The 143,487-nt window shown below is 43.3% G+C and overlaps 5 protein-coding genes across 7 annotated transcripts; 2 read left to right on the top strand and 3 right to left on the bottom strand.

Moving 5' to 3' along the window:
- The first annotated feature begins 55,122 nt into the window (after positions 1-55,122).
- matr3l1.1 (matrin 3-like 1.1) lies at positions 55,123-69,109 on the top strand. 2 transcript variants are annotated; one of them, XM_070836601.1, is made up of 21 exons: positions 55,123-55,275; positions 57,032-58,380; positions 58,518-58,579; positions 59,203-59,241; positions 59,477-59,564; positions 59,661-59,783; positions 60,983-61,108; positions 61,228-61,344; positions 62,194-62,318; positions 62,408-62,736; positions 63,230-63,326; positions 63,433-63,620; positions 63,719-63,888; positions 64,894-64,975; positions 65,100-65,125; positions 65,207-65,329; positions 66,417-66,547; positions 66,637-67,219; positions 67,704-67,818; positions 68,189-68,310; positions 68,880-69,109. In XM_070836601.1, the coding sequence occupies exons 2-21, from the start codon at positions 57,061-57,063 to the stop codon at positions 68,910-68,912; spliced, it is 3,999 nt and encodes a 1,332-aa protein (XP_070692702.1). In that variant the 5' UTR covers positions 55,123-55,275; positions 57,032-57,060; the 3' UTR covers positions 68,913-69,109. The 2 variants fall into 2 exon arrangements, with proteins under 2 accessions (XP_070692702.1, XP_070692703.1); XM_070836602.1 differs by lacking the exon at positions 55,123-55,275 and having other exon boundaries at positions 56,986-58,380.
- A 94-nt stretch (positions 69,110-69,203) lies between these two features.
- matr3l1.2 (matrin 3-like 1.2) lies at positions 69,204-84,303 on the bottom strand. Its single transcript, XM_070836603.1, has 21 exons — positions 83,503-84,303; positions 81,051-81,112; positions 80,782-80,820; positions 80,576-80,673; positions 80,375-80,430; positions 79,938-80,054; positions 79,717-79,842; positions 78,683-78,859; positions 78,407-78,531; positions 77,260-77,647; positions 76,146-76,331; positions 75,323-75,419; positions 75,106-75,122; positions 74,554-74,676; positions 73,711-73,842; positions 72,860-72,988; positions 72,238-72,368; positions 71,624-71,939; positions 71,392-71,533; positions 70,846-70,961; positions 69,204-70,456 (listed from the first exon to the last, which is right to left on the bottom strand). Exons 1-21 carry the CDS (start codon positions 84,283-84,285, stop codon positions 70,394-70,396), a joined length of 3,423 nt encoding a protein of 1,140 aa, XP_070692704.1. The 5' UTR covers positions 84,286-84,303; the 3' UTR covers positions 69,204-70,393.
- Positions 84,304-86,521: 2,218 nt separating this feature from the next.
- Positions 86,522-91,572, top strand: LOC139207096 (polyadenylate-binding protein-interacting protein 2-like). 2 transcript variants are annotated; one of them, XM_070836730.1, is made up of 4 exons: positions 86,522-86,621; positions 86,885-87,055; positions 88,235-88,426; positions 90,046-91,572. In XM_070836730.1, the coding sequence occupies exons 2-4, from the start codon at positions 86,915-86,917 to the stop codon at positions 90,109-90,111; spliced, it is 399 nt and encodes a 132-aa protein (XP_070692831.1). In that variant the 5' UTR covers positions 86,522-86,621; positions 86,885-86,914; the 3' UTR covers positions 90,112-91,572. The 2 variants fall into 2 exon arrangements, with proteins under 2 accessions (XP_070692831.1, XP_070692832.1); XM_070836731.1 differs by having other exon boundaries at positions 86,540-86,621; positions 86,888-87,055.
- Positions 91,573-92,168: 596 nt separating this feature from the next.
- Positions 92,169-93,964, bottom strand: LOC139207281 (exosome complex component RRP40-like). The gene is made up of 4 exons (XM_070836957.1): positions 93,706-93,964; positions 93,017-93,166; positions 92,716-92,867; positions 92,169-92,616 (listed from the first exon to the last, which is right to left on the bottom strand). The coding sequence occupies exons 1-4, from the start codon at positions 93,928-93,930 to the stop codon at positions 92,409-92,411; spliced, it is 735 nt and encodes a 244-aa protein (XP_070693058.1). The 5' UTR covers positions 93,931-93,964; the 3' UTR covers positions 92,169-92,408.
- A 3,677-nt stretch (positions 93,965-97,641) lies between these two features.
- Positions 97,642-131,065, bottom strand: tgfbi (transforming growth factor, beta-induced). The gene is made up of 17 exons (XM_070836323.1): positions 130,874-131,065; positions 129,229-129,327; positions 113,221-113,285; positions 112,230-112,387; positions 111,761-111,925; positions 110,960-111,106; positions 110,722-110,863; positions 110,168-110,380; positions 109,866-110,003; positions 109,018-109,160; positions 105,397-105,533; positions 102,842-102,972; positions 101,187-101,311; positions 100,988-101,090; positions 99,701-99,768; positions 98,807-98,831; positions 97,642-98,679 (listed from the first exon to the last, which is right to left on the bottom strand). The coding sequence occupies exons 1-17, from the start codon at positions 130,984-130,986 to the stop codon at positions 98,618-98,620; spliced, it is 2,034 nt and encodes a 677-aa protein (XP_070692424.1). The 5' UTR covers positions 130,987-131,065; the 3' UTR covers positions 97,642-98,617.
- Between the last annotated feature and the right edge of the window lie 12,422 nt (positions 131,066-143,487).

Here is a 143,487-nt window from a genome sequence, read left to right as displayed (position 1 = left end):
TAAAAGTCCACCTGCAGGGGGGCGGAGCCTGCAGCCTCCACCTGTTTGAAGGGGGGGGGGGTTGTTTCGGTGGACGGGGGGGCGAAGTTGCTCCGATCGTAACAATTAATACCAATAAAGACCTTAAGTGACAACACAGAGAGGCATTAGGCCGACAAAGTGCGGCAGCTTCGTTCCTGGGGGGCGCCAGCTGCCTCCGCGGGGCCCAGAGGACGCCGCCGCCGCCGCAGCGCCGCGTTCTGCTCCAGCGCCGCGCCGGGACGCGGTGGGCGGCGGCGGCCGGGCTCCCCGCGCCAGTGCAGTATTAATGAGGCGACAGCACGGCCTGCTTCCGTATTCATTAGGCATCTGGGCCGACAGATGTGAAGAGCCGCCTCAAGACGAATAAAAAATGACTTCCCATCTGGACGCCCCAAACTGGAAAAGACAAGAGGCAGTTTTCTCTTTCACTGTCCCCCTCTGCTCACACACACACACACACACACACACACACACACACTGAGGGACACAAACTTAAATACATGGAAGCACACACTGACACACACACACTGAAACGCACACACACATTCACACTGAAGGACACACACTTGAACACATGGAAACACACACACACACACTAAGCTCCTTGAAGCAGCTGTAAGCCTTGTGGAGGTGTGTGTGTGTGTGTGTGTGTGTGTGTCCACAAACATCGTCCTGTTTCACCTGCTGAGTGAAACCTGATCAACAGACATCCTTGGAAATGTTCTGGAGATCCTGGAGAAGGTCCTTGAGGTCTGAAACTTCACCTCAGGTTGGTCCTTGAGAAGGTGCTGGAGGTCCTGGAGGAGGTGCTGGAGGTCCTGGAGGAGGTGCTGGAGGTCCTGGAGGAGGTGCTGGAGGTCCTGGAGGTCCTGGAGGAGGTGCTGGAGGTCCTGGAGGTCCTGGAGGAGGTGCTGGAGGTCCTGGAAAAGGTTTTAGAGGTTTTAATAAAATAAAGTGACCAGACGGTGATGCGTTCAGGGTCCTGGTTAGTCTGTACCTTTACCCGAGAACAGAAAAAACAGACCTTGAATCTAATCTGGACGCCCCCCTGAACTTGACCTCGCCCCCCCCCCCCCCCCATCTCTCTCTTCTTCTTCTTCTTCTTCTGCACCTTTTAATAAACGCTTCAATTAAAAGCCTCATTTCCTCTCATCTGCTTCTTCGGTGTTTTATATTTTTCTTTCTGCTGAGTCCAGATGACCGGCTCCTGTGAAGGTCAGCACACAGAAACATGGACCCTCTCCCCCACGCTCTCCCCCCTCTCTCCCTCCCCCCCTCCTCGGTCAGTGTAAGGACCATTACCTGAGTCCCATTAAAACTGTGGCTTTGTCCCAAATCCTCATAAAGATCCTCCTCCTCCTCCTCCTCCTCGGCTGCTGGCTGAACAGACCTTCAGAGGTGAAAACACTCAGTCTGCTTCTGGAGAGACGTCCGTCTTTAGTCTGTAAAGGTGTGTTTCCGTCAAAGGTGAAGCACAAACAAAGTCAATGAAGATGTGAAACCACGAGAATCAGGGAGTTTGCATGTTATTCAGCTTGAGCAAAACAGAGCTGCGGTTTCCCACAGGGACGGCGTCAGTGAATGTATCCTGGGGTCTGAGCTCTGATTGGCTGACGGTGAATCAAACATGGCTCCAGTTCAGTCCAAACACCTGGATGTGTTCTGGCTCCGCCCATTTTTACCCAGAATGCTTTTCGTAGCAACCAGTGAAAATGGCGGACGGAGCACATGTTAAGTTTTAATTCTGGAAACACAACAATTGTTAGGGGATGTAGTTTTAAGACGTTAAAATGAGTTTTTAAACTTAAAATCTGCGGTCAACGTTTTTTTTTAATGTTTAAACGTTGGTGTGGTTTTTAAAATGGAAACAAACGAGTTGTGTTTAATATCAGATGCTGTTTTATTGTAAATGTATATTTTAATGACGATAACCGGACTGGATTCATACTCAGAGCTGAGCTGCCGTCCTCGAGAGTCTAAACTACCAAGTACGGAAGTCCGAACTTGGCGTATTTGGTAGTTTTCTGTCTTTATTTGGTCACATTTGATGAAAAAACAGACACAGCACTGCTCCTTTAGTTTTAAAATAAAAATTAAAGTTTTTATTGTTGAGTTTGATTGTGGACAAAAACAGAAATATTAAATATTAATAGAGAAGAATTTACAAACTTTTATATCGTTCAAGTGTCTGATCCAGTTTCTGCACACAGTGAAACGTGCTGCAAACATTAATTAAAGTTCAGGTGTGAATAATAAACAAGTGTAAAATAGACTTTAAACAGATGTTTCATTAGTCTTTTCTGATCCTGTCACTGAGTGAAAATGATCAGCGCGAGGCTGTAAAATAAAGTCCGACTCTCGTTTCCTCCATCTGTTCTAATAAAGTCCGTTTCTGTGTCTGCGGATCAGGACGAGCCGACAGAAATGTTTCTGATTACCACGATAAACGAGTCCAGATGTGTCGGGCATCTTAAACACGTGGTTCCAGATGTGAACGATCTGTCGGACATTTTAAAGGTCCGCTGTTGTTTTTCAGGCTTTGAAACAGTTCAGATCAGGTCTAACGTGATGTGAGGAGTTCAAATACAGCTGTGAGGGTTTGGTTTCTTTTGTCCTACATCAGCTCCTGTAGAGAGGACGGAGCTCCGGGACGATATCAGAGACAGCAGGTCCGAGTTTAGCGATGATTGTTAAGAGGAAGAAGCAGGTCCTGGTCACTGGTCTGATGTGATGCTAAAGAACAAACAGCAGCTCTGGTATCTGAACAAGGATTCAAGGAACTTTATTTGTCATACCAACACACATTTACACTACGAAAGGTACGAAGTCACGTTCTCAGGTCTCAGCCACGCTGAATATATAGAATAAAATATAGAAAATATAAAAAAGAAGAAGAAAAACAAATATAAAAAAGAAGAAGAAGAACAAAAGGCTGCAGTGGAGACAGGTTGGATGTAGCTCCATCACTAACTCCGGCTCGGCTCAGGACGTCATGCTCACCTGAGCAGGTGACTCTGAGGCAGCCCGGAGAAAATCCACCAGGAAAAAGGGTTTTTACTGTTGTTTTGTTTTGTTTCGTTACTAAATCGACCCAAAGACACACACAAGAATTCCTATGAACCTGTCTCACGCATACAAATGTCAATAAACTCTATTCTATATCATTCTATGCTCTATATCAGTTCACCTGGAGCTCTGAACAGGTGTTCAGACGACTTTAAGTCCAACAAAACCAACGACAGTTCACTAAAAATTCAAATTTTTTAACATTTTTGTGTCATAAACATCAAATATCTAACTTTATATTTTTATCACTAAAGAATAATGTGACCATTTATTTATTACTTATTATTTATTATTGCTAATTTTTTATTTTCTTTTTAACGTGTTACTTTTTTCTTTTAATGTTGTATTCTTAATGTTGTACATTGGCTGTTGCAACACCTGAATTTCCCCCATGGGGATCAATAAAGGATTATTATTATTATTTAAGCTGCAAAAGTTTTATTAAAAAAAAGTTAAATTCATAAATTCAAGCATTTCAGACCTTAAGTTGGCACATTTCTCTCGTTTAGCTGCCAATAAATCAACAGAAAACACAGAAATATTAATAAATGTGGGTAAAATACAAGCAGATCAATGATCCACATTCCTGTCCGACAGAAAACAGAATATCTTCACTGTTTATCAGGACAAAAGTCAAACCTGAAACTGAAGAATCAACTCAAGGAATTCAACAATTCTGCAGGAAAATCTGAGCACATTTAATGATGAATAAACTCCTGAGTGCGTTTGTTTTCTGACTTTGTCTCTGGAATATCGAGAGACTTAAATAAAATAAAACCGACATAAGATCTCCCGGTTTGACTGTGTGTGTGTTTTATGGGGTTAATTAGCAAAAACCCACAAGCAGCCTGATTAAACACAGAGATTAAAAACACAGACAGCAGGGATGAAATCAATCATTTCTGCAGGTGAGATTATAAAACCACAGCAGAGGGGTTATTAAAGACTAAAAGTCAACTCAGACAAACAAAACAAAGCAACGTTAAAGCAAACTACAGGATGGATTTAGGGATGTTTAGCCTCTCAGAGACCCTGAAGCTTTAAGACAGGAAACTGGAAATAACAACCCGCTAATTGTGTTGGTGAAGTTTCCGTCGGCTCAGTTTGATACGAGAAACATGGTAATTTGTCATATTAAATAGCTGAACTGCCCCTTTAATAGATCCACGCTAAATCAGTGTCCTTGTTCTGTCACTTTGGCCTCAAACCGAGTTATTTATGTCCAAAATCTAATGAAATGTTCCTTTATTGTGGTGCACTGATCTGATATTCTTTAGCTATAGAAACAAAAATAAAATAAGAAATATTGGAAATAAAGAAGCTAAATATGGATTAAAGGGGTCAAAAATGAAGAAAAGTGACCAAACAGTCTTAAAAAAAATCTAAATCTGAACAGCAAAGGTGAAAATCTCCCGAAAACACTGAATCCTACATTTCCCATAATGCACCTGCTGGTTGTACAGCAGCTTTAAAGTGCTCAGCAGGAGCAACCATGAATAACAAACAGATCTAAATGGTTAAGTTTGGTGGAGTGACCCTTTAAGTTTAGTTGAAACGCACCTTTTTTTTCCCGCTCAGGTTCCTCTGGACCCCCCTGAAGGCCCCTCAGGGACCCCCCCCCCCCCCCCAGGAGGGACCACATGTTGAGCACCAGATCCCAGCAGCAGCTCTAAACCCGATCCGACTGAGGAGCAGAAACAGACGAGCGGAGGAGGCGATTTATCTGAAAGATGGCCGACAGCCTCTCGATAGAGACAGAAGCCGTTCTGGGCAAACGAGAGCTGTCACATATTTCACACGGCCGCGCGCTCATTAAAGACGGAAGGCGCTCGGTGCGGTAATTGTTTTAATTTATTTGTTTATGGCGAAGACAGAGGGGACGGGCACATGGCACTTTGCTGTTTTATTGGGAACATATGGAAGACATTTATCACCATTTGCAGCGATCGGCCTAAATGATTTTATTAACTAATTTGTAACTTTACACTTTTTTAATCAAACACATGCTGCGCGCTGTAATGTTCTGATAATGCTCCGGGGCTTTGTAAAGAGAGCAGACGCAGCCAGAGGGAAATAAAAACAGAGAGAGGAGAGGAAGGAGAGATGAAATGAAAGTGTGGAGGTTCAGGGGTGGTGGTGGTGGTGGTGGGGGTGCACCGTTAGCACGCCCGGCTGTGCAGCGTGGCAGCCATGATGAAGATGATGTGAGCCGAGCTGCAGGGCGCGGCGGTCGGCTCCGAGGTATTTAGGCCGCCTCGCAGCGCTGCTGTTTACCTGAAGTCAGTGAAGCGGCGTTTCTCTGCCGCAGCGAGCCGTTTGCTTTTGTTCTCGTTGATGATCCGCGTCCCCCGAGGGAGCGCCGCCGCGCCGCCAACCTGCGTTCAAGCCGCCAAACCACGGCGGGATGGTCTGACACGGGGGGCCTCGGGAGGCCGTCAGACCCGGAGTCTCCTCGTTGGTTCAGGTGGAGGTTGTTTGGGTGCAGCGAGGCGAAGAGCTGCAGGTGTAATAAAAGCCGGCCGTCCCTCCTCCACCCCATTAGACCGTATTAATTTAACTGGTGTTTACAGGTTTAATGGCTTCCAGCTACAGCGGGAGGCTGCGAGCGTCCCCGCAGCTCCAGAGCAGAATCATGTTCGCAGGTTTTGTTTTAAATATGAAGTGAAACACAGTTCAGGTACGAAGTTTCAGTAAGTTTACCAACAGGAACTCTGGTGCCCACGGGCGTCTCGGTATAGTTACAGTGGGGGTGCCGGATCAGTGGAGGACAAACAGTATGAAGCTCAGTTCATTCTGTCGTTGTTTTCTGTTCTGGTTTCAGCAGCGAGCGATTAAACGTCGTCTCTGAGTGACATCATGCAGATGTTTCATAGTTTGTCAAGACAAACGGCAAATACACTCAAAACATCTGGACACATTTCAGCTCAGAACCAAGATTTTGTTGTTAAACTTGGAAAGTGACTCTAAACCCCTAAAAACAAGTAAACACTAAAAAGAAATAACTCAAGCCTAAAAAGATGTAACCTTTAACCTTAAGAAGTAACTACGCCCTAAAAAGAAATGACTCTAAACCCTAAAAAAACAGTAACCTTAACCTCTGAGAGGAAATAACCCGAAACCCCTAAAAACAAGGAAACCCTAAAAAGAAACAACTCAAGCCTAAAACAGTGTAACCCTAAACCTTAAAAAGTAAAAACTCCTCTAAACCCCACAAATTAACCTTAAACCCTAAAAATTAACCTTAAACCCCGAAAATTAACCTTAAACCCTAAAAACTAACCTTAAACCTAAAAATTAACCTTAAACCCCGAAAATTAACCTTAAACCCCAAAAATTAACCTTAAACCCCAAAAACTAACCTTAAACCTTAAAAATTAACCTTAAACCCCAAACATTTACCTTAAACCCTAAAAACTAACCTTAAACCCCAAAAATTAACCTTAAACCCTAAAAACTAACCTTAAACCCTAAGGGGAACTAACCCTAAACACTAAAGTAGTGTTTAAAAGTGTTTCACCTGTATTTCCCTCAGCGGTGGTTAAACTTGTTTCAGATCAACCAATCAGTCTGTCTAATATGAGGCAAGAACCAAGATGGCCGCCGCTGATGTGGAGCCCTCTGTTGAATCACATCAGTAATAAAAAAAGCTGGATGCTTCATTTTCTCTGTGAAAGAAGAAGAATTGATTGATTGGCTGTTGGTCCATCAGGCTAATGGTGGCGTTGGATTTGGTGATGTGATGCAAAGTCTGACCTCTGACCTTTTATTGTTTCATATCTTTATCACATTTACATCCATTCATCGCTGCTTCACATCTCATCAGCTCCTTTTATATAGATCTTTACATCTCTTTTATTTCTATATTTTCTTCTTCTGTTGTTCTGCGGTAGCTTTAAGAAGCTTTAAAACACGGAGAAAAGACGCTGCCTGAGAATCATCCTGTTTTTAAGTGACAGTTGTGTGGACGTAAATGGGATTTGACTGATTCTGTTAATTTCCGTAAATGTAAATAAATCTAAACTTTCTGAATAATGTTTAAAACAGAGTTACAGGATTTAAAAACACGAGTTAGAAAAGACGTTTAAGATACAAAATAAAAGAATAAACACAAAGTCAGAACTACAGAAGTTTCTCACTTTGCAGTAAATCACTGAATCGTTGAAAATGATCAAAACATTTGTTGGAGCCAGAGATTTTACATTTTTTATTTTAAGTCATATGAACGTTTGGCGACGCCCCGGTGGCTCAGCTGGGTGTCATTTATGACAGCGCGTTTGAGCCAAAAAATAAATAAATAAAATAAATAAATAAAATAGAATTAAAAATAATAATAAATAAATAAAATAGAATTAAAAACAATAATAAATTAAATAGAATTAAAAACAATAATAAATAAAATAGAATTAAAAACAATAATAAATAAAATAGAATTAAAAATAATAATAAATAAAATATGTCGCTAAATGAGATTTTAGCAAATTTATTAGAAAAAAACTTGAATATTCTCTGAGATTCTTGAGTCATAAATTCGTAAGAAAAACTCAAAAACAATTAAAATTAAAGATTAAAATGACTAAATTTACAGACATTTTTTTGGCTACAATCATATTTATATTTATATAATCCTATTATTTGTTTTTATATGTATTTTCTTATCGCTAAATGATGATGCTGATGCTACAAAAATAAAAATAAAAACATAAAATGTTTTTTTTTTGTTTTTTCTTCTTGTGAGCAATATTTAACTTTCTTCACACAAATTCACAAGTTTAACCTCTGAAATTAATTTTTTCTTGTGGAAAATCCCCCTAAACTGCAGTTTATTCATTTTTTAGTAATCCAAAATAATCTGTATTAGATTACTACATAGTGTGTTTTTATTTCTATGTTTTTGGGCTCATTTCTTTCTGACTGCTGAGCTGCTGTGACAAGTGATTTTCTCCCATGTGAGATAAATAAAGTGCATCTTATCTTATTTATGTCGCACAATAAAGTTTCTACGGCGTCGCTGCGTCCGTCTGCCGTTCGGGTGCAACTTTAAACCGCTCGCTGCCGAGATGTGAGGCGACGTGACGACACATTTAGACTCCTAAGTGAGGTGACATCTCAGACAAATCTTCCATTTTAAGCACCATCTGCACCTCCTCCTCCTCCTCCTCCTCCTCCTCTTCGTCCTCCTGTTCACATCCAACATGGACGCCGACACAAAGTGACATCCGGCTCCTCTGATGCCTTTAAGTGACACAACCAAACACGCCGGCGCCACTTTATCCGTCATCTTTAAATAACCCAGCCGGCGCGCTGTCCTCGGCTCCGTCACCTTTTTTCCTGTTAACTAGTTTTCTGCGGCGCTCACATCTCTTAAATTAAACAAAATGGGTGACAGTTTCTCGCCCCGGAGCGACCCGACCACGAACATCTGGACACAAACAAGAGCATCACAAACACACAGCCGCTCCTGCATAAAACAGGAAGCCAACTTGCCGGCGTAAATAAGCGCCGTGAACTGGGCGAGAGCGCAGCGTGACACGGCAGCAGAGTCTTCTCCCATTAAGGCCCTAAAGAGCAGGACATCAAACCGGGCGGAGGCGGCGGCGCGGTGGGAGCCGGGATCATCACATTTTAATAGAACATGTGGCGTCTCCTCCCCTCCACTCCGGGCCAAATGGCAATCCTGAATTCTGCCCAGCTGTCGAGCTACAAATGGGCTGCAATTACCTCACGCCTCCGCCCGGTTCAGCCGTCAGACGCCATCACGGCGAGGGGTCGTCACACACCGTCGCTGCGAGGGGTCAGGGAGGAAGTCCTGGAGGACCACAGAAGAAGAACCAGCAGGAAGATGAGCCCAAGTGTTAAAAGTGGTGTTTTCAGAGTGGAGTCTGGTCTGTAAGGCTAAAGATTCATAAAAATACAAACACAGTTCACCTACAGCGTCTTTAAAGGGACAGTTCGGATTGTTTTAAGTGTGTTTGGAGGTGGGGGCAGCTGGAAAACAGATTTTAGTAAAGACCCACTTAAAAAAAAAAAGAATCAACATCAGTTTAATCAATCATTTTATCATTCTCCTCAAAGCCACCAGACTCCATTGACAAAAACAGTAATTTTAGCTTGCAGAACACAAGAGTTGCTGGTTTACCGCAAAGACATCGCTTAGCGTCTGTGCAGGGACTCACACCTGGGGGGGGGGGGGTGGCGACCGCCTTCTACCACAGGTAAAACACCGACTATGGAGACCACAGACAACCACACTTCAAATTATATGAACTCTACCTTTACCTTTAAAGTCAGTAATCCCCATAAGGTTGGTCCCCGTAAAGCTGTACCCTGTCAGGCTGTACCTGACCGTCAGGTTGAAGGTGTGTTGTGTGTTTCCTTGGCGATGCCCGAACAGGCTGAGACATCAAGGGGGAGGGTGGGTGAGGTTGGGGGGGGGGGGGGGGGGGGGGGGGGGGGGGGGGGGGGGGGGGGGTTGTGTTAATTAAGGCCCCATCTGCAGGAGTGATGAACATTTCTCACCCGGAGTCACTGGGGACAAAAAACAACTGTGGACCGACACTTCAGAGTCTTAAAGACGACTGGTTCACCTGTTAGAGAGGAGAAGGTTTTATTATTACTACTATCATCATCATCATCATCATCATCATCATCATCGTTATTATTATTGTCATTATTATTATTCTTATTCTTCGTCTTATTATTATTGTCATCATCATTATTATAATTATCATTATTATTATCATTGTCATTATTATTATTGTTGTTGTTGTTTATGACCCACAGAGCTGCTGTCAGACCCCCCCCCCCCCCCCCTCAGGTGTGAAGGTCCAGAGAACTTCATCATTCCTCTTAATGAACTTCTGAGGAATCACTAAGACCTTTTTATTCTTCATCCTTTGTTGTCTGCTTCCTGATGCTGAAGGACGCGTTAAGCTGCTCCAGGGCCCCGTAACTCCCCGTTTCCTCTCTGTGCTGGACGTGACTATTGATTATTTAATTACAAGGAAATAATTTTGGAATAAGCACCATCAGCTGAACTAGAGGAGGTCCAAAACTCTGACTAATAACTTTACTACAAACCTGTTGGCCCTCTGGTGGTCTGCAGACCCTGAGGTTCACCCAGACTGGTAATCCAACCTTTCCTCTGGAGGGTCGGGAGCTTTTATGCATTTTGTGTATTTTATTTTCACACATAATTCTATTTTATTTTATCTTATGTTTGTGATAATATGGTATGTTTGTCTATTTAATGTCATTTCTGTTGTTATAAAACACTTTGAGCAGCATTTCCTTTACGAAAGGAGTTATACAAGTAAAGTTTATCATTATTAAGGTTATTTTAAGAGCTGAACATTAATAGGTGACATTCACCTATTTTATGCATATTTTTAATGTGAGCATAAAAATCCTGAGTGGAGACACCAGACTCAGCTGAGGCTTCTTCTTCTTCTTCTTCTTCTTCACGCAGGACTCCGACACCCGGGTGCAAACAGCCAGACAGCCGCAATTCAGCGATCTATTTAGTATTCATATAAATTATTCATTAATTTGTTTGTTAACATAAATTCTTTGGTTTTTCTTTTATCATCAGTTTTCAGTTGCAGTTTGGTTACGTTTGGGCACCTAAACTAACTGGTTAGGTTTAGGAAAGAATATAAATACAAAAGGCAGTGTTAAACAGAAGATTTACTCCTTTCATCATACAAATAGCAAAGTAAAATAAGCAATTAGTGATGTTGTATTTACACCTGGGTGCAAATCTGCCATAAAGTTTACTGTTACCTTGATGTTTATCCTGTTAGCATGCTAACATTTGCTAATTAGCATTAAACACAGAGTACAGTTGAGGCTGATGTCATCAGTTCTCCAGGTGTTTGCTCATAAATCTAAAATACTGGACATACTGAAATATTGACCTGGTGATGATGATGTAGATCAGGGGTGTCAAACATACGGCCCGCGGCCCCCCAGAGGGTCCAATCCGGCCCGTGGGACGACTGTAAAAACTACAGGGAAGACAAGTTTCAGGTTCTTCATGATGTTTTGTAAAAAGAGAGTTCATGAAATGTGAACGTTTTCAGAACATACTTGTACTTTTTTGCACTAAAACAAAGGGAAACATGTCGAGTTGTTCTTATTTAAAGGTTATTATGCTGTGATTTTACTGGTCCAGCCCACTGGAGATCAAATTGGGCTGCGAGTGGCCCCTGAACTAAAATGAGTTTGACACCCCTGATGTAGATGAGACGGATCAATAAAGTTGAACGTGAGGAAGATGAGTTTCTGAACCACATTTCATCACAGTCCGTCCACTCTGGTTGTTGAGTTATTTCAGTTAAACCCAGAACTTCTCTTATGTTACATGTAGAAAATAAAACAGCTTGAACACGTTTGTCCACACAGAAGTTTTCAGAAACACGACGTGTTTCAGTGGAACGAGTTAAGTCAGAAAAATAATAAGTGACCTTTGTGTTTTCCCCTTCCAGCTCTGCTCTGGTGCACGATAATGGCTCAGAGTGACGCCTCTCTGAGAACAAGCAGCTGACTGACGCTGTTTTTCCTGACGCGAAGCCAAACGCTCCATTTTTCACCGAGAAGTGAACGTTTCCTGGAGCTGCCAGAAACAGCGAGCGCCGTAATGGATGTTTGCTGAGGATAGCCGCCATCGGCCCGCGCTGAAATACGGCTGCGGGCCGGCCTGGTCCCATTTGGTGCCGCTTGATTGTGCAATCACATCTAATTAGGTGAAATGGAGTTTGGTTACGAGCCAAGTTCAAGTCCAGCGGCAGGTTTTAGAGGTTTGTGTTAAAGCTATCATATATTTCTGCTGGCGCTGTAAATCACAGAGTGAATGGAGCGTGCTAATCCATAACGCTGCAGCTGGAGGCCAATAATTTACTGACTTCATCACAGGAAGCAGCGGGAGGGCTGCAGCTCGACCAGGGAAGGTGTGGGAAAGGTGGAAAAGAGTCAGCTCTCCGCACGGCGTTTTCTCCGGACACCAGCAGCAACGCTGAGCTGAGAAATTCCTGCAGGTTAATGGAGCTGAAACGTTTCCTGCTCCAGTTTATTTCCCAGAAGGATTCAGATTAAGAAGAAATTTGGATGTTTTAAAGGTTAAACATTAAGAGGAAACAACATGTTTCTGACTCCTGCTTCACTGGTAAAAACAAACTACATTTCCCAGAAGCTTTGGTGCGTTCACTTGTCAGAGACGTGAGGTGGCTTCACACTTTACCTCCTCAAATTTATGATGTTTAACCTTTAATACAAACATGAAATAAATTATTTTATTAATTATTATTAATACGTGTGTTAAACATGACGTCCAGACGGTTAAACTGAATAGCGACAGTCGTACCAGAGTTTCCGTCTTGACTACGAGTCGCCACAGTCCACCCACATCTTTAGAAAAACATCCAACCAGATGTTTTCTTTCACTTTCTATTGATTTGATATCATTCATGTTGTTGTTTTCATTATTATTGATCTTTTTAGTCACTGTGATGGGAGCAGAGGAGGATGCTCTTTATCCTTTGGGCTCCATCTTGGTTCGAGCTTGTCGGTTGCCACGGCGTCGGGCTCTATATTGGTTCGAACTTGTCGGTTGCCACGGCGTCGGGCTCTGTCTTGGTTCGAACTTGTCGGTTGCCACGGCGTCGGGCTCTGTCTTGGTTCGAACTTGTCGGTTGCCATGGCGTCGATCTCTCTCTGGGTTTGAACTGGTGTCAGGTGAGTTTGGGTCCAGATGGAGTTGAAGCTCGACCCCCACTTCCTGTTTGTCCCTGAGGAGTTTCACAGCAGCAGCACGGCCCTCTGGGAAAAAGGGTGTGTATTTACAGCTGCACACACCTGGCTGAGTGTGTGTGTGTGTGTGTAAAGGTGAACAAACATGTTCACTGTACATGAAATGGGGTTTTCTACATAACGAGTACTTAAAGTACTTCTTGATGGTTTTGTACTGAATTAAAGTAAAGGATCTATTTTATCTGTTTTATCTTCTGCCACTGCAGGTACAATGATACTTACACAATAATACATCAGTAAAATACTCGATAACACTATGAGTCTATAGTTCTACTTGAGTAATTCAGGACTTACTGTGTTTATCATGTATGTATTTATACTGGGGCTGGGACTTTAACGTGTTCATTTATTTTAATTAATTACAGAAAAAATGACGCTATAATTCAGTTCCCTAATTTTCTGGCACAGCGGTAACACACTCCGGCCCTCTAGGTGGCGGTAATGCACCTAAAGTTAGTTTTCCAGCCGTGAAGAAGATGCTCAGAGTGACGTCAGAAAGTTTGGCGAACAGTGATGGAGGACGAGGCCGCACTGTTTGGCTTGTTGGGCGGAAAGATGGCAGAGAGGCAAAGAGTTTTCTTATCGCCGCAGCACCTCAAGCCTACGGTAAGAAGTGAAGTATGAACATGTGGATGGTAGAAATGGCACCTTCATTAAATTGTAATCTGTAAAAAAACGATTTTATTGATTCCAATTTATTTGTTTTACAGCTGCTGTCTGACATGTTTCCATCAGTCTGCTGCAACTGACCAGCAGTTATTTACCTTCACTAATTGCACAGTTGTCGTTGGAGATGTTGAACATTATGCATGTGACAAATAAATATCTTGATGAAAGTATTTTTACTTTGCTGTACTACAGCTACAGATACTCTCTCTGAGAGGTTGTTGGGAGGTTAAAGAGTGTTTGCGTCTGTTTTCTGCCCTCTGGATTCGGAGGAAACGTAGAAAACTGGATGTTTCTGTGATGAAAACATCCAGGATCTGATTACCCATAATGCCCCTCTTTAAACAGCTGCTGTCTGACATGTTTCCTGCAGCGGACAAGCTGACAGCAGCTGAACTCTTGATGGAAGCAGCTTCATAATGAACTCTCGGCGTTACGGCGCGTTGCGCTCCGAGCCGCCGTAAGCCGCCGCGCTGACAGCTTCCTGTTGCACGGACGCTTCTTCTTCTTCTTCTTCTTCTTGTCGGACTAATTTAGACGTCCATCATCCTCGACGGGAGCGTGTTCACTTTAATACTTTAATATTATCTGCCTCACCTCGGGGACCAACGCGCTGTAATCGCTGCCTCCAAATAATTTGTTTTCCACCACGGCTCCCCAGTCTCCGTCCTCCCGTCCATCTATGAATTAACATTCATCACGTAATGCAGCAGGTTGCAGCTCGGAGAAGTTTCCATATGAAGCCTTTTTTAATCTAATAAAAGAGCTTTCTGGGAGTTATTATCTGATTTTTAATATGAAGGAGCTGTTTATGGAGAGAGGTTTTCTGATATGGACTGTTTGAACAGGAGGAACAGGTTCCAGAGTATCCACTAACCTGTTTTTTAGGACCCTGAACGTGTGTCTGGTGTTGTCAGTGATGATGATGAGGAGGAGGATGAGGATGTGATGATTTTTTGGTGAGTCAGTCAGTGGTGGTGCTTGTTTCCTTGTGGTTTTCTCCTGTTTGTTTCATTATCACCTGCCTGTCCTGTTATTAAATATATCTTAATATCTTAGATGACCGACCGTTTGGTCCTTTTCCCTCCAGTCTACCCAGTGTGACACAAGCAACAGTCTCTTACCTGTCTGACAGACTGGTTACACCTCTGATTGCAGGAGGTGTTGGCAGCATGTTCCATCCAGCGGTACCAACTATACCAGCCAGCTGGTCACCAAGGGGTTAAATAACTAGTTAGTCAGTGTGTAGTGGAGGTCTATAGTGTGTGTGTGTGTGTGTGTGTGTGTGTGTGTGTGTGTGTGTGTGCGCGCGCTACTTAGTCAGTGTGTTAGTGTGTAGTGGAGGTCTATAGTGTGTGTGTGCTAGTTAGTCAGTGTGTTAGTGTGTAGTGGAGGTCTATAGTGTGTAGTGGAGGTCTATGGAGCCTCCATGAGGACAATAAGCAGAAACACCAATGGAGGCTCTGGGGAAATCTTTCTGTTCTATCAAATCTCCGTCGCTCTCTGCTCATAAAAATGAGCCTCGCTCAGAAAGTAGAACCTGAAACAGTTCACATCTCTTCTGGAGGTTCACAGATCTTTAGTTTCTGTTTCTACATCCACTGTTGTTCTGGATCAACATGTTCTCTGTCTTTCTTTAGATCCACTGTTGTTCTGGATCAACATGTTCTCTGTCTTTCTTTAGTCTCCTCTGATGAACAACATGTCTGATTCCTGGATTTTCTCCATGTTTCTCCAGTCTGAAGTCTTTTCTCACTCATTCTGCTTCAGTGACTTCTGGAACCTTTTAGCTGAGGTTGGACACATTTTAGGGAAATGAAGAAGAAGAAGGTCCTCCAAGAAACAACGTCACCAGAAGAAGAAACACCAGCGTGGACGCAGACGCAGCGTTTAGAACTCAGAGTTAAGGGTTGATCTGTGTAGCTCTCCACACAGACGATGTAATGTAAACCCAGGTACTTCTCCAAACCATCGTCTTTTCCTAAACCTAACCAAACTGTGACGTTAACCACGTTTGTTGTTGTTACCATGATGACAAAGGTCCGGTCATACATAACATATCAGACATAACCGTTTCCACGGTGCCGGATTTACGCAACCTTTTCTAAAAACATACTTCATGATGTTGATGGGAACTTCAGATCTTCAAATGTCGACTGAGGTGTATTTTATATTCATGTTTTTGTCCAAAAAAGTTCATTACTGTTCAGTGTTTGTTATATTTGAGGAAATCCAACACAAACCTTGTTCTGTATTTCAGCTCTAGCAGGAGGATTTCAGGGCTCTTTGATGAATATTGTAAACACATCATTTACCGTCATACGTCGGGCCTTAATAATCCTGCTGTGAAAGTTGGAATGCGGCAAATCTCGGGGCGTCAGTCACTGCATATGTAATTTTTCCTTCCCTCTGAATGTTTCTTCAGGCGTCTGAAAATGTCAAATTATCCAGAAAAGATGAGAGAAAGTCAGAGGAATAAATTTTTCATGCTTCAGTTATCGTCTTTTGACCCCTGGTGACGGTCCTGACCCTCAAGTACAAACAGTGTCCACATACTTTTGTCCTCTCGTGTGTTTCTCAGAGCTGATTCACAGTCTGATGGAAGTTTACCTGCAGCTCTCGGTCTGCCTTCGGCGCCAGGAGGGAGGAGGAGGAGGAGGAGGAGGAGGAGGCTGATGGAAGTTTACCTGCAGCTCTCAGTCTGTGTTCGTCTCTTTTCTTTGTTTCTGCAGAAACAGACTCATCGCAGAGGGAGAAAACAACATGAAATATTCAACCTCCACACTCCATCCAGAGAGGAGGAGGAGGAGGAGGAGGAGGAAGGAGGAGGGGGATGGAGAGAGAGGGAGGAGAAAGTAGGATACAGGAGGAGGAGGAGGAAGGATGGAGAGAGAGGAGGAGGGAGGGGGGAGGAGGAGTTTTTATTTACTCATCCCACATGACTCCCCCTAAAACCATAAACTGGTTTTTATTCTTCACTTTGTGGATTAAACAGTCGAGTGTTCTGAGGAGGAAGAAGTTTGACCTTTGACCTTTTGGCTTTAGACTGTGCTCAGAGGCTAACAGTTTCCCTCTGTTTCCAGTCTTTATGCTAAGCTAGGCTAACCACGTCCAGCTCTGTCCTGAAGACGTTCTGTGCTGCTGGATGATCGAGTAGTTTTGCCGCCTAAACCAAACCGAGATGTTTCACAAACGGTTTCCATGGTGCCCACACGTAACTTTAACACATTTCGTACCACCACCACAAAATTCGGTGTTACAAGGTCATTTCATGTATTTCTGGGAGATCACGTTGACGAGATATCTGGGTCCAACACGTGAAGCCAAAGGTTGACATTGACTTTTTTAACTTTTATCACACATGCAACTAACGTACATAACTTCCATAACTAACTCCAAAACGTCACCGTTTCCTAAACCTAACCGAACTGAGACGTTTCACAATCTTAACCTGTTCATCATCGTTACCATGACGACAAAGGTCCGTTGATGTCACTGGTAACGATCATACGTGACGTATCAAATATGACGGTTTCCGTGGTGCCAGCACATCATTTTAACACATTCGGTGTCAAGACGTCGTCATAACGTAACAAACATAATTATTTTAACCCAAACCGTCATCTTTTCCCAAACCCAACCTGAGTACAAACTGACATTTCACCACGTTGGTATTATTGTTACCATGACGACAAAAGCCTGTTGTTGGTTGGTTTAACGGTTTTCGTGGTAGTCGATGTTAAACCATAATTATTGACCCAAATATTCCCGATATTCTGATCCTAAACACTTTGGCTACGTTGGTCACGCGGACGTGTTGAGGAATTTATCTTTTTACGGGCTTCACCTGCAGCGCACACACGGCGGAGGTTTGTCAGAGTCACAGGCCGAACAAGACGTGTGTTTTTGGACCCACTGTGTAATATGGGAAAGTTTCTGAGAAACCGCCTGCTGGTCCTGGCAAAATAAACGCCAAGATGCAAAGGTGAAAGTGAAAGTCATTTTCTGTTCGTAAGAAGTTTACCTTAAAAGACAATGACTCATTTTCATGTTAAAGGGCCTTAACGTGAACTAATATAAACATAAGATTGGCCTATTCGTGCGTTATCTCACACACACCACGCCGGGTGTCACGCCTAAACCTAACCAACCTGGAATCTGACGGGTCACCAAGTACAACATGTTACACAGGAAGTCATTTTCCGTCTGTCTGTGAGATCAGGTTGTTGTTTCTGGCGCTCGGAGGTCGACGCCTGCAGACTGTAAAACACTCCTCTGTCTTCTTCTCTGGTTTTATTTTTGAAAGAAGTTTCAACACTTGAAAACTCTGATTCGCACTGAGCTGAAATGCTGCAGAACCCCGAGGCTTCGACTCTCTCTCTCTCTCTCTCTCTCTCTTTCTGCCGCACAGTTCAGCCCGATGAGACTCGCCCAGCTCACAGCAACTAACACACAAACAAATCGCTTCTCTCTCCTCGCCGGCGTCCGGCTGCAGTCAGACTCTGGCGGCTGCCGGGGAGCGATTCACCACAACACTCTCATCGTACATCCAGAGCTCTGCAGCCGCTCGGCCCGTCGATGTTCAATATTTCAGACGATGCGACGGGGATTCGAGCTAATTACCTCGCCAACGATCCGTGCGCCGGGCTGACCTGCGCCGGGAGGAGAGGCCGCATTAACATGTGATGATGCAAATGAAATGTGTCCCTCTGTCTGTCTGCGTCTCCCTGCTGCTCGGCTTTATCAAAAAATGATGACCCCCGGCTAATTATTAGCAAGCAGGGCCCTCGCCGAGGGAAGAGCCATTGTTCTGTCGGAGGTTTTTACATTAAAGATGGATGTCGTAGGGGGGCGTGTACGAGGAGGAGGAGGAGGAGGAGGAGGTGGAGGAGGAGGCGCTGATGTCCACATGAAGCAGTCAGGAAACAGGCCGGTTGACTCCATCTCTGACCTCTTAAATATTCACCTCAGGTCTTTTTCTGCCGCATCTTTTCTATCCTGCGGCGTCCGAACGCTGCGTCGTCCTCCGCAGTAGTGGCTGCGGAGCACGACAGCGGCGCTCGGGGCCCCCGGCGGGGACGTGACCCCCCGTTCGCCCCGCCTGCCCGACTCCATTATCACAACATCCGACAGGAGCAGGTAGTTAACACAAACCCCTCCGAACAGAATGAAAAAAGGTCCGCCGCCGTGTGTTTGTGCAGATGTTGGACTGAATGAACGTTTAGAGAAACAAAAGCGGCGGCGAACTCCGCGGCGTCCCACGTCGCGGGGGCAGCGGCTGCGGGGAAATGTGCCGCTGCTCATTTAGGAGGAGCAGCCAAACAAAGAGAGGAGCTGTAAACAATGAGGAGCGTCTCCATGGCGACCGGGGCCCCATCTGTTCTGCGCTAATGACCTCTCCTACTCATACAGTGTTTTAATTAAACTGCTCACACACACACACACACACACACACACACTTCCAGAGGTTTGAACCACCTGAATCCATCTTCTCCACTTTCAGAGCGCACAGGGTGTCCAACCTGAGGGCCGCGGCCCCTCCGAGAGGTCACGAGATAAAGCTGAGGGGTCGCCGCAGGCGAAGGTGCTTCAGGTCAGGCTGAACATCAGGAAATCAGATCCTGGAAAGTCTTTGAACACACCTGCAGGGTCAAAGAGTTCATAGATTTATTCTACAGACACATTCTGAGGGAAACATATTCGCTGTCTGGATGATGTTCAGTGGAGAAAGTTTTTATACTTCACAGAGGTCACTGGCAGAACTATGAGAGGAAGTCATCTATATTGTACTTTACAAGTGACAGTAATAAAACTACAAAAGCACTACACACTATAGACCTCCACTACACACTAACACACTGACTAACTAGCACACACACACACACACACACACACACACACTATAGACCTCCACTACACACTAACACACTGACTAACTAACACACACACACACACACACACACACACACTATAGACCTCCACTACACACTAACACACTGACTAACTAGCACACACACACACACACACACACACACACACACACACACACTATAGACTTCCACTACACACTAACACACTGACTAACTAGCACACACACACACACTATAGACCTCCACTACACACACACACACACTGACTAACTAGCACACACACACACACACACACACACTATAGACCTCCACTACACACTGACACACTGACTAACTAGCACACACACACACTATAGACCTCCACTACACACTGACACACTGACTAACTAGCACACACACACACTATAGACCTCCACTACGCACTAACACACTGACTAACTAGCACACACACACTATAGACCTCCACTACACACTGACACACTGACTAACTAGCACACACACACACACTATAGACCTCCACTACACACTAACACACTAACTAACTAGCACACACACACTATAGACCTCCACTACACACTAACACACTGACTAACTAGCACACACACACTATAGACCTCCACTACACACTGACACACTGACTAACTAGCACACACACACACTATAGACCTCCACTACACACTAACACACTAACTAACTAGCACACACACACTATAGACCTCCACTACACACTGACACACTGACTAACTAGCACACACACACACTATAGACCTCCACTACACACTGACACACTGACTAACTAGCACACACACACACTATAGACCTCCACTACACACTAACACACTGACTAACTAGCACACACACACACTATAGACCTCCACTACACACTAACACACTGACTAACTAGCACACACACACACACTATAGACCTCCACTACACACTAACACACTGACTAACTAGCACACACACACACTATAGACCTCCACTACACACTAACACACTGACTAACTAGCACACACACACACTATAGACCTCCACTACACACTAACACACTGACTAACTAGCACACACACACACTATAGACCTCCACTACACACTAACACACTGACTAACTAGCACACACACACACTATAGACCTCCACTACACACTAACACACTGACTAACTAACACACACACACACTATAGACCTCCACTACACACTGACACACTGACTAACTAGCACACACACACACTATAGACCTCCACTACACACTAACACACTGACTAACTAGCACACACACACTATAGACCTCCACTACACACTGACACACTGACTAACTAGCACACACACACACTATAGACCTCCACTACACACTAACACACTGACTAACTAGCACACACACACACTATAGACCTCAACAACGTAAAGACAGAATTCTGATCTTTCAGCTGCAGAAACTATGAATCTTCAGTTATAGTTTTTATTTTTGATCAGTTTAAACAGGAACATGCTAACATGCTAACATGCTAACAACACATCCTGTTTTCTTCGGGTTAACCTGTGATCCTTCCTCCATGACGGCCCTCTGCGGAGACGAGCAGGTGATTTTTGTTATGAGAACTGAAGACATGTTGAGGTAGAACGAGCTTCAGTCAGAGGACAGAGAGAGAGAGAGAGAGAGAGAGAGAGAGAGGATGAAGGTCAGGAGGACGCCGTGAGGTCGGAGGCCTCAGAGTGTGAAACTCTGAACGGATACTAGTGGGATTCAGTCCTGAGCTGCTTCAGACCCCCAAAGAGCCAAAAACAATCACAATAATTCAGCCGGAGACCTCGGGGTCGGATTTACCCCCCCAGTTATTTACACGCTCGTTAATAAGAAATGAAAAACTGCGGCGTGAAATCCAAAACACACAGGAAGACAGCGGAGTTAGAGACGGTGGCATGAAGACGGGGGGGGGGGCAGAAATAACTCCTCGACTGTCACTGTGTGACATGTGGAGCACCGCGGTGCGTTCAAATGCAAGGACCAAGTGAGGTGTGTTCAAGTGCTTAAACAAGGACAAGGTGTGGTAGATAAAAATGTTCCAAAGGAGCCAAGAGTGGTGCGTTCAAATGCTCCAACAAGGACCAAGAGTGGTGCGTTCAAATGCTCCAACAAGGACCAAGTGTGGTGCGTTCAAATGCTCCAACAAGGACCAAGTGTGGTGCGTTCAAATGCTCCAACAAGGACCAAGTGTGGTGCGTTCAAATGCTCCAACAAGGATCAAATGTGATGCGTTCAAATGCTCCAACAAGAACAGAGCGTGGTGCATTCAATTGCTCCAACAAGGATCAAATGTGGTGCGTTCAGGTGTTACAGGTTGGCGGACGTGTGTCTGTTGTACCTTAAAGTCACGATAGCGCCCGTCTTCATAATGCTGTCAACTCATTAGCCTCTTTTCCACCAACATTTCCAGGAACTTTTATTACCAGGAATTTATTTACCTGGTGAAAGACTTCCTGCTCATCTGTGTGGTTTGTGTTTCCACCTCAAAGTCCTGGAACATTTATTCAAATCAGGCTGATGATGACGTATGGGGGAGCGACTGTTGTGCTCCTTCAGCTTCTTATAATCTTACATAAGTTTCTTCAACTTTTCACAAATCTGTCTCCCCGTGTGTCCTACATTCAGCTCCGCCAGCTTGTCGGCTGTTCTTCCACAGACTCGGTCGTCCGTCTTTTTCTCGTAGCTTCTCTTCTTTTGCTCCATTTTCCAAACGATCAAAACACAAACGAAGTGAAGCTTGTAGAAATTAAATAAACCAGTTTGCAGCCACACTGACTTAAACACGGAAGTGTAGAACGCTGTGTTCATCCAATCAGCGTTCTTCAGCACAAAGCCCCGCCCCTCAAGAATTCTGGGTAATCTGAAAAGTACCTCCTGGCTACCAGGTACTTTTTCCAAGGAACGTTTGGGGTTGAGGGAAAGTTTTTTCCCGGGTAATTTCGGTGGAAACGCATCGAGGTTTTTCAAAATCCAGAGTAAATGAGAGAAGTTCCTGCGGTGGAAAAGAGGCTCATGAAAAAACAACCAAAAAACGAACCCTGAATAAGAATTTGCATCAATTTAATGACCAAATCAGCTAAATCAGCTAAATTTGAGCAGGTCGGCAGGAAAAACGCTCCTGGAGGACGAAGCCAAACCGGACCGGCAGCTGGAACGATTTCCAGATCAGAGATCAATAAATAAAGATTCAGAGAAAATTAGAATGTTTTTCTATTAAACAAACATGGATGTAAATACTTTGTCCCTAAAAGCCGCTCCGGTCAGATTTGACCCGTCGCTGCTCTGTTGTGCGCAGCGTTGCATTGTGGGACAGCGTTACTCATCAGACTCAAACAGCCAGAATCAGTTTTCAGTACAACTGGGACACAACTCTGAGTTCACTGGCACTGGTGATGAACCAGCTCCTGATTGGCTGCGTGTGTCCTGACTTGTGATTGGTCGAGGGGCTGGTTAGCTCTGTCGGCGCCACCGTGGTGCATTCTGGGAACAAACAACAACAATAAACAGGAGTGTTTTCTGTATCTGTAGCAGTGACACCGACATCGTCTCCTTGACCCAGAGCCGGCGGACACGTCCCCCCCCACCTCCCCCACCTCTGGGGTGTGTGTGTGTGTGTGTGTGTGTGTGTGGTGGGGGGGGGTCTTCAGGGCCTCTCAGACCTTGACTGACTGATTAATGGACTGGACGGCAGTCAGCTGGTGAGATTACAGAAACGCCGCCTCCTCGTCTGGGGACGCCGGTGCAAAGAGAAACATCCAGCAGCCTCGGTGCCAACCCATCCTCCCCCGCCTCCCCCATCCCGACGCCCCCCCACCTACCCTGGAATCTCAGACGTTGGGGAAATTAACGTTGGGATGGAGGGAAGGAGGGAGAGGGGGGGGGGGGGTGAAGGCAAACCGCTTGCCAAGCCATCTGAGATCTTCCTCCTCCTCTTTCTCCTCTTTCGATTTTGTTTGTGCCCGCTGCCGATTCCCCGGCCGGAGTTTTTCGGCTCGGCGTCAAATCCCCGCCGTCCTCACGGATTCTCCAGATCTCATTACAGTCAATGAGGCTGCAAAGACTTTCAGATCAAAGTGAAAGACTTCAGCCTCTGAAGGAAGCATGAGGAGTTTTTTTATTTTTTTTATTTCAGGAAGGGCGGGTGGTGGCGGTGGTGGTGGTGGTGGTGGTGGTGGTTCATTGGTGGTGCTGCCAGGCGGTGTGAGAACCATCCAGGAACGACAGGAGCGGCCTCACACACAGTGCTGCCATCCATTGATACACATTTACTCCACCGCTGCACTTAAACACACACACACACACACATTATATATATATATAGTTTCTTATATCTCCCCCTTCTGTTTTTTTACCCATCTATGTTTATTCTCTCTGTCTGAACTCGACATATATATATTTATCTCCTCCTGTCTGCTGTAACGCTGTAAATCTCCCTCTTATCTCATCTTATCTTATTATGAACTTATTTTTCAGATCCTACCCCGACTGTTTCACATCAACTTCCTCCTAAAACACAGTCAGGACGTCTGAAACTCACCTTTTAACCCTTCGGAGTCTAGGACCGCCACGCGGTCACATGTCACACGTTTGAAAACGTAAAGCTGTGACACAAGCACGCAGGCGCTCCATTCAAAGACTGTTGGAAAGTGGACACTTCAGACTTTTTACAAGTGTTTGAATTTTGTTGATCGGCCTATTAAGACTAAATTTATGAAGAGCCGAAGTCGCGCACTACAGCTCTTCTACGAGTTAGAAGATGCTGAATGTGGGGAAGAACGTTCTGATTGTGAGGAAGACTCCTTTCAGAGGATGAAGAGGATGCTGCATGTGAAGACGAACTAGAGGAGGTGTCCGCGCAGACCCCCGCTCATCCAAAGATCCAACTAGTTCCTGCTTGGATTTTGTGTTTCTTTTGCACTTTTACATACAGTGTGTCCATATATTATGTCAAAATAAATAAATACTTGTAGAATCACATGGGTGAGGTTGTGCTGAAAAGAAAGACACAAAGAAAGACAAGAAAAAGGTAAACTGGGAAACACAAAGGGAAAATGAAAAGTAGTACAAAACGCAGCTTTACCTCAGACTCTGAAGGGTTAAAGACTAAAACTGTTTAAAATCAGCTGGTTGTGTCTCAGGTGTTAATCAGACAGACCACCATGTTGGGTCACTGGGTCACATGACTGCACCAGGAAGTGTAGTAGCCGTCACTGAGGGACGTCTGGAGTTAAATCAGCTGTAAAGGGACATTTCCAGAATATTTAAAAGGTGTGTCACAGAGGGATCTTATGGGTTATGTGCTTATAAGGCTCAAAGTAAATAAAGAATTAAGACTAGTTACGCTACACATTATAATTCTGAGCATGAAACGTGATGTTTTATTGTAAATGAGTTTATATATAACCTGAACTTTAAACTTAAACTCTACCTGTCTTAAGATTTTGCCTTGACTGCAAAGGATTTCTGTTTATTGATCTTTTTCAATTCTATTTATTTTCTAACATTAGTTTTTATTGCTTTTATATTATTATTATTATTATTATTATTATTATCATAATGTTACAGGTGACTGCACCACAAAGGCTCCAAATGTCACTGAACTGGTATAGTGACAACAAAGGAAACAGCTGAAACGATCAATCGATGAATCGATTATTTGCACCAGTGGAAATCTGGTTCATCTTCCTGAGGAAGAAAAAAGGTTTCAATATTTGGATTTTTTTGTTTGAGATGATTTAAGAAAAAAATGTTTTCGTTGTCTCTAATTTTTATACCTGAACACGACCAAAGTGGCTGAAAACTACAAATTTAGTCTCTTTTTACTCAGTTTTGTCTTTTTTGTAGATGTTTCCTGTCCATTTGTTGTTTTTTCTGTCTCCACGTATTCATTTATTTGTCTTTTTGTGGTTGTTTTGTGTCTCTTTGGGCAGAAATGCCAAAGATGTCATGGTTTTTTGTTTTGTGCAACAGTGAACATTGTGAAGGAGCTCATTGTGAAGCCATTTCTCACCATTTTAACAAACCAAACAATCAATGGATTGATGGAGAAAATAATCATCTGCTGCAGTTTGATAGAAAATTGTTCAAAATGAGCTCCACAACAGTCAGTTTAACACTTTAAACACATTTTCCTCATTATATTCTCATACTTTTACTTGTAATGGAGTATTTTTAGTACTTTTACTTCAGTAAATAATCGGAATATTTTCTCTGCTGCTAATAAATAATCTGCAGTCAACGAACCAGTGAGTTTGGTCGTCTCTGCATAAACATCAGCCTCACATGCATACATTCACAGCTTTGTGTCCGACATAAATCCTCGGGGCCTCCTGTTTTAACATATTCATTACCTTCGGCCCGCCGCTGATTTCCAAGTCGGAGGTGCTAAGCAGCGATAATGCTCGGCGCCGGATGTCCGGGGCAGGACTCCCCGGGCCTGAGCGTGAATAAATTGACCGGGTCGAGGCAAAGACGGCGCTCCGTGTCGTAATGAGAGCGAGAAGATGTCGGGCGGAGATCCCTGAACCCTCGCTGTGATCCACTGTACACTGATTTATGTTTCAGACAGGCAGGTTTTATTTACAGCAGCGTGTGTGTGGAGGTGTTTGTCATCGCTCTGCTGGTGCATTCTGGGCTTTTTTATGGCCTTCGTCCTCCTTCGCACGAGGCCCCTCGTATCTAAATGTTCTGTTTTGTATCCTGATGTTGGAGGAGACGACTGTCATGTGACTCTAAATCAGCCTGGTGTCCTTTGAAATGATGTGGAAGAGACAGAAACTTCAAATATTAACTTTATTAATCGCTGTGATCAGTGAAGAAACTCACTCGTTGGAGCTCAAGAGTCCAAAATGGAGAGAAAATAGTGATAAATACAAATAAGTAATAAAGACACTTGAACCTGATGATTGCACGCACAACTTGCTTTATTGTGTTTTTATTATTGTACTGCTGCAGGTAAAAGTTCTGCACTCACAACGGAAGTAAAAGCACAAAACTCTCGTCAACAAAATGATCTTAAAGTAAGTTAAGAGCTTCCGGAGTGATTAAAATAAGGACAAGCTTCAGTTTGTCGACAGGAAACGAAGCAAATAAACTCAGATAGAGGCGACAGCTGCACGGCCGAGAGACAAATATGGTTTTGAGCCCGTTTGAATTGTGACATGAATCAAATACGAGATGTTCGGCAGCTTAAAAGATCATTTTAAAGTCGAGAAGATATCAGTTTGTGGTAAAACTGTTGAAGGATAAACTGTGAAAACACGTAATTGTGGCTGAAGTGGCCTTTTAAATGACAATAAACTATAAGTGTGTCCTATTGAAAACAAATATTTAGTGTTCTTCACGTGTATTAAACTGATAACTGTAAAGAGAGAGGACTGGTTATATCGGCTGTCGACTGATTCTGACAAAAGTTCAAACTGAACTCATCTGTTCTTTCTCTTCTCTGCTCTGACGTTCTGTGTTCAAGGGTTAAATGAGTATTTAAACTTTTCTGTGCTTCCAAATGAGAGCTGAATCAAATTCCCTCAAAATCTCTCCGGCCGTCAAACGGTGAGAAACAAATATAGTGATTAGTGACGTGAATCAAATTCAAGATGTTTGTCGGTTTAAAGGATCATTTTAAAGTCAAGCTGGTCCCAGTTTGTCATAAAACAGTTCAGCTATAAGACGAGTAGCATAAGTGGCGTCCAGCTAGCCGGCGGCGCTAAAGCTGCGGTGTGTGTGTGTGTGTGTGTGTGTGTGTGTGTGTGTGTGTGGTGTCAGGATGTGCAGGCAGAGGCTGATAACAGGAGTCTCTGATCAAACATCAGGTCAGATAACGTTACATTAGCACGGGAACGTAGCGTCGTTAGCTCGCGAGCTAGCAGGTGAGGAGAGGTTGTAGTTTACTGAGTGGTACTTTACCATCTTTATAACAAACGGTGGCTTTGTTTACTTGCAAAATTATCTTTTACACCGACAAACATCCTGTGTGTGATTCATAATTCAATTCAGTTGGGATGATCAAATTATTTGTCTGTCGCCGTTCTGCGCGAGCCTCAGAGGAAGCAGGGCCTCTGCCTCTGGACTCTCTGTCAGGTCTGTCAGGTCTGTCAGTTAAAGACGAGTGCTGCTGTCTAACATTAACCCTTAGAGGTCCGCGATCACCATGATCAGATCACGTGACGTTTCCAAAGCAGCGTAACAAAAAACCTCAAAAGGTGCACGTAAAACCAGAAAGATGATCATAGTTTTAATTTGATAGTACAAAAATATTTATGCAGGGTTTTACGCACGGATAAATATTTTTGTACTATCAAATTAAAACTATGATATTTCCAGTTTTACGAGGTCTGTCAGCGTCAAACAAAAACTGGGAGAGAGTTTCAGATCTGCACTTTGAAAACGTCCCCCCAAAATGTGTCGACCGAAGGTGAAAACTGCTTTAAAGTGTAATGAGGAGCTGCGTCACATTAAACTCTGATCATTTAAACTGTCTCAACTTGGCGTCTTGACACTTTTTGACACGTAAATCAACGCATCGCGCCGCCGCCGACTGCAGATGAAAACAAAGAGCTGAGCGGCGGCGTCGAGCTTCAGCCGGGGGACGCTGGGATTTTACACTTAAAAGTGAGATCCACCACGAGCACGCTCAGTTGAATCAGTGCCAGGCTGAGCTGCTGCTGGGTGGAGGAGGATGTGTGTGGGGGGGGGGGGGGGGGGGGGTTGGGTTGGTTGGTGTTATGACCTGAGGAACCTGCGGGGCCGTGTTTGACCTTGGGCTGTACAACTGGTTAACACTCGGCGTGTGAAACAGGAACCCTCCCAGTGTGTGTGTGTGTGTGTGTGTGTGTTCGCCTCTAGATGCTAAAGCACTAACACCACCTTCCTCTAACCCCCCCCACCACCCCCCACCCACCCTCTTACACTCCCCTTCCTCCCCCCTCCTCCTCCTCCTCCTCCTCCTCGTCACATATCAGGCCTTTTGTTTTGCCTTTGTTTTGGTTGGTGGCGGACCCCTCCACGCTGCTCGCCTTCCTCCGAGGCTCGCGCAGAACAAGAAGAAGAAGAGGAGTAAGAGGGGAGAGGTGCTGAAGAGGAGGGTGAGGCGGAGGGGTGAGGGGGGGGAGGAAAACTTCTTCTACAACCACACGCCAACCGCAGCCCTCCCCCCTCCTCCTCTTCCCTATCCAAGCCCTTCAGATCCCCCTGCTCTCCCTCTCCATCCCTGCATCTCTCCCTCCAAACCCCCACTGCACTCAGCATCTGCTCAGAGGATGAATAAATGAAGCGCTCCCTCTCCGCCTCCCCCCGCCCCTGCCTCCCCCCTACCCCCCCTGACTGACAGAGGCCTATCTTAATTGTGGCTGAAAGCTGGCTTTTCTCCCTGCTAATTAGCAGATTGCAGCGTTAAATGATTCAAAAAGTCTGGGCTTATACGGGCGCTGCCGATCATCACTTATTCACGCGGCGAGCGGCGCTTTGTGCGAACATTGGCGCCCGAGGTAAATTAATTTACTCCAATTAGCAGCCGCTGTCAGCGCGCATCACCGTCTCCCATCTTCAGGACACGTCTTTAAAAAGTAATGCTCTTATTTTGTCCTCTGGTTTTGTTACATCTGATGTTCGCTGGAGGGAAACGGGGCAAACATAATGAGACCACAGGAAGTCACTCACACACTCACACACACACACACACACACACTCTCACACACACACACACACACTCTGAGGGATGTGGGCCAGGCCTCGCTGCCAGTTCAGGTGGGTGGAAGAATCTCTTCCTCTGCAGGCGTCTCCTGCAGGAGCACAGATGTAGGACGAGCAGGAGGAACCAAAGGCTTCTTCTTCTTCTTCTTCTTAGAAATTCAGAGCTATCGATCACCAACACCTGATGTTAACACCTGACTCACCTGCAGGGACCACGACACCACAGCAGTAACGACTGTAAAGGTTTAATGAAACGAGGGGATGTGAGGAAGGGGCCGAATGTGGGGGAGGACGACGTCGTCTCCCTCAGTGAGGGGGATCTACCAGGGAAAGGGCAGATGGGTGAGGAGGAGGGTGAAAGGTCTGATGGATGTGAGCAGTGATGACAGGAGTTGGGAGGTAAAGGAAGGAAGGGGAGACAGACAGGACAGGATGTGAAGGTACAGGTGGACTAGAGATTAGAGGTGTGGTCCTGCGTCTGAACCTGAAGGTGACTGATAACTTTAAAGGTATTTTATGGATCTGAACTAAACCTTCAAAACACCAAACACACTAACCGATCCTGGCAACAGTAGATCGGCAACTGCTGCGTAAAATTAGTGTTTTTGTCAATGGAGTCTGGACCTGGAAGATCCTCTTGGGTTAACTCTCTCTGCACACACACCAGACTCCATTCACAAAAACAGTGATTTTACCTCTGAGCTCCAGATCCTCAGTATGTAGTGTAAAAAAGTTAGTGCAGGTCTATAGTGTGTGTGTGCTAGTTAGTCAGTGTGTTAGTGTGTAGTGGAGGTCTATAGTGTGTAGTGGAGGTCTATAGTGTGTGTGTGCTGGTTAGTCAGTGTGTTAGTGTGTAGTGGAGGTCTATAGTGTGTGTGTGCTGGTTAGTCAGTGTGTTAGTGTGTAGTGGAGGTCTATAGTGTGTGTGTGCTAGTTAGTCAGTGTGTCAGTGTGTAGTGGAGGTCTATAGTGTGTGTGTGCTAGTTAGTCAGTGTGTCAGTGTGTAGTGGAGGTCTATAGTGTGTGTGTGCTAGTTAGTCAGTGTGTCAGTGTGTAGTGGAGGTCTATAGTGTGTGTGTGCTAGTTAGTCAGTGTGTTAGTGTGTAGTGGAGGTCTATAGTGTCCGCCCTCACACTTGGTGGCCAGAGGCTTATAAATGTTAAGCCCCTCCCCCTAGACCAACCAACCGCTGATCAATCAATTATCTTCCCTTTAAACAATCAACTTCACTGTCAGTTCTTACATGAATCAAAAATATCACTACTTATAGGCATCACCACTTCCCACTCAAAGGCCTTAAATAAACCCCAACGCTTTGACACACAACTTCATCAGTCAGGTAACATCACCTGTAACCCGGCTAGAGATGGTACCTTCCACCATCAGCACACCTGCACGGGACCTCTGTAGCCTCTATATAAGCCAGCACTATGGATCAGCTCTGTTTCACACCCTGACACATGTGCCGTCCACAATCTGTGTTGTTGGAACCCATCAGAAGGTTTTTGCTGCCTGTAATGTGTGCTGAGAGCCGTCCCAGCCTACATGTACTCTTCTTCTTCTTCTTCCTCTTCCTCTTCTTCTTCTTCTGCTTCTGCTCGGCTGTTTTCCATATGCCTCATCATTAAAACTGCGGATGCTGTAAGGATTCATGTTTAAATGTTGAATCGCAGCAGCGCGCAGTGCGACTCCAGAGACGACAGATGTTAGTGCAGAGACAATTAATTAACAAGCGTCTGAAGCCCGGTGAGAGTTTGGACGTCACGGTCACGGAGACCTCGTTCGGATCTTGTTCTGATCGAGTGGATCCGCCTGCAGGATTTCATCTCCGTTGGAGGGTTGTGTTCACTGTCGGCGCTGACCAGATCACATCAGACGGCTGATTTATCAGGGATTCGGCAGCTCAGGGTGAACCAGCCGTCAGGTTGGCCGACTCCTCACTGGAGCGGCCAGGGCTGAGAAGTAAAGTGCATTTAGTCGTATTTAAATACGACCCTGAGGCCCTTGCATGGACGACTAGTTATAGTTATAGTTAAAGGTGCATGGTTATGAGGAAAATGTTAATTTAATGAACACCTGAAAGCTGAGCCCTCAGTAAAGATGCTCTTTCAGTATAAAGCTCAGATTATGTTGTGCTATAAATTATTGGTTTTTCATGTTCTGTTCAAGTTTTAGCAGCGAGCAACCGATTAAATGTCGTCTCAGTGTGTCGTAATGAAGATATTTCATAGTTTGTCAAGACAAACTGCAAATATACTCAACTCATCTGCACATATTTTGACTCAAAACCAAGATTTTGTTGTGTTTTTGACCTGATTCAACATCCAGTGTATTTCAGTCTGTAACCCACAATAAACCTGGAAAGTAAATCCTAAAAAAGTAACTAAATCTTAAAAAAGTAACGGTAAATCTTAAAAAAGTAACTAAATCTTAAAAAAGTAACGGTAAATCTTGAAAAAGTATCCATGAATCTAAAACAGTAACCCCTAAAGAATATCACTATACCCAAACCCCTCGTGTACCTGGTGTGTGTATGTGTAAACATAAATGACCTCAGGCTCAGAGGTTGGATTCGTGTTGCCGGCGGTGGCGGTGGCGTCCTGCGTGACATCATAAGTGGTCACAGCTGGAGGACGTCTCAGGTCCTGACAGCTGAGGGTCCATTTATCAGAGACCACCACCGTCCATGTGCACCACACGGAGGAAGCTGCCCCACTGCTGCTCTGCATCACTTATTATGTTACTGACATGTAACACACACACACACACACACACACACACACACACACACACACAGACATGTAACACACACACACACAGACACACACACACACACACACAGACACACACACCTGGAGTTGATCTGTCAGCACTGCGGGCAAAATATATAACAGTCAATGCAAATACATACATCAGTGTGAGAGGACGACAGCTTTGCTTTTCACAGAGACGACGTCAGTGAACGTATCCTGGAGGGGAATCTGAGCTCTGATTGGCTGTCAGACGTCCTGACGGCGAATCAAACACGTCACAGAGAGACGGAGAGGACGCTGGACGGCCTGTTACACTCTGAACATGTGACTGTTAATGAGCATTAGCATCAGCCCCAAATAGCACAAACATTAGCCTCAGTTAGCACAAACATTAGCTCCAGTTAGCATGAGGATTAGGCACAGTTAGCATAATCATTAGCCCCAGTTAGCACACGGATTAGCCACAGTTAGCAAAAGCATTAGCCACAGTTAGCACAAACATTAGCCCCAATTAGCACAAGTACTAGCCTCAGTTAGCATATGCATTAGCACAAGTTAGCACAAAAATTAGCTCCAGTTAGCACAAGTATTAGCCCCAGTTAGCACAAACAGCACAGGCATCAGCCGGATCTGTCGTCATTACGGTCACCACGATGAAGCGGTCAAATTTGAGCAAGTTAACTATAAAAGTTATCTATTTGTGCTTTCTGATGTGTAAATGTGACATTTTCACACTGAGGCCTGAAATTTCACAACTATTGATCATCTGTGTTCACAAAAACTGAAACGTCCTCATGGAAAGCGAAGGATTAGATAAAAATACAGGATATGACCTCAGAGTTATCAACAGTAGCTACGACGCTACGTAGCAATAACAGCAATGATAATAACTTAAAGATATAAGATATCTGAGTTAAAAGCCAAATCAAAAAGTATAATTTTTAGCATTTAGCACAAGTTAGCATGTTTCATCAGCTGTTAATACAAAAGAAACAAATACTATTACTTGGTTAATTATATGTCAAAGATCTTTAATCTTTCTTTATTATTATTATTGTTCACACATTAAATGAACATGTTCACTACCAGATTATCATTTCTAGCAGTTGAAAACAGTAAAACGTGGATTTCCTGCAGTTCTTATGAAAACGATCATCAGGGGAGACGCAGAAACGTCTTTATTTGATGTTCGGCGCCAAATAAAAACCAGATCTGTTTCTAATCAGCGGCAGGAAGTGACATCAGAGTTTTATTGTCCCCAAGAAGCTTTTAAAAAACAGAGAAACGTCACTTTGTTTAAGAGAACAAGTGCAGGCGTGAGCGGAGGTCAACGGCGTGATTTAGTGATTTCAAACACACACACACACACACACACGGCTCTGTGTGTGTGTGTGTGTGTGTGTGTGTGTGTGTGTGAGAGAGATGGTTCTTCAGCTGTAATGAAGCTGAATCAGGTGCTGCTCACCTGCTCCGTCACCTCCACCGTGAACCAGCCAGTGACCCCGAACCTCCACCTGTGTGAGTCAGTGTGTTTCTGTGTGTGTGTGTGTGTGTGTGTGTGTGTGTGTGTTCCTGTGTGTGTGTGTGTCAGTGTGTTCCTGTGTGTGTGTGTGTGTATGTGTGTGTGTGTGTGTCAGTGTGTTCCTGTGTGTGTGTGTGTGTGTGTCAGTGTGTGTTTCTGTGTGTCATGTGTTCCTGTGTGTGTGTGTCAGCCTGTCTAAGTGTTTGTGTGTGTTTTTGTGCGTTTCTGTGTGTGTGTGTTTTTGTGCATTTCTGTGTGTGTGTGTGTGTGTGTGTTTGTGTGTGTTTTTGTGCATTTCTGTGTGTGTGTGTGTGTGTGTGTTTGTGTGTGTTTTTGTGCGTTTCTGTGTGTTTGTGTGTGTGTGTGTGATGAAACCTGCCAGCAGGTGTCAGAGCCTCGGACACTGTGGACCTCCAGACCGGCTCACCTCTCTCCAGCCACACAGATGGTGGGTCGGTCGGTACGGTGGCCTGGTGGGTTCAGTGTTGGCCTGCGGCAGCAGCGGCAGCAGCAGCTGGTCTCTGGGCGCTCGAGCAGCCCGCAGAGGATGTGAGGAACGTGGGAAGCAGAGAGGATCTCCGAGGGCCGACAGGCAGCTCCTGGGAGAGTTTTAATGGCACAGAAGTGAACCTGAGGAGGAAAACGCAGCCTGAGACTCACCTGGACGAGTCTGTTTGTGGGAAGCTGCTTGAAGCCGATGAGAATCTCCAGAGCCTTCCAAAGCTGCGTTATCACACCTTATACAGTTTCATACAGTTTGAACGTCCTTGTTTGTGCTGACAAACTTTATATAATAAATTAATTATCCCCCAACTCTGTCAGAGAATGTAAAATGAATGCATTTGGTTCTGTAGGTTGCCTACAATGTTCTCTTTAAAGCAACCAGACTCCATTGACAAAAATAATAATTTTACCTAACACAACACAGGAGTTGCAGGTCAGCTGCTGCCTCAATTTGTTAGTTTGCTGGTTAAATTGTGTGATTTGGTGTTTTTAATGGTTGGTTCAGATACAACACAACATTTGTGCAACAAGCATAAATTGACCAATTGAGTCAGCGATAGACCACTACTACAGTATACTGTGGAGCTAAAATCCCTGTTTTAGTGAATGGAGTCTGGTGTGTGTGCTGTTTGTGGTTAAACCAAAAGGATCTTCCAGGTCTCTCTCTGTAGGGATCCTTTCCATGATGCTGTCACACACTTAGAATAACACTCTGAGCCTGGCTGAGGTGATCTACTGGACCAGTTCCAACACTTTTACTACCTGCCAGTCATTCAGACCACAAAATATATACAAATATGGACAGATTTAGAAATAGCCAAGTTATGCTTTAGGTAAAAGTACTAAAACCAAACTGAAAATGATTGTAATTTTAAAAATAACTAAAGTACTTGAATGAGACATCACATTTGTACTTATTTAGTGAAATTCCTCCACAGGGTTTGTGCAGGTTTATCCGAGGTCTGTTTCTTTAACCCCTGAGGATCTCTGGTTCAAACCCAGGTGACCTGACGATCACCTGAACGTCACCTGAACCCCGGCGTGTGGTCCACGCTGAAGAGAACAAACTCTGCTGCTCGGGCTGATCACAAACACCCGATCGCAAAAACAAATCTATCAGAACTTGGAAGGTGACAGAAAGCAAACAGGCGGTTTGTTTGGCAGCAGAGCGTCGACTCTCCGGCTGAATATTCATCAGCACCACCTGCCCTGCTGCACACTGCTCAACAGCAGCTTCAAAGTGTGTGTGAGAGTGTGTGTGTGTGTGTGTGTGTGTTGGCTCGCTGTTTAGAGGATTTTTATTCTTTTCCTCGTCGCCCCTCAGAGCGACCCCGACGACCCAAATTCTTTTTTTTTTTTTCTATTTAAACCTTCTCCGTGATCGCAGGGTCGTCCTTCGCCCGCCGCCTTTCATCGCCGTCTGCGGCTCCTCTAAAACGAGGTCCTCTTCCATCCGGAGAGCGATCTATCAGGATGAAACAAATGAGTCATTACGGCAGCTTAAAGTGCGTCCCGGCAAGGCTAATTCTGCCCTCCTCCTGAAACGTGTGGGAGTTTTTAATATTGTGGAGAGAAGAACATGTCATCCAGGGACTAGTTTGGCTTTTCATCAATCTGCCATTTCCTTTCTCTCTCTCTCTCTCTCTTTTTTTTTTTTTTTGGGAGGGTGTTGTTATTTTTCTCCCTCTCGCCTACACTGACTGAGAGCAGCAGTGATACAAAGACTCAGAACAAAGCTTTTTTTTTTATTTTTTTATAGTAGTTCAGTTTAAAAATCAGCTCTTGTTTTGGGGGAAATCTCACAGGAAACTTGGACTTCACAGAGGTGGATGTTTTTCCAATAAAAAGCTGTGGGAATATTATGAAATCTCTTTGTTATGCACATTGAAGTTTTGCTCCTCTTTAATTTTTCTCCTCTCTACACAAATTGGATATCAAAGTGACGACTTGTTTTCCAGCGGAGGAACAATTTAAAACAAGGAGAGGTCGCCATAAGCCGTCAGTATTCCCTCATGTTGATATTCATGAGAAAGTCCAAATACTGATTGGCAACACATCCAAAAAAAAAATAATAATAATAATATTGTCAATATAACAGGATGAGAAAGTTAAAGGATAACCGAGCCCTACATACTCTGGTGTCTAAATGACACCGCACACCAGACTCCATTGAGAAAAACAGTAATTTTACACTGCAGAACATGTGAATTACTGCTGCCGTGATAATTTAGGTTATTTGTGTTATTTTGTATTACACAAATCTTCTGTTGGATCTGAGCTAACGCCAAAGTAGCTCAATAACACAAACTAACCAATCGAGGCAGCAAATGAACACACTAAAGTACAGCATGTTGACTGTACACAGTTTTGCTCGGATTAGCTAGCAGTTCAGTTTGTCTGAAATAAGGCTCTAATAGTCTTGTGGGAAGAAATAATAGTGAAAACTTTCCGACACATTTCCTAAAGAAACGACAAATATGAACACACTGAATCACATTGTGTTCATGTTTGCACTTAATTTTTGGTTCAAATTAGCTAAAAAAGGAACTCTTAAACCAGTTTGGTCCGCGTTAGCTAAACGCTCGCTGTAACAGTTAAACCAGTTTGGTCCGCGTTAGCTAAACGCTCGCTGTAACAGTTAAACCAGTTTGGTCCGCGTTAGCTAAACGCTCGCTGTAACAGTTAAACCAGTTTGATCCGCGTTAGCTAAACGCTCGCTGTAACAGTTAAACCAGTTTGGTCCGCGTTAGCTAAACGCTCGCTTTAACGGTTAAACCAGTTTGGTCCGCGTTAGCTAAACGCTGACTTTAACAGTTAAACCAGTTTGGTTCACGTTAGCTAAACGTTCGGTTTAACAGTTAAACCAGTTTGGTCCGCGTTAGCTAAACGCTCGCTTTAACAGTTAAACCAGTTTGGTCCGCGTTAGCAAAACGCTCGCTTTAACAGTTAAACCAGTTTGGTCCGCGTTAGCTAAACGCTCACTGTAACAGTTAAACCAGTTTGGTCCGCGTTAGCTAAACGCTCGCTTTAACAGTTAAACCAGTTTGGTTCACGTTAGCTAAACGTTCGGTTTAACAATTAAACCAGTTTGGTCCATGTTAGCTAAACGCTGACTTTAACAGTTAAACCAGTTTGGTTCACGTTAGCTAAACGCTCGGTTTAACAGTTAAACCAGTTTGGTCCATGTTAGCTAAACGCTCGGTTTAACAATTAAACCAGTTTGGTCCACGTTAGCTAAACGCTCGGTTTAACAATTAAAACTGTTTGGTCCATGTTAGCTAAACGCTCGGTTTAACAATTAAACCAGTTTGGTCCACGTTAGCTAAACGCTCACTGTAACAGTTAAAATGTTTTGCTTTGGGTTAGTTAACTGTACAGTTTGGTTCATGTTAGCCAATAGTTACGATTTATGGTTAAATCAGTTTGATACATGTTAGCTTAAGCGTTCAGTGTGTTGGTTAAAATGTTTTGGTTCACGTTAGCTAAATGTTTGGTTTAATGGTTAGCAGATTGTTCATGTTAGCTCGTAGTTCAGTTAAAGGGCTAAAAACCGGTCAGGTTCAGGTTAGCTAACGGGTTAGTTTGTGGATACCATCATTCCACCAATTAAAGCTAAACCAGCTGAAAATGCATAATATGAATGATTTGCTTTGGTTTCATATTTTTTTGACAGAACACCTGTGATTTACAGAGCAGACAGATCTGCTGTTACAGACAAAAAACAAGATATTTAATTTAATTTGAACTTTAAATCAGTTTGAAAACTATTTGGCAGTAGGTGCAGAAATTCCAGCATTGTATCATCATCATAACAACAGGCGGAGAAAGTGGCTCTGCACTCTGTCAGGAATCTGTAAGACGACTTCATCTGTGGCTGAAAGTCCAAGGGAAAAGCTCGTAAGTGGACCTTGAGCTGAAACTAAAACTTCACTAATAACAGAGACTGTGAACAGCGTTTGTCTCCTCAGTCACCTGTAAGTCAGGAGGCCGAGTCACGGTCTAATCAGCTCAAACGTCTGGACGTCTATTGATTTGTTTCTGTCAAACCTTCAGTTGAAACATCAGAACGCGTCGAGAGATTTTCTGAAAACATGTCGACACGACTGGAGAACATCAGTGACACGAGGAGGAGGAGACGCTTCACTTCCACCTTCCCTCTGTTTCCTCTCACAGAGCGAGAGCAGGATTATGGAGTCTTATAAAGAATGACTTCCATCTGGACAAAGAGAGGACTCTGTGTGTGTGTGTGTGTGTGTGTGTGTGTGTTTGGGGAGTTCTCTCCCTGTAAAACATCTGGAGAAACAATCTGCTGTAAATAAGCAGCAGCCACTCGCTGCCACCCGATAAATAAAAAGAGAAGAAGCTGCAGTCTGTTTCTGCTGAATCTACAAGACACACACACACACACACACACACACACACACACACACACACACTGTGCTGTATCTACATGTGTTTCGACACGACAGCAGTTTTTTTCTTTGGACAAACTGAACACGGTTTAGTTTCTCTGTTTCCTCCGAGTGTGTTTCTGTGTTGTTTTCAGACTCGTCCGTCGGCGCTGATGCTTCTTCGCGCTCGATGTAAACAGCTCGAGCTGTCGTGTCGAGTTTAACCCGCCGGATCCACGTCACACATCATAGAAACTCAGAGCAAAATCAATAAAGCGTGAAAAATACTTAACCACAAGAAGTACAGCGTGTGACTCTGCTCCTCATTAACATATTTATCTGTTTTAGTACACGGCTTTGTTGAATGATTGATCCTGATTGGATCAATCATTCAACGACTGACGCCGTTCTGATTGTGGAAGTGATAAAGTCTTTTTTTGAATCAATATTTTGCGTCAGGTTATTGATTTCTGTATTAAGCAGCTGTTTAACGAGCAGGATATGTCGAACAGCGAGCTGATCATTATTACAAATGATTACACGGCATTGTTGAATACTCGATTCTGATTGATCTCTTATTTCTGTATATCAGAGTGTTGCTATGGACGCCGTTCTGACAGCAGAAGCGCTAAAATCATTTTTTTAAGTCGGTGTTTTGTGTCAAATTGCTGATTTCTTTAGAGCGACGCCGTCTGATAAGCTGTGTAATGTACAGTGAGCGGTGGGGTGCTAATTATCATTAATCAGTTACATGGCTTTGTTGAATAATCAGTTCTGATTGGTGAATTAAGGCGTTCTGTTGTCTGTTATTTCTCTGTAACAGACATGGATGAAGATGTTGTGATAGCAAAAGCAATAAAATCATTTTTAAATCAATGAAATCATTTTTAAAATCAATAAAATCATTTTTAAATCAATAATCATTTTTAAATCAATAAAATCATTTTTGAATCAATAAAAGCATTATTAAAATCAATTAAATCATTTTAAAAAATCAATACAAATCATTTTTTAAATCAATAAAATCATTATTACAATCAATAAAATCATTTTTAAATCAATAAAATCATTATTACAATCAATAAAATCATTCTAAATCAATAAAATCATTATTGCAATCAATAAAATCATTATTAAAATCAATAAAATCATTTTTAAATCACTAAAATCATTGTTAAAATCAATAAAATCATTTTCAAATATTTCCTTTGACGTTATTGATTAGTTCAGTAGGTAGCTGTGACCACCTGAGACAACATTATTACACATTTTACAACAAGCAGCGATCCGATTGGTCAACTACAGAACGCCCAAATCAATATCGCTCCACGCCGTTTCCATGGCAACGCCGTGACGACACTGACACAAAATGGCCGCTTTTGTCGTTAATTTAGATTCACGAGTTCGTATTTATTCAGGAGCTTTGATGACAATAACAGAAATCCATTAGTCACCTGCAAAGTTTAAGTTTAACTTTAACGCTGTTATGGACTGGTGCTATATAAGTAAAGATTGATTGATTGATTGATTGATTGATTGAACTGTTTTGTCTAGCTCAAGACAATAAAAGTGCTTCTGGTGGTGCGTTTTGCAGATTTCACTCCTTTTAAGTTCCCGTCGTGTGCACAGAGGTCACTCTGATGGGCTCTAACTCCTCAGCTGAACTATGAAAACTATTAGCTCCAGCAAACACTTCCTGAATTCCTCCAGTGAGATCAGCTCCTCCAGCGTTGTGACCTGACATCATTCATCAAATAAAGTCTCCTCCATAAATGTCTGGTTTGGCGGATTGATCTTCTGGCACCAACTCACACCTGCAGCACAACCAACAAACTTCCCGACAGTCTCTCTGGTAACACTGGTTACCGTCAGACTTTCACCCAAACTTCTTCAGTCGGTAGTGCCTCCCTCCCACCCTGATGATGCAACACTGATTATCCTCTAACAAGACCCTTTTTATATTATTCAATACCAATTTATCATCACATCTCGATCCCTGACACAAGTGTCCTCGGGCAACACACTGAAGCAGCTCCTCCGTCTTATGACGCTTTTCCACTGGCACAGACTCGACTAGACTCGACTCGACTCGACTCGACTCGACTCGACTCCAGGGTTTCAAGCGAGCTGAGTCGACCCGAAAATGTGACGTCACCAGACCGTAGGCCACTGATTGGCCATGAGAGCGACTCGTTCGCCGTTTTTAACCCCTTACTGTCTGAATTTATTTACAATTACATAAAAAAAATAAATGATTTGTGTTTTTGCATTCAAGCAGATGCTAAATTAAGTGGAGATTGTTAATTTGAATATAGACTAGTACAATATAATAACAGTATAATACAATATATATGTATATACACATAGAATATATATATTTATGTATGTATGTCTGCATCTATGTATATATAATGTATACATAGAATATGCATCAACTGGCATTAGTAGGATACAGAGGCCACCTCAGCTGCATCAAGACCGGAAGAGGTTTGAGGCGAATTCGCGACTACAGGCAACAAATTACGTCACTGGAGTTTCGGGCCGCGTTGCTATGACGACCCTCCCCACTTTGAGGTGGTACGCTACTGTAATGGAAAACCAACCGAGTAGAGCTGAAACTGTGTGATGGAAAAGCGCCATTAGATTCCTCCTGAATGGACGATGTGTGAACGGGTGAATGAGGAAGCGCAGTGAATGAGTGGTCGAAATGACGGGAAGGTGCTACACAAACTCAGAGCGTTCTGCTCTAACTCCTGTATGTTACAGTGAGCAGCTGACAAACTTTTCTCATGTTGGCTGCAAACTGAATATATATTTTCAGTTGGATTTTGAATCACTTCAGGATATCAGGTTGGACCACACACACACACACACACACACACACACACACACACACACACACACACACACACACACACACACACACACACACACACATACAGTGTGTGTCGACACGTGTGTGATATACGTGTCTACACACCACCATCATGCTCTCTAACAGCCTTTAACAAGCACATTTGCGTTTCTGCTACAGATATTCTTAAGTGTGTGTTTTAAAAGAGACCTGATAACACACACACACACACACACACACACACACACACACACACACACACACACTCACACACACACATCCCCTCGGGCCTCTCTTGGCGTGCTCTCCCATAATTCCTCTTGTCCACACCACAAAGCGTCCTCCCTCAGCAGCGCGCAGTCCATCAGAGAGAAGAGCGCAGAGCCGCCGAAGCCGCCGCCGCCATTACGGCAAAACGCGGCGTCCTCGCGGGAGCGTGGAGCCGCCGCTCTGCCTCTGAACCCGAAAACGCGGAGCTGTTTGTGTCGTCGTGGCTGCTGTTGTGTTTGCTTTCCTGCGTTCACGTCGACGTTCTACACAAACAGCGTGTTGGCTGCTCGGGTTGGCAGAGACGCTGGTTGTTAATTATGTTTTCCATGCCAAGCATACAATCACACAGTAATTGGAGTTGGAGCAGAGGATTCTGGGAGTGTAGTGAATGATAATGACTGTGTGGTCATCTGCATCATCATCATCATCATCATCATCATCATCATCATCGCCATCATCAGTATCGGTATCATCATCATCATCATCACGATGAGTTGCTGTTCAGGAAGGTGGAGAGGAAACCACACCGAGCACCAAACACTTTAAACATACACCACACACAGAACATACCAACACACAGAACATACCAACACACAGAACATGTCAACACACAGAGAACATGTCAACACACACAGAGAACATGTCAACACACAGAACATGTCAACACACAGAACATGTCAACACACAGAACATGTCAACACACAGAACATGTCAACACACACAGAACATGTCAACACACAGAACATACTAACACACAGAACATGTCAACACACACAGAACATGTCAACACACAGAACATGTCAACACACAGAACATGTCAACACACAGAGAACATGTCAACACACACAGAACATGTCAACACACACAGAACATGTCAACACACAGAACATGTCAACACACAGAACATGTCAACACACACAGAACATGTCAACACAAGTGTTTTTATTCATCTTTAGGCTGAAAAACAAGATTTGAACTCATAAAGATACGTTTACATGTCCAGTAGTTGAAATATAGCCAGTGATACATGATGTACACTTCAGTGGACATGTGATTAATCATAATTTCCTCCCAATATAAAATCAATACTTGGACAATTTAGCAATTGCATGACTCCTTAGATGTTACTATTTTTCTTACCTGCAAGAGTTTCTTTTTCTAGAAGGTTTGAACAGAACCAAATGAGCAACTACGTGTTTCTGGCTGTCTGTCGGCCATCTTGGCTTCACTCTGAGTGGATGAGATGATGCAGCAGCTTCACTGTAGCAGCTGATGTGCAGCTACACCATCAAAACTCATGCATATACAAGAAAACAGCTTTTGAAGAGCTGCGCACTGCAGTGACCTCTGTGCATGAAAGGGTTAATCCATGATCACAGGACCCATAAAACAGGGACAGCTAACGCTAACTAGCCTCACTCCTTTCTGAAATAACAGCTGAATTATAGATGTTTTGTTCTCATGGTGGTGCTACAAGAGAAGTACAGAGGTTTGAAAAAGTTATTGGGAATCGTCCTCTGGAGACCATGAATGTCAACAGATAAAAACATTAGCTCAGTTGACACACAGCTGTATGAACTCTGCACTAAACAGTAGCTTCTGCAGCATTTTTCTACCCTTTAACATCCCATATTTTCTTGAAGGGAGCTCATATGTACGATCTTCCCCGTAGGCCCCGAATGCAGCAGCAGGTCTTCTTCCCATCATCACCTTGGTGTTCCAGCTGTGCCGGGAGTCACCGGGCTCCGGCAGCGGCGGCGGTGGTTATGGCGAGCTGCTGCAGGGAGAGGGGGGGTGAGGGCGGTGGCAGATGGCGGTCGGCCCCGGCGGGAACGGAGCGGCCACTTCGGCTGCCACCCCTGCCGAGAGGTGAGGGGTTTCCTGCGCAGAGCAACAGGGGCGAGAATGATGTTGAGGGCGAGCCGGGCCTCGCCTCGACATCCATCAGGGCTCAGTGTTAATGAGGGAAGGGGGGAGAGGACGGGAGGCGGGGGAGCCACAGTGAGGGAACATGGAGGTGAAAGAGGAGAGGAACAGGTGAAGGAGGCTCGCGGGGGTGGTGAGGAGGAGGGAGGTGAGAGATATTAGTGATGGTGATAAATAAGAAAACAACAGGAGGCAGAGCGAGCGGGGAGAGGATGATGCAGCAAGAACGAGTGAAGGAAGAGTTTAATAAAAAAAAGATTCGAGAAGAAAGTAAAAGTGACTAAATGATGGAAAACAAGATTAATATCAGGGAAAAGGGGACGATAAAGTACAAAGAGTTCAGAATTTTTAATTAAATGTTTAATGAATGTTGTGGAAGGATAACTCCTTTTTACTAAATTCCTAACTTTTTAATTTCCAAGAATTTCATGACCCGTGGGCACGTTGATTGTAAATTTTCTTGGTAAAAGTGTCATCTGGAAATTAACTTAAGCTGTCAGATAAATGTATTGGACTGAAAACTACAATATTTCCCTCTCAGATTTAGTGGAATAGAATATGGAGCAGCAACAGGAAAGCTGTTTTATTGCTTGGTTTAAAGCCACCAGACTCCATTGACAAAAACAGTAATTTTACACCAGAGTTTCTGGTCTATTGCTGCCTCAGTTGATCAATTTGTTTGTGTTATTGTGTGACTTCAGTCTTTTAAGGGGTTAGTTCTGATCCAACACAATGTTTGTTAAAACACAAAAGCACAAACAAACTGACTGATCGAGGCAGCAGTAGAGCAGCAACTCCTGTGTTATACAAGGTAAAATTACTGTTTTTGTCAATGGAGTCTGGTGTGTTTGAAGATAGCGATATAACGGCTGTTTGTGGTTCATTTCCATATTATTGTCATTGAGGCAGTGGACCAACAACTCATGTGTTCAGCAAGGTAAAATGAATGGATTTGGTCCACCGGGTTGCCCTCAGCTGGCAGCCATTATATATCGCTCCACCAGACTCCATTAACAAAAACAATAATTTTACCTTACACAACACAGAAGTTGCTGGTCAATCATTGCCTCAATCAGTTTGTTTTTGTTGTTTTACGATATAGAAATATTGTGTTGCATCTGAACTAATCCTGTAAAACACCAAATTCACACAATAACACAAACAAACTAACTGAAGCAACCCCTACGTTCTGAAGGACAGAATGACCATTTTAGTGAATGGAGTCTGGTGTGTGTGTGCAGAGAACGATATAACGGCTGTTTGTGGTTAAACCAAAAGGATCTTCCAGGTCTCTCTCTGTAGGGATCCTTTCCATGATGCTGTCACACACTTAGAATAACACTCTGAGCCTGTCAGTGGATCAAACAAGCTCTTTTAGTGGACCTACTGTGATCAGGTGCAGTTGTCCCAAAGGATAACGTTGCCGCCCATTACAAACCCTAAATAAAAATATATATAAGTAGGGCCCAAATTTTAAAAATGCCATAGTTATCCTTTATTTGAGTATCCTGTAGATACTCAAATAAAGTACTTCAAAAAGGAATAGACATTTAGGATAGAGAGAATATGAAAATGTTCTCTGTCATCCTGCTGAAAATACCATCAGATCACAAAGAGTCTTTTTAAAAGGCAAAAAACATGTATTGTGTCACCGAGGTTGTAAAAAGACCAGACAAATACCTGGAGAATGAACACAGGGAGGGATAAAGAAAGAGGGAATACGAGGGAGAAGGAAAGAGATGAAGAGGAAAAATGGAGCCCGGAGCTCCTCAGGGCTCGACTTTGAGCTCCTGTCACTTTCACACACACTGAAACTTTCTACAACTTTAGAGGAAGAGAAGAAAAACCTGCCTGTGATCAGAAGTTACCCTCCTCCTCCTCCTCCTCCTCCTCCTCTTTCTCCTCCAGGAGCTTCACTCCATCATCACCTCTCCCATCATGCCTCACCTGACAGAACATTACAGATGCATTATGGGATCTGAGGGAGGAGGGCGAGGGGATGCCGAGCTTCATGAATACTTGATAAAACATGAGACGACCAAACGGAGGTCGCCAGGAGACAAGGAGGGTCATCAATATTACATCACACCGCCACATGGATCCTGCGTGGAGGAAACTCGCTCTCTTTACCGATTTTTTTTTTCTTTGTTTCAGGGAAATTTACAGAAGTTTGACCATAAAAAAACCAAAAGTTTCACACAGAGAAAATAATTTATCCTCAGTCCACCTCAGTCTGCTGTTTCCTCCCTCTGGTTGGATCAGAAAAACCACAGAAGAATAGTTTGTTTACTCCTGGAGGTTTTCGAGAGTTAAAGGAAAATTCCACTCAAATCATACTATTTGATTTGTATTTGTGATATTCCTACATGTATAGGATTCTTATGAAAAATGTTAGTTTTTAATTAAAAGAACATATATTCTCTTCTCTTCTTTCAGGTTTCTTTGTATAAGTGTTTGAAGTCAGGATTTACCTGCTCAAACTTGCAGGTAAATTACATGTTTCAACTTGCTGCACACCTGGTCGTGATATTCGATCATTTGTGGCGACGTTTCCGTCACAGAAATGTCAGTAATCGTGTTAGAGGGTGGAAAGATTTAAAGAGGGAACGTCTGATGTGAAATTAGATGCTAATTAAAGCCACCAGACTCCATTGACAAAAACGGTAATTTTACACGAGAGACTCTGGTTTATCGCTGCCTCAATCGTTCAGTTAGTTTGTGTTATTGTGTGACTTCAGCCTTTTAAAGGGGTTAGTTCTGATCCAACACAATGTTTGTTAAAACAGAAAAGCACAAACTAACTAACTTATTAAGGCAGCAGTAGAGCAGCCACTCCTGTGTTCTGCAAGGTAAAATTACTGTTTTTGTCAATGGAGTCTGGTGTGTTTGAAGAGAGTGAAATAACGGCTGTTTGTGGTTAATTTCCATATTGTTGTCATTGAGGCAGTGGACCAGGAACAATAATTTCACACAACACAGGAGTTGCTGGTCTGTCACTGCCTCTGAACTAACTTAAATTATTGTTTTTGGCCAAATCAGTCAGGTTGGATTTGAATGTCTCTGTTATCCTCTTTGCTACAGTAAATACATATATTTATATACATCTGTATATTTGCAATATTTGATCTGTGTTTTCTGTTTGTGTTTGCTAACTTTGTCCCCTTGTGGCCACCGTAGTGGAGGAGCTAAGCCACGCACCCTTCAGTTTCTGAGGGCTTACTTCCTCCACGTCGATGCGCCCGTCAGCTTCATCCCTTCGAAATATAAACCTGAGGAATGCCAAATGATACGAAGGAAACACTGCTGGTAAGTAATTGTCCAACTCCACTGATATTTGGGCAAAAGCTGAGCTGTAAAAAGTGACAATCATGGATCGAAAACACACGAGGAAGACGACTGGACTCACTCTGCAGGCTAAACAAGACAGGACGGCGTCTACCGCTTTATTTAAAGTCCTGTATGAGCTATAAAACAGAACCACAATAATAACATATCGCCTCATTTCAGGCTGTTGACAGTTATTTTTCAAACACCAATAAACATATTTAGATAAATGTTTATTCAACTCAACTAGTTATTGTCATATTTAACTGACAGTTCATGTATTTCCTCCTATATTTCAGCTGAAATCTAACTAAACTGTGGTTTTAGCTTGCTGATACGTGCACACCTGACCTGGAGGGGAGTCATGTGACCTCGATGTGAGCAGGTGAACTTCAGGAGGCGTCATCGTGATAAAAACTCTCTTCACTCCGACGACATTGTGAAGCCACATCATACAAAGTTATAAATAAGTTTCCAATCAGGTCAGTGCTGGTTTGTCCCTCTGAGGCTTCCTGTAATTACTCCGCTGTATCTTTGCTGTCGGAGCGTCTGCAGCCCAGCGGGAGGAGGAGGAGGAGGAGGAGGAGGAGGAGGAGGTGGAGGAGGAGGAGGAGGAGGAGGAGGAGGCGTCTGGAGGTGGAGGCAGCGGTGGTGCCGTCCCGCTGCGTGTCACGCTGCAAACAGGATGATGCTGAGCTCTTTTCACGGCAGCTTAGCGTGTTTCATGTTTAGCGCGGCTCTGTGATGAAGATGTGACTTTACGGCTCTGATAATTGACTTTGTCGATGAAGATTAGAAACAAATCCTCGAGTTGTTCAACACGGACGAAACACGAAGCTGTGAAGGTGATCAGAGAGAAACTCAGAAACTCGACTTTGAGCTCTGAAGAAGCAGTAAAACCTGAATTAAAACAAAGTAAGACTCAAAGGTCTTTCTTCTCTCAACAACGTGCAGTAAATAATATTGTTGGGGCTGAATTCTCTGATTCGTGATCACTGCAGGGTGACCTTTGACCTCTATAATATTATACGTTTCTGATCTGAAGGATGTAGCCGACGTTACCTCAGTGGAGTCTGGTCAGGTATACTAATACTTTTAGATTTAAATCAACAGAAATATCAAAGATCAGCAGCCTGTGTTATTATAATGGTTTTAAAGGGCCCCAAACTCTCACTAAAAAACATCCTCTCTCTCTTTCTCCTGCTTCACCTCTGAGTAGACGTGTAGTAAATAGATGTGGTTCCCTTTGTGATGTCATAAGGGGGAATTTGTCGATCACGTGACCTCCTCCGGCCCTTCAGCGGGTCGACCTCACCGTCCGCCGCCGTTGTTTCTTGCTCACTAACACGAAAGACGTGGAAGGTGAAGCAGCAGATTGTTTCTGTTCTGTCCAGAGAAACAGCTGCTGTGAGAAATAACATCTTTAAACTTTAAAATGAGCTGAATTTTAAAAAGTTAACAGCAATATCTGTCTGGAGACGTAACCACTCCAGTAGAAGATGGCGAGTTCTGACTCTCTGCTCGTATTTTGGCGTCTTTAAACTGCAAACAGACGTTTTATTTTGTGATATTTATTTAGTTTCTTTGGTGGAAATGAGCCGATCCAGGTGTGTCAGTGATTCAAATGATGATGGGGCATTCAGGAACTAAAGGTAGCGTAAGGTTTTCAGGGACTGCAGTGAGCATGGTGCGTTCAGGAGCGAAACATTAGCATGGGGCATTCAGGAACCCAAATTAAAGTGGGACATTCAGGAACAAAAAAATGAGCATGGGGCGTTCAGGAACTAAAATTATTGTGGAACTGAAATTAACGTGGAAAGTGAGGAAATGAGTGTGGGGCATTCAGGTGTTAAAAGAAGTATTTGAAGAATTAAGGTGTGTAACGTAAAATATTATTTAAAAATCATCTTTACAAGGTTTTTATTATTATTTTATTAAACTTTTTTGTTTACAGGAAAACTCCACCAGGAACTTCAAGATATTTTGAAGCTTTCTAAGGGATGAAATGTAGAATGATGTGTAATTTAAGATTTAATAAGAATAATTATTGATTTAACAATAATACATACATTGTACTGATCCCACAGACGGACAGATTTTATATAGACATGGACATTTTCTACATTATGTACACGTTGTATAGACAAAAAAGAAAAAGAAAATCTACCAAATACAATATAAACCAACATAAGCAGCGACTGTGAAGTGAATTGGGACAAAATAGTCACAAATAAAGTGAGGAGATGATGAAAAAATGTCAAATTTAATATAAAAAATGAAAACATACAGAGGAAATGTATATTTAGAGACGCTCAAGACTAATAAACTGTATAATAACTGAATAAACTGTAGCACCTGTTAAAAACCATCAAATCGTAACTAAAATTAAATATTTTAGAGCTTATTAATCTCACTGTGACGTCCTTTGAACCACTGTGACATTTACAGAGCAGCTGATGAAAACGGCGGCAGCATCTTCCCGACAACAGACGAGTCATCAGCAGAGTCGGACGCTGACAGACGACTGGAGCAGATTTACTGTCGTCCAAAGTTTTAACAGTGAGAGATAAAAACACGCTAAGGTCATGTTTTATTTATTTGTTCCATCGCCGTCATAATTAGCAATTTAAATGACAGTGCTACGTTCAGAAGAACTATTATGTTGAATATTTCCGCTGGGAGCCATCAGGCAGCAGATAAACCAGCACCGGGGCCCAACCTGAGGCCCGCGGCCCTACAGGAGGCCGCAGACGACTGATGGAGCGTCTGAATGTGTCAGCAGGTTAGAAACCGGGGGCGTTTTAATGATGTTTGTTCAATCCGTTGAATATTTCCAGCCTCTGCTGTCGACACCTGGACAAAATCTAACCGAAGATTTGATGAATGAGCGTGTGGCGTTCAGGAACTAAAGGTAACATGAGGTTTTCAGGTACTGCATTCGACCAGCGTGTGTTCAGGAGCTAAAATGAGTGTGTGGTATTAAGAAACCCAAATTAAAGTGGGGCATTCAGGAACTACAATTAAGGTGGACAGAAACCAAAATGAGTATGGTGCGTTCAGGAACTAAAGTTCATGTGGGGCATTGAGACACTAAAAGGAGTGTGGGGCTTTCATGTACGTAAAGGTGCGTGGGGCATTCAGGCATTAAGATATTAAGCATAAGGCATTTGGGAACTAAAAGAACTGTGGGACGTTCAGGATCTAAAACTATCGTGAGGCGTTTGGGAACTAGAATTAACGCAGACTGTCGAAAAACTAACATTCATGGGGCGTTCAGGATCAAAAAATAATGTGGGGTGCTTGGGAACTAAAATGAGCGTGAGGCGTTCAGGATCTAAAGCTAACGTGAGGCGTTCAGGAGCCAAAATTGAAGTGGACGGTCGGTAAATAAAATCAGCATGGAGCGTTCAGTATCTGAAACTAACGCGAGACATTCAGGAACTAAAATTAACGTGGACAATCTGATACAAAATTGAGCGTGAGACGTTCAGGAGCTAAAATAAGAACTACAACTACCATGGTTTTGTATCTCACAATCTTCTTCTGCACACAAATTCATTCCAACTCTCTTTCTGAATTACAGATGTTTAAATTCTCTTTTTTTTTCTGAGATATTTAAAAACCAGAGATGTGATTATTTTCTCATCTGACTCAACAGCTCCCACTCAGGTTTAGGAACCACTTTGGCCGGAGCTGTTGTATGCAAAGTGTTACATAAATACAATTAAAGTGATGAATATTTTACTTTAATTTCACTTAGCAGCGCTGTCTTTTAGAAAAGGGGGACATGAGCGATGCGAGCTGCTCCTCCATTTTAATGACAAAACAAACTGCCGCTCAGACAAAACACCCGATTTAAACATTTATGTTCCTGCAGATGTATATCCAGAAGAAAAGGAGGAGTGGAGGGGAAATGGGGCAGAAACGTGAAGGAGGAGCTCATCAGGTTTGGGAAGACTAAGTGCTCGGATGAACATCGTCCCAACAAAACATCCATACATAATGCAGAAACATCCATTTATCATCTCCGACTGTGTGAGCCTGACAGACAGCAGAGGGACGCCGAAACACACACAGACACATCGGATTATATTATTATTATTATTATTATTATTATTAAAGAGCATTAAAACCAAAGTCAGACCTGTCACGAGTCACATTTTGGAGGGATTGCTCCTTTAAAAAGTGCAGTAAATTAAGGCTGTTAGAGTGACGCACATTAAATCTCCACCAGCCGACTCTTAATTATCCCCTCAGGAGGACATGTTGGACACCAATCAGCTGATTACAGACAGACACAACTTCTGATCACTTGATGGACGACCGTCTGAATCCATATCAGACGTATCTGATGGTTCGTCCTGTTCGGATCCGTCCGTCCGTCCGTCCGTCCACGTGTCTTTAAAATGTGTTTTTCCACTCGTGGAGCTGATTGGGGAACTTTTGAGAGGCTTCAGGTTGTGAAAGCTGCACTTTCTTTCATGAATCCAGGAGAAATCTGCAGTCTTGGCTCCGTTTATTTCTCCATCTGGTGACATCAGAGTAATATCAGGTCTCTGGCTTTGCTGATAACAAGCCCCTAAATACCAAACACAGGGAGGAAATCATTTAGCCAACGTCACGGTGAACAAGCAGCACCGCAGAGACTCCCGAGAACTGTAACATGATGATGTGCTAAACAAATTATTCCACAGCGAGTAACGCCGACTAATAATCAAAGCTTTTACACCTCTGAGCAGCTAACGCTAGTCGATCAGTGTTGGCAAATGAAGTCAAGCTAACATAAAGCAAACATAACGTTAGCAGGGACAAACTAGCAAAGTGAACACCAGCAATGTTCAAAAAGTTCAACAAAGCAGCTACAATTTTTAATAAAAAAACATTTAAGTTAACTAACATTAGCAGGGCTAAGCTACCAGTGACCGCACACAAGCTAACAGAGCACAAAGCTAACATAACATTAGCAGGGCTAAACCACCAATGATTGTATGGTAGCTAGTAGAGCACAAAGCTAACAAAATATTAGCAGGGCTAAGCTACCAAAGATACTAGCTAACAGAGCTCAAGGCTAACAAAACAGTGTCAGGGTTAAGCTACCAATGATACAAGCTAACAGGGCACAAAGCTAACATAACATTAGCAGGGTAAGCTACCAATGATACTAGCTAACAGGGCACAAAGCTAACATAACATTAGCAGGGTTAAGCTACCAATGATACTCGCTAACAGAGCTCAAGGCTAACAAAATAGTAGCGGGGTTAAGCTACCAATGATAAGAAACAAGCTAGTTGAGCACAAAGCTAGTAAAACAGTAGCAGGGCTAAGCTACCAATGATAGTGTACTAGCTAACAAACATTAGCAGGGCTAAGCTACCAATGATAGTGTAGTAGCTAACAATCATTAGCAGGGCTAAGCTACCAATGATAGTGTAGTAGCTAACAATCATTAGCAGGGCTAAGTTATTAGCGATCAAACACCATCAAGCCATCATTTGCACACCAAGCTAATGTCACATTATTTTAGCATTTCTCTAAAATAATGTCACGCTGGCTCGACAGTAGCTAAAGACACACTATGAAAATGCTGCACTTCTGTATTATTACTACTTTAAACTTATTATGAATGAAGTTTAATGACGTTTAAGAGAAAACACATCCAGCCTGCCAGACTGAATGAGAACATTAATGTGTAAAAAATGAATTAATACTTTTACATTTTGTTATTTTTATTTTTTTGCACTTGCCTCTGGTGCATCAGCCCCTTCGACACGGGAACTAACATGAAAACACAAAGTGCAGTCAGTTGACTTCATTATTTATTGGCAGACGTGTTTCGGCTCGACGCGTTCAGCATAAACACGCACACACGCACACACACACACACACACACACACACTCAGGTGTTTAAATACAGGTAATTCTGTGTCTCCACATGCTGACAATTAACAAGCTAATTACACATTAACCTCATGTCAACATGTCAGTGTCCACCATCCAAATTCATCCATACATGCACCCAACAAATATTAAATAAGTGTAAATAAATGCAATTTAAACATTAAACACAATGAAATTCATTCTGATTTATTAGAAACTGTTTGCAGATTAAATTAAATTAGCTGTTCATCATTTTAAGGTCTTTGTTCGGGTCATGACTTGTGATTTGCATTTTATTTCTACTTGCGGTTCACATGTTGAACTGGCTCACAGGTGCGACACCTGTCCGTTAGTCTCCTGTCACTCCTTACATTTACATTCAATTTATTCTTCTTGTGCAAATATAGAATGGATAATTTCTGCAGCCGGACGGGATAAATGTGTATTTAACACATTGGTCTCCAAAGTGTTGATATTTTTTTGTACTTCACACGACTTTGAATGTGAGTTAATGTTAACAGACTGACAGGAAACTGGTTTGATTTAAAATATTTGGTTTTTACTCCTCAGCTGAAATATATGATGAGTGTAAGACTAAAGGAGAAATTTAATTAAACATATTTCCTTTGACCAACATGACATTTATATTTAACACTTTCAGTTTCAGGTCTCATCACTTCATTTGTTTACTCGTGTTAAATGTTTTACTGAACGTGAGCGACGGCCTTTTGCAGCACAAATGAAGCGTTCAGTGTAAACTGAACTAAATAATCTTCAGACCAACAACATGCTCTTAAACTGAGAGAAATAATAATAATAATAATAATCATAATAATAATAATAATAATCACAATAGAAGTAATAATAGTAATCATTATGAAACATCAGGGGGTCCATCTCATGTAAAGGATTTTTAATTTCTCTGCACTGAATTGTGATTTACTCAAATTTAAATCAACAAAATCATCTGTTCACACATTTGTTTTAAATTCTTTGCTTTATCACCTGTAATTTTTTTTACTGTGTGTAATTGTAAAACACTTCAAACAACAATTTCCTGCCATGAAATTCATTATGAATTGATTATTTGTGTACCAGCTGTGCGTTTTGTTGGTTGATTTATTTTGCACATATATGTTTATATTGGGAAAATATTTTATTGATGCATTTAAAAGCTGTAATTATTCTCCAATAGTGTTTGTCTTGATTTCTACGTGTCGCCCGTATTATAAAAAAAACAACAGTTCACTACGTTTTAAATAAAGAACATCTTGTGTAACTTGAATCGGTTGAAACCTGACTGTGCTGTAAAATGTGGTTTCCATCACATTGTTGAATTTAACAAACAAATAGAAATGATTAATTAACTAGCTGATATTTGTCGACAGTGTAAACACGTTGAATTGTTTCAGACGGAGCAGATTTTAATGTCAAATGTCATCAAATGTTTTGTTTTTTTTAATCTTTAATTTCCTCAAAGAGAACAGACGTGTGATGCAGAAGCAGCAGAAACACTCGGTGTTCAACATGCGGTCTGTGGCGCCGCCTGCTGGACGACGCCAAAGAAAAATCATTATTCATGAGAATTAAGATAAAATACATAAGAAAAAAAGAACAACAACACTACGTCTGTATCAAAAACATGTAAACAAAAACATTTTAAATAGTTTTTATCCTAACATCTTGTATTATTGTTATTTTCAGTGTAGTTGAATTTAAAATGTTTTATTATTTACTTAAATATTCATTATAATTAAAATATTTTTCAACTCTTACTGTAACTTCTAATACTCCCTCTGAGACCAGAGTACAGTATTAGATCAAACCTGAATGTATTAATGCCAATTAAACTTTATTTGGAAAAGAAAAGAAAGAAAAAACATTGAGCAAAAAGACATGATTATGTTTGTTTGTTTTATTTTGTTTTGCTTAATTTGATTTTTGTTTGTTTTGTTTAATTATTTCATTTTATGTAATTTAATTTTGTTTTATTTTATTGCACTTTATTTTAATGATCTTTTTATCTTAAATGGTATTTTATTGTACTTCATTTATCTTTTATTTTATTCTTATTGAATTTTATGACCGTACTTATTTTATCTTTACATCAATTTGGTTTTATTTGATTGCATTTAATTGAATTCTATTTTATTACACTTTATTATAATTTTTGTTGTTTTATTTTTGTGGTATTTTACTGTACTTTATTTATTTTCATTTCACTTTATCACTCTATCTTATCACTGCACTAATTTCATCTTTTAATTTCAAATTTTATTATACTGCATTTATTTCATTCTACTTTATTTAATTACCGAATTTTTTATATAGATATATTTATTTTTACACTTTTTGTTTTATATGGTATTTTATTCTTCCTCCTTCAGATTTTTCATTTTATTTTTATTATATTTTATCACTGCAGTTATTTTATCTTTTAATCATTTTCTTTTGCTGCACTTCATTAATTCTAAAATCCTTGTTTACCTTCCGCACCAGCAGGTGGCGGTAAGGCGCCATCTTTGTTTACCAACCGTCATTAAACATGAAGAAGAAGAAGCTTCTGCCAGTTAGCTTGTTAGAACCTGCTACAGCTTCGTTTTCCCTGATAAAAACCGTAGATAGATGTCTGAAATAACAACGTTTCACCTATGAACTCTGTTTTTCTTGTGTTCATCCAGCAGCTGCGTGATTTTCCTCGTTCCATTTAAGGTAAACACACCTTTCTGTCAGCTGTTAGCCGTCTGCTAACGGTGTTAGCTCGGTAAGCTAATGGTGTTTTGTGGTATTCTGACACAATATTTTCCGTTTAACTGTCTCACAAAGATCACAAAGGTTTGAGTCCACACACGGTTTCCTCTGTGACTGCTGGCTCCATCTGACAATCAACAGAAAACTTCCAATAACACTTTATTTTCTGCTAACTAACTCACTCTGTAGCATGGAAGTTAGCTTAAGTCTTAAAAGAACATAAGCAGCGTTGCTAACGTTAGTTGTTATTTTCTGTACTTGGACTGTAGGAAGTTCCCTGTAAATGTGCTGGTGCTTTATGTTATTGTGTCTCAGTAATATTCCTCATATAGTACATGAAATGTCCTCTGTCCTCCTCAGTAGCACTATCTTATCTCATGTTTTCAGTTAATGTTGTTACTAATCACTGTAAAAACAGGACTATCCTCAGCACTACTGGGCCAGTGAGCACTTAGAAAGATTAGAAAGTAAAACACTCACTGAATGTGTTGTTTTGTCCAACTGAAAGCCCAAATCTAAAGATATTCACTTTACAGTGATACAGAACTCAGGAAAGCAACAAATCCTCACATCAACAGAGAATATTTGGACTTTCTGACTAACAAATCTTATTTATTTTCCCATCACTGATCATCTAATTGTGTCAGAAGACAAAATAAAACAACAGGGGCTCTGTGGGGCTCAGACCCCTGAACCCAACACCCCTTAAACTCTTTATTATTTGGTACTGAGGGAATCTAACGCTAACGTTAGCCTGCTAGCTTCATCTTCCTTCTAACTGCCTCCTGGGAGCCTAATTCCTAGTTCTGCTGAAGTGTAACACCAAACTGTTTAGAAGAAGAGATGTAAAGTAGTTGAATGATCATTTTATGGTCCTAAAAGAACGATGACTTCAAACAATGTTTTGGCCGAAGACTTTTTTTTATGTTTCACTTTCTATTCTCTAAAAGTTGCAGTAAATTGATTAAGGGTGTGTGTTCACACTCCCTCTGTTGGAAGTGATTTTTGTTGCCCCAGTATGTGTGATTTATTCTAACTTGGTGTGTTGTGCACATTTAGCTTTTATTCTAGTTCCACAGTCCACAGCAGAACATCGCTCTGCATCTGTGTCGGACTCCTGCCTGCTTCTCCAAACTGGGGGCGCGTCGACGGCCGAATTTCTGTAGAACCACCGTACTTCAAACAACCTGAAATATCTCTTTACGTTTTGCCCATTTAGGCTCCTTAAATGAGGCTTCCCCCCTTTTTTTTAACAGTTGTGACAAAGAAATATATATATATGTGTGTGTATATATATATATATTCACTTCAGTTTCTTGTTATTTATTGGCTGACACGTTAAATCAGCTTATATAGTGAGAGAATACCTTGATAATAAGAGGTTTGGTCATTTCATCTTCTTTGGCTCCAGGAACTTGTTGATTGGTGCATTTTCCCCTTTTTTCTGTCTGCAAAGATGGGTGTTTTTTTTTTTTTTGGGTTACTTTGGTAACAATCTTTGGTCGTGTGTGTCAAACTCCTCATTTTTCTTCATGTCTCAGGTGTTACAAAGAGTCATCACTCATCCTGTGTGGTCTTTACTCACACAAACTTGTGCTCCTGTGTGTTCATGTTTTCAGCTGAGTTATTGTCTCTCAGGTTGAACCATCTTCAACCTTTACGTCTCTTTAAGTCAGATTTTACATCTCCTGTCTTCCCTGACACCTTCTGTCTGCAGGAAACGCCCTGAGCGTTTCTCCCCCCGTCATGTCTCACAACTACGTGAACAGACGCCGGCCGTCTGACTCCGACCTCAGGCCTGATCCTGGACCTTACAGCTCCTCAGACCGCCGTCACGCCTCAGCGGACCGCGACTTTTACAGGCCGCCTCAGGAGTCCTTCTCCTCGTCCCACCCGTCCTCTTCGTCCTCCAGAGGAGCTCAGTGGTCGCAGGACGGCGCCCTCAGCATCCTGAGCAGCTGCGGTCTAGAGCCCAGTGACCTGGCTTTGCTGGCCGAGCTGCCCGAAGACATCCTCACCGTCGAGTCCCTGCCTGATGTCCTCAAACAGATCAAAGGGAAGAGGGGGACCGTCAAGTCTTTCCCTCCCAACGCTCCGTCTCCTTCCTCGTCCTCCTCTTCCTCCTCTTATCCTCCCAGCTCCGCCCGTCGATCCTCTGTCAACGCCTCCACCGGAGACTGGTATCAACCCCACGGCCACTCGCTCCAGTACTCATTGGACCAGGCGACACCCAGTTCTCTTACATCTGAGCTGGACCGCTGGGGGAATCCCAGGACCGTCAGCTCTGTCAGATCAGACCCACCACCACCACCACCACCATCATCATCATCATCTTCATCGTCCTCCTCCAGTCTCATGGTGGACTTCCACCACAGACCAAGACCCTCTGAGTATGGTAAGACCGTCAGAAACGCTGCACCAGTTTCCTCTCACGACTACAACCACAGACCAGGAGCCCCTGAGTATGGTAAGACGGGCAGAGATGCCGGTCTAGCTTCCTCTCACGACTACAGCCACTCACTAAGACCTTCTGAGACCAGCAGAGACGCCGGTCCAGCCTCCTTGCAGGGCTTTAACCACAGACAAAGACCTTCTGAGTATGGTAAGACGGGCAGAGACGCCGGTCCAGCCTCCTTGCAGGGCTTTAACCACAGACAAAGACCTTCTGAGTATGGTAAGACAGGCAGAGACGCCGTTCCGGTTTCCTCTCACGACTACAGCCACAGACCAGGGTCCTCTGAGTATGGTAAGACGGGCAGAGGCGCCGGTCTAGCTTCCTGTCAGGACCGACCCTCTTTCAGCTCGGCAGGAGGAGGCAAACGCACTCGTCCTTCCCGCTTCTCTGAGCCCGGAGCAGCTGATGTCAGGTCAGCTCCACCTCCTGAACAGTACCATCCGAAAACTCATGCGGGGCACCGTGGCTCTGAGCCCCCTCCCACCAGGAGCAGCAGCCAGCCCGCCGCCTCCGTGCCCTCCAAGAAAGAAGCTCTGGACTTCCACGGGACGTGTCCGCAGACGTTCCCGTACTCATGCTGTCTGTGTGATATCACTGTGATGTCAGAGAGGGTAAGTCTGCCTCGACTGGGGGGGTGGGAGGGGCTTGTATTCATCAGACTTCCTGCTGCAGAGGGATGATGGGAGCTGTCAGGTGCAAACAGTCCAGTGTGACTCATTTATTCACGCTCCTTGGTTTTGTGTTTCAGGTGTGGATTAAACACATCAACGGCTCCCAGCATGCAGACAGACAGCTCAGCCTGCTGCAGCAGTAAGTGTCTCTCTAGCTGTCAGTCAGTCAGTCAGTCAGTCAGTCAGTCACAACCACAGGGGTTGACGGAGTTCAGGAATTTAGTTTGATAACAGTTCACTGGATTAGGCGGCGTGTCCGACATTTTCTGTAACTTTGAGAAATCTTTGAAACGATTTATTTCCAAAGTAGCTGCAGTTTTTCTCTAGATTTAATGATTGTTAAGTTGAGATTGACTCCACTCTCGTTCACATGCAGAAAATATGAAAGTCAGTGATTAACACCTATTATACTCACTGATTAACTCATTATATCTCGTTAGTTTCATCAGTACTGAGATGTAAAATCTACAGTTACTGGAGTGTGATGGTTTATTTATCTCTGCAGATTAAACGCTGCAGCATCTTCAAAACCAGCTGAAGATGAATATGAGTCCCACAAACACATTAGATGGAGGAAGCAGCCTTTGAAATGGTTTTATTCTTGTAATTCAAAGATTTGGTAGATGTTAAAAACAGGTATAACAGAATAAACCAGTTATTTAATGAAGGTCAATGTGTGCAAATCTACTTTAATGTATTGTTTTCGGTCTCCACACCTTGATGATGCTTTGTTTTCATATCTCCGTCCCGTCTCTTCTGCAGGTTTCCTAACTGGGACTGTCGCCTGGAGAAGGTCACCAGGTCAGACATCATTAAACACAACCTCAACTACAGACTAGATAAAGACAGAGAACATGTTGATCCAGAACAACAGCGGATGTAGAAACAGAAACTAAAGATCTGTGAACCCTCCAGAAGAGATCTGAACTGTTTCATGTTTTACTTTCTGCTTCAGAAAGAATGAATTGTCCTTCTGTTGTAGTTTTTATTGCAGATGACAGATCTTTGATGAACTCTGTCCTGTCTGTCATTTCAGGGCCGACAGCCAATCGGAGAAGAGGAAGGATGAGGCGAAACCTGGCCGGCCGACAGAGCCACAGCCAAATAAGACGACTCCAAAGAAGGTAAAGCCTCTAAACGAGCCTGAAAGAACCACAGAGTAGGTTTGTTTTTGTACAAACTCTTTTAATGACATTAAAAAATAAACATCTTGTGTTCAGACTTCAGACAAAAGCAAAGTGGTGTGTGTGAGGTTTCCGGCTCTGTCTGTGGACGAGGCGTACCTGAGGAAACTGACTGAGCCGTTCGGAAAGATCGCCAACATCCTCATGTTTCCCTCTCTGGTGAGTCCACCTGCTTCACCACACCGCAGCCAACCCCAGAACAGTTCACTGCAGCGCTATGGTTTTCATTCTTCTTCTCTTGTCTTTATCATATCTGCAGCCAGTGTTTGGTTCTGATGATCTGAGGATGCAAAATAAGAGGAGTTACTGGCACATGTTGATAAATAGTGTTCACCATGTTGTTGTTTTCACCACATTCATTCAAGTAGAAAGACTGATGTCGTGTGTACAGCTGAAATTATACTTCACCTGAGACACAGATACTGACAGATACTTTACTGTGCTACCCTCCTGTAGTACTTTACTGTAGTACTTTACTGTAGTACCCTACTGTAGTACTTTACTGTAGTACTTTACTGGAGTACTTTACTGTAGTACTTTACTTTACTGTACTACCCTCCTGTAGTACTTTACTGTAGTACTTTACTGTAGTACCCTCCTGTACTACCTTATGCCGCGTTTCCACCGACTCGACTTGGCCCTACTCGACTCGACTCGGTATGCTTTAGGTAGCGTTTCCACCGGCCCTAGTACCTGGTACCAGGTACTATTTTAGTACCTCCTCGGCCGGGGTTCCAAGTGAGCTGAGTTGAGCTGAGTTGAGCTGTGATGGCGACGTCACCAGACTGCAGGCCACTGATTGGCCAGGGAGCGGCGTCACTTGATGAGTCATGAGAGCGACTATCAAACCCTCCGTTTTTAAAACCCCGGAAAGAGACGGAGCGTTTTTATTATTTCTGTGAACGAGGTAAACGGATACACACAAACCAAACGCTCCACGTCCTTAGTTGGGTTTGTTTGTGCCGTATACAAATTACGCTACCAGAGTTTCGGCCCGCCTTGCTATGACGACCCCGCCCACGTTTGAGGTGGTACCTGGTGTAATGGAAACACAACCGTACTGTGCCGTGCCGTGCCGTGCCGAGTCGAGTAGGGCCAAGTCGTGCTGGTGGAAACGCGGCTTTACTGTACTACCCTCCTGTAGTACTTTACTTTACTGTACTACCCTCCTGTAGTACTTTACTGTAGTACTTTACTGGAGTACTACTTTAGTACTGGAGATACAGCTACTCTGTGCAGGTGTCACAGTTCGGTGGTTCAACCTGTTGAAAAAAGACTGAATGTTGTGCATCAAAGTGTTGAAGAACCAGTGACAGTTAACTTCCTCGTTGGTGATAAATGTGTGGTGAACCCGGCAGGCGTTCATAGAGCTCGGCTCCGTCGACCAGGCCAAGGACTTGGTGAAGTTCCACGGCAACTACCCTCCGACTGTGAACGAACAGCAGATCGACTTCAGGATCTCCAACACCTTCACCTTCCTGAAGGTAACTCTTCATCCAGCCAGCAGCTGCCGGTGTTCCTGCAGAACTGTTAACTGAAGCCTCTAGAGAGCGATAGATCTTAAGCGGAGACACGAGCCGATAACCGTCTCTTTCCTCCTCAGAGTTCTCAGGTGCTGAGTTTCAGTCCGCCGCCAGCAGGAGAGGACGGCCAATCAGATCTGATCAGCATCATCAGGCGCTTCGGCCCGCCGCTCTGCAGCCTGTTCCTGCCGTCTGTGGTGAGCCACAGACAATCAATCAATCTTTATTTATATGGCGCCAATTCACAACAGCGTTAGCTCAAGACGCTTTACATAAAGAGCAGGTCTAGACCAAACTTTTGATAAGAGAGAGACACAACGATTCAGGAATTCAAAATTAAGGATTCAAGAATCCCCACATGAGCAGCATCAGATATTATATTGAGCAACAGTGGAGGAAGAACTCCCCTTTAACAGGAAGAAACCTGGAACAGACCCAGGATCAATGTGGGAGGCTTCTGTAGGGGTCTGTGTTGGGTGGAGGAGAGAGAGAGAGAGAGAGAGAGAGACAGAGAGAGAGACAGAGAGAGAGACAGAGAGAGAGACAGAGAGAGAGACAGAGACAACACAAACAGCAACCAACATACTAACAGCAGCTATAGTACTGACAATAGGAATGAGACTAATAAATTAGCACCATGGTAGCATTGAAAAACATGACTTTACTGTAGTACTTTACTGTAGTACTTTACTGTAGTACTTTACTGTAGTGCTCTACTGTAGTAGTTTACACATCCCATATTGTCATACTGCAACACATCATGCTTTTCACATTTGCATTTTTCTCAAACCTGCTACTATATATATATATATATATATATATATATATATATATATATATATATATATATATATATATATATATATATATATATATATATATGTGACGTCATAGATTGACACTTTCTTTTAACGTGTTTGTTCTATTGCGCTTTTAATTTTGTATTTTTAATGTTGTACATTGGGCTGTTCTGACTTTCCCTCATGGGGATCAATAACGGATTATTATTATTATTATATTAATACTTTACTGTATTTATGTTTCAGGCGTTTGTGGAGATGAAGAACGCTGTTGACGCTCAGAAGCTGGTGGATTATTATTCCTCCAACACTCTGAGGATCAACGGTGACCTTATTAAAGTTTCCTTCTCCGGAGAATACAAGACCCTCACGTGAGTACGATGGACCTGATTGATCTATCAGCCGACCCATTGATTACTGATCAGTAGTAATAGTTTGTCCCCCACGTCCTCTCCTGCAGGCAGGTCACATCAGCCAAGAGGTATGAAGAAGAAACCTGCTCGACCAAGAGGACGAGGAGTTCGAGCCGAGAGAGGGGAGACGAGACGGAGGAGGCCAAGAGGAAGAGGAGCAGTGAAGACCGAGAGGAGGAGGAGGAGGGGAAATCCAGCTCAGACAGCAGGACCAGGACCAGGTCCACAGAAAAGTCCAGTAAAGAGAGAACAACCAGAACCAGGTCCAGAGATAGATCTGAAGAAAAGTCCAGCGACAAGAGAAGGTCCAGGTCTAAATCCAGGTCCAGGTCCAGGTCCAGGTCCAGAGAGAAGCTGGTGGCACCAGAGACGACCGGTAAGAAAATCGACTTTCAGAAAATCGAGAAAATTATTCTTTATCAGTTTATTTTCACACTTTAAAGCCTGAAAAGAGTTTTTTTTTTTTTTTTTTTTTTTTTTTTTTGCTTTTTTGGATTCACATCAGTTACCATGACGACCTGTTTACAGTGAAAACCTCCTGCGGCTTAAACTAAATATAACTGATTATATTCCACTTGATAATAATAATAATAAAAGTGATAGGGCGTGTTGAAAATAGCATCAATGGTTTGATTGATTCGTGTGAGTGAGCAGCAGGTAGTCTGGTGTGTGTGCTGTTTGTGGTTAAACCAAAAGGATCTTCCAGGTCTCTCTCTGTAGGGATCCTGTCCATGATGCTGTCACACACTTAGAATAGTAGCTACCAGTCATGTAGACACCAGGATGTGGACAAATAGGGCTGAGTTACTCCACTGTAGGTGACAAAAAAATTCATCAGAAGCACAAACCTACATGACTTGTCTTCACAGAGACCGAGTCCAGGACTGACCCTGATCCTGATCCTGATCCTGATCCTGATCCTGATCCTGAAGCTGAAGAGAAAAAACAGACTGAGGAAGAAGAGGAGTGAGTTTCCCATGTTTTTAATATCAGTCCCACAACATTTTTAAACACCTGCTGCTGTTTTTGTGTTTGTTTGGAACCAGAACTGAACAGAAATGTGATCATGCAGGTTTTCTGCGGAGGAGAGCGACATCGAGGGGATGGAGGTGATCGGAGAAGATGGAGAGAGTCTGCAGGATGAAGATATGGAAACTCTGGATGATGCTGATCTAGAGGAAGAGGAGGAGGGGGAGGGGGAGGAAGGCGAGATGGAGAAAGATAACCGTCCTGCAGAGAGAACAGACTCGGCTGAAAATGGTAGAAATAAAAAAACTGAGCTGTTTGTGGAAAAACAAAACGACAAAAATGTGAACCAGTGACAGATTTATAAGAAAATCTTTTGATGGCTGTTTCAGTTAAAGAGGAGGAGGTGAAGGAAGAGGAGACAGAGCAGCAGGAGCAGCAGGAGGAGCAAGAGGAGCCCATAAACCAAAAGGAGGAAGAGGAGGAGAAGCCTACGAAGGACGAGGAGGAAGAATCAGAATCCAACAAGGGAGCAGAGGAGACTCAGCCGGAGGAGGACGAGGTGGAGACACCACACACTCATTTTCACGCTTTAAGATACTAAAAATGTTTAGAAATGTTTTTTTAAACTTGAAAAAAGTCTTAAACTTCCCAGAATGCATTGCGAGTTAGCTCCTCAGATAGTGAAGCCGCAGACGGCCTCCGAGATGTTTTCTCACAGGGAGGCTTCAGGTCCTTTAAAATGTCGTAAATTCAAATGAACCGATGAAAACAGCTCGTTAAGTCTTAAATAGTCTTAAGTTCTGTTTGTGAAGGTCTTTAATATTTATTTATTTGCTCAACGCTGCCAGGTCGCTCTAAAGTTCACTCTGAGCCCAAGACACCTGAACATTTCATCTTTGAAATCAGTTGAACAAACAGTTTAATCCGAATGTCTCTGTTTTCCCGTTTAAAGGCTGTTTGTGAGCTTAAAAACAGAGAACAGGAACAATCCATCACATCACATCCCCCCTCCATTTTTCTTTTAAGGAACTAAAAGGTTCTTGTTCATGTGTTTCTGCAGCAGCCTAAAGACCCGAGCAGATCAGACAAAGCACCGTTAACAGAAAACTAACTGAACACACAGTCGGTTTGCAGCTGAAATAAAATGCTGTGAAAACTTGACCAGTCAGAAATGTTCAGCGCTGCGAGCCCCGCCCCCAGAGTGCCCGTGCTTTACTTTCCTGAGCAGGAGCTTTTCAGGGGGTAAACTAACGTCCCTGGATCTTAATTTAGACCCTGATCCTGATCCTCCAAAGGTTCCTGCTCTACACGTCTGTTCCTGCTCATACTGTGTTTAAAAACAGCGTTGTAACACATAAATTACAGCTTTTAATTCCAATCAAATAAGTGCTGGATGATAAACCAGCATCAGCTCAGGAGGCTTCAGGTAGAACAAAAAGAACTGAGACTGAAATAATCCTGTTGGGACACGAACACGTGATGATGTTGTTGGATTGATGTGTGGAACTAATGATTAGTTAGTTAGTGTTACACTGATGTCAGTAAAGCTCTGTGCTGTGTTCAGGGGGAATCAGACTTCCCAGTAGACCTGGAGAACTGCATCACTCTGGATGAGCTGGAGGAAGACGGCCAGTCTGATGACCAAGGTAAACCCAGAGTGACCGATGGGGGGTCTGGAATGACTACATTCAAGGCCTTGGGTGTTTTTGATGATGATTAAATGAAACCTTTAAGTGTTTCAGTGATGTGTCCTTTGTTTGTTTGTTCCAGAAGAGGACGTCAAAGACGAACCCGAAGTAAGGAGGAAACGTTAATGTTCAGAAAACACTTCCAGGTTTGTTGGTCAGACGTGTCGCTGATCATTTGTTTGTTTCCAGTCTCCGTCCAGCCGAGTGGTTTGTTTCCAAAACCTCCCGCTGCGTTCGTACACCGACACCGACTTCATCAGACTGGTGAAAGAGTTTGGGACGGCTGTGCGCTACATCCGCCACCTCCGGAAGGTCGGAAACATCTCCTGCTCTTACCTGGAACTTTAAACCTTAAAAAACAACGACTTCATGTTGTCTCGGCCAAAGCTGTCCGTCTAAAGTGTGTGGCACATTAAAGGATAATGTCTGTTTCACACCTGGGCATTAATTCTGACAGGTGTTTGATCTCTGAATGACTGGTAGGTAGTAAAAGTGTTGGAACTGTGATCCTGTGGGACAACTGCACCTGATCACAGTAGGTCCACTAAAAGAGCTTGTTTGATCCACTGACAGGCTCAGAGTGTTATTCTAAGTGTGTGACAGCATCATGGAAAGGATCCCTACAGAGAGAGACCTGGAAGATCCTTTTGGTTTAACCACAAACAGCACACACACCAGACTACATTGGGAAAAAAACTATTTTTACTTTGCAGAACACTGGATCTGCTGTTCTACCTCCGCCCTGATCATTTAGTTTGTTTGTGTTATTGTGTGTTACACACAAATATTGTGTTGCATCTGAACTAACCCTTTAAACACTAAAATCACACAATAACATAAAACAACTAACTGATGGAGGCAGCAGCAGACCAGCAGCTCCTGTGTTCTGTGAGCTTAAATCCCTGTTTTTGTGAATGGAGTCTGGTGTGTGTGCAGAGAGCGATATAACGGCTGTTTGTGGTTAAACCAAAAGGATCTTCCAGGTCTCTCTCTGTAGGGATCCTTTCCATGATGCTGTCACACACTTAGAATAACACTCTGAGCCTGTCAGTGGATCAAACAAGCTCTTTTAGTGGACCTACTGTGATCAGATGCAGTTGTCCCAAAGGATCACGTTGCAGCCCGTTTGGTGTCTGCTGGCTGAGGTGATCTACTGGACCAGTTCCAACACTTTTACTACCTACCAGTCATTTGACATGTAAAAAAATGGGTTTCAGTCTCAGAAAATTTAGTTTGAATCAGCCTCAAGCTTAAAAACAAAGATGCTAGAGCCTCCTCTATGACTGAAGGCACATCTTGAACTTTAAAGCAGTAAAATTAAAGATGTCTTCAGCTCTTCGACTTGTATTTGACACTTTCAGGGATCCGTTCACGTAGATGACGTCTCTTTGTGTTTCAGGGTTTCATCGAGATGTCGACGTCGTCAGAGGCTCTGAAGGTGGCTAAAGAGCTGACCTGTAAACCCGTCACCTTCAGCGGCGTTAAGATCACGGCCCAGATCTCCAACAAATACTACGAGCTCCGAAACGGGTCAGAGTCTCCAAACTGTCTCTTCTTTGGTCCTGTTCCCCCGTCACCTTTCAGTGGTTGTTTACGCCGAACCCCCCTCTTCTCCATAGGTGGGCGGTCGAGGCCTTGGAGGAAGAGAAGAGGAGTGAGCGCCGGAGTCGAAGCAGCAGCAGCAGCAGCAGCAGGAGGAGGAGCGAAAGACTTAACAGGGACGAGTCCAGCAGGAAGTCTGAGGAGAGGAAGGAGTCGCCAAAGAGGTTTCCAGAGGACGAGTCGAGGTCGAAAAAGACTCCAGAAAAGGAGTCTGAGTCCAGAAACTCTCCAGAGGAGTCGTCGGCAGAGAAAAAGTCTCCAGAATCAGTTGCCAAAACCGTGTCAGAAAAGACCTCCAGAACAGAACCAGAGCCGGTTAATAAACAGGCCGAAGAGGAGGACGCTGCTCAGAAGGCCTGTGCTGGTGAAAACACTCCAGAAAAGGAGTCAAGTCAAGAAGACACGACCCTAAAAAGAAAAGAGACTGATGAGAACTACCCAGTGCCTGAAAAAAGCCAGAAGAAGAAGAAGGAGGAGGAGGAGGCGAGCGACGAGACACAAACACAGCAGGAGGTGGAGACGACCGCCAAAACATTAGAGAGCCAAGAGAAGGAAAGATCAGAGCAACATGATCCTGTGGGACAACTGCCCCTGCTCACAGTAGGTCCACTAAAAGAGCTTGTTTGATCCACTGACAGGCTCAGAGTGTTATTCTAAGTGTGTGACAGCATCATGGAAAGGATCCCTACAGAGAGAGACCTGGAAGATCCTTTTGGTTTAACCACAAACAGCACACACACCAGACTACATTCACTAAAACAGGGATTTTAGCTCACAGTTACTGGTCTACTGCTGCCTCCATCAGTTGGTTTGTTTGTAATATTGTGTGACTTCTGTGTTTTAAAGGGCTAGTTTGGAATTAACACAATATTTGTGTAACACACAATAACACAAACAAACTACTTGATGAAGGAAGCAGCAAACCAGGAGCTCCCTTGTTTCATTGAGGTAAAATTACTGTTTTTGTCAATGGAGTCTGGTGGCTTTGAAGTTTCTGGTTAAACCAAAGGGATCTTACAGAAATCTGGGAGGAATTACATGTTCAACACAAGATCCAAGTTCACTAACTGGGATGTGTTTTCAGAAAGCTGCTGATGCTGATGGTGATGATCTGCTGCAGGACTCTGAGGTCCAAGAGGAGCAGCAGTCTGGACCTGCAGGGGGCGCCGCCGAGCAGGACAAACCCACCAAACCTGTCGGTAAGAAAACCACCGTCTACACTTTGTATTGTCACAGGAGAGAGCAGAGAGACGACGAGGACACTGAACCTCAGGGTCTCATTTCAGCAGCAGGTTAAACAGGTTAAAAACATTTGAAAGGTGACGTCAGTCCTCACACCTGTTGGGTCACTTCCTGTTAGTACGTTTAAAACCATTCTACTGTAACATGTTATACAAAACACTGAAACAAAGTTAGAGTATCAGTGTGCACACTGTAGTACATCGTATACTCTGGACCTCCCAGACTCACCTGTTGAACCAGGTGTTGACATTATTTCATCCACCTCTGAACCAGCAGCAGTGATGCGTTTACTGTCACCTCACCGTGTTGGTTTTTTCCCTCCTACAGGAGCTGAGTTTGTGCGGCCGGTCGTCGGTTATTTCTGTCACTTGTGTCAGCTGATCTACGCCGACGAGGACGAAGCCAAAGTGCAGCACTGCAGCAGCCTGACGCACTACAGGAAGTACCAGGTGAGACGGGACCAAGGGGCCACCTTTAGTAGTTAGTTTGGGGGGGCCAGATTAAAGGGATAGTGCAGATGTTTAGGATGTGGTTGTCTGAGGTCCTTCTCCACAGTCAGTGTATCAGCTACAGTCGACGGAGGTCAGAACGCCCCAGTTTGAGCGAGGAAATTAGACTTTAACCTCAGTATCAGTTTCTGCTGTATTCAGATGTTTATCAGCTCTTTAGGCAGGAAACTGAAGCGTCTCTCTTCATCTTTGCTTGATTTAAAGCCACCAGACTCCATTCATAAAAACAGTCATTTTACCTCCCAGAACACCGGAGCTGCTGCCTCCATCAGTGAGCTCGGTGGTTTGTTGAGGCTCCACAGGAGCGTAACATGAAGCCAGTTCTACATACTTCCTCCAGAGGCAGGTCAGGTGTGCAGCATCCGTTACCATGGTTACCAGGCAGGTTTAAAAGAGATCCGTTCAGGCCTGAGACTCACACACTAAACTCTCTTCGCAGTACGGCGGTCAGACGTATGAAACGGTATCCAGGGTGCACAACTAACGGAAACCTTGTTGTTGTTTTTCAGGAGAAGACGGGGAAGGATCCGTGGGCGAGCTGACGGTGGAGCGGCACGTCGTGATCAAACACGTCAACGTGAGGAGCTTTCAAATCAGTTTGAACGCTTTTTAGTATTTAATTTTATCCCAAACACTACGGCAACCCGGAGGGTTTAAAACCTCCATTTCAGTTTGTCTTAAATAATAAATCAGAAACTGAAAAGCTGTAAATGTTAAAAATAAACAACATTAAAGCCGATACTTTTTCATTTCAGGAGTTTTTTGTTCACAGTTGTACAGTTAAATAAAGTTTTAAAGACTAAAATTACTCAAAGCCAATGAGGAAACTGGTTTATTTTATAAAACATTCAGGCATCAAACAAAGTTCAACATTCAGCTCTAAAGCTCATTCATTTATCAGCTAGTTAATGTTTTGAAAAAAAAAACAAAACAAAACAAAAAAAAAAACTGTTCATGGTTTTTGTGTTGGAACTATTTCTTGAGTGTGTATCCATCCGCCGAGTGCTAGAAAGCAAGTGGGCGGGTGGATGGATACACACTCAAGAAATAGTTCCAACATAAAAACCATGAACAGTTTTTTTTTTTTTTTTTTTACGCTGTTCTTCAAGAAATAGTTCCAGTCAGTGACCACTGAGCCACGCTAGCTCCCCCCCCCCCCCATTTCCAGTCTTTATGCTAAGCTAGGCTAACCAGGGCACTATGAGAGGAGTTCCCACAAAGTTGAACTATTCCTTTAATCCAACACCCTGTAAAAGATGGACGATTAAAATCCAAAAATACTTCAGCGGCTTTACAACTCTTAGTGTTGAAAGGAAAACAGGAGGCCACAGCGAGGGGAAGAATCTGAAGTAACATTTAAAAACAATTAGAGAACAAAATCAAAGTTTAGATTTTATTCTTATTTGACTTTTTTACTTGAAATTGCTACTTTATTTTTGTAATATTAGTACGTCGCTCTTCCCCTCAGCGTTCCTCCTGCTGCCGTTATACAAACTGTGACACGTTTTTACCACAAACATAAAAATATTCAGTTTCAATCAATGAAACTGATCAATAAATCAGTTTGAATTTAATATCAAAATAATTGCAGATTAACTTTCTGAAAGCGTAAATGCCAAAAAAAAAAAAAACACTCCATAACCTCGGCTGTGAGCATCTGCTGTCTTTCTTTTGACATTTTCTGGAACAAATGATTCGTCAATGATGAAAGTAATTTTTAGCTGAAGGACTGAATCGGTTATTGATCACAGCAGAACAACCGTACGTCTGTATGTGAGCACCGATTAGGACCAGACTCTGTTCATCTGTCCTATTCGTTTTACAGCAGCTCCCACAGAGCAACTTAAAGTCTTTTTTCCTGCGTGTGAAGCGGACGAGTTTTACCGCCCGGCCGTCACCGTGACAACGGCTCTGAGAGTTCAGAGGTCGTCCAGTCTGCACTTTCAGTGAAAAACAACAAACTGAAATAAAAGTAAAAAGTCCCACTTCTGCTCCTCTCTTCATCGTCCGTTTCAAAGCGTTTTCACGCCGCCGTCTTCTTCCCTTTCTTCTTCTCTGCTTTGGTCTGTTCCTTCTCCAGGTATTTCTGAAACAACAGGTGCATTTGTCACATCGCTGCTGGAAATAACGGCATGAAGAAGAGTTTGCAGAGGACAGAACCAAAAGTCAAAAAGTTAAAATTAAATACTTGGGGATAATCATGCTTCCACGCTTTGGAACTACAACTCCCATAATGCTTTGGGGCACGTAAACAGGAAGTGTAGACGAGTCACTGAGTTGGACTTTTTCTTTTCACGTCATATTTGTTTATATTCAGTCAATTTGGATCAAGACGTGTGCCGGATTAGAGGCCAGGAGCTTCTGTTCACAGAAGACACCTGAACCTACAGATGACTGTCACTAAATTACTTTGATGCTGAAGAAAACTTAAAAACATGAAGAATCTCAGGCAGGTTCTGCAGAGCTGCGTCTCACCTGCAGCTTTTCGTAGTGACTCTGGCTGCTGCAGTGCGCTTTCTTCGCCGTCTCTTCGTTGGAGTAAAACAGGAAGCAGACGCGGCAGTAATAACCCATCTTCACGTGTTCGACACCTGGACAAACAAAGACATTATTCACAACTTGAGCGTTCGGTTTGACCACAAAACAGTCGTTATGTCGCTCTCTGCAAATACACCAGACTCCATTCACAAAAACAGTAATTTTACCTCACAGAACACAGGAGCTGCTGGTTTACTGGTGCTTTCATTGGTGAGTTTGTTTGTGTTATTGTGTGAGTTTGGTGTTTCAAACGGTTAGTTTGGATCCAACATAATGTTTATGTAACACACAATAACACAAACAAACTGGCAGCAGCTCCTGTGTCCTGCAAGGTAAAATTACTGTTTTTGTGAATGGAGTCTGGTGGCTTTGAAGAGAGAAAACTGCTGACTGAGCAAGTGTCACATTAGAATACAGAGAAAGATGCCTGAGTTTTCTGAGGAGCAAATGATCTGAGTTTATCCCTCCGTCCTCTTTTCTCACCGATGGGGCAGTTGGGGTCGTGGGGCGGCAGCGGCAGAGACGCCACGCTGGGTTTGTTGTCAGGTGGCGGGGGGGCCTCCGTCTGTCCGTTCTGATTGGTCGACGTCTGAATCTCCTCCTCCCGCTGCTCCTGTTTCACCTCCTGCAGCCCAGAGCAGCACAAACCTGTTACATCTGCATCACTTTTCAAAGAAGTCTGATCACGTTCAGATTATTGATCAGGGAGACTCACGTCCTCCATCAGCTGCTGCTGCTGATCACAAACTTCAGGAATCTTCTCTGCCGCCTTTTCTTCTCTCTTCTCTTCGACGCCGCTCACGTCACAACTCTCCTCCTCCTCCTCCTCCACCTCCTCCTTTTTCTCCTCGTCCTCCTTCGGTTTCTCCTCCTCTCCTCCCTCCTCCTCCTCCTCCTCCTCCTCTTCCTCATCCTCCTCCTCTGGTTTCTTCTCGTCCTTGGATTTCTTGGCTGGAGGCTCTTCAGGATGTTTGGAGGATTTTGGCGACATGCTGCTGTTTTCTCTCTTGATTGTGCTCGGACAGCGATGACTGAACACACACACAGACACAGACACACAGACACAGACACAGACACAGACACAGACACAGACACAGACACACACACACACACACACACACACACACACACACACACACACACACACACACACACACACACACACACACACACACACACACACACACACACACACAGACACACACAGACACACACAGACACACAGAGTTCAGTGGAGAAGGTCAAACAGTAAAAGTGAAATGCTTTGTAAGACAAAAACCCATTTAGTGTTAAAACCCTTTTAATTTCACCACAGAGGAAGAAACTCACCCGTGTTTGAGCAGCCTGTACTTCCTGCTGACGTAGACCGTCAGACGCTTCCCGCTGAACTTTGGCGGATTCGCTTTGCAACTTTCAGCCATTTTCTCTGCGTCCTCTGCTTTCTCCATCTCGATGAAGCACTGAGGAGAGAGACTTTTAGTCAGTGTGTTAGTGTGTAGTGTGTTCAGAGTCTAACTACTACACACACACACTATAGACCTCCACTACACACTAACACACTGACTAACTAACACACACACACTATAGACCTCCACTACACACTAACACACTGACTAACTAGCACACACACACACTATAGACCTCCACTACACACTGACACACTGACTAACTAGCACACACACACACACTATAGACCTCCACTACACACTAACACACTGACTAACTAGCACACACACACACTCTATAGACCTCCACTACACACTAACACACTGACTAACTAGCACACACACACACACTATAGACCTCCACTACACACTAACACACTGACTAACTAGCACACACACACACACTATAGACCTCCACTACACACTGACTAACTAGTTATTTAACCCCTTGGTGACCAGCTGGCTGATGTGGTTGGTAAAGTCTCACTTCAGTCCTGGTTCTGTACCTCTCTCTTGATCCTGTTGGCGAAATACTTCTTGACCCTCCCGTACGGCTCTGCCAGCTTCAGGATGTCCTCGTCAGAGTATTTGCTGCTCGGGATCTGACCGATGTACACCACCTTACTGGAGCCGCACTGGACGACACACACACACACCACAGGAATGTCATCGGTCATCATTTTATACACGAACCTCTTTGGAAGGCAACTCTTAGCTGTTAATTATTATGAAGTCTAATTAGTCTGAAATATACAGAATCTAATTTACTTTACTTTAATTGAGGAGCCAAATGTGGTCATTCTTGAACAGAAATATCTGCCTGTAGTTACCTGATGAGCTTAGAAACAAACTCAAGTTGCTTCCTAATAGGAGAAATCCAGTATTTTTAATCCTGAACCCTATTTGTACATATTCTGGTGTCTAAATGATAAAGATACACCTGTAAAATCCTTTTGGTTTAACCACAAACAGCCGTTTTATCGCTCTCTGCAAACACACCAGACTCCATTCACAAAAACAGTGATTTTACCTCACAGAACGCAGGAGCTGCTGGTCTGCTGCTGCCTCCATCGGTTAGTTTGTTTGTGTTATTGTGTGATTGCAGTGTTATAAAACGGTTAGCTCAGATCCAACACAATATTCATGTAACACACACTAACACAAACAATCTAACAGATAAAAGCAGCAGTAGACCAGCAGCTCCCCTGCACTGCGAGTTAAAATTACTGATTTTGTCAATGGAGTCTGGTGGCTGACTTAAAACGATGAGTCTACGTCTAACAAACTCTAAACTCTTCATCCACATAAAACTATCCAACATTTAAGACATTTGAAGTCAAACAGCAGCGGTGTTCACCTGGATGGTGGGGTAGCTCATGGAGTGACTGACCCTCACCGGTCGGCCGCACACCGACGCCGTCACGTTACCGGTGCTGTAAAACTTGGCCATCGCTCGAGCTTCTTCTTCGGTGTCGAACTGAAGGTACGCCTGATCAGGAGGAAGAGACACGAACACACAAACACAGGTGGAGTTAAAGAAGAGGCACTTCGGCTTTCAGATTAAACAAATCACAGGATCATGCAACATGCTCTTAAAGGGTTATTCCGGTATTTTTAAACCTGGGGCCAATTTTGTTTTGCATATTTTTGTGTCTACATGTGACCAGACTCCATTGACAAAAACAGGAATTTTACTTCATGTGACGTTGTATGACTTTGGTGTTTTAAAAAGTTAGTTTGGATACAAAATAAAGCTTTAAAACACCAAACTTGCCTTTTAAAAACACCAAAGCCACATAAAAACATAAACAAACTAACTGAGTGAGGCAACGGTAGACCAGCAGCTCCTGTGTTCTGTGAGGTAAAATCACTGTTTTTGTGAATGGAGTCTGGTGTGTGTGCTGTTTGTGGTTAAACCAAAAGGATCTTCCAGGTCTCTCTCTGTAGGGATCCTTTCCATGATGCTGTCACACACTTAGAATAACACTCTGAGCCTGTCAGTGGATCAAACAAGCTCTTTTAGTGGACCTACTGTTTGGTGGCTGCTGGCTGAGGTGATCTACTGGACCAGTTCCAACACTTTTACTACCTACCAGTCAGTCCGACACCAGGACATGAACAGATTGGACCCATGTTTAAAAACACTGGAATTAGAGCCACATCACGGCTGTATAGCACTGCGGTATGAAGCCTGTTGTACCTCAGGTCTTAAATCCAGCACCAAGTGTTTGACCACTTTTCCAAAAGGTCTGGCGAGTCCCAGCAGCTCGTTGAGGAAGTTGTAACCTCGTCTGAAACCGACGATGTTGACGACCCTCATACCCTGACAGGAGAAGGAAACTAAATATCAATAAAAACACCTGTGCAGCATCTGAACGGTGATTTAATTCATCATCATCACTGAAATGATTAACAGCTATTTTGCACAGCAAGTCGTTATATTTCTCTGTATTTATTGGATCATACAACAGTCTATCAGGGCCATGTAGGTTATAAATAAATAATTACACAGGTGGGGCAGCGGGGATTTTAGCCCAGAAACACCATTTTTCAGTTTCTTTTCTTGCAAATCTACAAAAACTCAGATAATATTTCAGCTTTTTCTTGTAACTTTATGACTTAAATCTTAGAAATGTAGAGTTTTTCCTCCCTAACTTATTTCTTGTTACCTACAGTGGTCGTACTATTGTTTAGCCTCGTAACATGTTGGGACCGACCCTCTGCTTTAAGGGAAAACAGCAAGGATACGTACCCCTCTCCTCGTGTTGTCTGCAGAGAAGAAGAGACACAAACACACAGGAGGATCAGCGTTAGTAAGGTTTCATTTTAAAAATATCATCCTGCTTCCTTAACCGAGAAGGAAAACTACAATCAGCCACTGACGTCATTTAAAAGTTAAATTACAATATAACATGTTTAATCTGCACTTTAGTGTAATTCATCTAGTTCTGCAGTAAGTAATCAGGTACCGATGGTGTCCGACTCGCTGTCTGCTTCTTCCTCGTCCTCCGCCAGTTCGTCCAGCGTCACAAAGTCCTCCATGTTCTCCAGGAAGTCCCGATCAAACTGAACAAACAAAGCGAAAACATCTTAAAACACCCGTATTTATCCAACAACGGACAAAACATTCTCACCTCAAGGTCCATTTTTGGTTGGACCGGGCAGCTGAAGCCGGCCTCTCGTTAAGCCACCAGACTTCATTGACAAAAATAGTAATTTTACCCCACAAAACACAGGAGTATTCTGAGCTACCGCTGCCTCAGTCAATGAACTGACATCTCAGTTTGGATCCAAAGTAAGCATTTAAAAACCCCAAAGTCACACAATAAGACAAACAAATCAAATGACTGAGGTAGCGGGTAACCCACCAACTCCTGTCTTCAGCAAGGTAAAATCGCTGTTTTAGTGAATGTAGTCTGGTGTGTGTGCTGTTTGTGGTTAAACCAAAAGGATCTTCCAGGTCTCTCTCTGTAGGGATCCTTTCCATGATGCTGTCACACACTTAGAATAACACTCTGAGCCTGTCAGTGGATCAAACAAGCTCTTTTAGTGGACCTACTGTGATCAGGTGATTGAGGCAGTGACTCCTCTGTGAGGTAAAATTCCTGTTTTTGTAAATGGAGTCTGGTGGCATTTTTTTTATTGAAGAAACTGAGTTCAAAGCTTTCTAGAACTTTTAAAAAAGGACCTTGCTGTGTGAATGACTTCCTCTGAGCTCACTGGAGGTAATTATCTTATCTTATTATCTTATATTGTAAGTTTGATTTTATTGTTTAGTTTATTAAACCGTACTGCGTCTCCAGGTGCGTCTCCTTCCGCCGTCTCTGAACTCTCCCCTCGCTCTGCGTTCGCCTCTTCGTGTTCTTCACTTTCCCTTGGCTCCGTCCGTCCCTCTGACTCCGCCCCCTGCTTGGCCTCGCCGTCGGCCCCGCCCACGTCTCCAGGCGTGTCATCGGTGACATCATCGCCATCGGGAACCTGCGTGTTCAGACGTTCGATGCATCTCATCAAAAAACCCAAACGGGAAGCTGGGATGATAAACTGATCGTTCAGATCAGCGAGGTGGTGATCTGTGATCTTACATCAATAATTTGTGATCAATAGATTAGACAGTAATGACAGAACACGATGAGGAAACATGGATCAGTTTCATCATTTAATTAGAAAAGTTTAAATACAAAAGACTTTTTTCTACTAAATATGTTAAAGATTTTCTACAATTAATCACAACGAAACTTTTTGACCTTTATTGATTTATTTTGAATATAACAGGTGAATTTATTCATTTATTATTTTTCTTTAATTAATATAATATTACCTTTGTATTTCAAAAATAAATATTTTTATAGTTAACTAATATTTTGGTTATTTTACATATTTTACTTGAATAAACTGCACAAGAATAAAATATAAATAAATATTTTCTTTACTGTATTTTTTCTAAAATAGACTCAGTATTTTTTGCTTTTTATTTAGAACTAATATTTAGTTTGATTATATTTATTATTCCTTTCTAATTAATATAACCTATGTGCAATTTATTCATATTTTTACTTATTTTATTTTCTAATTAATCACCTGTTTTTAAACTCATTTAGTAAATGAATATCTAGTTTATTACGCTTTTAACTATTATATTTATTTTTATTTCTAAATAATATCATCTGTGTGCATTTTTTCTACTCTTAACTTTATTGTCTTCACTGTATTTATGTTTTTTCCTAATTATCACCAATGTCACCATTTTTAGAGAAATTATTTAGTAAACCAGTATTTAGTTTATTAAGCTCTTAACTTTAACTTTATTTTTTCTGTTTATTTTTTGAACTTTTTAACTTCTATGACGTTTATTTTCACCTCTTCATCCTGTTTGTTTGTTAACGTGCCGATAAATCTGTTTTCTCACCTCCTCCTGTCGGGCGTCCTCCGACTCCACCGTTTCCTTCACGGACTCCTCTCTCTCTGGCTCCTCCCCCTCCGCGTCGCCATCGGTTACCTGCTCCTCCCCTGCCTCCTCCCCTCCGTTCTCCCCCTCCATCACTCCCGACACCTCCTCCTCCTCCACAGCTGCTGCTGCTGCTTTAGGTTTCTCCACAGGAGTCGGTTTGTTCGTCTCCTCCTCCTCCTCCTCCTCCTTCCTCCTCTCCTCTCTGGCCCTGGAGCTGGACGAGGATTTGGACGAGGAGGCCCTGAGGGAGCCGGAGGAGGTCCTGGAGGAGGCGGAGGTGTTCGGCCCGCCGCTCCTCTGGCCTCGGTTGTCTCCTCCGGACGCTCCCTGCCTCCGCTGGTTCACGCTGAAACACACAAACGTCCAGATTCTGAATTTAGACGAGATCTTTTCCAAACATGTGGAAACAGAAACAACACACGAGTCACACGGAGGGAAAAAAATCAGACTGGTTTCTTTTTCTATTTCAACAAAAGTGAAACGTAACCCTGGAAACACACGGCGTCCCTTCATCTGGCAGGAAGGATTTTATCTGGTGGCTAAACAGAGACGGACAGATGAAGGTGGATGGTGTGGCCACGGTGTAAACTGATGATGTCAAGCACTACTGAGGTCTGATTCAAGCACTTTCCAAGGTTTTCCAGCACCTCACTGCTGTGATGATTAAATATGCAGCGGCCCAGAATGTTTTGGTTTTTTTTTATTTGCTCATCTGTGACCTAGATGTGTTTGTTCAGTGTGAGTCACACTGGAACCTGATCTTTGGGTCACTTTCATATCTGGTCCTGAATCAGATACTGAAGTCTTCAGTCTGAACCATCACAACAGAACTCATGACACTTGATAATAATTAAAAAGGTCCTATATTATGAAAACACCGTGCTCTCCGTTTCTCCTGCTCCACCTTCCAGTAAACATGTGTGAGAACTATGCGTTTAGATTTGGCTCCCTTTATGATGTCATAAGGGGGAATCTGTTGATCATGTGACCTCCTCCAGGCCGACTGGATCCACCTCGCTCTGATATGGACCACTTTTTAAAAACAATGTCAACAAACAAACAAACAGAAACATGGATGTGAGCAGCAGCAGAGGGTCTCACTCACTTGAGGGTCTTGTACTTTGCGCAGATGTTGAGGCGGATGGGTCGTCCTTTGATAGTGAGCGGGTTCACGCTGTAATACTTCACCAGCATCTCTGCGTCCTCGGGGGTTCCCAGCTGGACGAACGCCTGCACGGAAAAAACAGAAACACAGATTAGAACTACTGGAAACTTGAAATAAAAAGAAAATAAAACTATGATACAGGAGCTTTATTTCACCTCACAGCCTGGACAACTTTGGTATTTATAACAGTGCAGGACTAAATGTGTCCCCGTTTACCTGGTCAGTTAAGAACAGGTGTTTCTCCACGATGCCGAAGCGCCCGGCGATGGTCAGCAGCTCCTTCTTCTTCTCTTCCTCTCTGGGCAGGTTGGAGAAGAAAACCACTTGGCTGCCGTGACCTTTGACGTCCCTGGCAGGCCTGTCCATCGACCTGTCGGACGACCGCTCGCCTTTCTGAGGACGAAACAGAAAAAGACTGTGGGTGTTTGAAGCCGGGGCGACTTTCAGAGGCAGTTCGACAGAGTAACCCCGAAATCCCACCGGGCATCGGCGTCACGCTCCGGTGTCACTCCGTCCTGCTTCATCTCCCATCAGGAGCGTTTTTCCTGCTCAGATTTAGTTTAGTTTGCTCATTAAACTGATGTTGGAGCTTCTAACAGGCTGCGTTTCTTCTTCTTCTGCTGCTTTAAATGTGTTTCTAACAGGATCAAACAGGCTGCGTTTCTTCTTCTTCTGCTGCTTTAAATGTGTTTCTTGGATGTACTTCCTGCTTTGTTGTGCTGCAGCTACAGACAGCAGCTAAAGTCACAGTCAGAGTGTTTCTCCACATCCAGGATGAACCTCTGGTCGTCATGGTGTTAAAAACCCTCTGAGCGGCTGACGTCTGGGCTGGTGCCCCCCCCCCCCATTAGAGAATAATACTGATGTGCTGCTGGAATATACCAATCAATTAATCAATCAATCTTTATCTATATAGCGCCAATTCATAACAGTGTTATCTCAAGACTCTTTCCATAAAGAGCAGCTCAGACCAAACTCTTTAATGAAGAGAGACACTCAACGATTCAGGAATTCAAAATTAAGGATTCAAGAATCCCCCTACCATTGACAGTCTGCACGGGGGCTTTTATTTTGAAAACTGAGCTGATTCTCTTTGCTGTTTGTCTGTCTGATTTCCTGCCGTCTCATCAGCTCTGAGCTGCGGCGTCCGTCAGAAATAAACCAGGAGCGAATCTTTAGCTTTAATCTAAAATTGGATTAGATTAATTTAGATTAGATTTAGCCTTGAGGACCGGGACGGCAGGCGTTACCTCGATGACCTGCAGCCTCTTGGACAGGTAGAAGGTGATGGGTTTGCCGTACAGCGATGCTGGGTGCTGCTCGTAGTAGTTCACCATGTCCACAGCCTCCTCGTGACTGTTCATCTCCAGGAAGGCCTGACGGAGAAACAGCAAACAGCACATTTCAGCGTTTGTTCTGACTGAGTTGACACGATGACGAGAAGCTGTGGAGGTTAAAGCTGCAGCTCCACCTTGTTCTTGAGGACCAGGTGCTCCCTCAGGCAGCCGAACGGCTCGGCGAAGGCGAACAGGGTCTTGTTGCTGAGAGGCCTCCTGTCGTACTTCACCTCCACCACCCTGCTTCTCAGCTGAGGACGACATTTCACTTCAGTTTCTCCACAAAACCACCAGCATACAAGAAAATATACCAGACATCAAGGTTCCCAAACTCCTCCATGACCCTCTTACATAAGGACACATCCCCCCCATGCAGTTGTCTACAAGGATCATTACTAACTGGACACACGTGATTCTGCTGTTTCTTTTCTAAACAGTTCCTTCATTGGGTTCATTTCTAATCTCAGAGCAGTTTTACACTGAGCTCTGCAGATTAACACTCACAGGACGACCTAAATCAGAGGAGCTGTGTGAACGTTGATAACAGAGTGACAGAAGAGAACAAACTGACCTTATTTTGTCCTGACTGGTTCTTTCCTGATAGACCAGAAACTCCACCTCCTCCTCCTGAAACATGAAGCACACACGTATTAACCTCACAGCCTTCCTCCGGTCCTGGCAGACTGTACCGACTTGTTTCTGTAACCCAAGACGTGCTGCTCAGAGATAATAACGCCGATGATAGCGATAACATCCCCGTGTAGTCTCTTACCCCAGCTGGATGACATCCCTCCTGCTGTCTGGGCTGAAGACATGGGGGCAGGTCCAAGGAGCCCTGCAGACAGGTTGGGGGTGTCCAGGAGACCCCCACTGGAACAAAGACACCAGGCGTCAGTCAGAGATCCAACAGCTGGATGGTTAAACTCGTTGTTGAATAAAACAGGGTGGTGAGCGCTGAGGTTTGTGTGAGTCTCTTACCCTCTGCCTGAGGACATCCCAGGCTCCCAGTCCGGGTACCTGAACACAACATTTACAACATTACAGCTCTGAACAGTGTTTGAGAAGAGACGTTCAAAATAAGGAGGCCAGTTTACTTTTTGGACGTCACTAATTGTCAACTTCTTAAATCTGCCCCCGGACAAATACCCCCCATATAATGAGGAAAAACTGAAACTAAAAACTTCTCTAAACAATAAAAACTTAACTGAAACGAAAACAAAACTTAAAAAGGACGTAAAAACACTCACATGTCGAGCAGCAGCCGTCTGTTTTCGGCATGTCGGAGTCCGTTAATGTGCTGGTTCCACTCCTACAGATTCAAACAGAGGATTACTGACGCTCAACAGAGGCCGTTTCCCTCCAATCAACCTCCATTAAAGGAATAGTTCACCCGAATGTTAAAGCTTTACTCAACTCTGAGTGGTTGGGACAAGAATACATGAGGTCAGCAATAATAAGAAATGTACAAAAACCTGCGTTCAGTGAACTCTGGACTGATTTATGGAAGAAAAAAAAAAAAGACTGCAGGAGAGGAGCTGAACACAGAAACTAACAAGGTGTCTGAATTCGCTCCGTCTTCACCACCTGAAATGTTAAAATCATCACTGCAGCCTGGTGTATCAGCCAACAGTGGCTCTTTTCTAGGTTGCAGTTCCAACTTTCGTTAACGAATCCCTTATTGAATCTTTAATTGATGATCTTTGTCTTCTCAGCCTCTTTCTGACTTTACAAACAAACTGCTAACACGAGACTTTCCAGTCATGTTGGAGCATTTCAGTCGTGTTAAAGTGCGACCTCGTGCTATTTGTGGTAACTGAGGAAGGACGAGTGCTCGACCTCGACCTGCCGTTGCACCAAAACTGTGACCTGCAGCAGCGCAACAACCGCCAGCTAACGTTCAGAGCGTCCTGCAGAACAACCAGACATTTATTCAGTGGATATTTGCTTAATGATAAAGTAGAATTAACGTTATTTCTATTTTGTTGTATTTACTGGGTGGAATCTTATCTTAATTTTATTTCTGGGTAAAAGACATTTAGGTGTTGGATAATAAATATATTCAAATGAGGATGAAAATAATCCAGATTAATGTTTTAATCCTCTGACAGCAGTCTGCACCTCATCAGCCCCTTCTGGTCCAGAAACAAACTCAGGCTAAACGTCTTAAAACACACTTCTAACTAACTCATCTAACTAACAGGCAAGTTAGCTGTGGAGACTCAACGCTTCATATCAAGAGAAAAAGCAAAAATCAATCCATTTAAACTGGATTTCCTGAATTGTCATTGTTTTAATTATACTATAGTGTCTCATGAATGAAACGGCCCACATGAAGATCACTTTAAAACGTGCCGCCTGAACAAATAATTTCAACGGCGCTTGGTCTTTATAGGTTTTGGGTCAGACCCCTCCAGGACCCTGACCCCCCCCTACCAGCGAGAGCCAAACTCATCAGGACCATCTGGACCGTAGATAAGAAGTGGACGTAGCCAATGCGACGTCATGCGTTGGTGTGTGAGCCGCCGCTCTGAAGCCTCGAGTTTGGCTTTAAGGGCGTCGCCATCTTGGTTTTTTTTGGAGCCAGACCACCTCTGATTGGTTAGTGACCATAATTTACTAAATTAACATCCTGCTGTGCTGAAGAAGACAGTAAACTAGAGACTGAGAGCAGAAACTCATCAGGAAAATGTTCACTGAGCTGATAAATCAGGAGAGAAGTCGGCTCATTTTCTCATTGACTTCCATCCAATCAGACAGGAGAGTCTCTGTGTGATCAGGTTTGATGCTGAGGGACATAATACCGATATATTGACGAGGATGCCTTCATTCCACCAAACAAACTACCTGAAAAGATTCAATAAAGGGATTCCGATTCAATAAACAGATTAGAGCTTTATTCTGACTTATTTCAGATATCAGTCTTGGTTTATTGGTCAATCGATAAACAACTAGAAATCCCAATTCTCTAATATCCAGATTAAAATCATTTTTAACAGAAGTGTTTGTGTATGTCTGGATTTCAAAAATGGCCACCGGCCTGAATATCGTCACTGATTCTCTCTCTAACATGACCTCCGACCTTACGAAGCCCTGATCCAGAGCACCTGGTTTAAACAGCTGATGCTGAGCTTCAATAGTGTAAACAGACGATAAGTGATGTCACTATGTAAACAGCTGCTGATTGGTCCAGGACGTATCAGACTGGAGATCATTTCCACCCTAAAATGCCTCTTAGGTGCTGCGTGTACGTGTGAGGTCAACATCTGCACAATAAAGTTGGACGTTACTGTCACGTCTTTTGTTTGACTTCCAGGTGTCACATGTAGGAAAGTGTAGTAACCGATGTGAATGTTTTATCTGGCTGACATGGGGGTGAATAGATAATGACAAGAGTGGAATTTCTGGGTAGACTACTCCTTTAAGATGTTTGGACGATGCCTGAAAAGACCCAAATCTGGCCGTTTAATGCTGCAGAGCCTCAGCTGTAAGAAAATGAAGATACGTACATGCTGTAGGTGATTTAAAACAAGGAAATTACATGACGCACACTGGACCTCCGGTATTTGGAAACGTGGGGGGTGATTATCACCTGTCACTGACTGAAGTGGACAGAAGACCTGAGCTGAGCTCTGGTGTCTGAACTGAAACATTTAAAGTTAGTCCGAGAAGAAAAGAGGAAGCAGGCTGGACGGTACTCACCATGATGGAATGAACGTCAAAGTCACAAAGAGAGCACACATGGGGGAACATGGGGGGCATGACTCCCAAGAAGTCTTGGACTTTTCCATTTGACGGGGAGCCCATCCTCCTCTCCATAAAGACAGGGTCGGATGATGAGGGGCCCATGCCGAGCCCACTGTAGGAATCATGGTGGGAAAGCTCAGAGTATGGCCTCTCTCTGCTCCCACCCCCGCCGCCGCCGCTGCTGCTGTAACTTAAGCTGTAGCCACGGCTGGGAGCGACATCCTGCAGGGAACTGTACCCAAAGTCTGCAGAGGGCTGGGCCCGGGCTGAACCCTGACCCAGAGAAGGACCACCCATCCTCCCCATGTGCACATCATCCCAGCTTTCCCTTCCTCCTCGATACGCAGCATCAGAGGACATGGAGGACGCCCCCCGCCGCTCTCCTGCGTCTCCCTTGCGGCTCTTGAGCTGCATGAGGATGTGCGGCAGCGTTTCCATGTTGATGTCTTCTTCTGGGATTTCAGCTAGAGTGTCCAGGTCCGAGGGCGACAGCCCCAAACTGGCAAACAGCTTCATGGTGTTGCCAAGATTGCTGCCACTGCCAGGCCGGGACCTCTGGGAGCTGCTGTCCGGGCCCTCCATGCCACCGCCCACCCCCATACCTGAGGCCATACCGCCCATCTGCCGACTGGATCGCTGTTCGTTCATGCTGAAGTTCAAGGTCTCTGCGGCAGCCAGGAGCCCCCGACCTACAGCAAAGTGTTTCTGACCTCCGTCTGACTGCGACTTCTGAGACATGACGTCACAAAATGGATCTGCTCCGTCTTCAAAACGCTTCAGTACAGGCGAGTCAAGATAAAGAACGAAGCAGGCGGCAAAAAAGGGTCTATTTTTCTTAAAGATTCGGGAAGTTAAAGTCAGTCGGTGTCTTGTGTAAAGAATAAACCTGGTGAAAGTGAAGGGGAACTCCTCTTCTCGGTCTGATCTCTGCTGAAACACAATGAGGTAGAGACACTCTTCAGACCTCTACTAAGAAAACAGGAGTCAGTGAAGAGGCACTGAGCCACAGCAGCATGTACAGGAAATGGAAGAAAATGACTGTGATTCATTAACAGTCACCTGAGCAGGTGTGAGCTGTGAATACTGGGACGTGAGGCACTATTAAAGAAGGCTAAGAAAGGAGATAGAATCAAAAAAATCACCTCAGACAAGGAGGGAGGAAACGAACTGATGAACAGAGTGATGGAAACATCCTCACTGAACAAAGAGAACCGAGTAAAATACCAAAGAGATGTGATTAATAACATAAGCTCCATTAGTTACTCACTAATCTGATCGATAACAGCATTAGAAAACAGAAGGAATAACAAGGATTACAATGAAAGGAGGAAGAACTGGACCAAAATACAGACTGAACAGTGAAGCAGCTATAAACAGTGTTTTACTATCTGACAGTGAAGCTTCAGTTTGTACCACAAGTTTTAAAAATGGAGAGCAGCTAAGCTAACAGCATTAGCTCGCCTGTGTGATTAAACTGAGTTTAAACTCTGAAAAACATACTGACAGACGTTTTGTCTTCAGAGCCACTTCTAACTGAGAGCACGTGCTGCCTGCATGGCAAATAAACCCGATAATCAATGAATTATTAGCACAGTCGAGGCTAACTTTAGCAAACATCGATTGCTAACATCGTTAGCCTGCAACCTGCTAATGCTAGCCGTAAGCTAACGTAGCTCAGAACTCCGCATCTAGGTTGTTTTTTCTAAGAAGCAAATACAGTGTGAAGTATTGACTGTTCGTGTGTATACCGCAGTTTATATTCGTGAATATTAATACTCTTACCTTAGCCCTTCCTAATGCGTGGTTGAGAGCTAGCTAGCTAGCTAGCTGACTGACAAATGGCACCACGTGACCTGAAGACTGAAATCTCGCGATGTTTCGTTTTCAGCACGATGAGTCCAAAAGGTAGTCAAAGTAAATATTATAATAGTATAAGTATATAAAAGTAAAAACTATAAAGTTCAAACTTCTTTGTGTCAAAACTATGAGAAATATAAATAAGGCCAGTGACAGTAAATCTTTTAGGGTTTCTGTGGATTAATCTGCTGATTATTTTTCTCCATCAATCCATTGATTGATGATTTGTTTTGTGAAAATGGTGAGAAATAGAGTCACAAAGTGAAGAACCCAAAGTGACTCCTTCACAGTCCAAAGCTCTACATTATTAGAAACACATACAACTGTTGAATTAATTAAGAGGGAATGAGATGTGTTGAAATGAATGAAAAAGCATTTAAATGATTATCAGAATAGATGCCAATTCATTTTCTGTCAATTTGCTAATTAATCAATTGATTTTAATATGTAGACGTCAAATTTTGTGAGCTCTTAATGTGTTTTGTATGTACAATTCCTAATTTATTGAGTAGCTTATGCTGTCAGTACAATATTTCCCTTTGAGATGTAGTGCAGTGTAAATAGAAAGTGGCATGGAAAGAGAAAAAGACTTCAGGTTCAGTAAAAGTACCTCAATTCTGTACTTAAATATAGTATTTGGGTAAATTTCACCACTACATGACTATGCAATGTAGAAATTGTATTTATTGACTATTTATGACATATTTATTTACATACTTATGGCAGTTCCTAATGTAATTAATCCACACCCATGTCAGTTATTCAGAATCATTTATTCATCTTGTGCAGTTTAACAATCCATGGGTATATCTGTATACATGGAATATGTATATAGTATATTTATGACATTTATGTGTGTTATTTATATATGTCTATTTTTTTTTACTCTCTTTCCACATTTGTCTTAATATTGAGCTTCTGTGACAAGAGAATTAATAAAGTTAATCTTATCATTTCTTGTGACACTAATCGCAAAAAATAAAAATAAAAGAAGAAGAAGAAGAAGTTTCCTACTTTCCGACTCTCCGGTCCCGTTGGTTTTAATGGGCGGTGTAAGCACGCGAAGGCAGCAGGGCGGCTCGTCCAATCAGAGACGAGCGCGGAGTGACGTTGCAGATGTAAACAAACAGAGGCAGCGCGGCCATTACAGTTACAGGAGAGTTGGACACAGAGTTCACCGTCTGGCCCCGCCGCCATCGAACAAATCGGCTTGTCAGGTATTTAAATCGCTTTAAACACAGAGTTTCACCTCTTCGGCTTATTAAAAGGTCACTGAATGAGTGTGCTGGTGGTTTTTCTGTCGATGTAACCCGTTCATTCTGGTGTGTTCGCCGTAAAAATGGCAGCGACAGTCAGCCGTTAGCTGTTGTCTGTCGGACAGCGGCCATCACGGTGACCCCCCCACCCCCCAAGGCGCTGACACAACGGACCAGCGGTCTAACCGTGTCCTCATGTCTCCCCCCTCCTCTCCTCCCCCCAGTAGAGAAGCAGGTGTGGGAGGAAAACCGAAATGAAAGACCCGAGTCTCAGCAACGTCGCCCCGAACATGACGACCAGCGACGAGGTGATCCTGAGCAGCCAGTTCATCTCCGAGGAGGACCCGTTCGCTGAGTACATGTGGATGGAGAACGAGGAGGAGTTCAACAGGCAGGTGAGGACCGGGACCGGGACCGGGACCAGGGCCGGGACCAGGGGGAGGGGGGGTCAGACCCACAGACACAGCCGACCTCAGCGGGTGGAAACCAGGTCACATTATTATGTCACCAGTGGAGCAAAGCAGCCAAGTGCTCTTACCCTGAAGACTGAAGTCAGCTCTTAATTCGGCTTACTTTCATCTAATAAGTGACTTTCTGACAGATTAGTTCATCTTTTTAGACAAATAAACTAAATAGTGTAGCTGATCTGAGTGTGTGTCATCTACCGCTGCAGCTCGGTGCTTGAAAACCTTGAAAATGCTCACTGGAAATACTTGACAGGCTTTGATTTTCTGGGAAACCTTGAGTATGTTTGAAACTTGCTTAACTTTGCCCCCAAAAAACCTTTAAAATCCATCCATCCATCGTGTAGACTGCTCATCCCTCGGGGTCGCAGGACAAAACCTTGAAAATGAACCTTGAATGTGCTTGAAAGGTGCCTTGATTTGCTGGAAAACCCTGAAAATGCTCGAAATCTGCTCGACGTTGCCTTAAAAACCATGAAAACTCGCTTCTAAAGATGTTTGAAATGTGATTTAATCAGGTGGAAAACCTCAGGATGATTGGAAGGTTTTTAACTTTGCCCGAAAACCTTGGAAATGCTGGAAACTGTGGTTAAATTTGACTTTGGGAAAGTGCAGGAACTCTGCGTACGATGTAATAGTAGTTTATTTACTTGAGTATTTTCATTCTGTCACTTTATACGTCTCCTCCACTCAATATTTTGTAATATTCACTACAGACGTTACCTGATACTCTGTAGAAAAAAAAACATCTTTTTCTCCTGTTTTTACAGATTAAAGTAACTTGAATACTAAGTGATCCTCCCATCTATACTTAAATCATAACCAGAGGAGGGAAAATGGATCATCACAGTTATTTACTTCCCTCACTTCTCTCTCTGGACTTCTCTAACAAGGTGACGTGTTTTTACCGAGAAAAACAGAAAATCTAACACCAGAAAAAATGACTGAAAGGATTAATGAGTAATAAAAACAGCTGCTTCTTCATTAAACAGCAGCTACTCTGATAACTGAGGGGGGAGTCTGATGATGTAAAAACAGCGACGTGGTCCTTTAAAACGAGCCGGACATCCACCACGTTACCTGTGTGTGTGTGTGTGTGTGTGTGTGCAGGTGGAGGAGGAGCTGTGGGAGGAGGAGTTCATCGAGCGTTGTTTCCAGGAGATGCTGGAGGAGGAGGAGCAGTGGGAGTGGTTCATCCCGTCCAGAGACCTCCCCGCTCAGACCGCCGGCCCGCTGCAGGACCAGATCGGCCTGCTGGTCCTGGACGCCGACGTCCACGCAGACGCAGACTTCGACGTGGTGGTGAGTTCACGGTCCGCTTCGGCCAATCGGGGGCTGCCAAACAAGCCGGTCGACAGATCGATTCGTTTTTAATCATTTGAGTAAAAATAATGAAAGAAAAACAAACTACAAGGTCTCAGGTTCACGTTTCTCAGACGTCACAGGGTCCGTTTTTCTGCTTCTGTGTGACTGAACATTTAAGGACTCACATTTTAAAGTGAATTAAGAAACTAATCAGTAAATTAAGCAGTAGTTAGTTGACTGCTCTCAGTATCTCCAGGTTCAGTTATTCAGATTTATCATCGTATATTTTTATTTGTAGAAAATGTGACATAAAAACTTTGAACTGTGACTTTATGCGTCTCAAGACTCAAAATGTCGATCACAGAATCTTTCGGCCTCTCAAATAGGGCCGGAGTTATTAATGGACTTCATTTGAAGGATCAGATGTCGAGTTATTAAAATCTCGACTTCGATCTTTTAGTGTTTCTCGCTGTGGTCGTCTTCGGGGCCGTTTGTGCCCGTCGGCCTCCAGGCTTCATCCTCGGGTCTCTCAGAGCAGCTTTCTGAGTCATGGCGTCTGTCGGCGGTCGCCCTTGAGCTGCGGGGGTGTCGTGTTTTAACCCCCTTTAGTCCGGCCCTCGTCCCGACCGGACGCCTCTCTGCACTAAAGAAGGCACTCGTGTTATTTTTGTCCTGTCAGTCAGCAGCTCAGCGCCTGCTGTAGTGAGCAGCTGTAAACTTGGGTGGAGCTGAACTCTAATAATAAACATCCAGAGAAACAAATGGTTGGTTTGTGAATGTTTTTTCAACATTTAAAAATTATTTGTATTTGGGAAGAAAAAAAAAACGTGTCGAACAGCAGCAGCATCATCTGCGTCACGTTCTGGCTGCAGTCGGGTTTTTCTCGCTAACAGGCTGCGTTTCTTCTTCTTCTGCTGCTTTAAATGTGTTTCTAACAGGATCAAACAGGCCGCGTTTCTTCTTCTTCTGCTGCTTTAAATGTGTTTCTAACAGGATCAAACAGGCCGCGTTTCTTCTTCTTCTGCTGCTTTAAATGTGTTTCTAACAGGATCAAACAGGCTGCGTTTCTTCTTCTTCTGCTGCTTTAAATGTGTTTCTAACAGGATCAAACAGGCTGCGTTTCTTCTTCTTCTGCTGCTTTAAATGTGTTTCTAACAGGATCAAACAGGCCGCGTTTCTTCTTCTTCTTCTGCTTCAAATGTGTTTCTTGGATGTACTTCCTGCTTTGTTGTGCTGCAGCTACAGACAGCAGCTAAAGTCAAAGTCAGAGTGTTTCTCCATCCAGGATGAACCTCTGGTCGTCATGGTGTTAAAAACCCTCTGAGCGGCTGACGTCTGGCCTGGTGCCCCCCCATTAGAGAATAATACTGATGTGCTGCTGGAATATACCACTGACAGTCTGCACAGGGGCTTTTATTTTGAAATCTGAGCAGATTCTCTTTGCCGTTTGTCCGTCTGACTTCCTGCTGCCAAACAGACCTGGTTGGATTCTAAAACATGTCAGACGTGAACTAGAGGACAGGATGAACAAATAAAAACAGGGTCGATGTGTCTTTTTCCACTTTTCCTTCATTAGTCACTAACAAACTGCTCGTGTCCTCGTCCTCTCCCTCCAGATCACCAGCAGCCTGAACCCCAACGCCAAGGAGTTCACCCCGGGGATCCAGAAACACATCATGTGACCCCGCCGGGCTCCGCCCCCCCCGCTCCAGTCCGCACTGTGACATCATCAACAAGATGTCTGCCGTACTTTCCAGTCACCACTCGACCTTCAGCCTGACGTGTTGCCAAAGTTCTGCGCTCACCTCACGTGTTCAAGTTCAGAGTACCGTTACCGTTGGTTACTGCAGCCCTCCGCCTGTCTGTCTGAACGTCTGTCTGAACATCAGCCTGTCTGTCTGAACGTCTGTCTGAACATCTGCCTGTCTGAACGTCTGTCTGTCTGAACATCAGCCTGTCTGTCTGAACGTCTGTCTGAACATCAGCCTGTCTGAACGTCTGTCTGTCTGTCTGAACATCTGCCTGTCTGTCTGAACGTCTGTCTGAACATCAGCCTGTCTGAACGTCTGTCTGTCTGAACATCAGCCTGTCTGTCTGAACGTCTGTCTGAACATCAGCCTGTCTGAACGTCTGTCTGTCTGTCTGAACATCTGCCTGTCTGTCTGAACGTCTGTCTGAACATCAGCCTGTCTGAACGTCTGTCTGTCTGAACGTCTGTCTGTCTGAACGTCTGTCTGAACATCAGCCTGTCTGTCTGAACATCTGCCTGTCTGTCTGAACGTCTGTCTGTCTGAACATCTGCCTGTCTGCCTGAACGTCTGTCTGTCTGAACATCTGCCTGTCTGTCTGAACGTCTGTCTGTCTGAACATCTGCCTGTCTGCCTGAACGTCTGTCTGTCTGAACGTCTGTCTGTCTGTCTGAACATCTGCCTGTCTGTCTGAACATCTGCCTGTCTGTCTGAACATCTGCCTGTCTGCCTGAACGCCTGTCTGCCTGAACATCTGCCTGTCTGTCTGAACATCTGCCTGTCTGTCTGAACATCTGCCTGTCTGTCTGAACGTCTGTCTGTCTGAATGTCTGCCTGTCTGTCTGAACGTCTGCCTGTCTGTCTGAACATCTGCCTGTATGTCTGAACATCTGCCTGTATGTCTGAACATCTGCCTGTATGTCTGAACGTCTGTCTGAACACCTGCCCGTCTGTCTGAACAGCTGTCTCTCTCTCTCTCTGCCTGTCTGTCTGTGGTGGCTCTCTGAATGTAAAGCAGCTGAGGAGTGTTTGTTGTTTCTCTTCTTCTTCTTCTTCGAACCAGTTTTCTGTTTTCCCTCCGTCGTCGTCGCCTCGTTCTCAGTTTGCACTTTTATAAAACCCTAAAAACAGACGTAGTGTTCAGGTTCCGCTCGGAGTTCCCGGCCGGTCCTCGTAGTTTTTGGGTCGTTTGTTCTCGCTGCTTTTCTTCGTCTTCTCCCAGAATCCTTTGTGCTCTTCGGCCCTCTGCTGCCTCATTAACTGATGTTTGTTTGTCGGTTTTTCTAAACGCACATAAAGTACTGTACAAAAAGTCAGATAAAGAAAAAAGTTGTAAAAAAAATGTCTATTTTTTCTTAATCTATTTGAAAATAAATGTTTATGGAGAAAAAGTTACTGGTCACTTGTGTTTTATTCTGAAAATAAGAGCGATAATATTGATCCTGACGTCCTGAAGCCCGACTCGACTTAAATATTCAGTCACAGAACACAGACAGTCAGTGAACGCATCGTTTCTGCACACAGATCTTTTTCATCTTCTCTTAAATCAATTTCTGCCTTTAAAATGTGAATATTTCCTGGTTTCTTTCCTCTGTGACAGTAAACTGAACATTTTTCTGCTTCTTCTGACTTTTTGGGCTTCAGGAGACACTGATTGACATTTTCTGGACCAAACAACCGATCAATTAATCCAGAAAATGATTAATTGATGATGAAAATAATCACTGCAGCACCAGAGTACATTGAATTAGAATTCATTAAAAAAATCTCCAAAAATACAGTTTGTTGATTGAATATTTATAGGCTTAAATATCTTTTACACCTTTTTCTGATTCACAACTGTGAACGTGATCAGCTACAGTTATTGATCCGGCAAAGAATCCTACAGAGTGGAGCGTCTGTCTCTAACTGAGGATCTCTGATCAGATTCTGTTTTTTTTCCTTTTACAAAAACACGACTGAAACAATAAACTTTGTTCTTTTTACAAAAATACAGTTTGATCAGTTTTACTTTTTGTACAAATATAACAAACAGTGATGTAAAGAAGGAAAAACAGGGGAATGTTCCTTTAAGATCAGTTTTAGGAGATTTAAAGTGAAACCGGCAGCTGCAGGACTTCCTCTGATCAAACACACCTGAGCATCCCGAACGCAGACAGGAAGTGTTCCCCTGAGGCTCCAGGTGTGGTCCAGGTGTGGTCCAGGTGTGGTCCGGGTGTGGTCCAGGTGGGCTACAGCGCCCCCTGTGCCGCCCTCCTGAACAGCTGCCGTCTCTGCTGGGCCGTCATGGTGTCGCAGCTCTGCAGCAGGTTGGCGACGACGAGCGTCTGCTGGACGCCGGAGGACTTCACCCACAGACGGCCGTTCATCCCCACCACCAGCTCACAGGGGAGCAGCTGCTGCAGGTCAGACAGGACCTCGCTGTGGGGGGCCAGCAGTCTGGAGGGGGGGCAGAGGACTTAGTGGAGCCGGGTCCAGACCGAGGACGGAACGCCGACACACCTTCACCCACACAGAAACATTAGAGCGGGTTCGTACCTTCTGACGAGTCCCAGAGAGACGGTGAAGAGCAGACCTCCTCCTCCAAACACCCCCATCCCGTTGGCCCGGCCCCCGCTGTCCACACACACCAGCTCCGGCTCCATGTCCTTATTGGCTATGATGAACTGAGAGAACACCAGGTCCCCCACCTGCACAGGTAACACAGGGAGGGAGGGGTCAGACACCAGGTGACACACAGGGAGGGAGGGGTCAGACACCAGGTGACACACAGGGAGGGAGGGGTCAGACACCAGGTGACACCAGGTCCCCCACCAGTACAGGTCCCCCACCGTCTCACCTGGACGTTGGGTCGGTTCCTCTTGGTGGCTCCTTCAAACGCCAGGTAGGACAGAGACGCCTGCTCACTTCCTCCAAAGTCCACCTTGAAGACGTCTCCAGATTTGACCGTCACGATGCCGATGACGGTCTCTCCTTTGGCCGGGACATACTGAGGACACACAGGGGAACTGTTGAACTCCTTTTGAAAATATATCTCTTCTAAATTGGGTGGAATTTGCTTGAACGTAATAAACTGTCAGAACAAAAACTAACACTTCTCAGTAATGGTTATGGTCTTCTGAGTAATTCGGAGTGACTCTGGTTCACCGGGCGGCACTTTGTCACAAAATAATCCTTTTTTCCTGAAGTGATTCTCGCTGCTCGCTATTGTAAAGCGCGGCGGATGGAGAGGAGGGTTAACAGCAGACCTGATCAATTAAGTTTAACTTTACTGGGAGAAAATAAGACTTGATTATATTATTCTTACGCCGAAATCACAACAGGTTCAAAATGTTTTAAATTCAGTCCTAAAGTCTGGTCATTTCAGTCATGCCCCTCCGCAGACAGGGAAAATACCTGAATTGGGAGTTTTCTAAGTGGAGTTCTGCATGTTGTCGCTCCTACAGTAAAGCACAGATCTCCTAGCTGAGGTTAACATGAGAACATTATTACTATATTCCAGTGAACATCGTGTCTCTACATTCTCACCCTCCGCTGCTGTGAATCGATCCAGAACATGTTGGGCTGTTTGTGTCGGAGGACGCCGCTTTTACACACCACCAGCCGGCCTCCGCTCCGCCGCAGACCCGGACCACACACCACCTTCTCCGGCTTCGCCTGCTCCGTCAGAGAGATGGTGTCTTCGGTCTCTAAGCAGAATTCATCTCCTGGTAACAAAACCTCCCCGACTTTATCTTTGAAACCAGAAAACATCTCCGCTCACATGTGTTGTTGCTGTTGTTGTTCCACGGACCGACATTAATGTGACACACAGGAAACAGGAAGCTCCGGCTGCAGCGCCCTCTGCGGGACGGGAGGAACAAAGATCACAGCACATGGTTCCTCACTGTTTTATCACACATTACTGTGTGTTATTATATAGATAATTATTTTATATTAATTATAAAATACAAATTAACTAATGGAAAATGGGAAATCTGCTAAAACAATTAATTTTGTGATATAAAAATATTCTTTTTCTGTATATTTATTTTATTTATTTATTATTTGAGGCCTAATATTATTACGTTACTGGAAGTTGTGAATTATTTTTAGATGATTTTCTCATGAGACTTTATTGTTTTACAGGATTTCTGCCTCTTCTTGACCATCACTTCATATCTAACTGTTAGTAAATCCTGTATTTCATTACTTTTATCTTGTTACGTCTGAATTCGGCACTTAACTTTCCTCCATAGCAATTAATTTATCTTAATATTTTTGCTGACGTTAAAGATTTCTGTATTTAAATGAAGTTAAGTCCAATAAATTGACCTGATGGCCACAAATAAACAGCTACAGAAATATCTTATTTGTTCTTTATAATCTAATTTGCAATAAACACATTAAAGTTTTATTCAGTTCCATCTTTTTTGTCTCCAATCGGACATCAAATGAAATTTAAAGATATAAAAGAAGATGACAGAAGTTTGTTGTGTTGTGCTCCTCTGAGCAGCAGGTGGCGCTCTGACTCTGACTTCACTTCTCTGCTAACAGTTTTATTCTCACTCAGTTCTGAAGGTGAAACATCACAGATTCAGCTCCATAATTTCTGAATAGTGGAAAGAAAACATCTAAGATCCACATTTAGGTGTTAAGTTTGCTTCATTTTGTCTCTCTGTGTTTGTAGTTCAGATCTTTAAAGGTTGTTTTCTCCACTCTTACAGACACCAAAGTCCCCAGTTAGTTTTCATTCCTCTCTATAATCTGGAGGTTGGTCACATATCACTCACAGCGTCAACAGTTATCCAACATCTCCTAATACGTCCACAGAATAAAACAAGTGTATACAGATTTAATTAGTTAATGACTCATTTGCATATTTAAACATTTCAGAAAACTTGTAAAGCAAAAAAATGATTGTATTAATGTGAAAAATCTATTTATCTATCAACTGGTAATAAGTAAAAAAAAACAAAAGTGAAAGAAGAAAGAAAAAAGTACGACTTTAATCTTTAAATGTCAAGTTTACTTTCGACATTTTTACTTATTAGTTAAATTCTGGAAAAAAAATCTCCTGGGGTGTGTCACCTTAATTATTCTTATTTATGTGTTTGTTTAATTTGATTTAATTTTATCTTTATTTTATCTTATTTTGTTTCATTTCATTTTATTTTAACATCATGTGACTCTTAGTTTGGTTTAATTCCTGCAGAAACCCTTTTTTTATCTCCTCCCCTGTTGGACCAGTGAACTGTGTGAGAGCGACGCTGCAGTTTGTGGAAACTAAACACTTTCATACTTCAGTATTTTCATTTTCTGCTCCTTTAAACCTCAACTCCTCACTAAATATTGTCGTTTTTACTAAACGCAGTTTGTTGAAGATGAAAACGTGCGTCTGAATCTTTTCTCCTCTAAACGTTTCACATGGTTTCACTTAAAAAGATTATTATTATTATAAAAACAGATCAGAACTTCACTAACTGATACTTTAAGTACTTTTATTGCTGATACTTGCAGGATGTATTTTTACTTTGTTGTACAGTAAAAGTACTTATTGCACCAAACACGGTGATTAAAACAGTTTCTACTGTTTGCAGTGGTGCAAAGTAACTTATTAAAGTACTTGTATTTTACCTGAGTACTTTAATTTGATGCTGTTTCATGCTTTGACTCCACCACACGTCAGATTGTGCTCCATGTATGAACCATTAAAGGGGAGTTCTGTGTTTTTTTATACTGTTTTCTGTGGTAAAGCTGTTGTTTCCTCCTCGGCTGCCGTCCTGCAGCAGCTGTGCCTCATTATTATCTCCTGCTGTCACTCATCTCTGCATAAACACACGAGGACGCACAGAAGCCTGCAGACCCGCAGCCCAAACGTGTTCTGCATTAGGCCGAGGTATCAAAGTGCTGCAGGAGCCGCCGAGGAAAATAAAACCAACATCAGACTTTATCCGGGGAGGTTCAGGAGACGCGCCACTGACAGGAAATCAAAGAGTCTAATGAAATAAAAATGTCCTGATTTAATAAAGTCAAATGTTACAAAAGCAGAACTGAACATGTTTGTTTAAGCTGAAGTTACGATCTGATTTCTGCAGCTTCAACAGCATCCAGAGGAAGAAATAATGAAATAAAAAGCTTAAAATTCTCCCTGCGAGTCAGATTCTTCACTTCCTGCCTCCTGACTGTGATTCAGAGTGAATATTTTTTTCCTGATTTTATGGGCATCGGCAGAAATGAGCTTCCTTACAAATGTGACCTAATGGTTTTTCAAAATAAAAGCCTGTAATGATCTGTGCGATATGAAGATGAATGTGGAGATAACGGAGAACAATTTCACACATTAAGCTCATTATATTTAAGATCCTGATTCAAAGTCATTATCATTATATTTCACAAACATCCTGGAACTTTCAGTGTTTTATGGAAGACTATTAGTGCCAAGCATGTGAAAAAAATAAATATCAGGAGGATTTTACTTCATTTGTTTTGAATAAAGTCAAAATGTTGATAATTAACATTATTACTGCTCTTGATTTATTGTTTTTATATTTATTACACTGAATGGTGGCATCTGTGAAACACTGTTTTGTTTTTATGTGAAGCATAAAAATGACAAATAAAAGTAAAATAAAAATAAAAGAATAAAGTGAAATGTTTAATTTAATCTTGAAAGTTCGACTTTAATCATTAAAAAGTTTACTGTCGACGTCTTTCTTTATTCTTGCAATGAAAAAAGAAAAACATTTAAAAAATAAGTTCAACTTTTTGGTTTTTATTCCTTTAAAAAAACTTTTTGTCTTTTTACAGCTTTAAACATGTTTTCTTTCCTCATCATGTCGACGATGATGATGATGAAGGTGAAGGTGAGGTCCTTTCTTTCTTCATCACATTTAAAATCTGAGCTGCAAACAGAGACGGACTTTTCACATTCTTCACTTCAGTCAAATTAGTCCTGTTGTTGAATTTAATTTATTAATAATATATATTAGTTTTGTTCAAACTACAAACTGAAGCTTCGAGTGTTTGTCAAAAAAAACTGTCTGTGTCTGTGTCTGTGTGTCTGTGTGTGTGTGTCTGTGTGTGTGTCTGTGTGTGTGTGTGTGTGTGTGTGTGTGTGTGTGTGTGTGTGTGTGTGTGTGTGTGTCTGTCTGTGTGTGTGTGTGTTCTTCTTCCCTCTGGAGGAAACTGAAGCTCACTTCTGTGAGGCGTTCACTGCTTCACATTAAACCCCGTAAAAAGAAGCTCTGTTTCTGTTGACCTCACCTGGACCACATTAATGTTTCATAACTCTGATCCTCCTTCGGCGCAGACACACGCAGATTAGAGATGATTTAAGTCGCCGTGACGCGTCGACGCTCTGCAGCCTTTTTACAAACCGGCCGAGAGAGACGTGAACCCGGCCTGAACCCTGAACAGGCTTTTATTTAGGAGGACACACACACACACACACACACACACAGACGACTCGACACCTTTCAGAGCTCATTTTTCAGCTTTATTTTACAAAAAAAAAAAACACACAGGGAAAAAAAATCCTAAAAAACCTCCAGAGATCCATCAGGTCACTTAGTTTGCTTCTTTGGTTCTACAGGACAACAACACACACACACAAACACTCTTTACAAAAGTTTTACACAAGTGAAAGTTCAAACTTTGGGCTTCAGAAAGTGACATTTGGTCAAAACTAGTTTTTTTTTGTTTTTTTTTACAGTATAAAGAAAACAAAACACTTTTTGGTAAAAAATAAAAAAGCAACTTCTTCAACAACTTCTCTCCTCCTCCTCCTCCTCCTCCTCCTCTTCTTCTTCTTCACTTCTTCTTCTCTCCACAAACTGACGTCCGACTCACAGATGAAGAAGAAAAAATCCCCCTCAGATCCTCTCACACCTTTTGATTTACCTGATTAACACACATCGATCACTTAGTGGTTTCCTACAGTTCCCAGAATGCCTTTCAAACCTCCAGGGAGGGCTTGGGTACATTGGTGCACTTTAAAAAGTCGACCTGCTGATTGTCTTTACTTTAATAATGCTGGTAAAATAATGGAATTATTGCGTTTTAATGCACAAACTCTGATTAAAACCACTTTCAGACCCGACACGTCAAAATAAAGCGCTGCGATTTGCCGTCTTGTCTTTATGTCGACGTAAACGCGACCAGCAGGCCCGTGTGGCACTTTAAACCTTATACTTGCAGCCGTACGGCGGTTCAGAGAGAGTTTTCTCAGATATTGAAGCCTTTTGTTGTGAATTTTCTTCGTTTCATAAATCACAGCTGATTCTCTCGTTCCTGCTCTCAGGTGTTAAAGGATGTCAGGGGGGTTTTTTCCTGTAAGCTTTGTGACCTTTGACCCTTTGGGATGAGAGCGTGTTGTGTTCTTTGGTTCCTCAGATGTTCTGCTGACGTCCGTTTCTTCTTCTTCTTCTTCTTCTTCTCCTCCTTCTTCTTCTCCGTAGTTTTACTGACTTTTGTTCATCGTCCTGCTGGAGCGACTCTTGACCACCCTCTGGAAAAGATCGTCTGGAGAAAACACACAGAAAAACAAGATTTATAATCGAAAAACGCCGAGTTGGAGACAGAAAAGCTGCACTTCCTGGTTCAGACGAGGCTCCAGGAAGCATTTTAAAAACATTTGAGACAAACTCACCGTTCCTGAAGCTCTTGGAGTCGACCTGCGAGACACAAACAGCAGCAGAATAAATAAAAATATCATATAAATTCACTGATTTTCTAATGAAGCTTTTATTATAATTACTGCGTTTCCTCAAATACGGACATTGAATTACCTTTATTTGAAACAGGCTTATATTAGACACCTTTATTTCTAAATCCTGTTAGTGTTAGTATTGGAAACAGCACGTTTATATTGTGAATTATCTAAAATAAAGTGATGGAATAGTACTTTAATAACCCTTTAACACCAAGCGTATCATATTTGATCTCTACATCATCAGTGTGATATTTTTTGTATCTTATCTGTGTTTTATATGTTTCTGTTTGTTTAAGATGAAACAAACTGTGAGCAACAAATTGCACAAAAATGCCGGATGTAGCGAAAACGATACAAGTTAAGACTTTTTAAACTTAATTTTTTTTTTTTGTAATTTCTCAGAAGGTTCAACAAACACTCCAGTTTCAAAGAAATGTGAATTTTCTGGCAATTTCTTCATGGTTCAGGCATTAAAGGGTTAAGCTTCACTGGCAGAAGATTATATAAAAGCATGAGGAGTTTATCCACAGTTGTCTTTCAATCCTCTTATTTCAAGAAGTCAAATAAACCTGGAAATAATCTGAAAGTCTGAGGATTCAGAAACACGAAAGACGTTATAAGGAGAAGACAAATGTTTATTTATCGACCAAATAAACTCTTTTATACGAAAGAGGAAATGGATCAAATCCACCTGAGCGTCACCTGCCGGTCGGTGCCACAGATTTGGTTACATTTGATTAAAAACATCTTGTGTTTTAAAATGTTTCTGAATCCTCAAATACTTTCAGATTCGTGCTCTCAGACGTTTAGCGAGCTGCTGCACGTTCTCACCCTGGAGGAGGCAGCTGATCTGAGGGGGGCTGCAGGTCCGTCGGCCTGCTCTCGGTCCACCTTCGGAGCTGCAGAGACACAAACAGTCAGGACGGGATACATGAGGAGGAAGCGTTCAGAGCCTTAAACTCTCTGCTACCAGTAGAAGTCCTGCATTTACAGTCATCTTACAGTAAAAGTCTTTGTCTTATGTCTACTAACACACATGTTCACAGCACTAATCTGTATACAGCATCTGTAAACATCTTTCTGTATATTCTGTTCATACTCTATATAGTTTACACTCGCTACTAATACTAAATACTAAAACTGCCTTGTACTGGACAGGTGTAATGACAATAAAGTTTAATCTAAGTTAATCTTTGGACATTTTATACTTAAACTTGTCTGAAAACGACCGTTTTAAAGGGGCACTGCAGGATTTGATATGTTTTATGTTTTTAACTGAATGTTCTAAATGTTTTTAATCATCTTTTATAAAACCTAAGGGCAGAAATTCAGAGGAGAAAGTGGCCGTTTTCACTCAAAAGCTCCTAAAAACACGTCATTAGATGGCGTCTCTGTCGCTGCAGTGGTCGTACGTTGTGTTCTCAGGAGGTTTTATTTAATATCATCGTGGTAAATTATTGTGTTTGTGCAGGTTGAACACAGTTTTCCTTTGGTAGGACAAGTAGAGCTGCTGAAGGAAAATCTGACGAATGTGAAAATGACGCTTCGTTATCAAAACGATGGATAGAATAGATACGATAGGACACACAGGACGATGTTTCACACCTGAATAAGAAATCACACCTTATCAACATCACACAGTCATCAGACATTCATGTCATACAATAAGTAAAACACTTGCACATGGCAGCAATTATTATTATCATTATCATTATCATTATTATTATTATTATCATTATCATTATTATCATTATCATTATCATTATCATTATTATTATCATTATTATTATCATTATTATTATTATTATCATTATTATTATTATCATTATTATTATCATCATTATTATTATTATCATACTTATACTTATAATTATTATTATTATCATTATTATTATCATCATTATTATTATTATCATACTTATACTTATAATTATTATTATTATCATTATTATTATCATTATTATTATTATCATTATTATTATTATCATTATTATCATTATTATTATTGTCATTATTATTATTATTATTATCATTATTATTATTGAGAAATAAACGGTCTCAGGTGTTAACCCTGAGGAAACCCTGGCGGCTGTGCAGGTGACCGGAGGAGTGACTCACGCAGAGGTCTGATGATGCTGTTGACGGCGTGGACGACTCCGTTAGTCGCCATCAGGTCTGCGTCCGCCACCGGGACCTTGTTGACGTACACGGTGTAGTTACGCTGAAACACAGAGAGAGACGACGGCCGTCAGCAGATCTGTGTTTAAATAAAGTTACTGAGGAGGATCAGAGGATGGGGGGGGAGGGGGGCACCGACCACGCCGAGCTCCAGCTTCTCCCCCTGCAGGGTTTTGACTCTGGTGTGAGATCCGACGCCCCCGCTGACCAGCATGGTCTCGCCCAGGTGGTACCTGAGGGCCTCGGACAGGTCCTGGCGGTTACCTAGGAGACAGACGGAGCATCTCCAGGTGAGACACGATGAAAAAACAGCTGCTTTACATCTTAAACTTTGATGTCTGAATCCATTTATTCAGACTAATGGCTGATGTTAGACAGTAAAACCTTCAAACTGAATTTGAAAACCATATAAAAACACTGAAAATCAAGTTTCTTTCACATGAAATGAGCTTGAAAAAGAGGATTTCAGACCACAGGAGGAGTTTTTAGTATTTCAGTGATATAAATCCAGTAATATTTACATGTCAGCATTAATTACTGACTGTTGATGAAGTTATTAGTTTGATTATTTGGATGCATTCAGTCCATCCGTGACAGTAAAGCTTGTTTACAGTTGCTGTCTCACCTCCATCAAGGTGCCATGCCCCCCCCTCCCCCCCCACCCAGCCGTCCCTCTGCATGTCTTTATTAGGCCGGAGCTGGAAGTGAAGCTGTTCAGACAGTTTATATAAACCCGATTGAAGCCCTCTGCTCGGCGAGGAGAAATGATTCGGCTGTGAGTCACATAAACAAAGAGTTTCTGAACATCCGGACCAAACAAGGAGCAGAAGGGCGCCGAGCTGCAGACCGGAGGAGACGGATCGAACTCCTTCTGTTTACCTCTGCTGGATAAAGGAGAACTCTGGTGCTTGTAAACCGGGACCCTATTTGAACATATTTTGGTTTTGGAACAAAATCTGGAATTTGTCCAGAAGGTCACCTCAGCCGGCAGCGATGAAAAGACTACGTAGGTTCATTAAAAGAGCTTGTTTGATCCACTGACAGGCTCAGAGTGTTATTCTAAGTGTGTGACAGCATTATGGAAAGGATCCCTACAGAGAGAGACCTGGAAGATCCTTTTGGTTTAACCACAAACAGTCGTTATATCGCTCTCTGCACACACACCAGACTCCATTCACAAAATCAGGGATTTTACCACACAGAACACAGGAGCTGCTGGTCTGCCATTTAGTTAGTTATTTGTGTTGTTGTGTTTAAAGGGTTAGTATTTTAAAGGGGTAGCATCCAACACAATATTTGTGTAACGCACAATAACAGAAACAGCCAACTAACTGAGGCAGCAGTAGACCAGCAACTCCTGTGTCCTGTGAGCTAAAATCCCTGTTTTAGTGAATGTAGTCTGGTGTGTGTGCTGTTTGTGGTTAAACCAAAAGGATCTTCCAGGTCTCTCTCTGTAGGGATCCTTTCCATGATGCTGTCACACACTTAGAATAACACTCTGAGCCTGTCAGTGGATCAAACAAGCACTTTTAGTGGACCTACTGTGATCAGGTGCAGTTGTCCCAAAGGATCACGTTGCAGCCCGTTTGGTGGCTGCTGGCTGAGGTGATCTACTGGACCAGTTCCAACACTTTTTTTTGACTTATGAGGCATTTAGACACCAAAATAAATTAAAAAAAACAGGGCCAATGTTTAAAAATACTGCAGTTCTCCTTCATACACACTGTGTTCAGTCACATACAGACTGTATAAAACACACTGAGTTACTCTGCAGTTCTTCTGTTTTACACTCACGCATCAGCTTGTTGAGTTCAGCCGGTGGCATGGCGCTGAAGGCGTCGTTGGTGGGAGCGAAGAAGGTCAGCGCCCCCTGCTGGTTCAGCAGCTCCGTCATACCTGCTGTCTGGATGGCTCCGACCAGGAGACTGAAACAGGAAGGAGGTTCGTTTGTTTGTTACATGTGTAATCTCATGTGTTCGCTCACTGATTGTGGCAGGGGTAGTGCAGCAAACTCCACACCAGACTCCATTGACAAAAACAGTAATTTTACCGCACAGAACATGGGAGTTGTTGGTGTAGTTGCTGTGACTTTGGTGTTTTATCATGTTAGCCTGGATCCAAACTAATATGATAAAGCACCAAAGTCACACAATAACACAAACAAACTGGCCGATCGAGGCAGCAGTAGACCAGCAACTCCTGTGTGTTCTGCATGGTAAAATTACTGTTTTTTTTAATGGAGTCTGGTGCCTTTGAAGTGAAGCTTCAGTTCCCAGACAGAAACGGCTGTCTGACAGCAAGTGAAAGTGCTGAAAATCTTCCAAATATAATATACATTTAAACTTATGTTGACTTTTCCAGCTGAAGCTTTTCTTTTGGAAGGCAGTGCATTCCTCAGCCACGCTTATGAAATAGCCTGAACTACACCTTTAAGGAAAGTTGATTAGATCACTCCAGAAATGATCACCTACTTTAACTTTCTCTGTCACTTTTTTGAGTTGGTAAATCATTTGTTCAGTCTTGAATCAAGCACAACTGAACATCATCACCCAGTTATCATACATACCACACTGGAAATACAGACTGTAAATACTAGTTCTTCGAGCTAAACCCATTAATTGATTGATGAATTAGTCAACTGACCATATAAAGCAACAATTTTGATAATTAATGGATTGTTTTAGTCATTTATGAAGCAAAAACAACAAATATTTGCTCATTTTAGCCTCTTAAATGTCTCCGATTTGCTGTTTTTCTGTTTTACGTCTCAGTAAAGTGAATATTTTGGGGGTTTCGGACTGTTAGTAGAACAAGACGACATTTTATAGGCTGAACGATTACTGAAGAATGAAAACAGTCATCAATAATCAGAGAGTCACACGTGTCGCTCTGGTTTGGAGGTGAAACTGAGACGTTGGGAGTTCTTGAATATGTTTTTGAGCTAAAACTGGGTGTTAAAGTCGTTCTTTAAAGAGCCTGTAAATGATGCCGTAAACTCATTCATCACCACAGACAAAGCACCAGCAGCGGTTTGGTGGTTAGCGGTCACTTTACACCTAAACTCTGCGGCTTTGGAGCATTAAGGGAGATTTAGGGGAGACTTTGAGGATTTCAGAGATCCTCGGAGGGAAGAGACAGCGTCTGACAGGCCGCCTTCAACCACCATTCAATAATTAGAAGATTAAGTTACAGCTGGGAGGTTTATTATCCGACTGAGGGTTGTTACTGAAATCTCTGCAGGAGATGTGGAGGATTCCTGAGCCTGAGAAAACACAGAGGAGGAGGAGGAGGAGGAGGAGGAGGAGGAGGAGGAGGAGGAGGTGATGGCCTCTGTTCCCTCTCTGCCTGCTTAAACCATCACAGCATTAAATCTCAGACAAAAATGTTCCGGTACGAGGCAACGCGTCGATCCTCCACCGCAGACCGGCAGGAAAGAAGTGAAGCCGATGCTGAAGAGCCTTAAAGCTGCGTTCTCTCTAACGTCCAGCAGGGGGCGACTCCACTGAGTCTGGTTGGATGGAAGTCAATGAGGAAAATGAGCCGACTTCTCTCCTGATGAGTTTCTGCTCTCAGTCTGTAGTTTACAGTCTTCTTCAGCACAGCAGGACGTTCCTTTAGTCAATTATGGTGCCATTTAAAGGGAAATAGACCAGGAAGTGGGGGAGGGGCTTTAGGGCGGGGCTTCCTGCTCACTAACCAATCAGAGGCAGGTCGTGTCTAAACCTAACCAATCAGAGGCGAAGCGGAAAAAAGCACTCATGTGTCACTTCTGGCTCCAAAACAAAGATGGCGACTGCACAACCCCAGGAAGCTTTGAAGCCAATTTCACATAGTGGCCAAACCGTGTAATTGGCGTCCGTCAACAACGGCGTCCGTCATGTGACCCCGTTGGGCCCAAAGGACTTTTTTCCACAGACTCACATCGTGAAAGAGACGTCAGTAAATCAGCATATAATGTTTTTTTTGAGCATCACAACCTGTGAAACATGCTGAAAGTCTAGAAGAGCCACATGATTAAATCATTTTATCACCATTCAAGTTAGCAGAAGGCTAACAGGAAGTTAGCACAGGGTAACAGGAAGTTAGCCAGCTCATTCATTCAAATTAAATATAAATTATAATATATATTATTATAAATTAATTAATTAGCCTCGAGGCTTCAAAACAACGGTCCACAAACCAAAGCGTGATGCCCTGGTGGCTGCGTCCACTTCTTATATAGAGTCTATATGAGGTCTGCCAGAAAATACTAACATTAAGCGGACTGAAACACTGTGAGGAGGAACACAATCCCTCCTCTTCCTCCCTCCTCAGATTCACATCACCTCTGCACGTAGGTAAGTGCTCACCTGAAGCGGTCGTCTGCCTTCAGGACGTCCATGACCGTTCCCATCGGCGGAGTGAGGACTTTGTCCACGGTGAACATGGAGGCGTAGCGTCCGGTCTTGTCGTGAGCGGCGATGCAGGCGTTCTCGATGCACAGGTTCTGGAGAGACGCACAGAGACGTGAAATAACACCTGAGAGGACGCAGGTGTATTCGACCGATAAAGCTGCACCATAAAATATCAGTTTCTCATTGTGTTCAGTTCTAATTTCAGCAGCGACATAATGCAGATATTCTAGTTTGTCAATAGAAATTGCAAAGCTGCTGAACTCATCTGGACGTATTTAGCCTCAAAACCAAAACTGTGTCCAATTGTGTTGGTCTGAAACAGCCATTATATCGCTCTCTTCAAAGCCACCAGACTCCATTGACAAAAACAGTGATTTTACCTTAACGAAAACAGAAGCTGCTGCTCTAACGCTGCCTTGATTAATTGGTTTGTTTGTGTTTATTGTTTGCTATACAAATATTCTGTTGGATACAAATGGGCCCTTTAAAACACCAAAGTCACACAATAACACAAACAAATGGACCGATGGAGACAGCAGTAAACCAACAACTACTGTGTAAAATTGATATTTTTGTCAGTGGAGTCTGGTGTGACCCCGATCACTCATGTCTAGAAAATGGAGGGAATTTTGTACCTAAATAACAAAACAACTTTCTTTGCAGGTAAAATCAATCTACAAAAATCACGTCTTTGTTCTTGAGGGATGTCACGGAGGAGTCATAAGAAATTACGGAAAAGACGTGTTGATGTGATGACTCAGTTTGTCCTGATGTTGGTCTGAAACACGACAAGAACTTCTGCTCTGAGAATCACTCTGTGGGTCTCTGGACTCTACATCATGTCCTGGATGGCAGCCATTTTGTCTAAGCTTGTCTGTCAGACACACACACACACACACACACACACAGCCGCCTACAAATGGTGTCTGGAAAGATTTAGCAGCCGTGGGAAGCAGGAAGCTTCTTGTGGTCTGCAGAGTTCATTACTGAGCAGAAATGTGAGCCACCCACAAGTCCAGGACCTGAAACACGTGGAGCCACTGTGGAGACCACCAGAGACAGCCTCAGGTCACACACTGATCGCTGCACGATCAATAACATTCATTCACTCGTGTTAAAACGCATGTTGTGTTTCCAGGGCGACAGAAAGAGCTTCAATTCAGCAGTTATTTGGCATCACTTTTTTAAATCTTGTTGATGGTTGATTGAAAATGACAACAATCATTTTGAGAGAAAATAATCAAAGGCTTCAACGAACTAACGATCAATAAGAGGTGAGGCTGCTGATGTGAACAAACCACAGAAAATATCAGGAAACAACCAGAAAGAATTAATTCAGTTTAAATGTTTGGATGGCAACATGTGAAAGTATAATTTAAACGTGGGCCAAACACACCAGACTCCATTCATAAAAACAGTCATTTTACCTCACAGACACAGCAGTTGCAGTTGTTAGTTTGTTTGTATTATTGTTTGTTACACAAATATTCTGCTGGATGTAAACTAACCCTTTAAAACACTAAAGTCACACAATAACACAACAAACTCACAGATCATGGCAGCGGTAGATCAGCAACTCCTGCGTTCTTTTAGGTAAAATTACTGTTTTTGTCAATGCAGTCTGGTGTTACGTTGCTCTCTTCAAAGCCACCAGACTCCATTGACAAAAACATTAATTTTACACAGCCGTTGATGGTCTACCGCTGTCTTGATCTATTTGTTTTTTGTGTGTTATTGTGTGACTTTGGTGGTTTAAAGGGTCCATTTGGATCCAACACAATATTTGTGTAACAAAAAACACTAAATAATCAAGGCAGAAGTAGAGCAGCAACCTCCGTGTTCAGTGAGCTAAAATTATTGTTTTTGTTAATGGAGTCTGGTGGCTCTGATTTGAAAAAGGTAGGTCTTGATAAATGTTTACTTCTTCCTACTCCTTTGTTAATTTTGAATTTGATGCATGTTTGCTGTGTCTTTTTGTTGTTGTTTTTTTTCACTTTTTGAATTTCTTTTTCAACACAAACACAAAATAAAATCAGCTTCAGAGAATTTAAGTCATTATTCACATCAAAAGGCCGCTTCAAAAATATTTCCTACATATCCTAAAAGATGCCATGATGCCTTATGATACCTCTCTTTATAATAACCAGCTTTCTTTCTCTCAATCACTGTGTGTTTGAGGCTGTGGCCCCTACATGCTAAACCTTTCTGGTTTTTTGGTGATTCACATCACCACAACAAGAAGCTTTGGATGACATCACCTCCTCATGTGGGTGCAGTAATGAGGCTGCAGCGGAGGACGTGCACGCAGTCATGCATTTACCACATTTCCTGCAGTCATCCTGCATTTGAAAAATCATTTTAGAATTAAATAAACTTTGAAGTTTCCTCTCAGACGCAGCATTAAGTCAAAATACCAAAACCTTACAAATCAAACTAATGTTGCTCTCTGCTGCACAAACACAGGAACTGGGATTGATTCACGTGTTTGCTAAAGTTATTAATGAAAAGCAGCCATAAACTCAGTGACCTCATGAAATCATCACTGAAGAGGCAGAAGCAATAACTACAGCCAATGTAGACAGATGATCCGCCCAGCAACAGACGACCCAGTCAGACAGGCTCTGAAATATTCAATGACTTAATAAGTGATCTATTCAGCAAACTGTGAGTTCACAGCTGATTTTCAACTGTGTGTTGCCCTGTGATAATGTGGAAAAAGTCTGAAATCACTGCAGAAAGTGTTTGTGAATATATTTTAAAGGATGACTCCGGTATTTTAAAACCTGGGCCTCGTTTTTACATATTTTGGGTTTCAAATCACTGGCAGGTACAAAAACTTTTGGAAATGGTCCATTAGATCACGTCAGCCAACAGCTGACAACTTTATGGAAAGGATTCCTATGGAGACAGACCTGTGAGATTGCTCTCTTCAAACACACCAGACTCCATTGACAAAAACTGTGATTTTACACAGGCCTTGCTGGCCACCATCAATTAATTTGCTTGTGTCATTGAGTGACTTTGGTGTTTTAAATAGTTAGTTCGGATCTAACAAAATATTTGTATGACAAACAATAACGCAACAAACCAACTGACAAGGCAGCAGTAGATCATCCACTCCCATATTCTATAGAGTAAAATCCCTGTTTTACTGAATGTAGTCTGGTGTGTTTGCAGAGAGCGATATAACGGCTGTTTGTGGTTAAACCAAAAGGATCTTCCAGGTCTCTCTCTGTAGGGATCCTTTCCATGATGCTGTCACACACTTAGAATAACACTCTGAGCCTGTCAGTGGGTGTGATCAGGTGTGATCAGAACAATCACATTACAGCCATCACAGCTACACTATTGTAGACATTATAGCTCGTTTGCTGCCTGTTCAATCCAGCAGTTGTTGAGATGTTTCATTGTGGACCAAAAAAACAACACTCAGACTTTTCCAATCATAGAGTCACGCTGCTCAAGAACACAGGTAAGTCTTCACCCGACTCCTGCGTGTGACTTCCTGTCCAGCTCCTCTGTCCTCTCGACCACGAAATAAGCAGGTTGTGCAACAAACAAATAAAGAGCTCTTACATTTCTGTAGACGAAGACTCTGAGCTTGAGGCCTCCCAGTGTCTCCAGCTCCTGACCGTGATACAGAGCCTTAGAGGACAGCTGCTCCTTCAGGATGTGATTGGTCATCAGCCTCTTCATGTCCGGCGTCATCGTCACACTGCCTGTTAAAGGAGCACACAGGTAAATACAGCATCCCACCACCGCCAACAGGTTAGTCACACTCTCAGTGGCCACTTTATTAGGAACACCTACAGACGTCCAGTACAGGAGCAGCACAGGCATGAATTCCACCTTTAGAAAAGTGTAAATTTATAGTTAAAGCTGATGTATTGGACTACATTAAAATTAAAATTACTGTTTTTGTCTATGGAGACTGGTGGCTTTGAAGATAGCAATGTAACACCAGACTCCATTGACAAAAACAGTAATTTTATCTCACAGAATACAGCAGTTGCTGCTTTTCCGCTGCGTCGATCTGTTAGCTTGTTGTGTTATTGTGTAACTTTGGTGCTTGAAGGGTTAGTTTGCATCCAACAGAACATTTGCAACACTGACTAATGCAAACAAACAATCAACTGCAACCCCCATGTTCAGTGAGGTAAAATTACTGTTTTTGTGAATGGAGTCTGGTGTGTGTGCAGAGAGCGCTATAACGGCTGTTTGTGGTTAAACCAAAAGGATCTTCCAGGTTTCTCTCTGTAGGGATCCTTTCCATGATGCTGTCACACACTTAGAATAACACTCTGAGCAATTGATTCGTTTTTTTTCAACATAAACTAGCGTATAAACACACTGGAGTTGTTGTTTTAAATATATACAAGATGTATAAAAGACGATGGGTCAAAGGTCGAGACAGCGAGCGTTACCTTTGAAGGCGTCGTCCAGTGGAGCCAGCATGGTCAGCGCCTCGGTGCCCGTCAGGTGGGGGGTCAGGCCGGCTTCAACAAACAGTTTGGTCGCCGTGGCAACAGACGAACCCTCAGCGAGCTCCAGCAGAACTTTGGCTGAAAAAGAACGAATTTAACAATAATACTGCGAGTACTACTAACACTGCTACCACTACTGCTAACGGTGGGTGTGTTACTTTGTACCTCTGTGCTGTTGACAGCCGGCTCAGTATTAGATGCAGTGGTGGTAGTATTGGTAGTACTGATTGCAGTATTAGTACCTGAGTCAGGTATGAGCAGCTCGCTGATGTAGTGGATGACTCCGTTGGTTCCCAGCTGGTCTTTCCTGGTGATGATGGCCTTCCCGTTCAGAGTCATCTGGTCTCCGTCACAGCCGACCTCCAGTACGGTGCCCTGCAGGGTCTCCATCGGCGTCCCAGCCACAATCGACTCAGCGCACTGCATGTGCTTCAGGATGTGGTAGTTCAGCAGGTCTGAGGGCGCACGACGTCAGAGTCACCTCAACAGGTAAAACTACACCTGGTCTGAACCTACAAACACAGCTAACGCTAACCTGACAGCTGCTCACCTCTCTGTGTGGTACAGTGTTACTGACTGTAGTACAGTGTGTGTTACACAGTGTGTGTTACACAGTGTGTTACAGTGTGTGTTACAGTGTGTGTTACTGAGTGTAGTACAGTGTGTGTTACAGTGTGTGTTACACAGTGTGTGTTACACAGTGTGTGTTACAGTGTGTGTTACACAGTGTGTGTTACAGTGTGTTACAGTGTGTTAGGGTCAGGGCATCAGAGTCAGAGCGCCTCCTGCTGGTCACCTTTCAGAGCCACGGGGTCTCCCAGGATCCTGTTCAGGGTCTCTGGAGGAATCTTCTCGAAGGCCTCGTTGGTGGGAGCGAAGATGGTGTACTGACCGTCGCTCTCCAACATGGTGGTCAGACCTGCAGCGGCCATCGCCGTCTGAAACGCAGAGACACGACACACAGGCGGTCAGATAATGAAGCTCCACACATGTATTGATCCGGACGTGGGTCGGACTATACCACTACTACTCACACGCAGCGTCTCCAGGTCGTCGTCGATGTCGATGAGCGTGTGCACGTTGTTGGAGATGGCGGTGATGACGCGGTCGACCACGTGCACAATGCCGTTGGTGGCGTGCTGGTCAGGTTTGATCAGGCGAGCGCAGTTCACCGTCACAATCTGAGGAGGTGAGGAAGACACCCGTTAATCGATCGACCATCGACTGACGCTTCACTGGAGCGTCGCTGCTGACATTCATGTCGTGACTCCAAACTGTCGGATAAACTGAGCCTCAGAGGACGAGTGCAGTGAGTGTGTTACACTGGCTTTGCTGCCCCCACTGGCACACTGCTGATTTTAGTGTGTAGTACAGTGTGTAATACGGTGTGTAATACGGTGTGTAACACAGTGTGTGTTGGTGTATTTCAGTGCTTCACTGACAGCCTACTGGGGAGGTGCAGGGCGTCACAGTGTGTGTTATATTGTCTGCGGTGATTGGTGGACCATGGACTTACAGTGTGTCAGTGTGTGTTACAATGAGTTATGGTGTGTGTTACAGTGTGTGTTTGTGCGTGTGTTACAGTGTTTGTTTCTGTGTGTGTTACAGTGTTTGTTAGTGAGTTATGGTGTGTGTTACAGCATGTGTTTCTGTGTGTGTTACAGTGTGTGATACAGTGAGTTATGGTGTGTGTTACAGCATGTGTTTCTGTGTGTGTTACAGTGTGTGTTACAGTGTTTGTTAGTGTTTTACAGCATGTATTTCTATGTGGGTTACAGTGTGTTATTGTGTGTGTTACAGTGTGTGTTACAGTGTGTACGCGGCGCCTCACTGACCCCGTTGCTGTAGTGATGGATGTGGACGTGGAAGTCCTGGTACATGGAGGCGAAGGAGGATCCGTGTTTCAGCTCCTCGGAGGTCAGACGGCGGTTCACCATGTGGTAATGAAGCGCGTTCAGTAGCTCGATGTTCACGTTGCTGACCAGAGCGTCCAGGATCTCCTGCAACACAACACAACACAACAACAACCACACAGTGTGTCAGAACGACGGAAACAACCGACACACTGTCAGCAGAGACACAGAGATACACCATAACATACACTGTTACTGTTATCTCCTCAGTGAAATGAGCACAAACTCTAAAACCACTGCAGGTTTGAACCATAGAAACCACAGAAAAAAGTAAAACATCCATTAGTATTGTTACGAAATAGTGTATTTGTTTGGAACTATTTTCAGCAAATCCACATTTGGTAAGTATTTGCAGCAGCAGGACGGTGTGTGTGTGTGGCGTTGTACTGACTGTGGGCAGGGCGGCCCAGGCCTCGTTGCTTGGGGCGAAGAAGGTGAAGCTTCCCGGACCTTCGACCTCCTCCTTCAGTTTGGCTCGTTCGCTGTACATCTGAGTGGTGGAGGCTCCGACAACGCCCAGAGTGTTGTAGATGTTCACCAGAGGCAGTGCTGCAAAGACACACACACACACACACACACAGACACACACACACACACACACACACACACACACACACACACACACACACACACACACACACACACACACACACACACACACACACACACACACACACGCGCGCTCATAATCAACAAACTCTCGGCTTCATCGACAAGAAAACGCCAGAGCAGAACACCCACGATGCAGCTGTGGCGTGACTGTATTCAGGGGCAAAGGTTCGGTCACGGCAGCCCAGAGAGATCACTTTCGAAATTGTATTATTAATGAGGAAAGTTTTTAATATAATGATTGGTCTAAATGATTGGTACAAAAAGTGTTGAGGTAGACCTGTAAGATCGTTTTTGTTTAACTTGAAATGGCTGTTGCATTGCTTCCTTTAAGGACACCAGATTCCATTGACAAAAACAGCAATTTTACCTCACAGAACACAGGAGTTGCTGGTCAACCGCTGCCTCGATTGGTTGGTTTGTTTGTGTTGTTGTGTGACTTTGGTGTTTTGACATATTAGCCTGGATCCAAACTAACATATGAAAACACCAAAGTCACAGCAACTAGACCAACAGCCACTGTGTTCTGTGAGGTTAAATCACTGTTTTTGTGAATGGAGTCTGGTGTGTGTGTGTGCAGAGAGCGATAGAACGGCTGTTTGTGGTTAAACCAAAAGGATCTTCCAGGTCTCTCTCTGTAGGGATCCTTTCCATGATGCTGTCACACACTTAGAATAACACTCTGAGCCTGAGAAAGGCTCAGTGTTCTGACTTTTGGATGTTGTGTGTGTGAGTGTGTGTGTGCTGAGTATTAGGGAGGTCAGAGGTCATACCAGCAGGACAGCCCTTCTCTCCAGGAATCCTCTCATACCCAGGGCAGCACTCGTAGGTGATCACTCTGCAACAGGAAACAGCACACAAGAGGACACGTGAGGATCAACTTCTCCTTCCTATATTCCATCAAATTGTCTCTAGAAACTCTTCCAAACAAACGCTCCACTTCCCGTCCTCATCCCCCTCTCTGCTTCCTGTGCTGCTCCGAGCAAAACCCCCCTCAGATCGACTCACTGAAGCCTCTTTCACTGCGACACCTTCTGCAGATTCCAGCCTCAGGAGGAAAAACTACACGTTTCACCATAAAACTCTCAGTTTCCACCTCAGAACCTCGTAACCTTTCTGTAATATTTCTGCTTCGGGCAGACACATAAATTCCTGTCTGTGTATAATGATGCTAATAAAGTTATGGGCACAATAACGCTGTTGCTGCAGCTGAACAGACTGTGAGAAGCCACAGGTACGGTCCAAGTGTTTCCATGAGATCATAAACAAAGAGCTTCCCATGGTAATCCAGTTTACATGACAGTAAATGTTATTTAATTATCCGGAGGAAAATGTTGTTTAGAGTCCCGGCTGCTCTCATGGAGGTCCGGATCACTCCGAGGACGCTGCTGAGCTCAAGCTGGACTCAGAACAGCTTAAATCCCTGTTCTTGAAATGAAATTTGGTGCAGAGATTAATGGTGTTTATGGGTTTATCTATTTAATATTTACAACGGACATTACAGCCTCACAGGGCTCTTAATCTATTACCGACTGTGGCCACTGACCACCAGCCAATAAAATCTGCTGCTGCTCTGCCACTAATAAGAAGCATCTTACAGTCAGTAACAGTCTGCCTCTGCCAGTGAGGATATCTGATGATTTATCGACTCAATTCATCTACAGTCCACTGAGAGTTCGACAGGAAGCAGCGACAAACAGCTGCGACAAACTACCAGAACAAGCAGGCAGCACGCTGACGTTTATAAAAAAGGTAAGCCAACGTAGCTCTAACAGCGCTGTAGGTATTACGTTAATGTTACTCCATCTTTATTCTGCTACCAGAAGGAATCAGTCGGCTCAGGATTAACAGTCAAACATCCCGATCTTCCTCCAGATGTTTCACTAAATGAAGATAAACACAGACCATGACTAGTGCTTCAGTCAATCAGCTTGGAGAGATCAGCTAACTGTGCTAATGCTAATGCTAATGCTGCTGCTAATGCTAATGTCAGGCGAGCAGGTCCGGAGTCTGTCTGTTGTCTGTTGTGTCACTGCAGCTTCACGTGGACGCTTTGAAGACTTTTCGACAATAAAACGGTAAGAAATGACAGCTGTAACCACGGCAACTGTACGCGACACAGATGGAGACAGCTGTAGCCGCGGCAACTGTACGCAACAAAGATGGAGACAGCTGTAGCCGCGGCAACTGTACGCGACACAGATGGAGACAGCTGTAGCCGCGGCAACTGTACGCAACACAGATGGAGACAGCTGTAGCCGCGGCAACTGTACGCAACAAAGATGGAGACAGCTGTAGCCACGGCAACCGTACGCAACAAAGATGCAGACAGATGTAACCATGGTAACTGCGGTAGCTTTGCCGGCTCAGTAGATGAAAATTTTAAATTCATGACAAAAATGAGACCAAGTTCGTTTTTCAGGAAAATTTAAACTAAAATGTTGACTAGAACTAATGTTTGATTAAATGACTGAAGAGTAAATCAGGAGCATCAACACTGTTGGAGGGTTTTGACCTTCAGAGAGACTCAGACGAGGTTCAGACTTGGTGTTAAAACACTTTGAGGAACATTTTGAGAGTTTCACCACAGAGTTTCAGGAATCGACCACATGACGCTCCTGAGCTTCAGTCCAGCTAGCGGCACATGTGGGCTGTAATGAAGCGTGGAGGCCGAGCAGAACCCTTCATGACTTCCTGTAGAGATTTCCATAATAAATGTGGCTCAGCCGTCTGGGCTCATAAAGCTCATTTCCTCAGAGAGAAGAAGAATCTGCAGCCAGACCAGACGCCTGACGGGGGACCTGCACCCACCGCCAGGAAAAACACTAAACCACCAGGAGCCTCCACCGCACTCCTCACTTCCTGATCTCTACAAAATAAAACCTCACAGAGCCTCACAGAGAAGAGTTTAGGTTGGCTCTTAATTACTATAATTAACTCAATAAGACAATTCTCTGAGTAACAGGATGCTTTTAAACTTTATTCTTACACTTATTAGTACTGAACTTGAGATCACCTGCTTTGATTTATCCCATTCTCACTTTACTGAAGCAGTTTCTGCTTGTTACAGAGGCCGATTGAAAAAATAAACTGCAGCAGAATGTTTCACTGCGACAACATGCACAAGATTCAGCTTTAAACTTTTAACACGATCACAAATATACTGCTAGAGCAAAATGTCAGAGCTTCTGTCAAGATAAAGAGGATGAAAGTTTGAGTCTATTGTCTTCTGTATGGTAACAACTGAACCGATTAAGACACTATTAAAACAATATTCATTCATATGTAGCAGAGGCTAATGCTTGTGCTAACTGGGGATAACACTTGTGCTAACTGAAGCTACTGCTTGTGTTAACTGGGATTAATTCTTGTGCTAACTGGGACTGATGCTTGTGCTAACCGAGGCTAATGCTTGTGCTAACTGGGAATAATACTTGTGCTAACTGAAGCTACTGCTGTGCTAACTGGGATTAATTCTTATACTAACTGGGACTGATGCTTGTGCTAACCAAGGCTAATGCTTGTGCTAAAAGGGGCTAATGCTTGTGCTAACAGGGGCTAATGCTTGTGCTAACAGGGGCTAATGCTTGTGCTAACAGGGGCTAATGCTTGTGTTATAGAAAAGTACAGCCAAAAGCTAAAATCCACCACTTGCGTGCTTTGCAATTTTGTGTCTTCTTGCATCCATTTGCTTCTTTGCATTGACTTTGTTTGTAATTTGTATTAAATTCCTTTTGCATTTGGGGGAAGCACACCTTAACGTGTTGGCACTGAACCAAGTGGTGTGTTATAAAGAGTTTAAACGTACATCATTTACAAATAAGCATGTAAAGACTAAAGTGGGTCGGCGGCAACACCACCTTTAAATAAACACAGCAAACACAGTCTTTGTCTCCTCAGAGCCTTTTGCTCAATTTGGTTAAAGTTTGATGCATATTTTAGTGTTATTAGCATTAGCTTTATTAGCATTAGCATTATTGGCCTTAGTGTTTTTAGCATAATGCTAACTAATAATCTGGTGCAGTAATCAAACTGTTTAAATTAAAGTTTAACATAAAATCGTTTTGTGTTCGTTACGTTTTCATTCTGGAAGTTTAGTTTTTATTTAGTTATTGTCAAAAACTCTTCTCTGTGGCCCCCAGAGATCGGCCCTAGTTTCATGTGTTGATGTGAGGAAGGTTACGGACTCCTCATCGCTCCTCGCCTGATGTTTTCAGCTCTTCGTGTTTCATGGACGTCACCGTTGATTCTCTCAGCCCGTTTTCCATTTGGCCTTCGCACCAGCGTTTTACACCTTTTACACCTCACACCACTAGAAACACTTTCTACACTTGTTTTTTTCTTCATTTCTGACTTTTCCACTCAGGTTTCTTAAAGGTGCAAATTGAAATGGTCATAAAAAAACAGGTGGATGGAAACACACTCACTGTTCCCACAAACTTTCTCACTGAAAACGGAAAATATTCACATGGCTGCAGCATTATTTCAGTTAGTTGTTGATGTTTCCATACATACAGCAGTGACTCGAGTCCAGGTCTGTCAGGTCTTCCTTGTCTGTCTCGGGTCTCTCAGGTCTCTCTGAAGGTCTATCTCTAGTCTGAAGGTCTCTCAGGTCTCTCAGGTCTGAAGGTCTCTCTCTGGTCTGAAGGTCTCACTTAGTTCTCTCTCTAGTCTGAAGGTGTCTCTCTCGTCTCTCTCAAGTCTTTGTCAGGTCTTGCTTATCTGTCTCAGGTCTCTCTGAAGGTCTCCTTTGGGTCTCTCTTTTCTCTCTCTGGTCTGAGGGTCTCTGTCAGGTCTCTCTCTGGTCTGAAGGTCTTTCTCTGGTCTGAAGGTCTCTCTCTGGTCTGAAAGTCTCTCTCTGGTCTCTCTCTAGTCTGAAGGTCTCTCTGGTCTCTCAGGTCTGTCTCTAGTCTGAAGGTCTCTCTCAAATCTGAAGGTCTCGCTCTAGTCTGAAGGTCTCTCTCCAGTCTGACGGTCTCTCTCTAGTCTGAAGGTCTCTCTCTAGTCTCTCTCTGGTCTCTCTCTAGTCTGAAGGTCTCTCTCAGGTCTGTCTCTGGTCTGAAGGTCTCTCTCTGGTCTCTCTCAGGTCTCTCTGGTCTCTCTCTGGTCTGAAAGTCTCTCTCTAATCTGAAGGTCTCTCTCCAGTCTGAAGGTCTCTTTCTAGTCTGAAGGTCTCTCTCTAATCTGAAGGTCTCTCTCTAGTCTGAAGGTCTCTCTCTAGTCTCTCTCTGGTCTGAAAGTCTCTCTCTGCTCTCTCTCTAGTCTGAAGGTCTCTCTCTAATCTGAAGGTCTCTCTCCAGTCTGAAGGTCTCTTTCTAGTCTGAAGGTCTCTTTCTAGTCTGAAGATCTCTCTCTAATCTGAAGGTCTCTCTCTAGTCTGAAGGTCTCTCTCTAGTCTGAAGGTCTCTCTCTAGTCTGTCTCTGGTCTGAAGGTCTCTCTCAGGTCTCTCTCTAGTCTGAAGGTCTCTCTCTGGTCTGAAGGTCTCTCTCTGGTCTGAAGGTCTCTCTCTGGTCTCTCTCTAGTCTGAAGGTCTCTCTCTGGTCTGAAGGTCTCTCTCTGGTCTGAAGGTCTCTCTCTGGTCTCTCTCTAGTCTGAAGGTCTCTCTCTGGTCTGAAGGTCTCTCTCCAGTCTGAAGGTCTCTTTCTAGTCTGAAGGTCTCTCTCTAATCTGAAGGTCTCTCTCTAGTCTGAAGGTCTCTCTCTAGTCTGAAGGTCTCTCTCTAGTCTGTCTCTGGTCTGAAGGTCTCTCTCAGGTCTCTCTCTAGTCTGAAGGTCTCTCTCTGGTCTGAAGGTCTCTCTCTGGTCTCTCTCTAGTCTGAAGGTCTCTCTCTGGTCTGAAGGTCTCTCTCCAGTCTGAAGGTCTCTTTCTAGTCTGAAGATCTCTCTCTAATCTGAAGGTCTCTCTCTAGTCTGAAGGTCTCTCTCTAGTCTGAAGGTCTCTCTCTAGTCTGTCTCTGGTCTGAAGGTCTCTCTCAGGTCTCTCTCTAGTCTGAAGGTCTCTCTCTGGTCTGAAGGTCTCTCTCTGGTCTGAAGGTCTCTCTCTGGTCTCTCTCTAGTCTGAAGGTCTCTCTCTGGTCTGAAGGTCTCTCTCTGGTCTGAAGGTCTCTCTCTGGTCTCTCTCTAGTCTGAAGGTCTCTCTCTGGTCTGAAGGTCTCTCTCCAGTCTGAAGGTCTCTTTCTAGTCTGAAGGTCTCTCTCTAATCTGAAGGTCTCTCTCTAGTCTGAAGGTCTCTCTCAGGTCTGTCTCTGGTCTGAAGGTCTCTCTCTGGTCTCTCTCAGGTCTCTCTGGTCTCTCTCTAGTCTGAAGGTCTCTCTCTGGTCTCTCTCTGGTCTGAAGGTCTCTCTCTGGTCTCTCTCTGGTCTGAAGGTCTCTCTCTGGTCTGAAGGTCTTTCTCTGGTCTCTCTCTGGTCTCTCTCTGGTCTCTCTCTGGTCTCTCTCTGGTCTGAAGGTCTCTCTCTCTGGTCTCTCTCTGGTCTCTCAGGTCTGTCCGGTCTCTGTCAGCTGCCTCTCATCTGAAGCAGCACCTTCTTTATTGAATTTAATGTTTGGCAGAAAAAGACAGAAAAAGGAAAAACTCCCGGAGCTCCTGCAGCCTCGTATCACAACGGCAGTAAAATGTAAACAGATGGAGATCAGCTACTACTGAGTGTGTGTGTGTGTGTGAGTGTGTGTGTGTTGGCACACACATTGGACTGATTATCAAACCAGATGGAAACTCAACTCCCGTTTGGTCTGCACATAAACAAAGATGGCCGCCGTGGATTTCTGACAAAACAAACAGAGCGAGGTCGCAGTAATTCAGTCAGCGGGGTCGAGCCATTCGAGGGAAACCTTCCAGAAACATCCAGCAGAGAAAAATGCTTTTTTAACTTCAGTCTGGAGTCAAAGTTTTTTTCTGGTTTCGTCCTTCACTCACTTTGTCAGATGAAGAAAAGACAAAATTACATTTCCAGAGATGTTGTGTAACATTTTGCTCGGAGAACAAAGACCAAACTGTAACCGTAGACGCTCGTAACGTTGGCAACATACAACAACCTGCAGAGAGCAAAACTTCAATAAAACGTCGTTAACCAACATGCAAAAGGTCAAAAAATGTCCTGAGAGTCTGAAACCTCCCGCAGCAACTGTCAGGAACAACACAGGACGGTGAAACGTTGTTCTATATGCTGCGAATCTGACACTCAAATGCTTTAAATGCACGCTTTCCTTGTATGTTTCACAATAACAAATCTCTCGTTTTACTACTTCAGATGATGTTTTTAACATGACTCGCTCTATGATATTATTCTCTTTGAATGCACCACGTTGCTTTTGGGAAAACATTTCACTTGCACCTATAAATTCTCCAAATCAAACCAAATTTGGTTCACCTGCCTTGGATCTACAAATCCAATGAAAGGTGACAGCAACATGTTTTTACTTTTATCTCAGGGTTACATTGTTCAAATGTCGGTCAGTGAAATAACTTCCTGATTAGCTCTTTGCTTTCGAGCTGCGTTTGTAATTTGGATCCTGGTACAAGTCTGCTTTCAAGTCTGCTTTCATAATATTTGTCACCTCTATTTAAACAGGAAGGATTTGCAAGGTGTGGATGACCTGGTCTACCTGGGAAACATGAAGCCCCAGTAGGTAGAGCAGGTCGTCCACTAATCACAGGGTTGTCGGCCTGATCTTCAGCTCCTTCTGTCCACATCAAAGTGTCTTTCGGCAAAAGAACTAAACCTCAAATTACTCCTAAAGGTCAGAGAGGCACATTGTTAAGTGCTTAGCATTTTTCCTGGACTGCTCTGTTGCACTCTTGACGTGTATTCAGCCTGAACGCTAAGTGACTTAGTGAGTTAGTAATCCTGGACCCAAATTCAATCGAAAAGCACAAATGGACGTGATGGAAACTGAGTTGAAGACACGTCCACCGGAGCTTCTTAAATAATTTCATGGTCGTATTTGGTAGAAAATGCTCTGCTCCTTTGAGGGAACTCGGCGAGAATTAACCCTTCTTCAACAAATACATTAACATAGTTAAGGAGCGCTGTGGTGTTTTTAACCCTGAGCCCTATCTGTTCACATCCTGGTGTGTGAGTGACTGGTAGGTAGTAAAAGTGTTGGAACTGGTCCAGTAGATCACCTCAGCCAGCAGCCACCAAACGGGCTGCAATGGCTGCAACGTGATCCTTTGGGACAACTGCACCTGATCACAGTAGGTCCACTAGAAGAGCTTGTTTGATCCACTGACAGGCTCAGAGTGTTATTCTAAGTGTGTGACAGCATCATGGAAAGGATCCCTACAGAGAGAGACCTGGAAGATCCTTTTGGTTTAACCACAAACAGCCGTTATATCGCTCTCTGCACACACACCAGACTACATTCACTAAAACAGGGATTTTACAAACACAGGACTTGGTGTGACTTTTGTGTTTTAAAGGATAAGTTTGGATCTGAACTAACTGCTTAAAACACCAAAGACATGCAATAATAAAAACAAAGTTCTCAATCAATGCAGCGGTAAAGGGTTTAGTTTGGATCTGAACTAATCCTTTAAAACACAAAAGTCACACAAAGTCCTGTGTCCTGTGAGCTAAAATCCCTCTTTTTGTGAATGGAGTCTGGTGTGTGTGCAGAGAGCTGTAGGGATCCTTTCCATAATGCTGTCACACACTTAGAATAACAATCTGAGCCTGTCAGTGGATCAAACAAGCTCTTTTAGAACATTTATAGAACCTGCCACTTATCTCAAACCCCAAATATGTAAAAAAAAAAAAAAAAAAAAAACAGGGCCCAGGTTTAAAAGTGCTGGAGTTGTCTTTTAATAAGCGATATTTAATAAAAACATAATAAGGAAGGTGGTGTGGCGGAGGCGAAATGGTGCTGACAAGTGGGGCTAACGTTAGCGTGAAAGCTACTGTATGGAAGAACAGAGGCACAGTGTTGTAGGCTGTTCAAGATCTCTGCTGACAGGGTTTAGTTTCAGGACTGGAGAGGCCGAGCTGCGGAGAGTCTCAGGAGGGGGGAAGGACGAGGGAGGACGGGCCGGGGCAAGTCGGGGGTTGTGAGTTATGAGGAGAGTTATGAGTCTTCCTTCTGCTGACCTCTGACCTGCTGATCCTCCTCCACAGAAACCCACTGACACACAAACAGAGGACAAAGACCCTTCACACACACACACGGTCCGACTTCAAACACACCCCCAACGTGAGTGTGAAGCCACAGAAACTGTCACAGATAAGAGCTCAGTGTCTCCACAGGCCGAGGCTGCGTGAACGTGTGTGTGTTTGAATGATTTGTGTGTTCTGGGGCGTTCAGGTCCTCTAACAGCTTCACTTCCTACAAACATCCACAGAAACTCTCACTTCCTCTTTATTTTTTATTTTTTTTAAAGTCTCCCGATCTGAGCTGAAAGAATCTGTTTGTGAGAAACATTTGAGTGATTCGTCTGAAGAGGTTTTAAAGCTGCGTTCAACATCCTGTCGAATCACTGACAAACTGAGACTCATTCACACGTTCACTTTATTAAATACACAAATACCCAGGATGACTTTTAGAAATATGCGAACAAATATACAAACTAAGGCACAGCTACAGTACAGACAGCCTGAGCAGGAGAGAGAGAATCCATCAGAGACTCCCGATCATATAATCACCAGTATATTGATTTTAAACTAAACTCAGAGTCCAGATCCAACAGAGCCTGCAGGGCCTGAACAACAACCAGCAGCTCGTAACATTAACTCCTTCCTACGTTCTCAGTAACTAATGACCGGTGATTTACTAAATCAGGTTGCACCATTAAAACTTGAGAAATGTTTCAGCTGGTAAAGACAATCCAGCCCACACCTGATGGGAAGACAATTCACTTTGTACTGCGTTAAGTTGCCTCCTTGTCTCTATTTAACGTGCTAACAAACAACACAACAAGCTGTTTTCTGGTGGGATCTACTCCCAACAGGGGAAAGAACCCAGAACTGAGTTTTTATGAGCTGTCATACTGAAAAAACTGAGCCTTTAAGAAGAGAAAAGACTGTGTTTTCATGTTTTTAGCTAGTTACAGACGTTTTGTTAGCGTCGCGCTGTGTCTCTATCTGTTGCTAGGAAGCACCTGTGCTGTCGTCCAATCAGGAGCAGACAACTACATGAACAGGAAGTCACTGCAACATGACAAACTAACATAAGTTTAGATTTCTAGATTTGCGAAGCTCCTGTGATATTTAGTAACGCTTTGAGTTAGCGGTGCACAGTGAATAGACAATACCTCAAATATGTGTCACAGCTCTGCGGTCACCATCTAGACATGACCCATAACGCTTGTTAAGCTAACATTGTTCACGCTTTCAGTTAAATGTTATCTGCATATTTGTAATTTAAGATCTCTTGTGTTATTTTAGTGAAAAATAATTTAAAATCTTCCAATTCACCTTGTTATTTAACAGCATTTACCTATTTCCATGTCAGATATGTCGACTGTCCTACATATTACCTCTTTCTGTCTACACGGCTCAGATATTAGCATGCTAATGTTAGCGTTGTCAATAGATTCAGTTAGCTAAACTACAGTTACGTCTGCAGTTAGTAGCTGTGAATATTTAAATAACAACTAGATTGTGGTGTGAATTCCTTAAGTGGTGATAAAACTCTGCTTTGTAAACACTGACGTTAGCACGAGGCTAAATTAGCATTCAAGTTATGTTAGCACGAGGCATTAACAGCTAAACTCCTGAACAAAAAGTTTACAAATGAAATATAAATATTCTCTTAACCCCTGAAAGATTGTAAAAGTGCTTTAAATTACAAAACTGCAAATAAAAATATGCTAAAGTCTCAATTTTAGAACAAAAACGACGCTACGCGACACCAGGATCAGAAGAAGAGAGCAGAGAATGAAATGAAGAATAAAAAGAACAGGAAACAAAAAGTAGTAACAGAACATTTGGGAAATAAAACTGAAGAAAGAACGGCCGAGAGAAAAAAGAGAAGTGACGGAGGAGCAGAGGACAGAAGAAGAAGAGAAGTGAGTCGTCTCCGTGGTGACGGATGAATCATTGTGACGGTCACTGACAGTTAAAATGCTGAAGCAGTCGTTTCCATGGAGACTAAAGACACCGATCAGCTCTGACCTTAACGACTTTTTATGATGAGACGTTCAGACAGAAGAGACAGTCGATCAGGCTGGTGAGATTGGATTATTGATCAGTGGAGTTTCACAGGATGAAAATTAAAATTCTGGAAAGCCAGCAGGAAGCCAAACTGCGTAATTACAACAATGGCGTCTCTCACATGGCGCCATTGGACCTAAAGAAGACTTTTTCCACAGACCACTGATTCATAAACCAGTGGATAAATCTTTAGGAGCATCACAACCTGTGAAATGGCTCATTTCACCTTCAGGATTTGATCCAATCAGTCTGACAACATTTGGAAAATCTAGTAAAAAGCAGCACAAGTAAACCATTTTATCCACTTTTAAGGTGTAGAGTAGATCTGTTAGAAATGTCTGTAGTTAGCCACACTTGGGCCAGCATTAGGCCAGCACTGGCCAGCGTTGGGCCAGCATTAGGCCAGCACTGGGCCAGCGTTGGGCCAGCATTAGGCCAGCACTGGCCAGCGTTGGGCCAGCATTAGGCCAGCACTGGGCCAGCGTTGGGCCAGCATTAGGCCAGCACTGGGCCAGCGTTGGGCCAGCATTAGGCCAGCACTGGGCCAGCATTAGGCCAGCACTGGGCCAGCGTTGGGCCAGCATTAGGCCAGCACTGGGCCAGCATTAGGCCAGCACTGGGCCAGCGTTGGGCCAGCGTTGGGCCAGCGTTGGGCCAGCGTTGGGCCAGCATTAGGCCAGCATTGGGCCAGCGTTGGGCCAGCATTAGGCCAGCATTGGGCCAGCGTTGGGCCAGCATTAGGCCAGCGTTGGGCCAGCGTTGGGCCAGCGTTGGGCCAGCGTTGGGCCAGCGTTGGGCAGCATTAGGCCAGCGTTGGGCCAGCGTTGGGCCAGCATTGGGCCAGCGTTGGGCAGCATTAGGCCAGCGTTGGGCCAGCGTTGGGCCAGCATTGGGCCATTGTCATTGCCATGAGTCATAACCTGAACTGAAGTGACAGACAGATAAACACTGCCATCAATCAGTTTTAGCATTGATCAGCTCAGTCCAGCCCAACAGAACTTTTTAATTAATTTAATTAATCAATTAAAAAAATACAACCTGTGCATAATCATCCCAGATTTATTTCAGCATCTTTGCACTACTGTCTTTACTTATATATGTTTACATATATTTACACTGAAGTTAAATGTGTGTTTATTCTGTTTAACTTTGTTGTTTCTTGTTTATATATTTCATGTGTTAATACATGAGAGCAGCGGAAAAAAGTCAAAAATTCCTTGCATGTGTTCACATACTTGGCGAATAAAATCTGACTCTGATTCTGTATATTTACTTTTTACATACGTTCTGTAGAAGAAGTAACAGAAGATCGGGTACTTCGACACGCAGTGCGTCATGTCCCGAACACACTAACAAGTACAAGGACATGTTCAGCACACTGGAAATACACGAGGAAACTCAGATATATCCGCCCCAAGCCCCAGTCTGAAAACCGACAGGAAGTAAACCAGCCGTGACTGAAAAACACTTTGAATTGTCATGGACAGAAAAATCTGGATTCAGCATTTTGTGAAATCCTTTTCTTTCTTCTTGAAGAGTGTTGGATGAAAACATTAACACCACGTTCTTGTCTGTAGCCTACAGAAAATATACTGTAACTCCTAGTTCCAAGATAACACCCATAAAAAGCTGAATTGTTGCTTTTACGTTTAAGTTTTCATACAGATAACTAACAGTACTGTCTGTACTGCAGTATCAGTGGTACTGTCTGTACTGCAGCATCAGTGGTACTGTCTGTACTGCAGCATCAGTGGTACTGTCTGTACTGCAGCATCAGTGGTACTGTCTGTACTGCAGTATCAGTACTGGTAATTCTGCAGTATCAGTAGTACTGTCTGTACTGCAGTATCAGCGGCACTGTCTGTACTGCAGGATCAGCGGTACTGTCTGTACTGCAGGATCAGCGGCACTGTCTGTACTGCAGGATCAGCGGTACTGTCTGTACTGCAGGATCAGTGGTACTGTCTGTACTGTAGCATCAGTGGTACTGTCTGTACTGCAGTATCAGTACTGGTAATACTGCAGTATCAGTAGTACTGTCTGTACTGCAGGATCAGTGGTACTGTCTGTACTGCAGTATCAGTGGTACTGTCTGTACTGCAGTATCAGTAGTACTGTCTGTATTGCAGTATCAGTACTGGTAATACTGCAGTATCAGTAGTACTGTCTGTACTGCAGGATCAGTAGTACTGTCTGTACTGCAGGTCAGTGGTACTGTCTGTACTGCAGTATCAGTGGTACTGTCTGTACTGCAGGATCAGTGGTACTGTCTATACTGCAGGATCAGTGGTACTGTCTGTACTGCAGTATCAGTGGTACTGTCTGTACTGCAGTATCAGTAGTACTGTCTGTACTGCAGTATCAGTGGTACTGTCTGTACTGCAGTATCAGTAGTACTGTCTGTACTACAGTATCAGTAGTAACAGTACTGGTAATACTGCAGTATTGGAAATAACAGCACTGTCTGTACTCTGTACTGTCTGTAGTTAGTAATATCAATAGTAGTATCAGTAGTATCAGTGTAAACAGTCACACGGTTCAGTCCTGGGGGGTCCAACCTGGGGGTTGGGGCCCTCCAGAGGGTCACCAGGTAAACCTGAGGGGTCGTCACATGACTGATGTGAGAGGAGGAGAAGAAGAAGAAACGGCTCGGACACATGAATTAATGTTCACTTTCAGGACTTTGGACAATAGTTTTCCTTTGTTGTGAAATATTAGACGATCGATCCTCCTGTTATTATATTAATTTATTATTTAAATGTTATTTAAATGAAACCATGTGAGAAGTTTAGAGGAGAAACGTCTTTAGTGGAGGTCTGAAGACTAAAAGATTGTGAAACTCTGATTTAATCTTTACAATTTGTTCTATTTCATGAGCTCAGTCACAGTTTTCATGTTAAATAAAAGATTTTTCATGTAAAATCTCAGCTGTCAGATCAATAAAGTAAAGTAACATAAACTGAAATCACTTCATTAGTGAGTGACTCTACTTTCCACCGCTGCCTTTAGTAACAGTAGAAACTCTCCTCCCGTCACTTAAACCTCACCTTCCTCCCCCCTCCGTCATGTTCACAGCTCTGCAGGGAGACGGAGGGGAGAGGGGGGAGGCTGTGATTTATTCTACAATGTGTTTATAGAGGGAGGTTTGGGAGGCGGTGGGCGGGTGAGGGGGGGTTCTGGGATGCAGCAGAGAACAAAAACATGCACGACGAAGACGAAGGCGAAGACGAAGACGTGTTTCGGGTTTTCTGTTCGACGGGACGACCAGAACGAAAAGCTGAGAACAAACTGGAGGGTTTCAGGTGATTATTATCACATTTACAAGAGGAACGCTTTACTGCCAGAGTCACTAAAACACACACACACTCCATTAATGAGGCTCTGGCAGCAGTGGGCCAGCTGTGTCGCAGATCTCACTCTGCATGAGCTGAGCAGGATTAAAGCACAGTGTGTGTGTGTGTGTGTGTGTGTGTGTGTGTGTGTGTGTTCGTATAGCTATCCTTGTGAGAACCAATTTGAGTTTTAGGCCTCGACACTGAGGACATTTTTGGAGTAAGTATATTCCTCCTCCTCCATTTCTTCTTCTGTGGTTCCTGATATAAATCCCTACTGCTCTCTTGTTCGATACATCAGATCAGGTGTTTTTTTTCCAAAGACACTCGCCGTAAACTTTAATGTGAAACATCTGACCCACAAAGAGCAGATAGACGAGAAGATGAACGTGATCCACCTTCAGGCACGTCCCTTCATCCTCCAGCATCCAGCTGATCAATAAGGTCCGTCAGTGACCCCCCAGTGGTCAGAGGGTCCGTCAGTGACCCCCCCAGTGATCTGAGGGTCCGTCAGTGACCCCCCAGTGGTCAGAGGGTCCGTCAGTGACCCCCCCAGTGGTCTGAGGGTCCGTCAGTGACCCCCCCAGTGGTCAGAGGGTCCGTCAATGACCCCCCCAGTGGTCAGAGGGTCCGTCAGTGACCCCCCCAGTGGTCTGAGGGTCCGTCAGTGACCCCCCCAGTGGTCAGAGGGTCCGTCAGTGACCCCCCCAGTGGTCTGAGGGTCCGTCAGTGACCCCCCCAGTGGTCAGAGGGTCCGTCAATGACCCCCCCAGTGATCTGAGGGTCCGTCAGTGACCCCCCAGTGGTCAGAGGGTCCGTCAGTGACCCCCCCAGTGGTCTGAGGGTCCGTCAGTGACCCCCCCAGTGGTCAGAGGGTCCGTCAATGACCCCCCCAGTGGTCAGAGGGTCCGTCAGTGACCCCCCCAGTGGTCTGAGGGTCCGTCAGTGACCCCCCAGTGGTCAGAGGGTCCGTCAGTGACCCCCCCAGTGGTCAGAGGGTCCGTCAGTGACCCCCCCAGTGGTCTGAGGGTCCGTCAGTGACCCCCCCAGTGGTCAGAGTCTCCAGATCAGCAGGTTACCAGGAAATATTTCACTGCTCAGTCCTGCTCTGCTAACGCTATGCTAGCTAGCATTAGCACTGTGCTCTGACAGCTCACCTAGCTAACGTTAGCTTATAGCCTATATGTTAGCTTACGTTAGCCCGGTCAGTGCAGCCTGAGCTCCAACCAGGAAGTGTTAAACCCAGAGCCACTAGAACCTGTTCTCCATCAGGATATGAACTTTAGACAGTTATTAGCTACAGAGGACGAGCGCTAACAGGCTAACTGCTGCTGTTCTGCATGAGCTGATAGCATCAGGCTACAGCTGTTAATATTAATTAATTAAATTAAAATTTGTTTGGCTTTGCGCCCCTTAAATAAGATAAGCTAACACGGGGTCAGGAAACACACGGGACTTGTTTCACACAATGACAGAAAAGTGATGTAGCGGCTAACACGCGAGCATATAGCATATAGCATAGCAGTGGCTAAAACAAGCTCTTTTAGTGGACCTACTGTGATCAGGTGCAGTTGTCCCAAAGGATCACGTTGCAGCCATTGCAGCCCGTTTGGTGGCTGCTGGCTGAGGTGATCTACTGGACCAGTTCCAACACTTTTACTACCTACCAGTCACTCAGACACCAGGATGTGGGCACAGAGGACCCAGGTTTGAAAATACTTAAGTTCTCCTTTAAGTAGCTTGAATCTACCTGCTAACAAGTGGCAAAGTGTAAAAATAAAGTGCTGAGGAATGTGTATGTGCATCAAAACAGCTCCACAGCGCCACTAGTGGTCAAAAACTGTGCAGGGGAGCTTTGAAAACTGTCTCTGCTCTGAAGTGCATCACAAGACGATGGAAACAGGACTTTCTGCAGCATGTGCAGAAAAAAAATAACCAAAAAAAAGCACATCAGAACGGCTAAAAAACAAACAGTTGTGCGTGCCCTTTAAATGAACCGACAGGCCTCGGAGGCAAACTGACACTGATGGCTCTGCCAGGCCGAAGTCTATTCTTCTTCAGAGGTTATGTAAGAGGTGAGGACACCTCCGGAGAGGGACATTCCTCCGTCCACTCTACACAAACTCGCTCGTCCAGCAGGACTAAAGTCAAACTACACAAACTCAAGTCACCCACAAAACAAAACGCCCGTCCACATATTTCAAGAAAAGGAACATTTAATCCCCTAAAATCTCTCTAAAACTGCTTTATCCTCACGTCTAATTCCACATGTTGCTCTGTATTCTTTTCAGTTTAGACTCACGTGGGCTTTCCGCAGATTTTGCGATGGTACCACTGTTTGCAGTTGGTGAAATACTTCTTATCTGTGCCTTTAAGCTGCTGCATGGCACAAACGTTGGGTCTGAAAGAGAAAACAGACACAGAGAAAAGAGTCAGGGGGATTTCAAACAGAAACATTCCTTTAAAAAAGCTCCCTCGCGTCTTTAATAACCTCATAATCTAAACAATCAGCCTGTAAATCTCTTTAAGGTCTCTCTGTTAAAGGCCGTAAATCTCAGTCTGCTTAACTAAAACTTAAATTAAGTTATTAAAAGCTTGAAACAACATTTAGAACCTCATTGTGGTCTGTTAAAGGCCAAACTCAACAGTTTTAAAGCCACAGATCAATTATTATTCCACTTTCAAGGGCTCTTAAATAAAACATTTTGCTTTTTTGAAAGAGAAAACATTAAGGACACGCAGGAAGACGTCACAATGTAGATTCATTTTACAGTTTCACATGTCAGGAGTTAAACTCTTTTGAAATCTTTTCATGCTAACCCCTGGAGGTGACTGATTCCACCTTAATCTAAGGATTTAAGGGGTTTTAAGGTGGACCAGTGAGGGATTCTGTTCCAGAACAGCTTTCAGGCAGCCTGAAGCTGCTACAGGCGTAAGGAAACACATTAAACACATTCACAGCTAACAGAAAACCATAAAAAAATGTCTAAATGTTGGATTATTTTACAGATTTATAGCTCTGACGGTAAATCAGTCTGGAGGTAAAGTCTTTAACATGACATCTGTTCTTGTAGGAACTTCGCTGTCATCTGTGAAAGATCAAATCCAGCTGTTTTCACCCTGAAAAGCCCAATTATCTCCGCAAATCTGCATTTAAGAGAGCAAAAGGTGCTGATTTTACCCCTGAATATTGACTACATTCATCACATTCCACCTTAACCTGACAATGAAAGGTTTAAGCTCAGTCTTAAGGTGGACAGGGCAGCCTGCAGGTACAAAACCCCACTGAAAATAAACAAATAAATAAAAATATTTCGCACAAGAAGAGAAAAAACTGTGTGGAGCTGATTTTTATCCGGTTATGATCAAATTAAAATCTCTTGCTTATTTGCTTATTTAACCTCTTAAAGGCACTAAATTAATTAAATTCCACCTAAATTAAGCAATGAAAAAAACTTTAGTCTTAAGGTGGACAGAAAACACAGAAATGCTTTCTAACAGCCTGCAGGAGCTCCAGGTACAGAACCCCATAGAAAATCCTGTTAAAAATATTTCACATTTTTGTGCGTAAATGATCAAATTCAGCTGTTTAACCCCTCAGAGTCTCATCAGAACCGACCCCGAAGCTTAATAAACCCTAAAAGTGACATTTTCCACCTTAATTTGAGCAGGTTGTGAACACTTTAAGAGTCCTCAGGTGAACCACAGCTCATTATAAATTCACTATGGAGTTCCGCGCGGATCATTGTGGTAATAAAGCACCAGAAAGGGATCAATAAAGGAGCTGAATGACCGTAAACTCTCTGCTGATCGATGCTGTGAAGGCACCACCAGGCGGAAAACGACCACAAAGAGAATCGTGGGAACACTAGTTAATCAGTTTGGTCATTTTAAACTCGGCTTGGCTCGGCACGGTTCGGCTCGGCTCGGCTCGGGATCAAACTCACCCCTGCTGCCGGCCTCTGATCCGGCTGTGCTGCAGGACCGCCTGGTACGGAGACCGGGCCAGGCAGACGGTCAGAACCAGGGACAGACCCAGAACCAGGACCCACACCTTCATCTTTAGTCAGACCACAAATCCTCCTGCTGCTGCTGCTCCTCTTCCTCTTCTGCTCTCTCTGTCTTCCTCCTCTTCTTACTCTTCTTCTTCCTCCTCTTCTAACTCTTCTTCTTCCTCCTTCTCCGCAGCCCGCGGTCCGTCCAGGATGCAGGACGGGAGAGATTTATAAACCAGAGGGGGAGGAGGAGGAGGGGAGGAAGAGGAGGAATGGGAGGAGGAGGAAGAGGAGGAGGAGGAGGGCTCAGGAAAGTATTAACAGAAAGAAAAAAAACATTTAGTTTGGTGTAAAGGTTCAGTTCAACAAGTTGAATTATTATTTTACTGAGAAAGAAAAAGAAAGAAAGAATAAATGTCCACATCTTTTTGTTTCTGTCGTCATGGTGACGGTTTGCTGAGGTCATCCTGATGATAAAACATGAAAATATAAATAACCTCTAATTGATCAAGTAATCTTGAGACCAGCAGAGACAAATAGAATCAATCAATTATTAATTTATTCTATTAATTTATTCTCTTTTTTTTTAATTATTTGTGCAGCACCTTTTCCACAGGTTAATTAAGAGTAATTAATAATAATTAAGAACCGATGATACGAAAAACAATTGGAAGAAAAAAACAACTGAGAAAATAAAAACAAAAAAATATTTTAAAAAGTAGATTTAACGGTAAAAATAACAGTAAAATAGAGAGAAATAAGACTAGATTAGAACGTAAGCTTCAGTAACTTTTAACGTAAATTAACTTCAGTAACTTTTAACGTAAACTTCAGTAACTTTTAACGTAAATTAACTTAAGTAACTTTTAACGTAAATTAACTTCAGTAACTTTTAACGTAAACTTCAGTAACTTTTAACGTGAATTAACTTCAGTAACTTTTAACGTGAATTAGTTTTAGTAACTTTTAACGTGAATTAGTTTCAGTAACTTTTAACGTAAATTAACTTCAGTAACTTTTAACGTGAATTAGCTTTAGTAACTTTTAACGTGAATTAGTTTTAGTAACTTTTAACGTAAATTAACTTCAGTGCAACACAACAACAACAACGATACTAATAAGAACAGAGTTAAATAACTAAACCAATAAATAAAACTAAAAGTAGCTCAAACTAACTGCACTTTGAAATATAGAGAATGTTTCACTGGGAGCTATAAAGACTGATTATTCAGCCACATTGATCTCGTTTTTGACGCCACGTGTTCCTTTGATCTGGATCCCCGCTGGCTCTCTGAAGTCTTTGGTGTCCGAGGTCAGAATCGGATCTTCGTCGCCGATCTGGTTTCAGACGGCGACCAGCTGCTGTTTGGGAAAGAGATCCAGTCTCTGGAGCTGGAGAGGAAGTCTGTTAAAACCATCAAATCTCAGCTGGAGTCTGGTCTGTGCTCAGCGAGGCCTTGAACTCCTGGACGGAGACTCCGGACGTTTTGATCCGTCAGGAGGAGGATCTGAACGCTGGCACGCTCACCTGGACAGGTACATCAAAGCGAAGTAAAAGTACTTCACTGGATCATAACGAGTGAAGGAGAAAGTAGGATATTTCCCTCTGAAATGTGGTGGAGGAGAGAGCAGCTTAAATTTGAAATAATCAAGTAAAGTACAATCCCAAAACGACCATCGTGCACTAAGTAGTTCCGGCCGAGCGATCTGATTGGTCGAGACGTTTGGAGAACACGCTCAAATTACTACGCTGTTTCCATGGCAACGCTGTAACTTGTAAGCCATTCAAACTGGACAGTTTTGAAGAATATTTCACAGACGAAGCTCCTTAATTTAATTCAATTCAACCGTTTTGTGGCGAGAACGTGTTCAGGTTTCAGGTTTTGCTTTCATCTCAGTTTCGGGTCGCCGACAACGCGGCTAACCGCTACTAGCTTAAAACTCTGTGCGCGGCTAAATCTGTGCACGTAACAGTCATCTTTTCCAGCTGATTGATTGACAGTTTATTTTCCTGTCATGCCCAAGGTGAGCCCAACCCTCATTTAGTGACAATTGACAAAATGTTCAGCCTCCTCTTCCAGGTTTGACAGAGAAGATCTGCAATGAAAGAAGTTCCCTTCCTAAAACATGACTCAAGTTTTTCAGTCATCCAGCCAAAAGAAATCAGCAAAAATGGACGAAATTTTACAAAAAAGAACATCGCTTGTCTTATTTCATGTAGTCTGACCTCCTTCCAGTGTTTTTTACAGCTGGTGACCATGTACCTGAACGCAACACTGCACAGAGGGATCGTTCTCTTGTGTTTAAATTATACTTCATGTAAGATTCTGTGCTTTAGCTGTTCTTCATCGGACAAAATGTTCCCAATTTTTCAATATTTCAATATATACAAGGAGCATTTTGTCTCTAATCTCTTCGAGGAGTCTGTTCTGGCAATTTTTTTGCTTTAAATAAGGATTTCAACTGATTACCCACATCTCCACTAATGAACTAATGGTTGAAGTACGTTTGTGGACTCCCTGAAAAGACAGAATAGCTCTACGTTTCACAGTATTACAACAAATAACTACAGTATTTGTGGTATGTGCTGACAGCTTCTTAGTTCTTCTTAGTTACAGCAGGAGCGCAGACAGGAAGAGAGACAGAAAGATCCCGGGCAAATGAAATAAATATAAGAAACAGACGTGTCAGTTAACAGAAACACATTGACAGGCTGTGGCAGATATTATATCATTACTGGAAATAGAAATGTAAATCACCAACATACAAGAAATGGGAGAAAATAAATGAGAGCCACTTCTGTCACATGGGAATATTGATCAAAAGGGCAGACGGGAAGGGAGCAAAAGGGATTTATAGCAGGAAGCACAGAAGAAGAAATGGAGGAAGAGGGGCTGTGGAGTTCAACATATGTACATTCTGGACTTTGGAGGTCCTCCAAGTGAAAAACAAACTGTAAACAGCTGGATATTCTATGATTATACAAAATAAAAAGATGGTTGTGACCCTGTTGCTCCTGGTTTTTATTCAGTTTGGGAAATCCCTCCATCTCTAGAAAGCTTCAGCTCAGCTCGGGACTAGTTATCGTCTCTGTTGCTAGGGGCGTTACTAAGGACCGGCCTACTAACTGGAGCACTGAACTAGGTTTCATCACAGAGGAGTCTACTGACGGGACTGATTGGTTTCCAGGTATTAGTCAGAGCCCCGTGGAAACGAATATAACACTGGCAAAAAGTGGTTTTATTTTGAAAGTGAATTGATTTAACATTTTAATCTTTTATTTTGTTGGTAACTGAGATTAATATTACTTCAGTAAATAACAACATGAACACTAACTGGACTGATTTCTTCATTTCTATTTAGACGGCTTCATCTATTTAATCAGTCACAGCTTCCCTCCAGAGGAGCAGAAACAGAGGAGCTCTTATTTACCATCATTATTACCTCTGAAATGAGGAACATGTAAAGATCGATGGATGAATTGGTTAGAAATAACAAAGCTGCTCTCATATGATCCCGTCTTTTCCTCCTTTTCCTCCAAACTGCTTTAATGTTTCCTTTTCTGACGCAGAGACGCGACACCAGTTGATTCTGAAGAAGAAGAAGAAGATTGGACTTGGGCGTCTTTTTCCTGCGGCATTCATGCGCTGGCGATAAAATCTGATATCTGGTGAATCAAAGCCAGCTGTTACACGGTGCTGCATTCAAGAGCTGAAAAACCCCAAAGCTGGAGGTGAATCGATAAACAAACACAAGCACGGAAAGTTCCTGAACGGCTGCCAGCTGCAGGACTGTTCACAGTTTGTGTACATCTGTGGTCAGAGGAGTAGTTTCCACTTTAAATCAAAGCTGTCAGCTTCAATCAGCTCAACCGTGACAGGTACCCTCCAATGACGGTGCGGGAAATAATGTTAAAGTCCTTCACTTTGATGCCAAACTGGCATTTAGACATAATAATAATAATAATGATAAGAGAAATATTAATATTATTAAACATATTCTGCTCATTTTCAGCATCATGCTTGTATTTGAGGCTCCTACTAGATTAAGTTTACATGATATAATGTTCAAAATCACAGTATTTTTCTCCTACTGTGCACACTGCTGCTCTTCTCGCCCTCCATTTTAGCTCCTGTCTCCTTAACCCTTTAACCTTCTGCTCAACCATAAGGTAGAGCACATTTTGACTGATATTGATATCTTATTGAAAACATGTTTTACTTACGACAGCCAATATTTCAAAAAATGTGGGGTCTGTTCATAAAAAAACATTGATTTTTGTAATTAGTGCCCCAAGGAAATAAAATATATAAAGAATACATTTTTTCATTGCTTTTTTCTTGGTGAGGACGTTAAAGGGTTAAGGCCCCCCTCCCAGAAAGCCCAGCTTTACATTAGCATTAGCAACATGCTAACGCTCAGCAAGGTGTGAGACATCACAAGCGGGGCCAGAACTTAACAGAGCATTTTTACACATTCACTAAAAGATGGAGCCGGAGAAACCAGGAGAGCAAGTGAACTAATCAGCCAGGCAAAGTTTTCTGCTTCTGATCTGGTTTCTGAGACTGAATCTTAATCTGACCGGTTTTCAGCCATTCTTGTAAAAAGAAGCATGCTTGCAAACAAAATTACTTGTTTTGTTTGCTGGTTATCAAATAATCTGCGGAAGCATTAACAAAGCAACTGATTAGTTGTTGTTCCATAAAACAAAATGTCATTTGGACGTAATTTATGTCCTTTTTGTGCTCGTCGCTGAAATCTTGCCGCCTTTATTATCAACACAACTGTACCAACATTTCAGAGACAAATCCTTTTTCTATTTTAAGACATTTTGCCTGTAACTTGCAGCACTTTGTAAGGAGGAACCCTTAGAAATCCAACTGGGTGCCTTTAAACTTTCTTAAAGCTTCATTGTAAGATAAACGTGGGTGTCATCAGCATAAAAGAGGATATAAGATGGAAAATATTCAGCCGTGCCCCACGATGGAGAGAATATGTGGGCTGACTGTGTGAGGTTAAAGAGTTTAAGACACAAACAGAAAATAAAATGAATGACTCCTGGTGAGATGAAATCATCTCTCTGAGGATGAGACACAAAGAAAGTAAAGTTTGAAGATAAATCTCAGCTGGAGAATCGACGCAGCTGCCGAGAGTCTGAAACATCGGCTGAGGTCGGCCTGTGTTTACAGTCGGAGAGAGAAGGAGGTGAATCAGATCAGGGAAAGGTCACAAAGTGTTTCAGACAGACAGAAAAAAAGAGCCAGATCATTTCAATTTAATTACACATCGAAGAAAAACTCACAAAGAAGAAGCCGGTTTGGCCACAAATGTTTGAGAACATGAAATCTTTTATTGTGAAGCTTCGACGTTTGAATCCCTGTTTCTGTCAGACTGAGCGACAGGTCTTCACCTTTACCTTTATCATGAGACACACCAACACCAACTTTCACCAAAGGCGGTTAGATGCCTTATCGGAGATGCTCTATAACTAAAGATGGCTCACTACAGGCACTACATCAATAATCTATCAATAATCTATCTGAACATCAACTAACTCAGAGCTCAGTGGAGGTCAGAGTCAGCTGTTGTTCAGGTTGACAGACCGTCTGCAAACTGCTGTTAGCCTGCTGTTGTTGTTAGCTTCCATGCTAACTAGTTTTAGCCTCCAGGTGTAGAGTGACAGCTTTCTATCAGAAACAGCTTCAGAGTCACTGAGGACGTCAAAACAATGCTTCTATTTATTGCTGTACTTCAGCAGCCTCCTAAACCATATCAGTGTCTCTGAGACAGAAGCAGGTCTCACAGAGGTAATTTCCTCCTGATTGATCTGTCTGATCAGTGTTTTTTAGTGTCTCAGTGTTCAGAAGATCTGTGTCCTGTGAAAACTGCCTCCAATATTTACTTTGGTCACTTTGGGGCCAAAGAATCGGATCAGAATCTGTGATCACGTTCACGTCTCCCATTGGACTGAATAGACTCAGGACCTGGTCTCCTAAAGGGGGCGGGGCTGAGGACACACCACCTGACACAGGTACAGGAAAGGTTCCAATAAATCAACTTTAACTTTTGGTTTGGGTTTTGAAAGTCCTGTATTTAACCGATCCGTCCTCCTCCCTTTGTGGACCTACAGGCACTTTGTCGCTATGCTCGTATCGTTTTCTCCACAAGATCAGGAACTAAAATACCTCTCAGCATAAGTCCACAGAGACTAATTAGCACATGTGAAATGTCCTTAAAAGAACGTGCTTTTCTGTTGCATTTGGTGCGTCTGGGCTGTTTCTCCACCGTGATAAAAGGATGTTTATGTTTACCTCACTGAACCAGACTGAGCTCCATATCTCCACAGCAAGACCTCCACCTGACCTGGCCACACGAGAGGTAATATTTACTACTGAAAGACATCTAATGGTGACAAAATCATCCTGCTGCAGATTCACATGCAACAGGAGTGTAGCCTTGCTATGAAGAGTTTGGACATCTGTGTTGTAAAATTGGATCCACAGACGGACGCAGCCGATGCACTGACTCAGTGTTTAAAATGATCAGAGCTGACTCAGTGCTGCTGGTCGTCTGTTTAGGTTCAGACCTCTGTGAATGATCCTGTGAGGAGATGGAAAATGTGTTTTTGCGCGTCAGAAGGTTTCCAACACCCTGAACTCTGATCTGAAAGATTGTTTTTTGTGGCTGTAATTGTTCCTCCTGACCACACTGGCTGTGAAGTCATCCCTCTGTAACACACGACTGCACTGTGAGGCAAAGCCAGATTATTTGCTCAGCGCATTTCAGCAACGATTCAGAGTGCTTTACACGAAGCATCAAAAGCACTGTGACAAAGTGCAACAGCGACACATTGTAGAAGGATGTTCGAGTTTAATAAAAAGCAGAGAAAATAGAAAATAAAAACAAGCTGAAATAGAACAAGAGAGGTCTCAAATAAAGTGTTTGATTTAATGAAAGGCAGAAACAAACAGAAAGTCTGCGTTTAAAAGAGCTGAGAGTCACAGCAGACCTGCAGCTTTCTGGGAGTTTGTTCCAGATATTTGGTGCATAAAAAGTGAACACAGAGCCGAGCTGATCCCAGACGATCTGAGAGCTCTGGATGGTTCAGAGCAAAGCGGCAGGTCCGTTCAGAGCGACCCATCTGTCCTGAACATACAAATACTCTGAATGTCGCCAAGCTCAAATGACATTATGCTGTGGCGTCGTCCTTGCTGGTAAAAGTGCAACTAATCTGCAATAACACACTTTCTATCAACTTAACGAGGAACAAGTTTTAATGAACATCTCTGACCGGGAACAAAATGTTGACATTATTACCGTCTCATCCAAAAATGGGCAAAGAGTCGGGCCGAATGAAGCCTGGATGGTGAACCGCGTCCATCTAGCTCTGTCCTACCAAGCTAGCTAAGGCGAAGAGGCTAGGCTACATGCTAATCTGCATTGTTGCGGCTCTTTTCAATTCAATTCACTTAAGTTGCTTTATTGTCACATGTACAGATAAAAACAAGTTCCACCATATAATGAAATTCTTGCTTTTGCCCTTTTGCCTTCAGGTTTAAAATGATATATAGATAAATAGAAAAAAGAAAGGCGATAAATAAACAGTAGCTGTGCAGTATACACACACAAGATTAAAAAAAACATGTTCAAGAAGAAAAACTATATATCAATTCAAGTCATTTCTAATGTCCAGTGTGTGTTTTGTGGACAGTGCTGTAAAAATAAGTCTTGACTGATTGACAGAAGTTTAAGCATTTTATTTTTTAGGTCAAAACACCTGAATGGCGTGAGAGCTGTGTTAGAGAGTGACCCCCCCACCCCTCCAGTCAACACTTTGGTTAGCCCTGATAAAGTCCCAGTGAAGCAGAAAATCAGAAAATAAGTCAATCTAAACAGTCAAACGAGGAGGGGAGAGTCTCAGACTGGGATTACTCTGAGCAATATGAATGGCAATGATGTACTATATAATATATTTCAGTAACATTATACTTAGCGCCTTCTCTATGACAGTTTGGGTCTAAATAAGTCGCTACGTGAAGCTTAGCAAGCGGCTAGCCGTCCATCACAGCACCCACCTGTCGCTCAAAGTGACCCCGCCCTTAACTAGACACAAATTTAAGCCTTAATTTTAATTTAATTTGAGTGATTATGAAATAATTCACCACCATTACGTTGTCATTAATGCAAAAATTAGCTATAGAGACAAAAACATTTTTTTGGGCTGTTTATTTCCAATGGTTTGGCCAATGGTTTTCGTTTTTTCCTCCAACATTTGTGATCTTACGATACAATATCAGCTGGCGGTGAGTCCAATGGTACGACTCTCACAGCTCTGTGTTCAGGTCCTGGTTCGGATTAATACAGAAAAAGTCCTCAGTGAGCTCAGACACGACGTGTTTGTTAAGTAAGTTTAAGTAAACCTGCAGCCTTTCACAACACTTAACCAAACTGCTTATGTTTAGGGAGCCGATAAAATGTGAACTTTATACAGATGAGGGCAAACATTTCCTAAGAGCTCCGCAGAGATTTACCAAGAAGTGATGAAGAAAACCAGAAGCAGCTGAAGTGAAGTGGAATATGCTGCGGATGAATGTCTGTTGGGAAGAAAATCTTTATTGTAATTTCTGGGATCTTGTGTTTTTTTTGTCATTTTGTCTTCAGGATCACAGACACAAACAGCAACAAAGTCACTTATAAAGTTGAAGAATGTTTATAATTTATAAAATTCTTGCTAAGAGACAAACTGCAGAGCAGGAGGAGCTGCAGAAGTGATGTAGTTTGTTCTGTTTGTCGTCCTGAGTTTTTGGTCTTTACTTTACGCTAGCCAGAGAGCTAACGTTATGCTAGCCAGAAAGCTGACGTTATGATAGTCAGAAAGCTAATGTTAGGATAGCCAGAAAGCTAATGTTAGGTTAGCCAGCCAGAAAGCTAACATTACACTAGCTAGAAAGCTATGTAATGCTAGCCAGAAAGCAAATTTTTGCTAGCCAGAAAGCTGACATTATTATAGTCAGAAAGCTAATGTTAGGTTAGCCAGAAAGCTAATATTCCACTAGCTAGAAAGCTATGTAATGCTAGCAAGAAAGCTAACATTAGGTTAGCCAGAAAGCTAATATTCCACTAGCTAGAAAGCTATGTAATGCTAACGTTATGCTAGCTAGAAGGTTTTACAGTTTAGGGCTGGCTCAGGCCTCGGACAAGCCCCTAGTTATACTGCTTTCCTCTAAGACTGCCAGGGGACTCCCATGATGCACTTGGCTCCTCTCTCCTCCTCTTCCTCGCCATCATGATGCTTCATGTCTCTTTAATGTCTGTTACTAACTTTTTTGTGCTTTTCTCATCTCTGAGGTTCCTGTGGATTGTTTTTAAATCACAGATTATCTGATGATGTCCAGGCCCACAAACCACGGCGTCTTTTTTCTTTCCTGATTCACCAAAGCTTCCAGAGTTTTTCCGTCTGTCTGTGAAGTGACGTGAGGAATCTCTCAGGGTTTTACTTCAGTGTGGACGCTGCACTTTACAGCCGATTTTACCTTTTTCACATTCTGGTGCTGCTGCTGCACCCAAAACCAACACAGCAGCCTGAGAGTCGTCTGGTCGCAACGTCCCAAACACGTCCAGTCTTTTTGTCTCAACACACGAGCTGCGTCAAATACAACCATTACCGCCACGAGAGTCTGAACATCTGCAGGTGTTTCTGCAGGATTTTACACCTGAAATCACTTCCATCATTTCAGAATAAATTTTTTTCATTTTTTATTATGAGGCAGAAGAATAAAACTAATCTCACTCAGACATGAACAGATGAACAGTGAAGCTGAAGAGCCTTAAACCTGCTTTCTCTCTAAAGTCCATCTCTAATTGGATGGAAGTCGATGATGAAATGAGCCGACTTCTCTCCTGATTTATCAGCTCAGTGAACATTTTCCTGATGAGTTTCTGCTCTCAGTCTCTAGTTTACAGTCTTCTTAAGCACAGCAGGATGTTCATGTAGTAAATTATGGTCCCATTTAGAGGAAAATAGACCAGGAAGAGGGAGCGGATTAAGGGCGGGGCTACCTGCTCACTAACCAATTGTCACCTCTGGCATCAAAAAGATGGCGACGCCTGTAAATCATGGACGACTTTATCGTGGATTCAGTGCTGGAGGCTTCGTTCATTCCTGTGAAAATTGCTCGGTGGCACATGAAGCCAGAAAAGATCGATTTCACAGACGTAAAAGTGCCTGAATCTCCCGCGGCGTTGGGCCAATAACGCATGGTGCACTAGTGACTTGAGCCTGCTGAGCTGGCTAACTTCCTGTTAGCCCTTGCTAACTTCCTGTTAGGGCTCCTCTAACTTCTTGTTAGCTCTCCTCTAACTTCCTGTTAGCCCTCTGCTAACTTTGCAGGTTGTGACTCAAAAAAAATGTATCCGCTGGTTTACAGACGTCTCTTTGGCATCACATGACCACAATTAATGTAATTACACAGTTTGGCCTGATGCCAAACTGGTTGCCAAAAAGCCAAACTCTAAGCTTCAAGATGGCGTCATGGTGGCTACGCTCATTTTCTATGTACAGTCTGTGGGTGCAGCTTGTTTTCAAAGTTCTTCCAAAGTGGCTGTTTGGAAGTTATTTATGTGTATGTGTGAAAAAATATAGTAATAATTATAATAATTAATAATAATAACCTTTATTTATGTAGCACTCTTCTTTACAACGTTAGTAAGTTTTTCGCAAAACAAAATAAAACCAGACAAGGCGGCTAAAATCAGACTAAAACCAAAGGACAAATATAGAGATGAAATAACATAGAAACAGTAAAAATAAAATCTTTATGAACCGTCCAGACGTGTTCAGACGTGTTTAGACTTTCTGTCATATCTCACAGGTGCATCAGTTTTTCATGACCCTGCAGGTCCGTTAGTTCCTGACGACTTCACTTCGTTGTTTCCTGTTTTCTGATTCAGTGGGTGCTTTTTAAAAATAACGCACCACTGTGGGTGATGATGGTGAGAGCTGCTGTAGGCGGATGTCAGGAATATAAAATAAAGCCAAAACCACTCAGTTCCTGCTGTAAACGCAGTTTTAATGGATGGAACTATTAATTGGGTTCATGTTTGCCGTGGATCCTAATTTGAAGTCTCACACTGAGGGCACTCACATGACCTCTCTTACACAATATGCAAGTTAACTTTCCTAAAACACTAATAATCAGGTTCAAAACTTTTTGCTTTGAGAAGAAATAAGTCTTGTTGCTCTGACGGTTGTTCGGTCTTGTCTGTCGCCCCTGTGGGTTTTACAGGCGGCTAAAACATGGAAACCCACTGACTCTACCTGGAGTTACGTAAGCTAACGGCTAAGGGCTAGCAGCTAACAGCTCAGTGTGACCTGAATGTGTCTGACCTGAATTCTTCCCCGTCTGACCCTCTGGGACCTTTTCCACTTGTAAAACATTTAAAAGGAGGAAAGTATTTCATGTTTACCCTCCCGGACGTCCAGCTGGACGACACAGATCTCAGTCAGGCGGATCTCTTCGTGTTATTGCTGAATGCGCCGCCTGTGTGAACACGTCGGCCAGTAAACCTGGTGCAGGTGATGCTGGTGGGGACGTGATTACGGGGTCAGAGCTGCTGATGCTAACACCAGTCAGACCTCCATCCACTGAAGCCTCAGCAGCTCCACGCCTCCGACCTCCGACCTCCGGCAGCCTCGGGACACGACCAGCCGAGAGTCAAGAACCTGCCGGGGCTCAGAGTTTCTCTCCAGCTGGTTCGCCGAAGACTAGAAGGAACCAGGAGGAACCAGACAGGAACCGGGGGGCGGACACCAGACGGGAACCAGGTTAGCCGGGGTGAACCAGGCCAAGCCCAGGTGGACTGAGAGGAACCAAGTGGGCCAATGAACCATAAAGGCCACGAGTAACCTCAAGAACCAGGGAGGCTAAAAGGAACCAGAGAAGCTAAAAGGAACCAGGGAGGCTAAAAGGAACCAGGGAGGTTAAAAGGAACCAGAGAAGCTAAAAGGAACCAGAGAAGCTAAAAAGAACCAGACAAGCTAAAAGGAACCAGAGAAGCTAAAAGGAACCAGGGAGACTAAAAGGAACCAGAGAAGCTAAAAGGAACCAGGGAGGCTAAAAGGAACCAGAGAAGCTAAAAGGAACCAGACAAGCTAAAAGGAACCAGAGAAGCTAAAAGGAACCAGGGAGGCTAAAAGGAACCAGACAAGCTAAAAGGAACCAGAGAGGCTAAAAGGAACCAGAGAAGCTAAAAGGAACCAGGGAGACTAAAAGGAACCAGAGAAGCTAAAAGGAACCAGGGAGGCTAAAAGGAACCAGACAAGCTAAAAGGAACCAGGGAGGCTAAAAGGAACCAGAGAAGCTAAAAGGAACCAGAGAGACTAAAAGGAACCAGAGAAGCTAAAAGGAACCAGAGAGGCTAAAAGGAACCAGGGAGGCTAAAAGGAACCAGAGAAGCTAAAAGGAACCAGAGAGACTAAAAGGAACCAGAGAAGCTAAAAGGAACCAGAGAAGCTAAAAGGAACCAGGGAGGCTAAAAGGAACCAGAGAAGCTAAAAGGAACCAGAG

Source organism: Pempheris klunzingeri, chromosome 9 (assembly GCF_042242105.1).
Source record: "Pempheris klunzingeri isolate RE-2024b chromosome 9, fPemKlu1.hap1, whole genome shotgun sequence".
Taxonomy (NCBI): Eukaryota; Metazoa; Chordata; class Actinopteri; order Acropomatiformes; family Pempheridae; genus Pempheris; species Pempheris klunzingeri.
This window is presented reverse-complemented; position numbering and strand designations above follow the sequence as displayed.

Coding starts and splice junctions, on each gene's coding strand:
- LOC139207096 (XM_070836730.1), top strand. CDS start 86,915: ATGAAAGACCCGAGTCTCAGCAACGTCGCCCCGAACATGACGACCAGC. Junction 87,056..88,234: donor AGGAGGAGTTCAACAGGCAG/GTGAGGACCGGG, acceptor GTGTGTGTGCAG/GTGGAGGAGGAGCTGTGGGA. Junction 88,427..90,045: donor ACGCAGACTTCGACGTGGTG/GTGAGTTCACGG, acceptor CTCTCCCTCCAG/ATCACCAGCAGCCTGAACCC.
- matr3l1.2 (XM_070836603.1), bottom strand. CDS start 84,285: ATGTCTCAGAAGTCGCAGTCAGACGGAGGTCAGAAACACTTTGCTGTA. Junction 78,860..79,716: donor AGAGGCTGCAGGTCATCGAG/GTAACGCCTGCC, acceptor TTTCGTCCTCAG/AAAGGCGAGCGGTCGTCCGA. Junction 72,369..72,859: donor CCAACAGGATCAAGAGAGAG/GTACAGAACCAG, acceptor CTCTCTCCTCAG/TGCTTCATCGAGATGGAGAA.
- matr3l1.1 (XM_070836601.1), top strand. CDS start 57,061: ATGTCTCACAACTACGTGAACAGACGCCGGCCGTCTGACTCCGACCTC. Junction 64,976..65,099: donor CGGCCAGTCTGATGACCAAG/GTAAACCCAGAG, acceptor TGTTTGTTCCAG/AAGAGGACGTCAAAGACGAA. Junction 65,126..65,206: donor ACGTCAAAGACGAACCCGAA/GTAAGGAGGAAA, acceptor GTTTGTTTCCAG/TCTCCGTCCAGCCGAGTGGT.
- tgfbi (XM_070836323.1), bottom strand. CDS start 130,986: ATGAAGGTGTGGGTCCTGGTTCTGGGTCTGTCCCTGGTTCTGACCGTC. Junction 111,926..112,229: donor CCTGGGCCGCCCTGCCCACA/GTCAGTACAACG, acceptor GTTGTGTTGCAG/GAGATCCTGGACGCTCTGGT. Junction 109,161..109,865: donor ACTGGACGACGCCTTCAAAG/GTAACGCTCGCT, acceptor CTCCTTTAACAG/GCAGTGTGACGATGACGCCG.
- LOC139207281 (XM_070836957.1), bottom strand. CDS start 93,930: ATGTTTTCTGGTTTCAAAGATAAAGTCGGGGAGGTTTTGTTACCAGGA. Junction 93,167..93,705: donor TCGATTCACAGCAGCGGAGG/GTGAGAATGTAG, acceptor GTGTGTCCTCAG/TATGTCCCGGCCAAAGGAGA. Junction 92,617..92,715: donor TCTCTGGGACTCGTCAGAAG/GTACGAACCCGC, acceptor CCCCCCCTCCAG/ACTGCTGGCCCCCCACAGCG.